We start from the raw sequence: 137,176 nt of genomic DNA on the forward strand, positions 1-137,176 counted from the left end.
ACTACTAATACAACTAATAAAACTATAGCTACAACTACTAATAAAATGAATAAAACTACTGCTACAACTACTAATACAACTAATAAAACTACAGCTACAACTACTAATACAATGAATAAAACTACTGCTACAACTACTAATACAACCAATTAAACTACTGCCACAACTAGCACAACCAATTAAACTACTGCTACAACTACTAATACAACGAATAAAGCTACTAATACAACTAAGAAAACTACTGCTACAACTACTAATACAATGAATAAAACTACTAATACAACTAAGAAAACTACAGCTACAACTACTAATACAACTAAGAAAACTACTGCTACAACTACTAATACAACTAATAAAACTACTGCTACAACTACTAATACAACTAATAAAACTACTGCTACAACTACTAATACAACTAATAAAACTACTGCTACAACTACAACTAATAAAACTACTGCTACAACTACTAATACAATGAATAAAACTACTGCTACAACTACTAATACAATGAATAAAACTACTGCTACAACTACTAATACAATGAATAAAACTACTGCTACAACTACTAATACAATGAATAAAACTACTGCTACAACTACTAATACAATGAATAAAACTACTGCTACAACTACTAATACAATGAATAAAACTACTGCTACAACTACTAATACAATGAATAAAACTACTGCTACAACTACTAATACAATGAATAAAACTACTGCTACAACTACTAATACAACTAATAAAACTACAGCTACAACTACTAATACAACTAATAAAACTACAGCTACAACTACTAATACAACTAATAAAACTACTGCTGCAACTACTAATACAATGAATAAAGCTACTAATACAACTAAGAAAACTACTGCTACAACTACTAATACAACTAATAAAACTACAGCTACAACTACTAATACAACTAATAAAACTACAGCTACAACTACTAATACAATGAATAAAACTACTGCTCTAACTACTAATACAACTAATAAAACTAATGCTACAACTACTAATACAACTAATAAAACTACTGCTACAACTACTAATACAACTAATAAAACTAATGCTCCAACTACTAAAACAACTAATACAACCAATAAAACTACTGCTCTAACTACTAATACAACTAATAAAACTAATGCTACAACTACTAATACAACTAATAAAACTACTGCTACAACTACTAATACAACTAATAAAACTAATGCTCCAACTACTAAAACAACTAATACAACCAATAAAACTACTGCTCTAACTACTAATACAACTAATAAAACTAATGCTACAACTACTAATACAACTAATAAAACTACTGCTACAACTACTAATACAACTAATACAACCAATAAAACTACTGCTCTAACTACTAATACAACTAATAAAACTAATGCTACAACTACTAATACAACTAATAAAACTACTGCTACAACTACTAAAACAACTAATACAACCAATAAAACTACTGCTCTAACTACTAATACAACTAATAAAACTAATGCTACAACTACTAATACAACTAATAAAACTAATGCTACAACTACTAATACAACGAATAAAACTACTGCTACAACTACTAATACAACGAATAAAACTACTAATACAACTAATAAAACTACTGCTACAACTACTAATACAACTAATAAAACTACTGCTATAACTACTAATACAACTAATAAAACTACAGCTACAACTACTAATAAAATGAATAAAACTACTAATACAACTACTGCTACAACTACTAATACAACCAATTAAACTACTGCTACAACTACTAATACAATGAATAAAACTACTGCTACAACTACTAATACAACCAATTAAACTACTGCCACAACTAGCACAACCAATTAAACTACTGCTACAACTAACACAACCAATACAACTACTGCTCTAACTACTAATACAACTAAGAAAACTACTGCTACAACTACTAATACAACTAATAAAACTACAGCTACAACTACTAATACAACTAATAAAACTACTGCTACAACTACTAATACAATGAATAAAACTACTGCTACAACTACTAATACAATGAATAAAACTACTGCTACAACTACTAATACAACTAATAAAACTACAGCTACAACTACTAATACAACTAATAAAACTACAGCTACAACTACTAATACAACTAATAAAACTACTGCTACAACTACTAATACAATGAATAAAGCTACTAATACAACTAAGAAAACTACTGCTACAACTACTAATACAACTAATAAAACTACAGCTACTACTACTAATACAACTAATAAAACTACAGCTACAACTACTAATACAATGAATAAAACTACTGCTCTAACTACTAATACAACTAATAAAACTAATGCTACAACTACTAATACAACTAATACAACTAATGCTACAACTACTAATACAACTAATAAAACTAATGCTCCAACTACTAAAACAACTAATACAACCAATAAAACTACTGCTCTAACTACTAATACAACTAATAAAACTAATGCTACAACTACTAATACAACTAATAAAACTACTGCTACAACTACTAATACAACTAATAAAACTAATGCTCCAACTACTAAAACAACTAATACAACCAATAAAACTACTGCTCTAACTACTAATACAACTAATAAAACTAATGCTACAACTACTAATACAACTAATAAAACTACTGCTACAACTACTAATACAACTAATACAACCAATAAAACTACTGCTCTAACTACTAATACAACTAATAAAACTAATGCTACAACTACTAATACAACTAATAAAACTACTGCTACAACTACTAAAACAACTAATACAACCAATAAAACTACTGCTCTAACTACTAATACAACTAATAAAACTAATGCTACAACTACTAATACAACTAATAAAACTAATGCTACAACTACTAATACAACGAATAAAACTACTGCTACAACTACTAATACAACGAATAAAACTACTAATACAACTAATAAAACTACTGCTACAACTACTAATACAACTAATAAAACTACTGCTATAACTACTAATACAACTAATAAAACTACAGCTACAACTACTAATAAAATGAATAAAACTACTAATTCAACTAATAAAATTACTGCTATAACTACTAATACAACTAATAAAACTAATGCTACAACTACTAATACAACTAATACAACTACTGCTACAACTACTAATACAACCAATTAAACTACTGCTACAACTACTAATACAATGAATAAAACTACTGCTACAACTACTAATACAACCAATTAAACTACTGCCACAACTAGCACAACCAATTAAACTACTGCTACAACTAACACAACCAATACAACTACTGCTCTAACTACTAATACAACTAAGAAAACTACTGCTACAACTACTAATACAACTAATAAAACTACTGCTACAACTACTAATACAACTAATAAAACTACTGCTACAACTACTAATACAATGAATAAAACTACTGCTACAACTACTAATACAACTAATAAAACTACAGCTACAACTACTAATACAACTAATAAAACTACAGCTACAACTACTAATACAACTAATAAAACTACTGCTACAACTACTAATACAACGAATAAAGCTACTAATACAACTAAGAAAATTACTGCTACAACTACTAATACAACTAATAAAACTACAGCTACAACTACTAATACAACTAATAAAACTACAGCTACAACTACTAATACAATGAATAAAACTACTGCTACAACTACTAATACAACTAATAAAACTACAGCTACAACTACTAATACAATGAATAAAACTACTGCTACAACTACTAATACAACCAATTAAACTACTGCCACAACTAGCACAACCAATTAAACTACTGCTACAACTACTAATACAACGAATAAAGCTACTAATACAACTAAGAAAACTACTGCTACAACTACTAATACAATGAATAAAACTACTAATACAACTAAGAAAACTACAGCTACAACTACTAATACAACTAAGAAAACTACTGCTACAACTACTAATACAACTAATAAAACTACTGCTACAACTACTAATACAACTAATAAAACTACTGCTACAACTACTAATACAACTAATAAAACTACTGCTACAACTACAACTAATAAAACTACTGCTACAACTACTAATACAATGAATAAAACTACTGCTACAACTACTAATACAATGAATAAAAGTACTGCTACAACTAGCACAACCAATTAAACTACTGCTACAACTACTAATACAACGAATAAAGCTACTAATACAACTAAGAAAACTACTGCTACAACTACTAATACAATGAATAAAACTACTAATACAACTAAGAAAACTACAGCTACAACTACTAATACAACTAAGAAACCTACTGCTACAACTACTAATACAACTAATACAACTACTGCTACAACTACTAATACAACCAATTAAACTACTGCTACAACTACTAATACAATGAATAAAACTACTGCTACAACTACTAATACAACCAATTAAACTACTGCCACAACTAGCACAACCAATTAAACTACTGCTACAACTAACACAACCAATACAACTACTGCTCTAACTACTAATACAACTAAGAAAACTACTGCTACAACTACTAATACAACTAATAAAACTACTGCTACAACTACTAATACAACTAATAAAACTACTGCTACAACTACTAATACAATGAATAAAACTACTGCTACAACTACTAATACAACTAATAAAACTACAGCTACAACTACTAATACAACTAATAAAACTACAGCTACAACTACTAATACAACTAATAAAACTACTGCTACAACTACTAATACAACGAATAAAGCTACTAATACAACTAAGAAAACTACTGCTACAACTACTAATACAACTAATAAAACTACAGCTACAACTACTAATACAACTAATAAAACTACAGCTACAACTACTAATACAATGAATAAAACTACTGCTACAACTACTAATACAACTAATAAAACTACAGCTACAACTACAAATACAATGAATAAAACTACTGCTACAACTACTAATACAACCAATTAAACTACTGCCACAACTAGCACAACCAATTAAACTACTGCTACAACTACTAATACAACGAATAAAGCTACTAATACAACTAAGAAAACTACTGCTACAACTACTAATACAATGAATAAAACTACTAATACAACTAAGAAAACTACAGCTACAACTACTAATACAACTAAGAAAACTACTGCTACAACTACTAATACAACTAATAAAACTACTGCTACAACTACTAATACAACTAAGAAAACTACTGCTACAACTACTAATACAACTAATAAAACTACTGCTACAACTACTAATACAATGAATAAAACTACTGCTACAACTACTAATACAATGAATAAAACTACTGCTACAACTACTAATACAATGAATAAAACTACTGCTACAACTACTAATACAATGAATAAAACTACTGCTACAACTACTAATACAATGAATAAAACTACTGCTACAACTACTAATACAATGAATAAAACTACTGCTACAACTACTAATACAATGAATAAAACTACTGCTACAACTACTAATACAATGAATAAAACTACTGCTACAACTACTAATACAATGAATAAAACTACTGCTACAACTACTAATACAACCAATTAAACTACTGCCACAACTAGCACAATCAATTAAACTACTACTACAACTAACACAACCAATAAAACTACTGCTACAACTACTAATACAACCATGGATTAGGATTAGCCCATTGTTTTCAGTTTTCACCTAAAATGACACATGTGTATGTGCAAAGTTTTAGACTGATCCAATGAACCATTGCATCCATGTTCAAAATGTTGTATCAAGACTGCCCAAATGTGCCTAATTTGTTTATGAATAACTTTTCATGTTCAAAATTGTGTACTCTCCTCAAACAATAGCATGGTATTATTTCACTGTAATAGCTACTATAAATTGGACAGTGCAGTTAGATTAAGAATAATTTAAGCTTTCTGCCAATATCAGATATGTCTATGTCCTGGGAAATTTTCTTGTTACTTATAACCTCGTGCTAAACGCATTAGCCTACGCTAGCTCAACCGTCCCGTGGAAGGGACACCGATCCCGAAGAGTAACGTATACAGGGAAATATAACAAACATACTGTTGACAAGTAGGTGGGGAATGGAATGTGCTGCCTTGTGTGGTAGGTTTTGTGGGTTTTGATACTCTTATGTAGGTGTCATAGCCAGACATAAAACAACACAATATATGTCACAACAGGTTGAAATGTATGTCTCATGACAGCAGTGGTGTGAAGTACTTAAGTAAAAATACTCTTTTTTTTGTATCTGTACTTTATATTACTATTTTTATTTTTGACAACTTTTACTTTTACTTCACTACATTCCTAAAGACAATAATGTACTTTAATCCATACATTTCCCCTGACACCTAAAAGTACTTCTTACATTTTGAATGCTTATCAGGACAGGAAAATGGTCCAATTCACGCACTTATCAAGAGAACATCCCTGGTCATCCCTACTACCCGATCTGGCGGATTCACTAAACACAAACGGTTTGTAAATGATGTCTGAGTGTTGAAGCAGGCCCCTTGCTATCCGTAAACTTAATATAAGGAATTCAAAATGATTAATACTTTGACATTTTATCAATTACATTTACTTTTGATACTTAAGTATATTTAAAACCAAATACTTTTAGACTTTTACTCAAAGTAGTATTTTACTGGGTGACCCTCACTTTTACTTGAGTATCTTTCTATTAAGGTATCTTTACTTTCACTCAAGTATGACAAATGGGTACTTATTCCACCACTGCATGACAGTGTTATGACCATATTATGACCGGTTATGACAAGTTACGTCAGCTGTTATGGCATATTATGACATGGTTATGACCTTGTAATAACGTGTTATGTAGCTGGGTGTCAAGTAAGGTGTTACCAATATGTCTGCGAGTGCACTTTCCCATAACAAGCTTGTGCTATCCCTCCGCTGATACTATTCATCTGAAGATGTCTACAGTTGTACTGAGAGAAAAACATCTTCCTCTCTTTCCACACTCTCTTTCCTCCATCCTCCTTTTACTGACAAGACTTAGCTGGTTGGCATGACATTGCATAACAGTTGTTATATCACCCCTAGGTGTCAAGTACAATATTGCCGATATATTCAAGTGCATATCCATAGCACGGGTCAATTCAAGGTTTGCAGCATTTGAAATAGTCATTGTGTGGTCCTTTCAACATTAATACCATTGCCTGGTTGACCCAGTCTTTGAGGATTTGAAATCACAAGACCAAAAAACGCCGCCCAGACACTCCAGAGACTTAACCTGGGTCCCCTGACAACTCCTGACACTTCAAAGTTAACTTTTTCCCAAAACGGTGCCTCAACTATTAGAGAGAGAAAGGGGGAGGGGGATAAAACAGTCAAATTGTCTGCTTGGAACAATGGTCTGTGGAGAATGGGAGAGGGAGACTGAATGGGCTACAGTGCCTTGCGAAAGTATTCGGCCCCCTTGAACTTTGCGACCTTTTGCCACATTTCAGGCTTCAAACATAAAGATATAAAACTGTATTTTTTTGTGAAGAATCAACAACAAGTGGGACACAATCATGAAGTGGAACGACATTTATTGGATATTTCAAACTTTCTTAGCAAATCAAAAACTGAAAAATTGGGCGTGCAAAATTATTCAGCCCCTTTACTTTCAGTGCAGCAAACTCTCTCCAAAAGTTCAGTGAGGATCTCTGAATGATCCAATGTTAACCTAAATGACTAATGATGATAAATACAATCCACCTGTGTGTAATCAAGTCTCCGTATAAATGCACCTGCACTGTGATAGTCTCAGAGGTCCGTTAAAAGCGCAGAGAGCATCATGAAGAACAAGGAACACACCAGGCAGGTCCGAGATACTGTTGTGAAGAAGTTTAAAGCCGGATTTGGATACAAAAAGATTTCCCAATCTTTAAACATCCCAAGGAACACTGTGCAAGCGATAATATTGAAATGGAAGGAGTATCAGACCACTGCAAATCTACCAAGACCTGGCCGTCCCTCTAAACTTTCAGCTCATACAAGGAGAAGACTGATCAGAGATGCAGCCAAGAGGCCCATGATCACTCTGGATGAACTGCAGAGATCTACAGCTGAGGTGGGAGACTCTGTCCATAGGACAACAATCAGTCGTATATTGCACAAATCTGGCCTTTATGGAAGAGTGGCAAGAAGAAAGCCATTTCTTAAAGATATCCATAAAAAGTGTTGTTTAAAGTTTGCCACAAGCCACCTGGGAGACACACCAAACATGTGGAAGAAGGTGCTCTGGTCAGATGAAACCAACATTTAACTTTTTGGCAACAATGCAAAATGTTATGTTTGGCGTAAAAGCAACACAGCTCATCACCCTGAACACACCACTGTGTCCCCACTGTCAAACATGGTGGTGGCAGCATCATGGTTTGGGCCTGCTTTTCTTCAGCAGGGACAGGAAGATGGATGGAGCCAAATACAGGACCATTCTGGAAGAAAACCTGATGGAGTCTGCAAAAGACCTGAGACTGGGATGGAGATTTGTCTTCCAACAAGACAATGATCCAAAACATAAAGCAACATCTACAATGGAATGGTTCAAAAATAAACACATCCAGGTGTTAGAATGGCCAAGTCAAAGTCCAGACCTGAATCCAATCGAGAATCTGTGGAAAGAACTGAAAACTGCTGTTCACAAATGCTCTCCATCCAACCTCACTGAGCTCGAGCTGTTTTGCAAGGAGGAATGGGAAAAAATGTCAGTCTCTCGATGTGCAAAACTGATAGAGACATACCCCAAGCGACTTACAGCTGTAATCGCAGCAAAAGGTGGCGCTACAAAGTATTAACTTAAGGGGGCTGAATAATTTTGCACGCCCAATTTTTCAGTTTTTGATTTGTTAAAAAAGTTTGAAATATCCAATAAATGTCGTTCCACTTCATGATTGTGTCCCACTTGTTGTTGATTCTTCACAAAAAAATACAGTTTTATATCTTTATGTTTGAAGCCTGAAATGTGGCAAAAGGTCGCAAAGTTCAAGGGGGCCGAATACTTTCGCAAGGCACTGTATTTATATGACACTGAAAAGAACACAAAAAGAACCCTGGTCTAACAGTTCATATCGCTACGCAAATGGCTTTTTCATGAGGCCTAATAGGAAATGATATATTATTATGTCTTGCCGCTTGACACACTGATTATAAAATGATTCAAAACAAAGACCGCGGGAGGAGAAAAAAATGTAACATGAACCGATGGGGGAACACTGATTTATTTTGAAAATAATTTCATTTTTTTATTCATTGCTCTCCCAAGAAGCAATACACACCTCGTTAAACAGAAATGGGGGGGGGGGGGGGGGGGGGGCTGTCATTGTTTTTCTATTATTTTTACTCATCTCAGCAACCGAATCCTTTCGGTAACCTCTAAAATTTCATTCTCTCTTACTATCGCCTCCCGGTCTTCATACCGAGACTATCAAGCTTAATGGTATTCAGAGAAGCCCCTCTTCCGCCTTCCCTCGCCTTCATTCCCAAGCATTGTGCGGTCTCAGACAAATGAGTAGCAATCACAACAGGATCAAATTTAATCCGGAGAAAAATCGACTTATTGGTAAATGCATGGCTAAATTAGTCCCTTGTCATTACTTACCAAGGCCTATACTCTCCCTACTCAATCCCACTTCCCTCATTTCCTCTAATGCTGCAACTCTGTTTGCTGTTTTGGGGATGTACGGCAGGCTGTACAATACACCACCTCAAAAGGTAGGATCCAGTAGATAATTCGTCCATCTTTACGGCTCAGATGAGTCACATTTGTCTTCTGCTTTTTTATTTTCTCATCAGCTATTAGTTTGGCAACATTTTCATATTTCAATTCATCACATTTAAAATGATCCTTTTAATGTCGCTTGTTGTGTTAGGATTTCACAACAGATTCTGCATTTAACCCAACTTCTCTGAATCAGAGAGGTGCGGGGGACTGCCATAGTCAACATCCTCGGCGCCCGGGGAACAGTGGGTTAACTGCTTTGCTCAGGGGCAGAACAACAGATTTTTACCTTGTCAGCTCAGAGATTTGATCCAGCAACCTTTCGGTTACTGGCCCAACTGTCACAACTTCCTCCGAAAGTTGGCTCCCCTGCATGTTCGGGCGGTGCTCGGCGGTCGTCGTCACCGTCCTACTAGCCGCCACCGATCCCTTTTTCGTTTGTCTGTTTGTTTTGTCTTATTAGTTTCACCGGTGTTTCTGTTGTTTGGTTTAATTAGCTTCCCTATATTTAGTAGGTAGACCCGCCCTTGTTTTGTGCGGGATTATCTTTATGTTACTGTGTATTTTCGGTAGTGGTGGATTATCTTTATGTTACGTCTGTGTATTTTAGGTAGTGGTGGATTATCTTTATGTTACATCTGTGCATTGTAGGTAGTGGTGGATTATCTTTATGTTAGGTCTGTGTATTTTAGGTAGTGGTGGATTTTATTTTCTTTAACTTGGCACCCAGTGGTTTTTGGGTTGTCTCGTTGTGTGTCTCGCGCGCTGTATTTGTTGGGCTTATTATTTTGTTGTGCCTGAGTAAAGCACTTAACCTCAGTGGAACTCTCTCTGCGTCTGATTCCTGCACCCACCTAGTCCCGCGTGACACCAACTCTCTAACCACTAGTTGTTAGTGTGAAGGTGTGTGGTAGTGTGATTGTGTGTGGTAGAGTGAAGGTGTGTGGTAGTGTGAAGGTGTGTGGTAGTGTGATTGTGTGTGGTAGTGTGATTGTGTGTAGTAGAGGGAAGGTGTGTGGTAGTGTGAAGGTGTGTGGTAGTGTGATTGTGTGTGGTAGTGTGATTGTGTGTGGTAGTGTGATTGTGTGTAGTAGAGGGAAGGTGTTTGGTAGTGTGAAGGTGTGTGGTAGTGTGATTGTGTGGTAGATTGAAGGTGTGGTGTAGGCCCCAAGTTCCCGTAGTTCCCGTAGTTCCCATAGTTCCCGTAGTCAAACTGCAACTGTAATTCTCAGAAGGCGGGTTTCTCATGAGAAGTATCTCGCCAAAGAAGCGTTCAATAGCCAAGGTCGGACAAAAGCCTGTCACATTCGTCAGCCAGATGGCGGAGCTCTTATGAATTCCTCTAAAATAGATTAACGCTGGCGTGTTGGGGAGGTGAAAGGTCCACAGGGTGAACAAACAAGGAGTTTAACTCCCTTTGACTGGGGTCAGACTTACAGAATGAGGCTAGGGCCGGGGGGGGGGGGGGGGGATTCAGACCCACATTTTTCTGAGACGGAGGACAAAAAGGTCAGGAGTATTAGCAGAACACACCCTGATACCCCTGCAATCTCACCTCGAGTCCTGTGGGGGGAGGCTGCGCCCCGAACCCCCAAAACACTGCCTATAGGCTTTTGTTCCCCCTGCAACAAGGGAGGAAAAAGGCAGCGTCAAAGAGCTACTAAAAGGAGAAATCTTTAATCACCATCTTGAAAGGGACTATTGAGTGAGGCTGTGTATCCCCTCTCCTCTGAACTGTCCGTCAGCCTTACCATGGAATGTGGGGGAGCCGCTGAGGGGTGACAGGCGGGACTGTTAAGATGGGGAGGGGGGTTGGAGTGGAGGAATGGGAGGCTTGAAGGTTGGGTACTGGGCTGGGGAGGGGGTATGGATAGAGGCAAAGGAGTAGGTTTTGGGGGTGTTTGTGTGTGTGTGTGGATGTGGATGTGCGTATCTATATGTGTGTGTGTTTGAGGGGAGGGGTGGATTATGCAAAAAAAATAGTCAAAAAATGCCTCAAGTGGAACGCTCTGTGCTTGACTACCATGTGAGACCAAGCTGGCATGCCGGCGCTTTTCCCACAATCCCTCTTTGTTCGCTGGCGTGTCACCGGGCCCGGCGTGGGGAGAGCGGGAGAGAGAGGGAGAGAGGCAAGCCACTGATCACTGTGAGGAGGAAAGGGGGGATGATAGATGGAAGTGAATATGGACCCTTCTCCTCCATCCAACAAGGCTCTCCAATCGCTCCATCTCATTTACATGGGATTGAATTCAAGGCCAGATGCATCACTTCTTCATTTTATTATCCACCCTGTCTTTCTTGTTTCTTTGATTCTTATTATTGTCATGGTGGAAGTCTTTGATCTAGTTGGCCTTGGCTGTGATGAACTTCCTCTTCTCTAAAGACCAGTGCCCTCCCACTGGAGACACACCTTTAGAATCAACATTGTTTCCACGTCATTTCAACGAAATGTGGAATAGACATCTGTGCCCAGTGACCTGCCTCCTCAGGCCTTCTACAGTCCTCTTCTCTAAAGACCAGTGCCCTCCCACTGGAGACACACCTTTAGAAACAACATTGTTACCACATCATTTCAACTAAATGTGGAATAGACGTTGAATTGACATCTGTGCCCAGTAACCTGCCTCCTCAGGTCTTCTACAGTCCTCTTCTCTAAAGACCAGTGACCTGCCTCCTCAGGTCTTCTACAGTCCTCTTCTCTAAAGACCAGTGAACTGCCTCCTCAGGTCTTCTACAGTCCTCTTCTCTAAAGACCAGTGACCTGCCTCCTCAGGTCTTCTACAGTCCTCTTCTCTAAAGACTAGTGACCTGCCTCCTCAGGTCTTCTACAGTCCTCTTCTCTAAAGACCAGTGAACTGCCTCCTCAGGTCTTCTACAGTCCTCTTCTCTAAAGACCAGTGACCTGCCTCCTCAGGCCTTCTACAGTCCTCTTCTCTAAAGACCAGTGACCTGCCTCCTCAGGTCTTCTACAGTCCTCTTCTCTAAAGACCAGTGAACTGCCTCCTCAGGTATTCTACAGTCCTCTTCTCTAAAGACCAGTGAACTGCCTCCTCAGGTCTTCTACAGTCCTCTTCTCTAAAGACCAGTGAACTGCCTCCTCAGGTTTTCTACAGTCCTCTTCTCTAAAGACCAGTGAACTGCCTCCTCAGGTCTTCTACAGTCCTCTTCTCTAAAGACCAGTGACCTGCCTCCTCAGGTCTTCTACAGTACTCTTCTCTAAAGACCAGTGAACTGCCTCCTCAGGTTTTCTACAGTCGTCTTCTTTAAAGACCAGTGAACTGCCTCCTCAGGTCTTCTACAGTCATCTTCTCTAAAGACCAGTGACCTGCCTCCTCAGGTCTTCTACAGTCCTCTTCTCTAAAGACCAGTGAACTGCCTCCTCAGGTCTTCTACAGTCCTCTTCTCTAAAGACCAGTGACCTGCCTCCTCAGGCCTTCTACAGTCCTCTTCTCTAAAGACCAGTGACCTGCCTCCTCAGGTCTTCTACAGTCCTCTTCTCTAAAGACCAGTGAACTGCCTCCTCAGGTCTTCTACAGTCCTCTTCTCTAAAGACCAGTGACCTGCCTCCTCAGGCCTTCTACAGTCCTCTTCTCTAAAGACCAGTGACCTGCCTCCTCAGGTCTTCTACAGTCCTCTTCTCTAAAGACCAGTGAACTGCCTCCTCAGGTCTTCTACAGTCCTCTTCTCTAAAGACCAGTGAACTGCCTCCTCAGGTCTTCTACAGTCCTCTTCTCTAAAGACCAGTGAACTGCCTCCTCAGGTTTTCTACAGTCCTCTTCTCTAAAGACCAGTGAACTGCCTCCTCAGGTCTTCTACAGTCCTCTTCTCTAAAGACCAGTGACCTGCCTCCTCAGGTCTTCTACAGTACTCTTCTCTAAAGACCAGTGAACTGCCTCCTCAGGTTTTCTACAGTCGTCTTCTTTAAAGACCAGTGAACTGCCTCCTCAGGTCTTCTACAGTCATCTTCTCTAAAGACCAGTGACCTGCCTCCTCAGGTCTTCTATAGTCCTCTTCTCTAAAGACCAGTGAACTGCCTCCTCAGGTCTTCTACAGTCCTCTTCTCTAAAGACCAGTGAACTGCCTCCTCAGGTCTTCTACAGTCCTCTTCTCTAAAGACCAGTGACCTGCCTCCTCAGGTCTTCTACAGTCCTCTTCTCTAAAGACCAGTGAACTGCCTCCTCAGGTCTTCTACAGTCCTCTTCTCTAAAGACCAGTGACCTGCCTCCTCAGGCCTTCTACAGTCCTCTTCTCTAAAGACCAGTGACCTGCCTCCTCAGGTCTTCTACAGTCCTCTTCTCTAAAGACCAGTGAACTGCCTCCTCAGGTCTTCTACAGTCCTCTTCTCTAAAGACCAGTGACCTGCCTCCTCAGGTCTTCTACAGTACTCTTCTCTAAAGACCAGTGAACTGCCTCCTCAGGTCTTCTACAGTCCTCTTCTCTAAAGACCAGTGAACTGCCTCCTCAGGTCTTCTACAGTCCTCTTCTCTAAAGACCAGTGAACTGCCTCCTCAGGTCTTCTACAGTCCTCTTCTCTAAAGACCAGTGAACTGCCTCCTCAGGCCTTCTACAGTCCTCTTCTATAAAGACCAGTGAACTGCCTCCTCAGAGTGTCACTCGTTTAGAGGAGAGGGCATTGGGATTTCAGTGTAGAGACTGATTGCCGAATCTGAACTTGATATACACACGCGCAACCTTACCTTTCCATTATCATCCATATATAATTTGTTTCTTGATGATCAGCTTCCCAGACCTTGATTAAGTCTACTCTTGATCTAAAAAGCATGTTGAATAGAGAACCTTCATTGAAAGTGGTTTTAAGAACACAAATAGTCTTAAACTAGCTCCACCAAAGCCGGCCTGGGAGTTCATGTCGGAGAAAATAAACCTAATGGTGACAAAGGGTTAGCAATTAGCCAAAATGTGTTGAGTGGTCCAACTTTTACCAGGCCACAGTCAGTGATGAATAGCACCAAAAGCCTACAAGGACACAGCTGGTTTTAGCATGTTCCCCCAATCTGCTCCATTCACTCTTACAACAGGCCAGGGAGATTAGAGAAGGAGCATGGAGTGGATTCTGTTTGCACAGTATTTACCCAACACTGCTTCTTTTCATTTCAGAGGAGCAAAGCCACTTGAAGGGATAAAGAGACCGAGAAACATGGATAAATAGACATATGACCAGGGAGCTGACAGACAAATGTGTTCTTATGGTCTTTCGGGGTTATTGCCTTCTCTGTTTACAAACGCTTGACTGCTCTCCACACAGAATCCTATGATGGACTACTGAAACGTTTCCCTTCATCGTCATCGTTTAGGAGAGGACAATCAAAACATCTCCTAGCCGAAAGTGGGGAGAAAGTGACATGTGCAAATAAAGGTAGACATGCAGGTTCCATGGATAGCCAAAGTACAACTATTACTTCATACCTCAAACAATGTTCTAGTCATTTCCAGCCTAGTTGCTTTTCCAATTTCTTAAGGGATCTGAATGACTGCACCAATGCAGGTTTGTCCAGTAGTATAAAGAGTCTAAAAGGACACTAAACCAGAGGTTAAAAAGCCAAACCAATCACTAACTTCTATGAAAATAAAGAACCATTTGACTGTGTTCAACTCCATGGTGACATCCATATACTTAAAGGTGAGCAGGACCTTTACCATTGAATACATACAGTATGTGGTTCAATGTTGTGGGATTGGATCGGTGTGGTAAGGAATACAATTACATTTCATTAGGGTTGATTTCCTTATGCTCACACCAAGAAGCAAATATAGCCTACTGCACGAGGTACGTTATGAGGAGAGCACTGTGCAGAGAAATTAGGCTCCTGAAATGTACTGTAGGCTATACCAGATTATTTATACGTACACTAGATATAGGGGGCGGTGTTTCGAAGTCACCATGCCTCCATCTTGGCACTCCTCCACCATTATAAAAAATATTTTGGAAGCTTTAGAAATGCATTTATTAACGTCTAAATTTGGTTTTGCCACGTTTATTATATTACAGACACCTTAATGCATACTTTGAATGATATTATGTGAGCTAAACATTCAAATAAATCATAAAATAAATATATACAAAAAATGTTGAAAGTTCTAATGTTACTGTCCCTGTGACCGGGAGTCCCATAAGGTGGTGCACAATTGGCCCAGCGTCGTGAGGGTTTGGCTTGGGGGGCTTTACTTGGCTCTAGCGACTCCTTGTGGTAGCCTGGGCACCTGCAGGCTTCTGGGTTAAGCGGGCTGGTGTTAAGAAGCAGCTATGAAATTGGATCGCAACTGAGTTGAAAAAGGGGATAAAAAATACACACAAAAATATGTATACAGTACCAGTCAAAAGTTTGGGCACACCTACTCAAGGTTTTTCTTTATCCTCTATGGGATCGGTGTCCCTATACCGGGACGGTTGAGCTAACGTGCAATAATGTGATTAGCATGGCATTGTAAGTAACAACAAACTTTCCAGGACATAGACATGTCTTATACGGGCGGAAAGCTTAAATTATTGTTAATCTAACTGCACTGTCCAATTTACAGTAGCTATTACAGTGAAAAAAATACCATGCTATTGTTTGAGGAGAGTGCACAACAACAACAAAAAGGTAAATAATGTTCTTACATTCAGTAATCTTGCTCTGATTTGCCATCCTGAGGGTCCCTGAGATAAATTGTAGCGTAGTTTTGTTTGATAAAATCTATTTCTATATTCAAATGTAGGAACTGGGTTCTACAGTTTGAACCCCTGCTGTCTCTGGCTCCACACCCACCCCGCCATCTAGATGTGTGAAGGTTAGTGTCTTTTCTGTAGGGATGCTAATCATCCATCATGTATGACCTTCTTGGGAGTGTGTAAACTTCCAAAAATGACAAAAGTAATAAAAAATGTATGTTTTTATGTACTTGCACATTTTTATGTACTTGAAAATGTATCAATTGAAAAAATTGGCACATTTGGGCAGGCTTCATTCAAAATGTTGTGCAGTATTGTCATGCTTGATATGAATCCATGCTGTATCACATCCGACCATGATTGGGAGTCCCATAGGGCGGCGCACATTTGGCCTGCGTGGTCCGGGTTTGGCCGGGGTAGGCCGTCATTGTAAATAAGTTGTTCATAAATGACTTAGTTAAATAAAAGTGAAATAAAAACATATTTTTTAAATAATTCACTGGGTCAGTCTGAAACTTTGTGTACACACGGCTGCCATCTGGTGGCCAAAATCTAAATTACACCTAAACTCCTGTAATTTTTATTGCATTTCAAAGACGGTGGAACAACAACAAAAAAATAGAATATATATATTGTGGTAAACCGTGGGTGTTGGGTTGAGCGTACAGAGACAGGGAGGCTTTAGTCCACAAAACAACTTTACTAAGACGGAAAATAAATATATTAAAAAAATCACTTTGGTTTTGCTCGGTCTTTCTTTGCTCTCTTAACTGGTGTCCGTCTCTCCCTCTTCTCCCTCGCGGTGTGCCATCGTGCTCCTTTTATTTAGCCTCCACGGCTGATTGGCACTTTCCTCTAATTACCTCCACTGATATTTAGATTTTGGCCACTAAATGGCATCAGTGTATGTGCATAGTTTTAGACTGATCCAATTAACCATTGCATTTCTGTTCAAAATGTTCTATCAAGACTGCCCAAATGTGCCTAATTTGTTTATTAATAACTTTTCATGTTCGAAATTGTGCACTCTACTCAAACAATGGCATGGCATTCTTTCACTGTAATAGCTCATGTAAATTGGACAGTTCAGTTAAATTAACAATCATTTAAGCTTTCTGCCAATATCAGATATGTCTATGTCCTGGGAAATGTTCTTGTTACTTACAACCTCATGCTAATCGCATTAGCCTACGTTAGCTCAACCGTCCCGTGGAAGGGGGCAGAAGTTAATACTTTCACGTGAACTGTTTCTGTCCCTCTCGTTGCGTTGTGTCCATTCCTCTCTCATGTGGTTTGTGTATACCTAACCTAACATAGCATGCATAAAAGTGATTTCACATGGACAAACAGTGCGCGTTGTAGCGGATCACTTCTGTCAAGTCGGTGACCTTTCAAAGTGTGTTGCATTATGGGGATAAAAATTGTCAGGCTTGCGCCTACATGTCGACTGCATGAACTTAACAAAAACCATGTGATCATTGTTCATAAAGTCAGTCAACTCCAAGTTTCACCAAAGACGTGACTAAAACAGGAACAAACTGCCACAATTCATGTATACAGTAGATATGTACAAATAATGTGATATGAGGCTTTCTCTATCACCAATTGGTTGTACAATGTAAGCCACATTTTCAGTTTGTGAGTGTGTGATGTGGGTTGGAGACGTTTTTATTTCGACATTATAAATAACTTTTATAAACAATGGCAACACTGCCATGTTACCCTGAGCCTTGCTGTTGGAAAACATCAGAGTCCGACTTTCGAATGTTGCAGATGCACCACCCCGACTTCACTCCTCGACTCTCCTTTACAGTTGGTTGCTTTCGCCTTACCACTCAAAAGAGCCCATACTCTTTTCACTATTCAAGCCGGGAGGAACAGGCACAATGGATTATGGTCATTGTAGTTAATTACCACGCTTCTGTTCTGAACTAGGTTGAATATTTGCTTCATGAAAACTACAACTCCTTTCAGCCCAGTGTCCCGCATGCAGTGCCTTCAGAAAATATTAGTACCCCTTGACTAATTCCACATCTTGTTGTGTTGTACCCTGAATTCAAAATGGATTGACTTGATTTTATTATCTCACCCATCTACTCACAATACCCCATTATGTGTGTCTTTTAAATTTTTGCAAATTTATTGAAAACGAAATGCAGAAATATCTAATTTACATAAGTATTCACACCCCTGAGTCAATACTTTGTAGAAGCACCTTTGGCGGGGATTACAGCTTTGAGTTGTCTTGGGTATGTCTGTATCAGCTTTGTACATCTGGATTTGGGGATTTTCTTCCATTCTAGATGGGTAGAGGCAGTGATCGGCAATCTTCAATTCTTTCCACATGATTCAAGTCTGGGCTTTGGCTGGACCACTCTAGGACTTTTACATTCTTGTTCTGAAGCCCTTCCAGTGCTGCTTTGGCTGTATGTGTAACTGGTGTGAAATGGCTAGTGGTCCGCGCTAGTAGCATTTCAAATGGTGACATCACTTGGGCTGAGTCCTTGAAGTAGTTGTTTCCGTTGCTCTGCAAGGGCTGTGGCTTTTGTGGAGCCTGTTCTGCCATCGCTGGGATTGTCTGTGTCTGAGTCCAACCACACTGACTTCAGCAGCGGCTTCGTTGTCGTGTTCGGCTCGTCTCTCTGGATCTGGTGGAGCACTGCCTGCTGTGGGAGGTCTGGACCTATCGGTCTGGACCTATCGGTCTGGACCTATCGCCAGGAGCAGTGGATGAACGCTATACTGCTTCTTGTGGACCTGTGAAAGGATCAATTCATTGTGTGAGGGGTAGGAATGGGTGGATTTCTCCATTTCTCGATTCCCTGCCCATTGTATTGGGCAGTTCAATGGTGATAAATGTCTCAGTCCCTGGAGTAAAAACGTTGTGCTACCCAGGAGCACGAGTACAGGACATCAATAAGCTGCTTCCAAACATTTTAAACCAGCATCAGGAAATAGAGTTCATCATAGTTCATGTGGCATTCAATGGCATTATGAAGAGTAGCTCAGCACAGCTGGATTTTAAAGAACTGATTGGGTCTCTGCTTGACACCAACAAATACCCCATAATATCTGGGCCTCTACCTTCCCTAAATTGTGGCATTGAACATTTCAGCAGACTTTCAGCCCTCCATAACTGGCTACGAGACTATCGCGGTGTCACAATGTTCGTGATAATGATGGTCGGACCAAGGCGCAACGTACTTCGAGTTCCACATATTTTAATGAAAGTGAAACTTAAGCTAATACAAAACAAAATAAAGAATAAACGAACCGTGATGACAATGCAGTGCGAACAGGCAACTAAACATAAACAATATCCCATAAGCCACAGGTGGAAAAAATGCAACTTAAGTATGATCCCCAATTAGAGACAACGATTACCAGCTGCCTCTAATTGGGAATCATACACAAACACCAACATAGAAAAATAAACCTAGAACCCCACATAGAAATAATAAACTAGACTAAACACCCCTAGTCATGCCCTGACCTACTCTACCATAGAAAATAAAGGCTTTCTATGGTCAGGACTTGACACGGGGCTCTGTGGGTGTAACATTTATTGATACTTTTGACACTTTCTGGAAACAAAGCTAGTTTTATAAGGAGGATGGGATCCACCCAATCATTTGAGTTCATGGATCCTTTCACAGCATTATAAGGCTGCGTTGAGACAATTGTTGCAACCCCTATTACCAGTCTGTTCAACCTCTCTTTCGTACCGTCCGAGATCCCTAAAGATTGGAAAGCTAGCGCGGTCATCCCCCTCTTCAAAGGGCGTGACACTCTAGACCCAAACTGTTATAGACCTATATCCATCCTGCCCTGCCTTTCTAAAGTCTTCAAAAGCCGAATTAATAAACAGATTACTGACCATTTCAAATCCCACCGTACCTTCTCCGCTGTGCAATCCGGTTTCCGAGCTGGTCACGGGTGTACCTCAGCCAAGCTCAAGGTACTAAACGATATCATAACCGCCATCGAGAAAAGACAGTTGTCATGACTGTCCTGATTAGGTCAGGTTACAGGAGACTACAACCCTACAGCTTATCTCTCAACCCCAACAGAGGAGGAGAGATCTAGGGGTCTGAAGATGTGGGGGTTTTATGACCCCTCACGCCCGTGGTAAATCTCAGGCCACAGACAATAACGCAGCGGACATAAATACCACTAGTAACTTTTCCTATTCATGAAAATTGCAAATGAAATGAAATAAATATATTCAAACACAAGCTTAGTCTTTTGTTAACAACACTGTCATCTCAGATTTTCAAAATATATGTTACAGCCAACGCTAGACAAGCATTTGTGTAAGTTTATCATGGCATAATGCTATGCTAACTCTGCTGGCAGCAGGCAACATTTTCACAAAAATAAGAAAAGCAACCAAATTAAATCATTTACCTTTGAAGAACTTCGGATGCTTTCACTCAGGAGACTCCCAGTTAGATAGCAAATTTTCCTTTTTTCCAAAAATATTATTTTTGTAGGCGAAATAGCTCCCGTTTGTTCATCATGCTTGGCTGAGAAATCGACCGGAAAATGCTACCATTACAACGACAAACTTTTTTCAAAATTAACTCCATAATATTGACAGAAACACGGCAAACATTGTTTAGGATCCATCCTCAAGATGTTTTTAACATATATATTCGATAATATATCCGTCGAGGCAATTGGTTTCTCTTAAGAAGCGATTGGAAAAATGGCTACCTCAGTATTTTACGCAAGATTTTCTGCGGGAGACACCATGTGACCACTTGCTAAATATGCTCCCTTACGGCTATTCTTCAATGGAAATGCGTAAAAAGACGTCACAATGCTGTAGACGCCTTGGGGAATACGTGGAAAACGTAAGCTCATTCGTAGCTCATTCACAGCCATATAAGGAGTCATTGGCATGAGGCGGTTTCAAAAAATGCGGCACTCTGGTTGGATTTTTATCTGGGTTTCGCCTGTAACATCAGTTCTGTGGCACTCACAGACAATATCTTTGCAGTTTTGGAAACGTCAGAGTGTCGTCTTTCCAAAGCTGTCAATTATATGCATAGTCGAGCATCTTTTCGTGACAAAATATCTTGTTTAAAACGGGAACGTTTTTCATCCCAAAATTTAAATAGCGCCCCCTAAATCCAAGAGGTTAACTTGGTACGCCCAGAGAATTGCCCTAAAGGCGGTTACGCCCACTTCTGACCCGAGGGTATAAAACCTGTGAGTGAAGAATTTACAGATAAGACTAAGTGACCCAAGCTGCAGCCGAGGTCTAAAAAGTCAACGAACCCAAAACGCAACACAAGTTTGAAGACAAAGAAATATTTTTCTACCCAAGCTACGGATGAGTAGCTGTGTCTAAGCGGGTGAATTCAAGTCGCACCACCTAGCCTCCACTCCCCATCGATCGTGGTATCTACATTGTTTCATTCCTACGCTGTGAGCTCGGAGCTACAGAGCTGTCTGTCCTCAGAAGAGCCCTTCCAGAGCAAGGGCAAGGGAACAGACTCCTAAGCCAAAAGAACACTGACATCGTGAGGACGACCAGAGAGTGGCGCCGGAGAAGTGCGTCATTGAGCAGCCTGAACGGTCCACGCGGAGAATCCACGAAGACCTTCCCCACATAATTACATCATTATATTCTGACCCATAAGAGCAGCAGTTAGTTTGGGGCAAGGCTAGGGTTGGAATAAGCATAGCTGATAAATTCACCCAAATGTATATTTCTCTCTTGTACTTTCACTTTTTCTCTCTCTTTTAAATCCCCATTTTGGGTAACACGCACCATAGTGTGTTGGCCAGTTATACTACGTTCTAATCAATAGCCTAGACTGTGTTTTTGTGTATGTGAATCTTTTATCATCATTTTAGCTTTCTAGTAAATAAATACTCAACTAAGGTTGATGTGGTACGAACTCATTGGTGAGACCCGGGTCCGTGCAGAATCCCGGATTATGCGACGTTTAGAACGAGACTGTAGAGGTATCTGATTAATTAGCGGCTGTTGTAAAATCAATATTCTGGTATTCTTTGACTTAATTTGGGAAATAGAAACTCAATAAAACAAATTTTCCCATGGTGCCCCAGGTTAATGAGTTAATAATTGCTTGATTCAGTTAATCACGCAATTAGAAACCTTTAATCACTCGATGAGCAACAGTCGGCACATTAAATAATACAAAGTCACGACACAGTACTGTGCAGCCGTCTTCATCGACCTGGCCAAGGCTTTCGACTCTGTCAATCACCGTATTCTTATCGGCAGACTCAATAGCCTTGGTTTCTCAAATGACTGCCTTGCCTGGTTCACCAACTACTTCTCAGCCAGAGTTCAGTGTGTCAAATCAGAGGGCCTGTTGTCCGGACCTCTGGCAGTCTCTATGGGGGTTCCACAGGGTTCAATTCTCGGGCCGACTCTTTTCTCTGTATACATCAATGATGTCGCTATTGCTGCGGTTGATTCCCTGATCCACCTCTACGCAGACGACACCATTCTGTATACATCTGGCCCTTCTTTGGACACTGTGTTAACTAACCTCCAGACGAGCTTCTGTGGCCTCCAACTGCTCTTGAACGCTAGTAAAAGCAAATGCATGCCCGCACCCGCCCGCCCGACTAGCATCACAACTCTGGACGGTTCTGACTTAGAATATGTGGACAACCTCAAATACCTAGGTGTCTGGTTAGACTGTAAACTCTCCTCCCAGACTCATATTAGACATCTCCAATCCAAAATTAAATCTAGAGTCGGCTTCCTATTTCGCAACAAAGCCTCCTTCAATCACGCCGCCAAACAAAAACTGACTGACCGATCCTCAACTTCGGCGATGCCATTTACAAAATAGCTTCCAACACTACTCAGCAAACTGGATGCAGTCTATCACGGTGCCATCCATTTTGTCAACAAAGCCCCTTATACCATCCACCACTGTGACCTGTATGCTCTAGTCAGCTGGCCCTCGCTACATATTCGTCGCCAGACCCACTGGCTCCAGGTCATCCATAAGTCTATGCTAGGTAAAGCTTTGCCTTATCTCAGCTCACTGGTCATGATAACAACACCCATCCGTAGCACGCGCTCCAGCAGGTATATCTCACTGGTCCTCCCCAAAGCCAACACCTCCTTTGGCCACCTTTCCTTCCAGTTCTCTGCTGCCAATGACTGGAACGAAATGCAAAAATCGCTGAAGCTGGAGACTTATATTTCCCTCACTAACTTTAAACATCAGCTATCTGAGCAGCTAACCGATCGCTGCAGCTGTACATAGCCCATCTGTAAATAGCACACCCAATCTACCTACCTCATCCCCAAATCGTTTTCACTTACTTTTCTGCTCTTTTGCACACCAGTATTTCTACTTGCACATAATCATCTGCTCATCTATCACACCAGTGTTAATTTGCTAAACTGTAATTACTTTGCTACTATGGCCTATTTATTGCCTTACCTCCTCATGCCATTTGCACACACTGTATATAGACTTTCTTTTTTTGTATTGTGTTATTGACTGTACGCTTGTTTGTTCCATGTGTAACTCTGTGTTTTTGTTTGTGTCGCACCGCTTTGCTTTATCTTGGCCAGGTCGCAATTGTAAATGAGAACTTGTTCTCAACTAGCTTACCTGGTTAAATAAAGGTTAAATATGTATTTGTGACCCATGCCCAGCTCAGTTAATCTCTACCATTGTGTAGCTGAGTTGTCATAACGCTTCAGCAAATGTACATTATTCCAGGGGCCTTGGTAGACACAATGTAAGTAACCTAATTTATATCCCTCTAACTGCTCTGAATGCCTCTGCTGATCCCACAGCTATTATAGTATGCAGTAATCATGTGACTAAGAACCAGAGTTATACTGTTAGCACTGAGGCGGTGTGCCCTAGTAGGAAGTCCACTGTGTGCAGCTCACCCTGCATGAACATAAATAGCATGAGTATGTCTACTTCTGCTTAGCTTCCCAGTAAAGCAATGAAAACAATAAAGCGTCCCCGAAAAGTGATAAAAATAGCCCACTTTAACATATATAGCCTTAGAAACATGGTTCATGAAGTCAATAACTTGCTTGTAACAGATGTCATTCATATTCTGACCATCTCTGAAACTCTCTTAGATAATACCTTAGATGATACAGTGGGGGCAATACATGGTAGAAAATACAGAAATACCAATGGGGGAGTGTTGCGGTCTATATTAAGAACCACATTCCTGTAAAGCTTAGAAGGGAGCTCATGTTAAATACTGTTGAAGTAACATGACTACAGGTTTATCTGCCTCACCTAAAGCCCATTCTGGTGGGAAACTGCTATAGACCACCAAGTGTTAACAGTCTGTATCTGGATAATATGTGTGAATTGCTTGATAATGTATGTGATAAACAGGTATATTTTCTGGGTGATTTAAATATTTATTGTCATTCATCAAGCTGCCCACTCAAGAAAAAGCTTCAAACTGTAACCAGTGGCTGCAACCTGGTTCAGGTTATCAGTCGACCTACCAGGGTCATTCAAATCAAACCAAATCAAATGTTATTGGTCACATACACATCCTTTAGTAGATGTTAATGCAAGTGTAGCGAAATGCTTGTGCTTCTAGTCCCGACAGTGCAGTAATATCTAAGAAGTTATCTAACAATTCCCCAACAACGACCTAATACACACAAATCTAAAGGGATGGAATTAAAATATGTACAGTCGTGGCCAAAAGTTTTGAGAATGACACAAATATTAATTTCACAAAGTCTGCTGCCTCAGTTTGTGTGATGGCAATTTGCATATACTCCAGAATGTTATGAAGAGTGATCAGATGAAGTCCCTCTTTGCCATGCAAATGAACTGAATCCCCCAAAAACCTTTCCACTGCATTTCAGCCCTGCCACAAAAGGACCAGCTGACATCATGTCAGTGATTCTCTCGTTAACACAGGTGTGAGTGTTGACGAGGACAAGGCTGGAGATCACTCTGTCATGCTGATTAAGATCAAATAACAGACTGGAGGCTTCAAAAGGAAGGTGGTGCTTGGAATCATTGTTCTTCCTCTGTCAACCATGGGTGCCTGCAAGGAAACACGTGCCATCATCATTGCTTTGCACCAAAAGGGCTTCACAGACAAGGATATTGCTGCCAGTAAGACTGCACCTAAATCATCCATTCATCAAGAACTTCAAGGAGAGTGGTTCAATTGTTGTGAAGAAGGCTTCAGGGTGCCCAAGAAAGTCCAGCAAGCTCCAGGACCATCTCCTAAAGTTGATTCAGCTGTGGGATCGGGGCACCACCAGTACAGAGCTTGCTCAGGAATGGCAGCAGGCAGGTCTGAGTGCATCTGCACGCACAGTGAGGCGAAGACTTTTGGAGGATGGCCTGGTGTCAAGAAGGGCAGAAAAGAAGCCACTTCTCTCCAGGAAAAACATCAGGGACAGACTGATATTCTGCAAAAGGGACAGGGATTGAACTAATGAGGACTGGGGTAAATTAATTTTCTCTGATGAATCCTCTTTCTGATTGTTTGGGGCATCCGGAAAAAAGCTTGTCCGGAGAAGACAAGGTGAGCGCTACCATCAGTCCTGTGTCATGCCAACAGTAAAGCATCCTGAGACCATTCATGTGTGGGGTTGCTTCTCAGCCAAGGGAGTGGGCTCACTCAAATTTGCCTAAGAACACAGCCATGAATAAAGAATGGTACCAACACATCCTCCGAGAGCAACTTCTCCCAACAAATCCAGGAACAGTTTGGTGACGAACAATACCTTTTCCAGCATGATGGAGCACCTTGCCATAAGGCAAAAGTGATAACGAAGTGGCTCGGGGAACAAAACATTGATATTTTGGGTCCATGGCCAGGAAACTCCCCAGACCTTAATCCCATTGAGAACTTGTGGTCAATCCTCAAGAGGTGGGTGGACAAACAAAAACCCACAAATTCTGACAAACTCCAAGCATTGATTATGCAAGAATGGGCTGCCATCAGTTAGGATGTGGCCCAGAAGTTAATTGACAGCATGCCAGGGCGGATTGCAGAGGTCTTGAAAAAGAAGGGTCAACACTGCAAATATTGACTCTTTGCATCAACTTCATGTAATTGTCAATAAAAGCCTTTGACACTTGAGAAATGCTTGTAATTATACTTCAATATTCCATAGTAACATCTGACAAAAAATATCTAAAGACACTGAAGCAGCAAACTTTGTGGAAATCAATATTTGTGTCATTCTCAAAACTTTTGGCCACGACTGTACATATAAATATATGGATGAGTGATGGACGAGAGGCATAAGCAAGGTGTAATAGATGGTATAAGATACTGTCTAGACCCCTTACTTTTAAAAATCTTTACTAACGACATGCCAACTGACTTTGAGTAAAGTCAGTGTGTCTATGCATGCAGATTACTCTACACGTCAGTTACTCCAGTGACTGAAATGACTGCAACACTTAACAGAGAGCTGGAGTTAGTTTCAGAATGGCTGTCAAGAAATAAGTTAGTCCTAAATATATAAAAAATTAAAGCATTGCATTTGGGACAAATCATTCACTAAACCCTAAAGCTCAACTAAATATTGTAATGAATAATGTGGAAATTGAACAAGTTGAGGTGACTAAACTGCTTGGAGTAACCATGGATTGTAAACTGTCATGGTCAAAACATATTGATACAACAGTAGCTAGGATGGGGAGAAGTAATAAATCGCTGCTCTGCCTTCTTAACAGCACTATCAACAATGCAGGCCCTACAGGCCTTAGTTTTGTCACACCTGGACTACTGTTCAGTCGTCTGGTCAGGTGCCACAAAGAGGGACTTTTGAGAGAGGGAAAATTGATATTGGCTCAGAAGAGGGTAATACGGCTGGCCCGTGGATGTACACAGAGAGCTAACATTAATAACATGCATGTCAATATCTCCTGTCTCAAAGTGGAGGAGAGATTGACTTCATCACTACTTGCATTTGCGAGAGGTATTGACATGTTGAATGCATCGAGCAGGACATGCCACCAGAGGTTTCTTCACAGTCCCCAAGTCCAGAACATACTATGGGAGGCGCACAGTACTACATAGAGCCACGACTTTGTACTCCCCCATTCTCATCGACGGTGCTGTAGTGGTGAAGGTTGAGAGCTTCAATTTCCTTGGTGTCCACATCACCAACAAACTATTATGGTCGAATCACACCAAGACAGTCGTGAAGAGGGCCCGACAATGCCTATTCCCCCTCAGGAGACTGAAAAGATTTGGAATGGGTCCTCAGATCCTCAAAAAGATCTACAGCTGCACCATCGAGAGCATCCTGACTGGTTGCATCACCGCCTGATATGACAACTGCTCAGCCTATGACCGCAAGGCACGACAGAGGGTAGTGCGTACGACCCAGTACATCACTGGGACCAAGCTTCCTGTCATCGAGGACCTCTATACCAGGCGATGTCCGAAGGCCCAAAAAATTGTCAAAGACTCTAGCCACCCTAGTCATAGACTGTTCTCTCTGCTACCGCACTGAAAGCGGTATCGGAGCGCCAAGTCTAGAACCAAAAGGCTTCTAAACAGCTTCTACCCCCAAGCCATAAGAATCCTGAACAGCAAATCAAATGGCTACCCGGACTATTTGTATTGTCCTAACCTGTTGATGGAATTTATAGCTTTAAAGGAATGATTAGAATACTCCACTCAGAAACCATATAATTGTAGAAATTGACTAGAATCATAAAGTTATAATTAATGATGTGTGTAGTTTTCGTCAGTCAAACAATATGTCTATTATAGTGTCTTGAGCACAGACTGTCTGAGCAATATTCGGTGCCGACCTGACTAGAGATTTGGGAGAGAACGGGACGTCTCAAGGACAAGGTCTCCCTAATCTCTGTCGGCTGGGTAGTGAGACAGTATGTGTGTTATATACCTTCTGTTTCGTGTGGAAGTATGTGTGTGAGTATGTTTGTGTGAATGTGTGTGCGTATGTTAGTGTGAATGTGTGTGAGTATGTTAGTGTGAATGTGTGTGTGTGTGTGAGAAGCCAGTATAAAATGAATTGTTTTGTACAACAGAGCAGCACGCTCTCGTAAATAAATTTTCTGACTATCGTAGCTGGGCCTCCGTCTGATTCATTTCAACCAGTTTCTTGCAAATTCTGGGTTTCAAGCTGAGTAATTAATTCAATTGGGATTATGAACATTGAGAACATAATTCTCGTGACACAACAACACCCCCCATTTTTACCTCGACTAACCAGTGCCCCTACACATGGACTCTGTACCGGTACCCCCTACATATAGACTCACTACTGTTATTTTATTGTAGCTTCTTATATATAAACTCAGCAAAAAAAGAAACATCCCTTTTTCAGGACCCTGTCTTTCAAAGATAATTAGTAAAAATCAAAATAACTTCACAGATCTTTATTGTAAAGGGTTTAATTAAACACTTTCCATTGCTTGTTCAATGAACCATAAACAATTAATGAACATGCACCTGTGGAACGGTCGTTAAAACACTAACAGCTTACAGACGGTAGGCAATTAAGGTCACAGTTATGAACACTAAAAACACTAAAGAGGCCTTTATACTGACTCTGAAAAACACCAAAAGAAAGATGCCCAGGGTCCCTGCTCATCTGCGTAAACGTGCCTTAGGAATCTTTAAGGAGGCATGAGGACTGCAGATGTGGCCAGGGCAATAAATTGCGTTGTCCGCACTGTGAGATGCCTAAGACAGCGCTACAGGGAGACAGAACGGACAGCTGATCGTCCTCTCAGTGGCACACCATGTGTAACAACACCTGCACAGGATCGGTACATCCGAACATCACTCCTGCGGGACAGGTACAGGATGGCAACAACAACTGCCCGAGTTACACCAGGAACGCACAATCCCTCCATCAGTGCTCAGACTGTCCGCAATAGGGTGAGAGAGGCTGGACTGAGGGCTTGTAGACCTGCTGTAAGGGAGGTTCTCACCAGACGTCACCGGCAACAACGTCGCCTATGGGCAAAAACCCACCGTCGTTGGACCAGACAGGACTGGCAAAAAGTGCTCTTCTCTGACGAGTCGTGGTTTTGTCTCACCAGGGGTGATGGTCGGATTCGCATTTGCGTTTATCATCGAAGGAATGAGCGTTACACCGAGGCCAGTACTCTGGAGCGGGATCGATTTGGAGGTGGATGGCTTGTCATGGTCTTGGGTGGTGTGTCACAGCATCATCGGACTAAGCCTGTTGTCATTGCAGGCAATCTCAACGCTGTGTGTTACAGGGAAGACATCCTCCTCCCTCATGTGGTACCCTTCCTGCAGACTCATCCTGACATGACCCTCCAACATGACAATGCCACCAGCAATACTGCTCGTCCTGTGCGTGATTTCCTGCAAGACAGGAATGTCAATGTTCTGCCATGACCAGCGAAGAGCCCGGATCTCAATTCCATTGAGCACGTCTGGGACCTGTTGGATTGGAGGGTGAGGGTGAGGGCTAGGGTCTTTCCCCCCAGAAATGTCCGGGAACTTGCAGGTGCCTTGGTGGAAGAGTGGGGTGACATCTCACAGCAAGAACTGGCAAAACTGGTGCAGTCCATGAGGAGCAGATGCACTGCAGTACTTAATGCAGCTGGTGGCCACATCAGAAACTGACTGTTACTTTTGATTTTGAACCCTCCCTTTGTTCAGGCTCACATTATTCAATTTCTGTTAGTCACATGTCTGTGGAACTTGTTCAGTTTATGTCTCAGTTGTTGAATCTTGTAATGTTCATACAAATATTTACACGTTAAGTTTGCTGAAAATAAACGCAGTTGACAGTGAGGGGACATTTCTGTTTTTAATGAGTTTATATATACACTACCGTTCAAAAGTTTGGGGTCACTTAGAAATGTCCTCGTTTTTTAAATAATATTTTTTTTGTACATTAAAATAACATCAAATTGATCAGAAATACAGTGTAGACATTGTTAATGTTGTAAATGACTATTTGTAGCTGAAAACGGCTGATTTTTTTATGTAATATCTACATGGGTGTACAGAGGCCCATTATCAGCAACCATCACTCCTGTGTTCCAATGACACATTGTGTTAGCTATTCCAAGTTTATCATTTTAAAAGGCTAACTTGATCATCATTAGAAACCCTTTTGCAATTATGTTAGCACAGCTGAAAACTGTTGTTCTGATTAAAGATGCAATAAAACTGGGCTTCTATATACTAGTTTAGTATCTGCTGCTGCTGGTGAGTCTCTGATCCACCTCTATGCAGACGACACCATTCTGTATACTTCTGGCCCTTCTTTGGATACTGTGTTAACAACCCTCCAGGCAAGCTTCAATGCCATACAACTCTCCTTCCGTTGCCTCCAATTACTCTTAAATACAAGTAAAACTAAATGCATGCTCTTCAACCGATCGCTACCTGCACCTACCCGCCTGTCCAACATCACTACTCTGGACGGCTCCGACTTAGAATATGTGGACAACTATAAATACTTAGGTGTCTGGTTAGACTGTAAACTCTCCTTCCAGACCCATATCAAACATCTCCAATCCAAAGTTAAATCTAGAATTGGCTTCCTATTTCGCAACAAAGCATCCTTCACTCATGCTGCCAAACATACCCTTGTAAAACTGACCATCCTACCAATCCTCGACTTTGGCGATGTCATTTCCAAAATACCCTACTCAACAAATTGGATGCAGTCTATCACAGTGCAATCCGTTTTGTCACCAAAGCCCCATATACTACCCACCATTGCGACCTGTACGCTCTCGTTGGCTGGCCCTCGCTTCATACTCGTCGCCAAACCCACTGGCTCCATGTCATCTACAAGACCCTGCTAGGTAAAGTCCCCCCTTAACTCAGCTCGCTGGTCACCATAGCATCTCCCACCTGTAGCACACGCTCCAGCAGGTATATCTCTCTAGTCACCCCCAAAACCAATTCTTTCTTTGGCCGCCTCTCCTTCCAGTTCTCTGCTGCCAATGACTGGAACGAACTACAAAAATCTCTGAAACTGGAAACACTTATCTCCCTCACTAGCTTTAAGCACCAACTATCAGAGCAGCTCACAGATTACTGCACCTGTACATAGCCCACCTATAATTTAGCCCAAACAACTACCTCTTTCCCTACTGTATTTTATTTATTTATTTATTTTGCTCCTTTGCACCCCATTATTTTTATTTCTACTTTGCACATTCTCCCATTGCAAATCTACCATTCCAGTGTTTTACTTGCTATATTGTATCTACTTTGCCACCATGGCCTTTTTTTGCCTTTACCTCCCTTATCTCACCTCATTTGCTCACATCGTATATAGACTTGTTTATACTGTATTATTGACTGTATGTTTGTTTTACTCCATGTGTAACTCTGTGTCGTTGTATCTGTCGAACTGCTTTGCTTTATCTTGGCCAGGTCGCAATTGTAAATGAGAACTTGTTCTCAACTAGCCTACCTGGTTAAATAAAGGTGAAATAAAAAAATAAATAAAAAATCTGGAGCATCAGTAATTGTGGGTTTGATTACAGGCTTGAGCCTGTAAAAAAAAAAACTTATGAAACTTGTCAGTCTATTCTTGTTCTGAGAAATGAAGGCTCTTCCATGCGAAAAACTGCCAAGAAACTGAAGATCTCATACAATGCTGTGTACTACTCCCTTCAAAGAGCAGCGCTAACTGGCTCTGACCAGAAGAGAAAGAGGAGTGAGAGGCAGAGTTGCAAAGAAAAAGGCATATCTCAGACTGGCCAATAAAAAGAAAACATTAACATGGGCAAAAGAACACAGACACTGGACAGAGGAACTCAGCCTAAAAGGCCAGCATCCCGGAGTCGCCTCTTCACTGTTGACGTTGAGACTGGTGTTTTGCGGGTACAATTTAATGAAGCTGCCAGTTGAGGACATGTGAGGTGTCTGTTTCTCAAACTAGATACTCTAATGTTGTCCTCTTTGCTCAGTTGTGAACCCGGGGCCTCCCACTCCTCTTTCTATTCTGGTTAGAGCCAGTTTGTGAAGTTCTGTGAAGGGAGTAGTACACAGCGTTGTATGAGATCTTCAGTTTCTTGCCAAGGATGCATCTGAGCTCAATTTGGAGTATCGTAGCATCTGTCTGAATTTTTTTATAAAAAAGGTATTTCTGATTTTTTTCATAGATTTTCTAAAATAAAAATAAAACTGTTTTCGCTTTGTCATTATGGGGTATCGTGTGTAGATTGCTGAGAAAAAAAAAATATATATATATAAGGCTGTAACATAACAAAATGTGGAAAAAGTCAAGGGGTCTGAATACTTTCCGAAGGCACTGTATTTGGTAGTAGAGTAGTGGCCCGAGGGCACACATTTAATGTCTTGTGAAAGCTGTTGTGAATGTATTGTAATGTTTTAAAAAATGTATAACTGCCTTATTTTTGCTGTATTTTCCTTGGCATCAGCTAATGGGGATTATGGGGCTCCATAATAAATACAAATACAATTCTGATAGTGGTAGTGATAGTGGTAGTGATAGTGGTAGTGGTAGATGCCTAGTGTCCCTTATGGGTTCAGATCAGGTGCTTACAAAGTATACACAATAGACATACATCATTTACACACACACACACACACACACACACACACACACACACACACACACGCACGCACACACACACACACACACACACACACACACACACACACACACACACAAAGTCAGCTCAGACAGATCAGGCTGAGAGGCCCAGCTCATGAGCTCCGTCAGCATTAGCTGGGCGGAAAATGAATGTGTTTATGCAACAAATGTTGGTGCATTGATCATATCGAACCGAATCACATAGCATCGATTCGTTCTCTAATCAAACTGAATCATTTCAAACTAAAACGTATTGTTCCTGTATCATATCGGAGCCCGTGTATGTATCGAATCATCTTGAAATGTAAAGATGCACATCCATATTAATATGTCATTTTGTTCCTTGAATCATTTCATTGAAATACTGTAAAATTCCATTAATTCCTATGGAGGACGTCTCCTTCTGGGGAGTACCAATATGGCCGACTGGAGACTTTAAATGATCTCATTGACCAATACATAGCATCAATAATCCTGGGATTATATACATCATTGGCTATACCTTTTGACATTTAACCTCTGTGGGATTGCTTCTATCACTCAATCCCACAGACAGGAAATGTCCCTTAAGCGCAAACTCCCCAAATACCATCAACAGAAAAATTAACATAACCAATCATCATTACCCCCTTTTGTGAGGGAGAGAGAGAGAGAGCGTGTGTGTGTGTGTGTGTGTGTGTGTGTGTGTGTGTGTGTGTGTGTGTGTGTGTGTGTGTGTGTGTGTGTGTGTGTGTGTGTGTGTGTGTAAGTGAAGTTTGCTCAGGATCCCCCCCTCTCCCCTCCTGCCACTCAACTCTTCACAAGATCTATTCAGTGCAGGTCTTCTTTGTTCGGGAGACTTCCTTTGAGGCCCCCGAAATCTTCTCCTCTCCATTCTTTGTGTCGGGGATGAAAAGGGCGCCGTTTATTATGTCTCCCAGTGGCGCTCCAGCAGCCTGGAGCAGCCCATCCACTCAAGCATTGAGCAAGGTCAGTAGCGAGTGTCTCCTCTGACTTGAAAAAGTGGAGGGAGGAAAGGGGAGAGAGAAAGGGAGAGAGAGAGAGTATGCAGGAGACAGCAGAGGGAGGTGGGGGGTAGAGAGAAAGAAGGAGAAATAGAGGGTCCAGGAGACAGCAGAGGGCGGTGGGGGGTAGAGAGAAAGAAGGAGAAATAGAGGGTCCAGGTGACAGCAGAGGGAGGTGGGGGGAGAGAGAGAAAGAGAAAGAAGGAGAGAGGGAGGTATCAACAGAAAGTAAAGGAAGAGGAAAGAGAGAGCTTGAGTTGTGCCTTGGCCTCTCTCACTCCTGAGGGGGCTTTCCCTGTGGCTGGGTTTGACCTCTGAGTGAGGGGAGAAAGACCACCTCTGTCGAGGGAATATCATCTCACGTCTAGTCCCATCAGAAACAGGTCCAGCTGGTAGAGCTAGGCCTTGGGCCACACAGTAGGAGTCACACAAGATACTGGGGGCTACACTGCTTGTGAAATTCTTGTGAGCTCACAGAAGTTTTTTCTATCGTTTCCATAGCAAGACAGAAGATCACACTAAAGTTCAATAGGGGCAATATTGTATAGATTAATACAGCTAGACTTGATCCCCAAACATACCACAGATACAGTAAGCTTCTGGGTTCAGTTAGTTTACTCAGAAGAGGTAGGCCCCATCCACAACTATGTAAGAAGGTTTTTTAGACTTCCTTTCACAGCAACTGCAGTATAATTCAAATAGAAATGGTATACTAGAATCATGGGAAGAAGAAGAGATATTCAGATAAATGCTTTGGTTTTTTTCAGGATGTCACCAATCACTTTAGAAAAAAGTATTATTTCTTAAGCTTGGTAATATCGTGCCCCTCTTCAGCCGAAAACAGGACAATCGATAAGAGTGTAGTGTAGTCTCTCTCTCCCTCCCCTCCCGGAGGACCTGAGCCCTAGGACCATGTCTCAGGACTACCTGGCCTGATGACTCTTGGCTGTCCCTAGTCCACCTGATCATGCTGCTGCTTCAGTTTCAACTGTTCTGCCCGCAGCTAGGGAACACTGTCCTGTTCAACGGACGTGATACCTTGTCCCGAACCTGCTGTTTTCGAATCTCTCTCTACCACACCTGCTGTCTCAACCTCTGAATGCTTGGCTATGAATTGCCAACTGACATTTACTTCCGAGGTACTGACCTGTTGCAATCTCTACAACCACTGTGATTATTATTTGACCCTGCTGGTGATCTATGAACGTTTGAACCTCTTAAAGAACAATCTGGCCTTAATGGCCACGTACTCTTAGAATCTCCACCCGGCACATCCAGAGCCTGGTTCCTCTCTAGGTTTCTTCCTAGGTTTCTGCCTTTCTAGGGAGTTTTTCCAAGCCACCATGCTTCTACATCTGCATTGCTTGCTGTTTGGGGTTTTAGGCTGCGTTTCTGTATAGCACTTTGTGACATTGGCTGATGTATAAAGGGGTTTATAAATACATTTGATGGATTGATTGACTGTAGGACATTGTATAAGACACAGCATAATCTGATAAGAACAGGTATGAGGAGTGTTCCCTCCTAGCCAGTGTGGTACAGCCAAAAGACTGAGGGACTGAAGAAGTGTACGTGGCCTTACAGAAGTAACCCAGACAACACAGTAGGGATTCAAAAGCAAGGTGTATTGTGGCCTCCCCGTGTCTTACAGGCTTACAGTTGCTTTAAATTATTTCTGCTGTGTTGGAAATGGCATGTGAAAAGCAAGCAGAAAGCTGACACTCTTTGAAGACTCAGAAAGAAGACGGAGAAGAAATAAGAATGATAAACATCACACGGTTTCTCGCCTTCATTTAAATGCAGAGGATCCATCCCAGGCCACACGGTCCTACTGAGCAGGATTTGGAATAAATTCATTTCTCTCTTTGCTCTTCTTTCTTCCCTTCCTCTCTCTTTTAAATTTCAGATTTCTATGCTTCAGTCATTGGATTTCTTGGAGACGATTTCTCGAATCTCCAGCTGTGCCACTCAATGGCATTCGTTCCCCTTGTTGGCTCGCTTCTCCACATTTTTTGGAGTGCTGCAAATTGCCGTTGACACGAGTCAACCGGAATTACCTAATGCAAATCCTCTTCTGGGCTGGGCCCGGCTCTCGGATGTTTGCATCGAGCAAGGATGTCACAGTGGAGTTTAACAGAGGTAATTGGAAAAGCATATGCAGCCCAGGCCAGAATGGCACACACCGGCATGTGCACCTGCAATGCTAGATGCCTCTCCAACACCAACTAATACAGGCATATACAAGGCAGTCAGCAATAAGAATGCACTACGAATTTACAAGAAAGAGAGAGTGAGATGAACTATTTGTGACTACAGGGTATATTACAGGGTATATTACAGGGTATATTGTTACAAGCATATTTCCCTCACATGTTCCCTTCCCTACTTCCTTCTTGTACTTACCATACCTGGCCTGTGCAAAACAGCATTATACACTGAGTCTACAAAACATTAGGAACAACTGCTCTTTCCATGACATAGACTGACCAGGTGAATCCAACCCCATTCGATGCATTGAAAGGATGTGGGTGGGGCAATGTGTTCATAAGGGTGCAAATGAAAAACATTCACAAAAGCTCTGACGAAGGTCTTGAGGCCCATGCATAAAACTTAATAAAGAGCAGTGATACTAGCAAGAGCAGTGATACTAGCAAGAGCAGTGATACTAGCAAGAGCAGTGATACTAGCAAGAGCAGTGATACTAGCAAGAGCAGTGATACTATCTAGAGCAGTGATACTAGCAAGAGCAGTGATACTAGCAAGAGCAGTGATACTAGCAAGAGCAGTGATACTAGCAAGAGCAGTGATACTAGCAAGAGCAGTGATACTAGCAAGAGCAGTGATACTAGCAAGAGCAGTGATACTAGCAAGAGCAGTGATACTAGCAAGAGCAGTGATACTAGCAAGAGCAGTGATACTAGCAAGAGCAGTGATACTAGCAAGAGCAGTGATACTAGCAAGAGCAGTGTGCAGGTTTCTTATTTTTTCTCTTCGGTGAATCCAGGTGAAAGCTATTTTAAGCCTTGAGACAATCGAGACATGGCTTGTGTATGTGTGCCAGGACAGGGAAGAGCTTTGACTGGGCTGAGCATTAACTGCCTTCCCGAAGGAGAGGGTCAAGAGAAAAGTCTTCAGGTGGTGCACCTATGTCCAAACAGTAAACATTTAAAATATATGTTTTATATATACAGTGCATTCGGAAAGTATTCGGACTCCTTGACTTTGTCCACATTTTGTTACGTTACAGCCTTATTCCAGAGTGGATTTAATTATTTTTTTCCCCCTCATCAATCTACACACAATACCCCATAATGACAAAGCAAAAACAGGTTTTTATACATTTTTGCAAATGTATAAAAGAATATCACATTTATATAAGTATTCAGACCCTTTACTCAGTACTTTGTTGAAGCACCTTGGCAGCGATTATGGCCATGAGTCTTGGGTATGACGCTTCAAGCTTGGCACACCTGTATTTGGGGAGTTTCTCTCATTCTTCTCTGCAGATCCTCTCAAGCTTTATCAGGTTGGATGGGGAGCATCACTGCACAGCTATTTTCAGGTCTCCCAGTCCGGGCTCTGGCTGGGCCACTCAAGGACATTCAGAAACTTGTCCCGAAGCCACTCCTGTGTTTTCTTGGCTGTGTGCTTAAGGTCGTTTTCCTGTTGGAAGGTGAACCTTCGCCCCAGTCTGAGGTCTTGAGCGCTGTGGAGTAGGTTTTCATCAAGGATCTCTCTGAACTTCGCTCCAATCATCTTTCCCTCGATCCTGACTAGTTTCCCAGACTCTGCCACTGAAAAACATCCCCACAGCATGATGCTGCCACCACCATGCTTCAGCGTAGGGATGGTGCCAGGTTTCCTCCATACGTGATGCTTGGCATTGAGGCCAAATAGTTTTATTTTCATCAGACCAGAGAAACTTGTTTCTCATGGTCTGAGAGTCCTTTAGGTGCCTTTTGACAAACTGGAAGCGGGCTGTCATGTGACTTTTACTGAGGAGTTGCTTCTGTGTGGCCTATCTACCATAAAGGCCTGATTGGTAGAGTGCTGCAGATATGGTTGTCCTTCGGAATGTTATCCCATCTCTACAGAGGAACTCTGTTAGGGTGACCATCGGGTTCATGGTCACCTCCCTGACCAAGGCCCTTCTCCCCCAATTGCTCAGTTTGGTCGGGGGGCCAGCTCTAGAATGTCTTGGTGGTTCCAAACTTCTTCCATTTAAAAATGATGGAGGCCATTGTGTTCTTGGGGACCTTCAATGCTGGACAATTTTTTTTGGACCCTTCCCCAGATACAGTACCTTGCGAAAGTATTCGGCCCCCTTGAACTTTGCGACCTTTTGCCACATTTCAGGCTTCAAACATAAAGATATAAAACTGTATTTTTTTGTGAAGAATCAACAACAAGTGGGACACAATCATGAAGTGGAACGACATTTATTGGATATTTCAAACTTTTTTAACAAATCAAAAACTGAAAAATTGGGCGTGCAAAATTATTCAGCCCCTTTACTTTCAGTGCAGCAAACTCTCTCCAGAAGTTCAGTGAGGATCTCTGAATGATCCAATGTTGACCTAAATGACTAATGATGATAAATACAATCCACCTGTGTGTGTATCAAATCAAATCAAATCAAATGTATTTATATAGCCCTTCGTACATCAGCTGATATCTCAAAGTGCTGTACAGAAACCCAGCCTAAAACCCCAAACAGCAAGCAATGCAGGTGTAGAAGCACGGTGGCTAGGGAAAACTCCCTAGAAAGGCCAAAACCTAGGAAGAAACCTAGAGAGGAACCAGGCTATGTGGGGTGGCCAGTCCTCTTCTGGCTTCTGGCTGTATAAATGCACCTGCACTGTGATAGTCTCAGAGGTCCGTTAAAAGCGCAGAGAGCATCATGAAGAACAAGGAACACACCAGGCAGGTCTGAGATACTGTTGTGAAGAAGTGTAAAGCCAGATTTGGATACAAAAAGATTTCCCAAGCTTTAAACATCCCAAGGAGCACTGTGCAAGCGATAATATTGAAATGGAAGGAGTATCAGACCACTGCAAATCTACCAAGACCTGGCCGTCCCTCTAAACTTTCAGCTCATACAAGGAGAAGACTGATCAGAGATGCAGCCAAGAGGCCCATGATCACTCTGGATGAACTGCAGAGATCTACAGCTGAGGTGGGAGACTCTGTCCATAGGACAACAATCAGTCGTATATTGCACAAATCTGGCCTTTATGGAAGAGTGGCAAGAAGAAAGCCATTTCTTAAAGATATCCATAAAAAGTGTCGTTTAAAGTTTGCCACAAGCCACCTGGGGGAGACACCAAACATGTGGAAGAAGGTGCTCTGGTCAAACGTTATGTTTGGCGTAAAAGCAACACAGCTGAACACACCATCCCCACTGTCAAACATGGTGGTGGCAGCATCATGGTTTGGGCCTGCTTTTCTTCAGCAGGGACAGGGAAGATGGTTAAAATTGATGGGAAGATGGATGGAGCCATCTTGTCCTGTTGAAAAACAAATGCTAGTCCCACTAAGCACAAACCAGATGGGATGGCATATCGCTGCAGAATGCTGTGGTAGCCATGCTGGTTAAGTGTGCCTTGATTTATAAATAAATCACTTAAAGTGTCATCAGCAAAGCACCCCCACACCTCCTCCTCCATGCTTCACGGTGGGAACCACACATACGGAGATCATCTGTTCACCTACTCTGTGTCTCACAAAGACTGGGTAGTTGGAACCAAAAATCTCACATTTGGACTCATCAGACCAAAGGACAGATTTTCACTGGTTTAATGTCCATTGCTTGTGTTTCTTGGCCGAAGCAAGTCTCTTCTTATTATTGGTGTCCTTTAGTAGTGGTTTCTTTGCAGCAATTCGATCATGAAGCCCTGATTCACACAGTCTCCTCAGAATAGTTGATGCTGTTGTGTCTGTTACTTGAACTCTGTGAAGCATTTATTTGGGCTGCAATTTCTGAGGATAGTAACTCTAATGAACTCATCATCTGCAGCAGAGGTGACTCTGGGTCTTCCGTTCCTGTGGCGGTCCTCATGAGAGACAGGTAACTCTGGGTCTTCCTTTCCTGTGGCGGTCCTCATGAGAGACAGTTTCATCATAACGCTTGATGGTTTTTGCGACTGCACTTGAAGAAACTTTCAGAGTTCTTGAAATTTTCCAGATTGACTGACCTTCATGTCTTAAAGTAATGATGGACTGTTGTTTCTCTTTGCTTATTTAAGCTGTTCTTGCCATAATATGGACTTGGTCTTCTACCAAATAGGCTATCTTCTGTATACCAACCCAACCTTCTCACAACACAACTGATTGGCTAAAACACATTAAGAAGGATAGCAATTCCACAAATTAACTTTTTTCAAGGCACACCTGTTAATTCAAATCCAATTTTATTGGTCTTATAGACATGGTTAGCAGATGTTATTGCGAATGTAGTGAAATGCTTGTGTTATTTCATAGTTTTGATGTTTATACACTATTATTCTACACTGGAATGAGTAGGTGTGTCCACATTTTTGACTGGTACTGTATATATATATATATATATATATATATATATATATACATACATACATACATACATACATACATACATACATACATATAGTTGGAGTTGGAAGTTTACATACACTTAGGTTGGAGTCATTAAAACTCATTTTTCAACCACTCCACAAATTTCTTGTTAACAAACTATAGTTTTGGCAAGTCGGATAGGACATCTACTTTGTGCATGGCACAAGTAATTTTTCCAACAATTGTTTACAGACAGATTATTTAACTTATAATTCACTGTATCACAATTCCAGTGGGTCAAAAGTTTACATACACTAAGTTGACTGTGCCTTTAAACAGCTTGGAAAATTCCAGAAAAGGTCATGGCTTTGCACGCTTCTGATAGGCTAATTGACATAATTTGTGTCAACTGGAGGTGTACCTGTGGATGTATTTCAAGACCTACCTTCAAACTCTGTGCCTCTTTGCTTGACATCATGGGAAAAAAATTGTAGACCTCCACAAGTTTGGTTCATCTTTGGGAGCAATTTCTAAATACCTGAAGGTACCACATTCAACTGTACAAACAATATTACGCATTTATAAACACCATGGGACCACGCAGCTGTCATACCGCTCAGGAAGGAGACGCGTTCTGTCTCCTATAGAAGAACATACTTTGGTGCGAAAAGTGCAAATCAATCCCAGAACAACAACAAAGGCCCTTGTGAAGATGCTGGAGGAAACAGGTACAAAAGTATCTATATCCACAGTAAAACGAGTCCCATTTCGACATAACCTGAAAGGCCACTCAGCAAGGAAGAAGCCACAGCTCCAAAAACGCCAACAAAAAAAAGCCAGACTACGGTTTGCAACTGCACATGGGGTCAAAGAGTGAACTTTTTTGAGAAATGTCCTCTGGTCTGATGAAACAAAAAAAGAACTGTTTGACCATAATGACCATAATTATATTTGGAGGAAAAAGGGGGAGGCTTGCAAGCCAAAGAACAGTGTTGTGGGGGTGCTGTTGTGGGGTGCTTTGCTGCAGGAGGGACTGGTGCACTTCACAAAATAGATGGCATCCTGAGGCAGGAACATTATGTGGATATATATCGAAGCAACAACTCAAGACATGAGTCAGGAAGTTAAGGCTTGGTCGCAAATGGGTCTTCCAAATGGACCATGACCCCAAGGATACTTCCAAAGTTGTGTCAAAATGGCTTAAGGACAACAAAGTCAAGGTATTGGAGTGGCCATTACAAAGCTCTGACCTCAATCCCATAGAACATTTGTTGGCAGAACTGAAAAAGCGTGTGCGGGCAAGGAGGCCTACAAACCTGACTCAGTTACACCAGCTCTGTCAGGAGGAATGGGCCAAAATTCACCTAACTTATTGTGCGAAGCTTGTGGAAGGCTACCTGAAACATTTGACCCAAGTTAAACAATTTAAAGGCAATGCTACCAAATACTAATTGAGTGTATGTAAACTTCGGACCCACTGGGAATGTGATGAAAGAAATAAAAGCTGAAATAATTAATGTATATATCTATATAGCATTTTCGGGATGTGAAAACGTTCAGAGTAAACTTAAACGACTAAAACCAGATATAACATATGTAGAAAAATATAATGAACTAATAATATATGTTTAAAATAAGATCATCTTTGAGAACTAACAATCACCAAAAGAAAAGATAGACAGTCTGGAAGAACCTAAAATTCCATAAATTTGTATTTTTGTCATGGCATGGGTCCCACATTGATTTTGTTATAATGTTTGAGTCACTCATAAGCCACGGCAAAATGTGTAGAATTGCAGGAAATAAACTTTACAACATTTTTCACTGCAGCCAACCTGAGGGCCCCTGTTCGGTCAGCAACCGCATCATCAGCAGCCACCATAAGTCCCCTTTTGAGCCAGAAAAAACCCTGCCCGCCTAAAATATTTCTGTCTTACTAGCTAGGTTTCCATCCAATGTGGTTACAAACCACGTTTCCATCCACAGTTTTTATGCATATAAAGTCATACTGTATGATTGTATCGAAACAGGAAGTTAGGTTAATTTGTTAGTTAGACATGGTGGGATCTTTTTGTGTTGGTAAAATTAATAATGAGAGAAATGGAAGTGTAAACTCCTCTATGTGCAAATATTGATATAATAACCATCATATTGAAGTAAACTTGGAATCACGTGATGATATGGAGTGTGGTCCTCTCCCACACTACTCAGGAAACCATGTGGTTCATCAGGCTACAAATGGATTAAATGATGAGGGTCTTATTCTCTAGTGAGCGCAAGTGCCAAAACCAGCGTAGGCACATTTACTATTTAACACAACAGTTTTTGTAACAAAACAGTCGGTAGAGTTGAAACTGCGATGGAAACACATTGAACTTCAGATTTTTATTCGGTCCACTTACAGGAAACAATATATTGTGTGCACTGTCATCATGCACTGATTTTTATCCACGTCCATTTGGTGGAACCACACCACAGGTGGGAAAATTTGTATATTTTCTTTCCCTTGAAAATCTGTCACCAATTGAATGGAAACCTAGCTAGTTTATCTTATTACATCCCTGTATAAACAGCCAACTGATGCTTTGGATAGTCAGAAGATAATGCACTGATCAGTAGGATGAACAGCTATAATGATGATGAGTCAGAAAGAACCGGGGGGGGGGAATATACCCCATTGGAGAACATATGACACACACACTCAAATGTGGTAACATTCTTATATTCTAGCCCTCTGTCTCTGGGCAGAGTTTGGATATTAATAGTGGAACAAGTGGAGTTAGGTTGCCATCTGGTGGCAATTCTTTGTTATGTCCATACTGTAAACTTTTCAAATCAAATCGGCAACATATGAAGAGAATTTGGGTCCATTCCATTTGAATTATTGTTAAGTGAATGGCTAGGTCAAATTTAAATTGCACCCAATAAAACTCCTGAATTGCTGAAGTTGCAATAGGCCCTGTTCTGTATCCAGTTTTTCATAATCCCACTGATTTAGAACCTTCACAATGACCAGCAAAACAAGTCAGTTTTGGTCAAAGTTTCACTGTTTTTATTTTCATTGTTATTTGAAAAGAGCAAACAGGAACAGCCTAAGTGTCAGAACAATCTAACGAGGCTACCCACCACCAACCAGAGGGCCTCGGCCCTGCTGCATCCACACAGCACTCACTACTAGTCTTCAACAGGGAACACAAGACTTAATACACACAGACTTTGAACTCATTCCCAACACGACTGTAACTTCTGTATCACACAGGCCAAAGTATTGACAAAGGAATGATATTGCCGATCACAATGTCCATACAGTTGACAGAGAGAGGATGGCGAGAAAAAACCCATGAAAACAAGTCAAAACTGCATTGGTAACAAATTAGATATTCAAACTGAGAAGGTCATTGTTATATTTGTTAGATCCAGTCAGAGAATTGAAGTTTCAATGAGGCCTTAATCATGTGACTAACATCGCTAGCATTAAATACAAGATTAGCACAGACTGAATGGAATGCAGACAGAAAAACACCTTGAGACGAAACAAATCGTATTACACCAGCAAACGATGTGATCTGGCATCCCAACAGCTGCTGTTCCCAGCTCAGGTGCAGCATTTACATTCTTACAAAATATGACTGTTTCTAGTACAGACATACTGTTTCTCCCCCACATCCACCCCCAAATTATTCCCCAATGGTTTCTCCCATTTCTGTCCTGTATCATCAGAAACCCTCCCTGGTAGTCAGTTCCAACTGTGTGCTCCCAGTCCCCCTACTCATTCTCTATAGAGGTCTGATGGCTGGAGAATAGTCTACATTGGCTGGGTGAGTGAGTGAGTTGCATACTCTGCCAAACAGACACTCATGGCACTTGATGCCAGATTCTGGACCCTATTCAAACAAGCAACAGTAACTGGGTTTTGTGGCATATGTTTTTGAGATAAGACTACACATTTGGATCCATGTACTTGACATAACAGTACAAATCAAAAAGGAGATGCTATATTAATTCAGAAATGCCATTTTCTGTCATGGGGGAAAATATAGTTTTACACTTATCCCAGAAACACAATCACAAGTTTCGCTTCTTGAATAGCATCCAAAATGACTTATACATTAGGGAGGGTATCAGGGTGATCAGCCAGATTAATGGGCCTGCTACTTTAGCCAGAGCAAAATGGCAGAGATATTGACATTGTTTAAAGGGTACAATCAATTTTTCCAATATGTGTAATCACAAGAGAGACACCTAGGAGTATTCTCAGCAGGATAGCTGCCCTTTTGAGAGAACTCTCTCTTCTGATTATCGGGAAAGTAACCTCACATTCTACTATCAATACAGTTACCTCCTGTAAAGAAAGGTACAATTAACCAAGATTTTACAATGTATGTCATATCGTTGGGTTTCCCCCTAGCAATTGCTATGGAAACAAGTACAGTAGTGACAGAGACTTCCAGGGATCCACTTAAAAAGTAAGTGCTTCAGCAACTTGAGTATGGTTTGGAAACGTAATACACAATAGATTCAAAAACTTATTTTGACTAACCAAGGATTGGTAAAGGATTTTTTTTTTAAAATAATGTAGTATCTTGTTTTTTTGTTCTCTGGACAAAACACAGTGTAAATGTTTCAAAAAGTGAAAATGAACTTCATAAACATAAATACAATTTAAATCAGTCAACAGCAACCATGTGTAACAAAAAGCAAAGAACCAGCTCTGAAATTAGTCATTCTTTAGAAAATCCCATCATGTTTTTTTTCTCTTTACAGTTTAACTGATATGAGTAACATCTTCTCTTACAAAGTTGCAGGTAAACATAAAGGAGGGCGTGATATTTATGATCGCCAGTGGAATTGCATATTGATTAGCCTGCATTTCCTAAATAAGGTGCTATAATTAGAGACAAATTCCATACTGTCTGAGATTGTAAAAATGTCTTAAGTCTTGCTTTCTGAAAAACTCCTTTGTGTTAATAGTATTGTGAACATATTAGGTCTGGGTCTTCCAAATAGAGCAGGTACATCCTACAGTACAACATTCTGGTGCTGGTGCATAGTTCAAATGGGGTGGGGATATTGGTAGGCTGGTTTAGTTTACAGTAGTTTGTAAACACAATCAGGCTATTAGCCACTAGCCTAACTAATGGTCCAGGTATGATTCAAGGTGGACATCAAAATATATAGGATGACATGGCAACAGTATTTTGAGACAAAGAAATAAAACCTTGGCAACACCACATTGACCGGGTTAATTGAGATATTTCATTTTGTTCATTGTTGTCTTTGTTATGCACAGTTCAAGATGGGCAGAGGGGACATAGTGGTCCACTTAACACAATACAACGCATTGTCGCTGAGCTGATTTGAAAACATTATTCTGCTCACATTCACTCAAGCAGCTTTGGCATCAGACCCAGCACAACTGGTTTGGTCTTGTAATGTTACAAATCCCATTTCTTCCTCTTCAGATAGAATCAAAGGTCGGTTTGGTCACCAAAAACACCATGTCTTCTTCATACCCAGGCAGCTATACAACATGAGTGTTCATCAGAGGATAGAGCAGTCATTTTGATAGCCAGTTTTGCTGTTTTCATGGCCAAGAGAATAAGAAAAACAATGATATGCAATAATAACCATTGAAAAATATGCTTTGGGAATGTCTCCATTCTTTCCCTAGTCCAATATGTGTTCTTTGACAAGACCCGGACTTATCTGGCAAAGATAAAACAAAGACAGACAGAGCACAAGTTAGATCAATCAAGTAATAATGACACTAACAAGGTTTGAAGGTGTAATAATTGAATCAGGGGTCATTGTCTAATAACAAACCACACATGTTGACACAATCACATGTTCAATGTGATTGGTGGACCAAGTTACATGAAAAAAGCTGTCCTTTAAAGTTTGAGGTACTGTTCTTTTATTTGAGTGATCTTTAGTCTCAGTATCAACTTGCAAAGTAAAGGACTTTGTATAGTTAGTACAGGAGTAACATTGCGTGGACTGTAGACATGGTATCTAACTCACTTTCTCAGGGACCTGGCTTCATATACAGTATCGTCCTCCTCCTCATCACTCTCCAGAGCAGCCATCTCCATGCTGTCATCATAGTTTGACAACAGGCCATATTTCTTCCGAGAGGTTGTTGTTTTCTTCAGCCTAAACATAACATAATTAAAATGTCATATACACACTGAAACAGGCATTCAAAGCTGAAATGAATTAGGCAACCATTGCTACCAACTACTAGTAGTATGTTAATATCAACTTGTTATACTCACCGCACAGCTCTCACGAGGAAATAGAGCACTCCAATTGTGGTGATTCCAATAAGGACATACAATGTTCTTTGTATCATTGAATTATCTACATTGAAAGCGTTGAAAAAGTTCCGGTGATTGTTCTTGGACGTCGTGTTGTTGGCACTCGAATTCGTGATATGTTTGGTGTTGATGGCAGTAGTAATGCCTGTTGGCGAAATCGTGGATTCCTCTGCTATGGTTGAAATAGCCCACAACGTCGGTAAAATAATCCTCATGACTCCTTGAAATGGCATTTTTGTTGTCGGTTAACACTAAAAAAATATGGAGTAACACTAGAATTAAATCGGCACGTTGTTTCAATCGAGGTAATAGCAAGTTCACTCGAGCATTTCGTTGAAAGCATACGTGGTTTTGTTTGTTTTGATAAGTACATTCATCCTCTGGGAAGTTCTTCCTGTAGTGACGCAGTTGTCCAGCAGTGTCACGGGTATTCGTGTACGTTTTAACGTTTAAATGTATACATGTCTTATTTTACTGTCAGGTGGGTCTACCTTCATTTACAATGTTTGGGGAAATGGAAAACGTAATGAAAGTAATAATACAATAGTAATTTTAACTAGAAACCTAATCAGCACAGTGTATCATGATTATCATCAGCCCAAATGCCGGCAGATGGCGATATTGAGTCGTTTAATCTGTAACGACCCAATATCGCCATCTGCCTGCATTTGGGCTAGATTATCATCTAACTAATTAATACATTGCTTAAATAGGCTCATCAGAAAAAAAACTATATAATATATAAAAAGTGTATAATTATACATCTGACCAGAGAAATCTCAAGGCCCTAGTTATAGCCACACATTTTCCTGGTCAGGCTGTCAGGAAAAAAGGGCCCCTATCTATGACATGAAACAAAACTAGCAAGCTACTTACTACACAATGCAGTTAATAAAGAAGTTGGCTCTCAGCGTTACTAGTATTTAGGATACAATACATTTACTCAGACTTTACTGAATTTGACCACCAGTGCCCCCTCAAACTTGTAATGTATGATGCCACACAAGGTACCTTCCAAAAGTAGTTAGGGACACAAATGCTCAGGCTCATAATACTCAAAGTATTGTATGCAAGTTTTACCATTTCAAATCAATACTTTTTATTTTACCTTTAACTATTAACCTTTATTTAATAGTGCTGCTCATGTCCAGTTCTTTCATAAGCATTTGGACAGATAAGCTCAAATAGGAACTATGGTCATTCGTGTGTGTTTGTAATATATTGAAAATTATGAGCATGCAGGGCTCTATTGCAAAAGAGACCTTGGTCTCAATGGGAACTCCTGTTAAAATAGATTCAAGTTAGTTAGTATTTAGCCCAGAAACCAATGGGAGCAGTCTTTATAGATCAAATGCTTTGCGGGACAAAGAAGAAACAGGTGAAGAACCTAAAGAGGAAATGACAAGTAAAAAGCAGAGAAAATATTTATTGAAGGCACAAGAACCAGGTAAGTGTGAGCTATACAGAACACTACACAATGACAAAACAATTTACATGTGTTACAAAACAAATGTAATTTGTTTTCTATGACACTTAACTGAGGCTCAAGAATGGTCCCAAGCTATAATCAAAATATTCATGTTTCATTGATATAAAACCTATATTGCTTCTGAATAGATACTTTTTATGGTACAAAAAAGAAAATCATTATACGCAGCTTTTCATCCCCCCCCCCGGCAAGCAACATCACCTTGAAGAAAATCTGCCATCTTTAGTGATCGAGGTTGTAATTATTTTAAATGCTTTGCAATTTTGCATAATTGGTAAACCCACTCTGGCTATGGCCTGGGGTATGCAAAGTACGTAAAAGGGCTTTATTGTCAACACATGCTACATATTGATATAGAAGCAAGTGTCACTTATCCTTAAGTCAGGTTGAGAAATTGTGATTCTTTTACATTGGAGTCCATGCATAGGTTAGCATGTAATAAACTGATATGGTCAAGGAACCTCAAGTGATTGAACAAAACGGCTGAGCCCTAAGACGCTGAAATTCTATTATTGCTTTTGCACCAGGTCAACATTGTGAGAAACTGAGGAGTTGATGCACAACTAAATTGTGAAAAACTAAAAGAACCACTTACTCAACATTTCCAACAGAAAATGATGCACAAGTGAAATATCTATGAATTAATACCGACCTTTCAAGTAACTGTTCATAAGTGGTCTACAACGTGTCCAATGTAGCCAGCGTATAGAGTCACTGCTGACGTATTTTGTCTGACGTGTGCAATTCCTACAAGTCTGAGGGCTTGTAAGCCAGAAACAACATACAGTGCCTTGCGAAAGTATTCGGCCCCCTTGAACTTTGCGACCTTTTGCCACATTTCAGGCTTCAAACATAAAGATATAAAACTGTATTTTTTTGTGAAGAATCAACAACAAGTGGGACACAATCATGAAGTGGAACGACATTTATTGGATATTTCTAACTTTTTTAACAAATCAAAAACTGAAAAATTGGGCGTGCAAAATTATTCAGCCCCCTTAAGTTAATACTTTGTAGCGCCACCTTTTGCTGCGATTACAGCTGTACGTCGCTTGGGGTATGTCTCTATCAGTTTTGCACATCGAGAGACTGACATTTTTTCCCATTCCTCCTTGCAAAACAGCTCGAGCTCAGTGAGGTTGGATGGAGAGCATTTGTGAACAGCAGTTTTCAGTTCTTTCCACAGATTCTCGATTGGATTCAGGTCTGGACTTTGACTTGGCCATTCTAACACCTGGATATGTTTATTTTTGAACCATTCCATTGTAGATTTTGCTTTATGTTTTGGATCATTGTCTTGTTGGAAGACAAATCTCCATCCCAGTCACAGGTCTTTTGCAGACTCCATCAGGTTTTCTTCCAGAATGGTCCTGTATTTGGCTCCATCCATCTTCCCATCAATTTTAACCATCTTCCCTGTCCCTGCTGAAGAAAAGCAGGCCCAAACCATGATGCTGCCACCACCATGTTTGACAGTGGGGTTGTGGTGTGTTCAGGGTGATGAGCTGTGTTGCTTTTACGCCAAACATAACGTTTTGCATTGTTGCCAAAAAGGTCAATTTTGGTTTCATCTGACCAGAGCACCTTCTTCCACATGTTTGGTGTCTCCCCCAGGTGGCTTGTGGCAAACTTTAAACGACACTTTTTATGGATATCTTTAAGAAATGGCTTTCTTCTTGCCACTCTTCCATAAAGGCCAGATTTGTGCAATATACGACTGATTGTTGTCCTATGGACAGAGTCTCCCACCTCAGCTGTAGATCTCTGCAGTTCATCCAGAGTGATCATGGGCCTCTTGGCTGCATCTCTGATCAGTCTTCTCCTTGTATGAGCTGAAAGTTTAGAGGGACGGCCAGGTCTTGGTAGATTTGCAGTGGTCTGATACTCCTTCCATTTCAATATTATCGCTTGCACAGTGCTCCTTGGGATGTTTAAAGCTTGGGAAATCTTTTTGTATCCAAATCCGGCTTTAAACTTCTTCACAACAGTATCTCGGACCTGCCTGGTGTGTTCCTTGTTCTTCATGATGCTCTCTGCGCTTTTAACGGACCTCTGAGACTATCACAGTGCAGGTGCATTTATACAGAGACTTGATTACACACAGGTGGATTGTATTTATCATCATTAGTCATTTAGGTCAACATTGGATCATTCAGAGATCCTCACTGAACTTCTGGAGAGAGTTTGCTGCACTGAAAGTAAAGGGGCTAAATCATTTTGCACACCCAATTTTTCAGTTTTTGATTTGTTAAAAAAGTTTGAAATATCCAATAAATGTAGTTCCACTTCATGATTGTGTCCAACTTGTTGTTGATTCTTCACAAAAAAATACAGTTTTATATCTTTCTGTTCAAAGCCTGAAATGTGGCAAAAGGTCTCAAAGTTAAAGAGGGCCGAATACTTTCGCAAGGCACTGTACATTCATTACAACTAAACAGACCAAAAAAAGGCTCCAACATTTGAAAAGCACCTGTCCAAAAATTGCTAAATGGATCTCAAATTGAGAGGCACGTTGTCCAGACGAGTCCAGTTCCTAGACTACCATGACAGAGAGGGTGCCGTATAGCCGCTTTTAGCATTGACTGAATGTAACATAAGTCCACTAACCCCTCATGAGAAGGCCTTTGTGAACACTTATGAGTGACAGACTTTAGAAAATATTCACACATTTCTTAACATGTAAAATGACCATCATTCGTTCTTAGACGCAATTGTAAATGATATGACCGTCATTCATCTTGGCATTAAACCAACTGAGAAGCTTAATTCATAGATCACAGCAGCACAGTCGCAAATAGTCTGAGTGAGACTCAAAAGAGCCTTGTAAATGTGCAACAATGTGCGGGCAGACTCCCACACTGGTAGTGAACTATGAATAAAGCTGTGAGTCTCATGTTAGCTACAATAACTTGCAAAAAAAGCCTCATTTGGTTGAGCTGAAGTGTATGACAGAAGTTGTACAAATGTACTAAATCAAACAGTCACTGCATCAGAGGGAGGCAAGCAATTAGGACAAAAATCATAAATACACTTTTATCAGGAAAGCTCAGCCAATAGACCTTTTGCAAAGGCACAGTGGTTAAGGCAACCACTGACCAAGACCTGCAACCACTGACCAATTGGCCACAATTGTTATATTGGAATAACAATTGTGGCCAATATTAGATTTGTACAAAAATGATTGCATACATTTCAGAAAATTCTAAAAACAACCTACATCTAGAGATACATTAAACAAGACTAGGAATATGAATCACATAACCCATTGTACCGGCGTGTGGGTGTGTATGTATATATAGCATTGTGGATTGAATCTTGCAACTAGTTCTCAACTTTTAAAACGAGTCAAAAAAATTATAAAAAAAAGACACCTTCATGATATATGGGGGGGGGGGGGGAGAAATGGACAACCTTGTAATACATTTCATACAAAATGGTAAACCCATAAATCAGCTGTAAACCTGGTCTTTGCAAACAAAGGGTTTGAGAGGGGAAGATGGCCAAAACAATTATCTTGTAAAATGCCCAAAATATACATTTGAAGGACGCAAGACTTCTTTAGTAAGGCACAGAAAACATCAGAAGGCAAAGACAACATGAGGCATCACAGAAGTACCTCAGTGCCTAGTGGTTCTGGACCCCAAAGGCAAATGGAACTTTCCAGTAGGCTGAAGTTTAGGCTAGGCGAGTGTCTTTAGTCAGACTCAGAAAGGCAAGTGTAAACTACTTGTGTGTGCAGAGAGACAGAGCAAGGAATTCATTCACCTCAAAAAGGCAAGATAATAGAAAACTAAGAATGTAAAACCCAAGTAAAACCAGGTGTTAAATTACTTTTTCCATAGGTCAATGTACATAGCTTTGCGTATATAAATATCATATACTAGGAATGATGTAAATTAATTCTGTGGTTGAGGCTACTATGAAGAGCCGAGTCACCACAACTCACTACGGCCCGTTAAGCAGTAGCGTTTTGGGCTGCCCCCTCAGATTGTGGATTTGGAGAAGGACACCCTCAGGTGGTGGTTCTCGCCCAGGTCGTGATTGTGGAACTTGATGAGGGACTCGATGGCCTCCTCCACTGAGTCCATCTGGACCAAAGCCATCTTGCGGTCTTTCCTAAAAAAACAATGCACCAAAACGTTTCACATACGGTCCGATATGCAGACATTCCTTAAAACATCATCCATACAACCAGATAGAAAATAGACGGGGTTTTTTAGAAATGGGGAAAAGATAACTTACTGGAAGAACTTGAAGGCCTTGACCATTGCACCAGAGCTCGCAAACAGCATCTTAAGGTCATCCTCAACCACAGAGGGACTAAAAAGAAAGACACAATTGTAAAACTTGACAAGACTTTAGCAGTAGTTCACAAAGACATCCTGTAGCTATTGGCTGAGTTTTTCCTGTACCATGAAAGTGGTACCTGAGGACTAGCAGCTATCGAAAGAGTCAGTGGGCTCATTGCAGCAGAAACGCCTCCAGTCTACTTACGGGATGTTTGAGAGGTGCAGGGTGGCTGAGGGAGGGAATATGTTTGAGTAGTTCTTGGAGCCGGGCTTCTTGAAGCGGTGCAGAGGGGAGTTGCTGTAGTCCTTTGTCAGGCCCTGGTCCTCGTGGCCCTCACGGGGCAGCTGAACGTTGGTGTGTTTGGACAGGGTGACTCGCAGCGCTGTCCCGTGTAGCCTCTGGCCATTCAGGTGGCTCATTGCTGTTGGAAGCAGAGGTTAAGCACTGAGTCTTCTAATCCAAGATGTACATCGCTCCCTACATATGGTTTTGTTTAGCACTACTTTTCCTGGATTTTTCCTTTCCAATAAAGTTTAGCTGGGCCTTACCTAGCTGCGCCTGAGTCCCATCAGACATCTGGATCAGAGCATTCTCCTTCTTGTTGAACAGGATCTTCACTCTCATTACATCACCATATACACCTTCACATAAATTTAGGATGGGGAGAGAACAACAACTGTTTGAAACCATGTCTTTGAGCACCTTTAAGATTTTTACACCTATTTGGGCCACATTGGGAAGCTTGTGTATATGAATAACTTCAGTTCACAATCAAGATGCTCCTCCATTTAGTCAAATGAGAAGGGGGTGAAATGCATTCTAGCAAGAGAGACTGAAGCCACTGATCATTAAAATGTTGCATCATGGCCACTATTGTGAATTACTCAGAGGTACAGTTTGTGTGACTTCACTACACCATAAATGTTAATAAAGAGTAGACTACCGTGTGGACATCGGTTTAAATAAACTCAAGGCAGTGGAACTGTGAAACGTAGCTACACTTGGATGGAAAAGGGGAAAATGAGGGTTTTATGTAGTTTATCAAGGAGGAAATGACGTGTGTCTACCAAGTGACCCCTCCCTGTTGAATTGGTAAATAACATTGAAGACTGAAGACCATTAATGGTTTAAAAAAAACTCAAACTAAAAAAAACAGGGACTGAGTCAGAAATAAGGATCCTAAACAATGCAAAAAAATTGGCCATATGTACTCTGACCATTAACCAAAAGCAATTGATACAGCGTTCGTAAAAAGGGCATGCAAAATGAAAAAAATCCAGCATGCAAATTTACCATGAAAGCTATGACTGAACAGACAAATTATAAAATCTCATGTAAGTTACAGCATCTCACTGAATTTCCCACAAGATATTCTTATCAATTCAAATGCACAACCTGCAGTCTTGTAATTTCGACTATGCTTAAGAGAATAGTAAACTCTGATAAAAACAATTATTCATAAGTTCTCAGGTCATGAAATTGGTCAATAGTATTAAAGAGACTAGTCAGCAATATCTATATAGCGTGGGACCTAAAAATGCGGCCTTGAGAGATCGGCACAACATTTGCATTGCTTTTAAGGTCCACATATATTCTTTACCAATTTGGCTGAAGTTGACGACCAGACTCAAACCATATCAACTATAGACATTTCAGATAAGGAAACATTTTTGACCAATCTATTCCTTTAAAACATTTGCTATGCCTGTGGACACAAACATTGAAAATGCTGCAACTTTCCACCAAGTTTCTCAAATCAACACGCAAAACGCATGAAACCAAAACATTTGAAACAAACTGGTTATGAAAAATAGAACTGAACAAACAAGTAGTAATAACTTTTTAAAAAAGGTGCCAATGACAACATACCGAAAAGAATAAAGAGGCTTTGGGGCGTAACTCTCTTTATAAGACAGCAGAGGAAGGCAGCGGAGGGAGGAAGGGACAGGAAAAAGATTGGAGGCAGGAGAGTGGAGGAGGTTCAACATATCATCCACAGCGGAGGCAGTTCCACGGGGTTGGATCATGAGGAGGGTTAATAAATTGGACAGGAGAGAGGAAGGGGAGGGGAGGGGGGGGTATGTAACAACATGATATGAGCAGAGATGAGTGGATATGTTTATATATGGTGTGTTGAAGATGTGGTGTAATGGTTCAGAGAAAGAAAGTGGATACATGGGGCGTGCAGTCAGTTTGGCAAAAAAAAAAGGTTATATATATTTTTTAAAGAGGGTGAGATAGGGGGAATGGGGACAGAGAGAAACAAGAAAGAGGTAAAAAAAAACAAAACAAGGTCAGTATACAAAGAAATATGAAGTGTTCCATCCAGCATAGAATGTGCTTTAAAAAGGGTTTAAATTATATAAAGATCACCGAACCTACAATGAAACTAGGAAGAATGATACACAAGTGGCTGAGACAATATTTATTCTATAATTCTGTCTGAGTTTAAGTGTACCATTGGCATTAACATAAATAGATACACTCTTTAAATGAATGACTGTAGAAATATAGGTTGGGCTTAAGCTGAAGGCCATGCAAACAATAAAAGCAATGTTGGCTCTAAATTGGATGAAAAATGGCTCTACATGTATGTGATAGGTTACGGGAATGATTTCTCAAAGAACAATTTAAAGTGTATCATGTTTAGTAGATGACATTATGTTGAGAAATTGAACGTTAATAGAAATTCCACACAGTTTATGTACAGTATGTAGGTCCTACTGCCTGCTTTAATGAAAACGTGCCAATATTTAGAATTATAATAATGATAGAATGAGTCAACATAAATGTATCTTCTGCCTGTGAAACAGCAGTAACGGGATAGTACAACACAGGAGTGAGAGGGAAAAAAACTAGGGACGAAGAAACCAACAGCTCTGCTACACTGGACTTGTATACAATGCCTTCTTGAAGGAGTTGACAGAGGAAAAGGGGGGTGCTATATTAGGGTTGGACGACTTCAACCTTTGTCCTTTCGTGACTAGGTGCCCATAAAACCTTGTGAAATACATTAGCCACCCCCAATTTGTTTCTTTTTTTTTATAAATACATTTAAACTAAGCTAAAATGACAATTGGGCAAAAGCGCAAAATCGAATGCAACTGGACGAATCATGACAAAAAGCCTGGAAGCGCAGGTAATGGTAAAAATGTTCTAATGTTCCTTTCTGGTGGAAGAGCAAAATATGACAAGTTAGTGTCTTATCATAGAGAGTTAGGTTATAGGCTAGATAGAAACAGTCTACCGTTTAAACAATTGCTTTATTTGCCTCACGAAACAATAGATAAGTTGTTTGTTCTCTCTCATAAAGCTGTCATTGAGAATAGCCTATGCCTATAGACTTTAATTCTTGTTCATTTGTGAAAGTCACATCAACTCGGGACGACACCTTTGTAGGCTACTATACATGTATTTGGGTAATAAGCTAGACAAGGTAGTTGAGAAGTGTCCGTTATTTAAAAAAATAAATAGGTTTAGGCAATAGCCTAAATGCCCAGGCATCCGACAGAGAAACATTTTTGCACTGCTTTCGTGAATTAAGCTAAACCATTGTCTGTCACATCACGAGGTCGTCACTATCTATCATGGCTGTCAGAAGAGGCTATCGTAATATCGCCACAGCTCTATGCTGCTGTATATCACCTAGGCATGACTTCATGCATGTGTGTGTGTGAGAGAGAAGGGGGGCAGAATTCTAAACATTTTCAATAGACATGGTACATTAACATAAATGTTTGAACACCGAGTGCCAGCATATAATACACAGCCATCAATGTACTTGGCATGTTTCATGTGGGCCCACTGAAGCAGCTCTCTCCACATACTGGCTGCAGTCCAATTCTCTACCCTTTTCCCCAAAGTGTGCACTCATTCACTTCCTCTCATGGATTTAAAAGTAAGTACCTGGCGGGACGAAATATGGTGTTGAGTAACCCAGACTTATGACAATCAACTTCCTTTAAAAACACATGACGGAAGAGAGAGCAAGTGCACACTTGGGGAAACAGGGTAGGAAATAGGAAGGAAAACCACATCTACAGAGAAGCTCACAGCTGGAGACCCCGTTGACCTGGGCCACCAGGGTGCGAGAGTGAGGCAAGGCAGGACTAACCTCTGGGTTGAGGTTACTGAGCAGCAGAACACAGTTGCCACCGGTGAGTTGGTGGAAGCCCATTCTGCCTGCAGCCACTGCAGCCCCAGGCATGGTCAGATGGGCCAGGCCTCCAGGAACCCCCTGCATCGTCAGGCCTGTGGAGGGAAGCAAATGAAGCAAGATAACAATTCAGTGAACAAGCTTCGAAATGGGTTGACAGATAAACGGCTGGACAGGAAGCTGCACAATTGACACTAATCTGCTCATAGGTAAAGGTCTGCAAAAGTATCAAAGTAGTCAGTGTAGCCACTCAATGGTAGTAGATGAGGACAGTTTCCCCCTTTAAATGTAAAGTTCTAGTGAACAAGTCTTATGTACAATCCAATGTTGGTCAGGAGCAAGCCGAGCGTCAGAGGAGGAGCCAACTAACCTGCAGCTTGCTGAATGGTGAAGGCTGGGGGGAAGGCGTGAGCTCCCGCATATGGGTTGGCCGAGATAATCCCAGGAGGACCTTGAGAAAAACACGTGGATACAGAGGAGTGTTAATCGATTGCTTGAATTGATCAATTTATTGTAAATTATACAAACATAAATGTTCAAATTATTGTACAGGGGAAAAAGTACAGGGGTCAGCCATATACAATATATACACACACACAAAAAAGAATGTTGGCACCCCTTCAAATGAGTAGATTTGGCTATTTCAGCCACACCCATTGCTGACGGGTGTATAAATTGAGCACACAGCCATGCAATCTCCATAGACAAATATTGCCAGTAAAATGTCCTTACTGGAGAGCTCAGTGACTTTCAACGTAGCACTGTCATAAGATGCCACCTTTCCAAAAAGTCAGTTAGGCAAATTTCTGCCATGCTAGAGCTGCTCCGGTCAACTGTAGGTGCCGTTCTTATGAAGTGGAATCGTCTAGGAGCAACAAAGGCACAGCCGCGAAGTGATCGGCCACACAAATTCACAGAATGGGAACACAGTGCTGAAGCGCGTAAAAATGATCTGTCCTCAAAACTCGAGTTCCAAACTTCCTCTGGTAGCAAAGTCAGCACAATAACTGCTCGCCAGGAGCTTCATGAAATGGGTTTCCATGGTTGAGCAGCCGCACACAAGCCTAAAATCAACATGCGCAATGCCAAGCGTCAGCTGGAGTGGTGTAAAGCTCTCTGCCATTGGACTCTTGCGCAGTGGAAATGTATTCTCTGGAGTGATGAATCACACTTCACCGTCTGGCAGTCCAACGGACTAATTTGGGTTTGGCGGATGCCAGGAGAACGCTACCTGCCCCAATGCATAGTGCCTACTGTAAACTTCGGTGGAGGAGGAATAATGGTCTGGGGTTGTTTTTCATGGTTTGAGCTTGGCCCCTTAGTTCCAGTGAAGGGAAATCTTAACGCTACAGCATACAATGACCTTCAAGAGGATTCTGTGTTCCAACTTTGTGGCAACAGTTTGGGGAAGGCCCTTTCCTGTTTCAGCATGACAACACCCCTGTACACAAAGCGAGGTCCATACTGAAATGGTTTGTCGAGATAAGTGTGGAAGAACTGGCCTGCACAAAGCACACAACACCAGTACCCGACCTCACTAATGCTTGTGGCTGAATGGAAGCAAGTCCCCGCAGTAATGTTCCAACATCTAGTGGAAAGCCTTCCCAAAAGAGTGGAGGCTGTTATAGCAGCAATGTTCCAACATCTAGTGGAAAGCCTTCCCAAAAGAGTGGAGGCTGTTATAGCAGTAAAGGGGGGACCAACTCCATATTAATGCCCATGATTTTGGAAGGCGATGCTCAAGGAGGTGGTGCCAACATACTTTTGGTCATGTAGTGTAGCTCCCTACCTGTTCAGTTGTGTCTAAATGAAAAGCGAGAAAGGACGGAGGTATTTTAAACATATTTACCATAGTACTCACCGAAGGCTGCAGCCATAGCCTGGTGGTCGATTGAGGGATGGCTGTCCCCCGTGGGCAGGTCGGGACGCGTGTAGTCCCGGCTCTTGTCATTGTTGTACTTCACATTCAGGCTGGTCAGCTTGGAGAAGTTGATGCGGAGGGTGCAGCAGGCGTTGTAGATGTTCTGCCCATCTAAAGACTTCAACACAGGGCAACAGTTTCAACATTAAACTATCTATAAAAGTGTCCAAATAGCCAGGATTTGCTCATTCGTCTTTCAGAGTATTCCCCCTCCCATTTTCAAAATGTTAACACATTCAAGTCAGGATCTAAGAATACAATGAAGTGCTGTGTATTATTGTGACAGGTAGAGGGTGCTACTCACAAGTTTTGTGTGCTGAGCAGTCAGGCTGTCAGAGTACTGCAGCAGGGCCTGGAACTGGTTGTTTTTGGTGAAAGTGATGATCTTCAGCACCGCTCCGAACTTGGAGAAGATCTGCGAGCGACGACAGCATGGTCAGGGGGAATACAAACATAGACCTAAACATTCATACATGTAATGAGTGTGTTACCTGATGCAGCACGTCCAGGGTGACGGGGTAGAAGAGGTTCTCCACTATGACACGCAGGACGGGGCTGGCCCCGCTCATGCCGGCCGAGGCATCCACCCCTGCCATGGGCACGCCCCCCGTCTGCACTACGTTCACCGCCTGCAGTGCCGCCTGGGCTCTCTGTGGGGAGGGGAAGAGAGGGTGGTGGTTCAGTGGAAGAGAAAAGCTCAGGTAGAAATGTAACGAGTAGAGCTGATGTGACTCCCAGACTAGAGGTCGACCAACTTAGATTGTTCAACGGCGATACCAATTATTGGAGGACCAAAGAAAGCCAACAGATTTTTTTTTAAATTAATTTTTTACAATATTTTTATTACATACGCAGATTTGTATATATTTTGTAATAATGACAATTACAACAATACTTGAATAAACACTATATTTTAAAATAAATATGATACATAAATAAAATCTATTTAGTCTCAAATAATGAAACATGCTCAATTTGCAAAAACACATACCTTGACTATTGGATGTTTGAATGGGCACTTTGAATTGCCAGCCTAATCTTGTTAGTTGAAGTCATAGACAGTGCTTTGATACAAGCATTGCTAAGAGCTGCTGGCTAACGCAGTAAAGTTTGAATGAATGCTTACGAGCCTGCTGCCGCCTACCACCGCTCAGACTGCTCTATCAAATCATAGAAAAACGAGCCTTTAGTCATTAATATTGTCAAATCTGGAAACTATCATTTCGAAAACTAAATGTTTATTCTTTCAGTGAAATACGGAACCGTTCCGTATTTTATCAAAAGGGTGACATCCATAAGTCTAAATATTGCTGTTACATTGCACAACATTCAATGTTATGTCATAATTATGTCAAATTCTGGCAAGTTAGGGCCGCTTGGCTTGTTGCGAACTAACTGTTGCACATACCCTGACTGCGTACAATGAACGCAATTAAAGTGAGACAAATTACCTAGTTAATATTGCCTGCTAACATGAATGTATTTTAACTAAATATGCAGGTTTAAAAAAAACTTCTGTGTATTGATTTTAAGAAAGGCATTGATGGTTAGGTACATTCCTGCAGCGATTCTGCTTTTTTCGCAAATGCTCTTTTGTCATCCGTTTGGCAAAGTAGGCTGTGATTCGATGATCAATGCGTTGCCTGTTAATTTATCATATGCAATGCAGGACAAGCTAGTTAACGTCAAACATGTGTAGCTAACTAGTGATTGTGTTAAGATCATTTTTTTATAAGATAAGTTTAATGCTAGCTAGCAACTTACCGTGGCTCCTTGCTGCACTCGCATAACGTAACAGGTGGTCAGCCTGCCACGCAGTCTCCTCATGGAGTGCAATGTAATTGCAAAAACGCTGATTACCGATTGCTCTGAAAACTTGAAATCGGCCCTAATTAAAATCGGCCATGCCTTAGGTCGACCTCTACCGCAGACAGTCTGTGTTCTACACAAAACATTTAAATAAGTTAAGATCTTTAAGTTTCACCTCACTGAATAAACTCAGGTTAGCAATATAGCCCAAGTCCCTAGTTGCTTGACATTCACAAATGAAATAGCCGTATGTGTGTGTGTGTGTGGGGGGGGGGGGGGGGGGGGGGGGGGTGACATGTTTGTATACACATCAGTGGAAACTCTGGGGCCTATTTGTGAGTGTAATACACCTGGTGGGAAGAAAAACACCCCATGGAGAGAAACTTCATGTCAGCAAAACAAACATCTTGGAATGTTCATGTGCACCGCAGCAGTGTTTATGTTCACTGTATGGGTCAATGAGCAGATAAGACTAAGAGCGGAGTCATTTGAGCGGGGAGCAGGGAGAGCACAGCTGTGGCTTCCATTGGTCGCCATTGGCATGCAGTCTCCCAGGGGAGTGCCTCATTTGGAGGGCACATAGTACACACTACACACTCAACCACAAGATATGCAGGGAAAGGTAAACAAGCCTTTAAGCTTGTGAAACACACTGCAAAAGAAGGTAGAAGTTGAACAAATTAGCAGTCGAATGCCGACAGCTCCCTTTTCGCTAACATGGAAAATCTTAATTCTGATTGGCTGTTGTCAGCTACGATGCTGACAAGTAGACAGGTGGTTTGCTTGTGCAGCCACACAAGCCCTGGCAAGAACACAGTTCCCAATGAGTCATTCTGACCCTGAAAAACAGGAAACAGAGGGGCGAGCTAGAGCCCATAGCTTCCATGGCCGGTTCAAAATCTCTCTTAAGAGGAAACACACTTCATGTTGGCTCTAAGCCTCAAAGTCTTTGCTCAGCGCTTCCTACAAACAAAACAAAAAACAATCTGAATGAAGAGCCCTTGAGTCAAGTCCATATGTAGGCCTACAACTTCTCTTATGGCCTTCCAAAAGAGTACACCTGAGCAGATAAAGGGTTGTGAACAGTTGAGAAGGATGCACACTACATGAACGTGACTCACCACTTGGTTGGGGGAGTTGTCAGTCTTGAGCTCCTGGTGGTTGGAGTACTGCAGGAAGATGGGATGGTTGCGGATGACGGGCGTCACAGAGGCATAATAGCTGACCATGGCCTGGGCCGCGTCCTCCGTGTTCATCTCTACGAAGGCCTGGGCACACAGGAGAAAGCAAAAAGAATAACATCTGTGAACAGCACTACATCTTCCTTTCTGGATAACACTTGGCGGCTGCTACTACCACCACCACCACCATTAGCTAGAGCTAATGAGCCAGTGGTTCTCAAACCTCTTCTCGGGGACCCCCCAGACATCTCACAATTTTGCTGTAGCCCCTGGGCTTTAAATCAGGTCTATTAGTTCTGGAATAGAAATGCATGCAAGAACACTTACCTGGTTTTTCCCTTTGAGCATGAGCAGGTTGGTGACTTTACCAAAGGACAGGCCCAGGGAGATGACCTCAGCCTCGTTGATGTCGTCGGGGAGCTTGCGCATGTGGATTACACGCGACGGGATGCCCGGGCTCCTTATGTCACCTTTGAACTTCTTGCTGTCATTGCCATTGGCTGTGGAAAAAATGCAGAGCACAGTTTGGATGTACATCCTTTTGGAGAAATAGATGTGTTGGAAGAGGTGATGCTCAACTTTAAAAAGTTTGTTAATTTCTTTGATATTAAAACAACAAAAAAATAGCGTTTTCAAAACTAACCTGCTGCGCAGGTCATTATATTGGGTCCGTTTGAGGCGCAGGAGAAAAGCTCGTCTGATCCTCTCTGCAAAGGGGAAAGGACATGTTGAGACCAATGCAGAATCTCCCCCCCGCCATGAACTGATAAAGGGAAAAGGGAGAAATAACTTCCCATGTATATTGGCAACACAAAAGAAACGTAACAATAGCCACTAAGTAAACCATCCACGTTGACCTTGCAAAAACAATGGGGAAACAGATATTGACAATGGCACGGGTTGTCCCAGTCACAGGTCGTCACCATCACAGCCTAAACTAACAGATATGATCCTTCAACAGCCTTGCCTTCAAACAGGAGACCCATTGAGTCAAACACGGGCCAGCTGGCATCGCCTTGTGACAATGGGAACAGGAAAACAGGAAAGGGTCAGCTTCTTAGCTAACAGGAAAGGTTCTAGGACCACCCCTGAGCTACAAGTAGATGACCAAATGGTGAGGCCAACGTACCAACGTCATTCGCAGACAAAAGCAGAGATGAATGTGCATAGATGGGACCATATGCAGACTGACGGGGATCCAATGACAGGACTAGTAACCTCATTAGGTCCTCTATGGTCACACCCTGTCCCACTCAACTCCTACCCCCACTGCCTATGCATTGTATGTGCATGCACGCAACTATGGGTGTTGGGGGTCACAGTACTGGCATAGGTTTTAGTGAGAGAACCAGAGAGGGAAGGAGAAAAACAACTCAATTTCTGGGTCGCCAAACTGCAAGAATGAGGGCGGGGGAGGGAACAGAAACCAGAGTCACTGGCCTGGCGGTACATCACCCCCGTAGTCTAGCCAACCCCGGGTGGTTACTAGTGGGGGTTGGAGACGGCTCAGATGGTGACCCGTTCACGCTTTCCTCATAGTGTGGGCCAAGCCCCCCAAAACTCATTAGCTACAAGCTCCATTCACCAATCTGGCCATAATACCACCATGGCCACCTAATCAGCCCCAGCTTCCAATTGGCTGATTCACCCCCCTCCCTCCTCTAACTATTCGCCAGGTCATTGCTGTAAATGAAAATGTGTTCAGTCAACTTATCTGGTAAAATAAAAATAAATAACCATCCGTTAGCTTTAAACAATCTTAAATGTTATTTTCTTGGTATCTTACCAAAGGGGCACAGTCCAAATATTGTCTTTAATCTATAAACCCATATTAATAAAGAAAAGAGTCAACCAAGCTCAATTCTGATTTAAAACATACATACAGTTGAAGTCGGAAGTTTACATATGCCTCAGAATAATAGTAGAGAGAATGATTCATTTCAGCTTTTATTTCATTCATCACATTCCCAGTGTGTCAGAAGTTACACTCAATTAGTATTTGCTAGCATTGCCTTCAAATTGTTTAACTTGGGTAAAACGTTTGGGTAGCCTTCCACAAGCTTCCCACAATAAGTTGGGTGAATTTTGGCCCATTCCTCCTGACAGAGCTGGTGTAACTGAGTCAGGTTTGTAGGCCTCCTTGCTCACACAGGCTTTTTCAGTTCTGCCCACAAATGTTCTATGGGATTGAGGTCAGAGCTTTGTGATGGCCACTCCAATATCTTGACTTTGTTGTCCTTAATCCACAACTTTGGAAGTATGCTTGGGGTCATAGTCCATTTGGAAGACCCATTTGCGACCAAGCTTTAAATTCCTGACATGTTGCTTCAATATATCCACAATTTTCCTGCCTCATAATTCCATCTATTTTGTGAAGTGCACCAGTCCCTCTTGCAGCAAAGCACCACTACAACATGATGCTGCCAGGGCCTTTGCTGTTGTTCTGGGATTGATTTGCACTTTCACACCAAAGTACGGTCATCTCTAGGAAACAGAACACGTCTCCTTCCTGAGCGGTATGACGGCTGCGTGGTCTCATGGTGTTTATACTTGCGTACTATTGTTTGAACAGATGAACGTGGTACCTTCAGGCATTTGGAAATTGCTCCCAAGAATGAACCAGACTTGGAGGTCTACAATTTTTTTTCTGGGGTCTTGGCTGATTTATTTTGATTTTCCATTGATATCAAGCAAAGACGCACTGAGTTTGAAGGTAGGCCTTGAAATACATCCACAGCTACACCTCCAATTGACTCAAATCTTGTCAATTAGCCTAATCGAAGCTTCTAAAGCCATAACATAATTTTCTGGAAACTTCCAAGCTGTTTAAAGAATCTGTCTGTAAACAATTGTTGGAAAAATGCACAAAGTAGATGTCCTAAGCCACTTGCCAAAACTATAGTTTGTTAACAAGACATTTGTGGAGTGGTTGAAAAACGAGTTAATGACTCCAACCTAAGTATGTAAACTTCTGACTTCAACTGTTCAAGATCCTATAAAAATGGGAGGTAGAGTGAAGTATGCTTTACAACATGTGTAAGAGGCTGCACACCAGCTGTCCTCTATAGAACATCAACAAAAAGGGGAAACTGAAAAGGCTAGCGACCGTCCGCTAGCCAGCTCTTTTCAAGTGATCACCGGAGTACACAAATAAACAGACTTCCGCAGGGCTGAGACGCCAACAGAATGCCCTCTCCTCTCCCCCACCAGCCACTCCAAATTCCACTAGGTTGGGACTCAATGAAAACCATACGTGAGGGGCAGGGGGGCTAGTGTGGGTAAAGGTCTTTAAAAAGAGGCTTAGTAGCTAAATGCATGTTCCTGGTGCTGTTATGACACTTTAAATAGGATATTGCAGGGCTGGCAGGCAAAGTCAGAGAGCGGGCTTTGTCTGCCACTAATATCCCTCTCACGCACAGACCAAAATCCCACTAATTTACCATGCCCGTTTTTTTTTATACCAGCTTATTGTATATCTGAAAGGGGTAGGGGGTTAAAAAAATACATGTCTAATTGAAATCCACCTAAAGACCTAGTCATGAATCCTGCATACAGGAAAATACAGGTATCAGGTCTGTGTGAATGGTTCTCTGCTTTTTTGCAGGTAAATTAATTTACACTTCCATTTTTAAACACCTCCCAAATTTGAAACGCAAACAGACCATGGTTTTAACACCATCACCCACCCCTCCAAATTGTCCAGTTACCCACTGATATGTATAAAGGGGTGGAGATATATACACACATGCAAGAAAGAGGTAAATAAAAGGCTATTTGAAAGGGGGGGGGGGTCATATACACATCTTTTTTCAATGGGTTATATACCACATCTTCAGTCTGAAATGGGTATAACATTCTCACCAATGGCCTTTACACTGGTGAGAAAAACGGTTACTGCAATCAATTGGCCAGACTGTCTCCTAGCCACTTTTTGATTAGACTAAAACGTATGTATTGGGCTGTGAAGTGTTAAGCCCGTTAAATATTATGTTCTATCAAATAAAACTACACGATCAGAACAGGCACCTTTGCCAGAAAACTCAGTTAAGCAGCAATGTTTCAAAATGCTGTGCTGAGGCAATAGGTTTACAAATGTTAATGAAGTGACTTGTGTTATAGAGAAGTTTGAGGGAGCCATCTTATCGAAGGCATAAATTAAATAGATTAGAAAAGGTGAGACAAAAAAAAAAAAACATACTTTGAGAGTTAACAGGCGAGCAGGAGACAATTACACCTCAAGAATGGGGCCGTTACCGGGGCAGCCTTGAATGTCACTCTGTCATCATAGGAACCCTAGCCTGTGGCACCAGGTGAGGTGAACTGCTAGGCCAAACCAAACTCCTGACTTTTGGCCTGAACACAGAAAAGGCTGATTCTCCTCGGACCAACAGCTAGGTGTACGTTTCTCCCAGCAATTACCAAGCTGCACACAATATTTGCGAAACCAGTTATGACGCCTCTAAAGAAAAGTTAATTAAGAACAGCAACTCAATGCTTTGCCTCTTGGAGCCACTAGGTCTGGGCTGCCGTGAGTTTAAATCTAGCTCATTACGTATATCAAATGTTATTGGTCACATACACATGGTTAGCAATGTTATTGCGAAAGTAGCGAAATGCTTGTGCTTCCATTTCTGACAGTGCAGTAATATCTAACAATTCCACAACAAATACCTAACACAAATATATGTAAAGGAATGGAATAAGAATATAAATATATGGATGAGCAATGACAGAGCGGCATAGGCTACGATGCAATAGATGTCATATGTATATACTGTATTCTATGAGTAATGCTAGATATGTAAACATTATTAAAATGGCATCATTAAAGTGACAAGTGCTCCATTTACTCAAGTGGCCAATGATTTCAAGTCTGTATGTAGGCAGCAGCCTCGGTGTTAGTGATGGATATTTAATAGTCTGATGGCCTTGAGATAGAAGCTGTTTTTCAATCTCTTGGTCCCAACTTTGATGCACCTGTACTGACCTCGCCTGCTAGATGGTAGCGGGGTGAACAGGCAGTGGCTCAGGTGGTTGTTTTCCTTGATAATATTTGGCCTTCCTGTGACATCGGGTGCTGTAGGTGTCCTGGAGGGCAGGTAGATTGCACAACTCTCTGGAGAGGCCTGCGGTTGTGGGCGGTGCAATTTTGCCGCCTTCACCACATGGTCTGTGTGGGTGGACCATTTCAGTTTGTCCATGATATGTACACTGAGGAACTTAACTTTCCACTTTCTCCACTGCTGTCCCATCGATGTGGACAGGGGGGTGCTTCTTCTGCAGTTTCCCCGAAGTCCACGATCATCTCCTTTGTTTTGTTGACATTGAATGAGAGATTATTTTCCTGACACAACACTCAGTGGCCCTCACCTCCTCCCTGTAGGCTGTCTCGTCATTGTTGGTGATCAAGCCTACTACTATTGTGTCGTCTGCAAACTTAATGATTGAGTTGAAGGCGTGCATGGCCACACAGTCATGGGTGAACAGGGAGTACAGGAGGGGGCTGAGAACACACCCTTGTGGGGCCCCACAGCAAAGTGGAGATGTTGTTTCCTACCTTCACCACCTGTGGGCGGCCCACCGGGAAGTCCAGCACCCAATGACCCAGGGCATCGAGCTTAATGATGCGCTTGGAGGGTACTATGGTGTTGAATGCTGAGCTACAGTCAATGAACAGCATTCTCACATAGGTATTCCTCTTGTCCAGATGGGACAGGACAGTGTGACGGCGATTGCATCATCTGTGGACCGATTGGGGCGGTAAGAAAATTGAAGTGGGTCTAGAGTGACAGGTAGGGTGATTTGATCCTTGACTAGTCTCTCAAAGCACTTCATGATGACAGACATGAGTGCTACGGGGCAATAGTCATTTAGTTCAGTTACCTTAGCTTTCTTGGGAACAGGAACAATGGTGGCCATCTTGAAGCATGTGGAGACTGTAGACTGGGATAGGGAGAGACTGAATGTGTCCGTAAACACACCAGCCAGCTGGTCTGCACATGCTCTGAGGACGTGACTAGGGATGTGCTGGCTACCTAACAACATTTGCTAATGGCGACTGCAATGATCAAAAACAGGTTCTTTACCATATTTTTCCTAATTAGCTTGCGTTGGGAAACAGAGGCCAAAGGAACAACATGCATGTAGAAAATGGGTTAGGGAAACATATTTGCATGTGCTGAATAGGTTCCATTCATCCCCATGCCCCCACCCTCTCCCATCCTTGAGGAATGCAATAGAGAACATCAACACAGCCAAGGTAAATAGCATTTTTTTTAATTACCCACTCCCCACACCAATTTGATTAAAAAAGTAAGCGAACAATATGCAACGTTATAGGATTGTAGTTAGCCGATGGAAAAGCCCCAAAGGGCATTTGACGAGTAAAACAGTAGATAACACCTCCATAGTGGCATTTCAAGAACATGATGTAAAAGGGTTACAATTTTCTCCAGGATAACCACCGTTAACCACAACTGATCCAGTGAATAAACCAACTAAATACTGCACTTGCCTTCTTACAATATTACTAACTAAGCCTAACAGTAAAGGAACACCATTTGGTACCCATCTAAATGAGTTCCATCCAAGACCCTCCAGGCCTTTTTGATACAGTCAACAGGCCATTCTTTGAGGCCGGCAGTTTGTAATGACACACCTCGGGGGAGAACAGGAAACAAGAGGCAATTAGACAACGGAAAAAACACCCATATTCCAGTAAACTGCTCTCTTTTCCTGTGAAAATAAACCACTCCATATTACCACCTTAAGGTTCCCGCTGGCTTGTGCGTAACAAAATAGCCTTGTCATATACATGTGGTACCTGTAAGAATCTGTCTTTGTGCTAAGGGTCCCCGTGGCTAGGAACATACCACAGAATATTATCTATCTAAAAGAGCAGCGAGGAATGTGGTTGCTGTGGGGCGGCGTTTGAAGGGTAGACTGGAAGACAGAAGTAGCAGTGTTGTAGAACACAGACGACTAACACGCCGAGCTAGGAACACTTAGCGTTTGATCGCTATCCCAAACCCACATATCCTGGAGGAGACACTCAACATCAGGGAGACGAGGTAGCACTTACCACTGCGTGTCTGCACTCGTTCAAACTTCCACCATCTAGAAACATCTGCTTTTGCTCAAGCTAGCTAGCCCCGGCCCACAGACTGCAGGGCTCCAACAGGGGATATTGTGTGTGTTTAAAGTTGTTATTTTCCTGGGAAGGGTCTCAAGGGAGGGATGAGACCATCATACGAGTGGTACAGAATTAGAGGGGCTAAAAGTGAGTGGGACATGTACTGACGTAATCAGTGATGAGACAGAAGTCCCTAAAGAGAGAAGAGGGCTTGGAGGAGCCAGAGAGCTGGAAGACGAACATACCACAGAGAGTATTCCAGCCACAATGCCAAAGACAACCAATAATTAGACCCTACCGTTTCCACAGCAACAGCAATGTTCTCACCACACCGGATGCAAACAGTTTAAGAGATTTAAACTTGGCAACTGGTTACCAGTGACTGGGCATTGTGTGCTTTACTTACTTGACGTGTAGCGAAATGTAACAAAACAAGCAACATTAATTGTATCTACTACTAGTTTGTGAATGCCTCCTTTAGTTTCACAGCACTGTTTAAATAGCCAACTACCATACAAACAAAGGAACCTGTAAGGGAACTTGAAACCACAACCTTTGCAACAGAATATTCCCATTGCCAGATCCAAACTGGTTGTAGGCTTGCCTTCTTATGCTAGCTTCTTTGAATACTTTCATTTCTGATGCAGCAACACTGGGCATGGCTGTGTGACCCCAATGATCCAGATGACAGGACTAAATGTAGCCTTAGAAACAACTTGGCTACAATTTGAAAATCCTGCACAGCACACTGCTACATCTATAAATCATCCTAATCTGAAGACCTAGTCAAACACCTTGTTGAATAGAGCTGGGAATTGCCAGGGACGTCACGATACGGTATTATCACGAAACGTAGGCGCCAATTCGATATGTATTGGGATTCGATACTGCTAGTTTTATTGTGATGAGGTTCTAAACATATTGCTCTCTATAAGTCTGCTGTAGAGAGACAAGAGAGCACGAGAAAATGAGTTGATTAGTCAGAAATAAATGCTGAAAAGTAGATCCATAGCACAGTATCTTGGACGATATAACTATCGATTTTTCGCCACACCACTAATGTCGAAGAGGAAAAAGGAGAAAAGAGGTGCCTACCTTTGTACCAACTGTAATATCATGGACACTGCTGTGAAGAAAAGAGAAGACAGGAATGTTAGAAGCAGTATAGATGAAAAATTGAAACTCCAAAAATCTAGGGTTAAGGAACTAAGAGGTTCACCATTGTGTAGTAAAGATTCAAGAATCCACAAAATGGTAGAGAAAAAGCAACAGCTAGCCAACTAGATTAGTTTATCAGTTGCAGAAAAGTTGGAAAAGCCAGTCAGTCAACATTTGCACAATGAGGCTGCTCAATATGTTTTATTGTCCCAGGTTCTAACCTTAAACAGGCGCTATACAGGCTGCCTAGCCAACAATACATATTGTTCTGTTAAATAAGAGCTGGATGTCACGTCTGATAGAAAAAGCTGAGTTCAGACCAAACACTTTCTTACTCACAGGCAAAAATCACCTACACTCAGCACTTTGGCCTGTACTGAAGTCAATGACTAGTCAAAAAGGGACTAGTTTTTTATACTACAGTAATGCTTAAATTCACAAAAAGTTACATGAGCTGATGAAGATTATCGCATAAAACAAAAATGTATAATTTTTTTTAATCCTGTGTGTTTACCACACACACACACACACCTTATTTTTATTGTTTATCCAAAAACAGCATAAGATTTTTCCATAGGCTTTCCCTGTTATAGGAAACCTATATAAATTTGATGAATTTTGCTTAACAAGTCACATAATAAGTTGCATGGAGTCAATTTGTGCAATAGAAGTGTTTAACATGATTTTTAAATGAATACTCATCTCTCTCTTTAAATGAATACCTCACCCCACCCATTAAATTATCTGTAAAGCCCCTCAGTCGAGCAGTCAATTTCCAAACACAGATTCAACCACACAGTTATTAATTACACTTTGGATGGTATCAATACACCCTGTCACTACAAAGTTACCGGCGTCCTTCCCAACTCAGTTGCCGGAGAGGAAGGAAACCACTCAGGGATTTCACAGGAGGAGAATGGTGACTTCAAAACAGTTACTGAGTTTAATAGCTGTGATAGAAAACTGGAGGACGGATCAACAATGTTGTAGTTACTCCACAATACTAACCTAACTGACAGAGTGAAAAGAAGGAAGCCTATTCAGAATAGAACTATTCCAAAACATGCATCCTGTTTGCAATAAGGCACTAAAGTAAAACTGCAAAAAAATGTGGCAAAACAATTGACTTTTTGTCCTGAAAGTGTTACGTTTGGAGCAAATCCAATACGACACATTACTGCGTACCACTCTCTATATTTTCAAGCATAGTGGTGGCTACATCATGTTATGGGTAAGCTTGTAATCGTTAAGGACTGAGGAGTTTTTCCAGGATAAAATGTAACTGAATGGAGCTAAGCACAGCCAAAATCCTAGAGGAAAACCTGCTTCAGTCTGCTTTCCACCAGGCACTGAGTTGAATGCACCTTTCAGCAGGACAATAACCAATCACACAATATGACAAATCTATACTTGTAAATTAGATTTCTGAATTTCATTTTCAATCAATTTGAAGACATTTCTAAAAACATGTTGTTTTCACTTTGTCATTATGGGGTATTGTGTGTAAACGGGTGAGAAAAAAAATATATTTAATCCACTTTGAACTCAGGCTGTAACAACAAGATGTGGAATAAGTCAAGGGGTATGAATACTTAGTGACTTCACAATCTAAAAAAAAATGATACGGTTTCTAAATAAGCTTTGTTGTACAATTAAAAAGGTCAAATGCACTGCATTTCAAATAGTCAGGAATAATCTAATGAATGCAGGGCTTGTGAAATTATACCTAACTTATAAACCTTCCACAACCATAAGACCCACTAATAATGTAAGTATTTTATCAAAATCGTTTAACCTGCTTTTTTTTACAATAATCACTGGTCTGGCTTTCAGGTAAAGTTGAAGTCGGAAGTTTACATACACTTAGGTTGCAGTCATTAAAACAAATTTTTCAAACACTCCACAAATGTCTTGTTAACAAACTATACGTTTTGGAAAGTTGCTTGGAACATCTACTTTGTGCATGACAAAATTCATTTTCCCAACAATCGTTTACAGACAGATTATTTCACTGAATCACAATTCCAGTTGGTCAGAAGTTCACATACACTAAGTTGACTGTGCCTTTAAACAGCTTGGAAAATTCCAGAAAATTATGTCAATTAGCCTATCAGAAGCTTCTAAAGCCATGACATCATTTGAGTCAATTGGAGATGTATTTCAAGGCCTACCTTCAAACTCAGTGCGTCTTTGCTTGGCATCATGGGCAAATCCAAAGAAATCAGCTAAGACCTCAGAAAAAAATTGTAGACCTCCACAAGTCTGGTTCATCCTTGGGAGTAATTTCTAAACGCCTGAAGGTACCACATTCATCTGTATAAACAATAGTACGCAAGTATAAACACCATGGGACCACGTAGCCGTCATACCGCTCAGGAAGGAGACGCGTTCTGTTTCCTAGAGATGACCGTACTTGTGCGAGAAGTGCAAATCAATCCCAGAACAACAGCAAAGGCCCTTGTGAAGATGCTGGAGAAATCAGGTACGAAAGTATCTATAGCCACAGTAAAACGAGTCCTATATCGACATAACCTGAAAGGCCGCTCAGCAGGGAAGATGCCACTGCTCCAAAACCGCCAAAAAAAGCCAGACTACGGTTTGCAACTGCAGATGGGGACAAAGATCATACTTTTTGGAGAAATGTCCTCTGGTCTGATGAAACAAATAGAACTGTTGGGCTATAATGACCATCGTTATGTTTGGAGGAAAACGGGGGAGGCTTGCAAGCCAAAGAACACCATCCCAACCATGAAGCACGGGGGTGGCAGCATCATGTTGTGGGGGTGCTTTGCTGCAGGAGGGACTGGTGCACTTCACAAAAAAGATGGCATCATGAGGTAGGAAAATTATGTGGATATATTGAAGCAACATCTCAAGACATCAGTCTGGAAGTTAAAGCTTGGTCGCAAATGGGTCTTCCAAGTGGACTATGACCCCAAGCATACTTCCAAAGTTGTGGCAAAATGGCTTAAGGACAACAAAGTCAAGGTATTGGAGTGGCCATCACAAAGCCCTGACCTCAATCCCATAGAACATTTGCGGGCAGAACTGAAAAAGCGTATGAAGCATACGCAAGGAGGCCTACAAACACGACTCAGTTACACCAGCTTTGTCAGGAGGAATGGGCCAAAATTCTCCCAACTTATTGTGGGAAGCTTGTGGAAGGCTACCCGAAACATTTGACCCAAGTTTAACAATTTAAAAGGCAATGCTACCAAATAGTAACCGAGTGCATGTAAACTTCGGACCCACTGGGAATGTGATAAGAAATAAAATCTGAAAAATCATTCTCTACTATTATTGACATTGCACATTCTTAAAATAAAGTGGTGATCCTAACTGACCTAAGACATGGAATCTTTACAAGGATACAAATGTCAGGAATTGTGAAAAACTGAGTTTAAATGTATTTGGCTAAAGTGTATGTAAACTTCCGTCTATGAAAATTCCTTTTTAGTATTTTATGTGTTTTTTTTTTTTTACCAGAACCATACATAATGCACATTCACTAATAATGACTAACTTCTTGTAGCAGGCATTCTAGAAAAATTTTTAACAGGTCTCAAACGCTCAAGCACAAGCACACATGCTAGTGAGTAGCCAGCTAATCTTTATATTTCAAGTTTAGCCAATTTGGATCCACTTGCTAACTAACAAGACAGAACAGTTGAATTGTTTGGAACAGCATGCTAGCCTGTCCACTTTGTTCTGATATAATTGTGCTTCATGCTTATTGCACATTTACAAAACCGACTAGACAGCTAGTATAACAGTCTTCGGCTAAAATGGTGCTAGCAGTATGTGAAAAACCAAGTAGCGTCTGCGCTGTGTGCAATTTGAGGAGTTGAGACATAAAAAGGGTATTGTTAGGAAGGTTGATGTCTCCTCTAGTACAGTGAATTGTCTCAATGTGTTTCGTTGTCCATATGACTGATTCTGTTGGACCAAACTCAAACACTAATAGCGAGTTGAAACCGCTTGTCATAGAGGAAGTGATCTCGCATCTGTGTTGTTGTGAGAGCATGGGGAAGGGATTGGTGTGTGTAAACAAAGAGGAACAGGCGAAGCGAAAGGCAAAGCAAACTGTGCGTTTCTATGAGTTTATTTGGACCCATGCTTGTCACCTGCCTTCCCGCCTTTGGGACAATGACTTCCATTGTTAGGGCAGACATGAGCATCTCATCACTGTATTCAGATCTCTGGTGTAAAATGGGTAGGTGCACACAGCACAGAAGGAGACGAGACCAAGTGGACATAAAACACTGATGAAAACTTGACTCTTGCAATACAAGCCCTACTTGGGAGATCGTCAAATGGTTCCCCACTTCCAACTGTATTCACATGTTTAATGTACATAATATGTACAAGAAAGCATGTTAAAAAAAAATGTAAATGAAGCATGTAAAAAATGAATATAGACCTATCATTCTATGAAAATAAAAAAATGTTTATTGATACACTACTGCTTAGAACTATTTAAGATGTGCCAAATAAATTGGCTCCAGCTCAGGGCTCCAGCTATGCACTTGGTTTGCCAACTTGTTAGCTAAGTGGCTAGCATGCAAGAGCAAGTTTCTTGGTTACAGCAGAGACAATACCCTCCTTGACCAAAATCCATGTTGCCCAAATTTGTTTAATACGTACATTTTATATTATCGTTTTTTCAGTTCGTAAAGAAATATTGCCCCTTGTCACCACTGCTGGTAATACCATACACACCAATATGGTACAGGGACAGTATGAAACAATCTGGATACCACCCAACCCTAGTCTATTTAAACGCATTCCCTTGATAACCCTCATGTTAAAGGCAAATAGAGAAAACAGTGCAAACATTCCCTTTCCCACAGCTCTGCCCGTGAAATATTAGTCGTATTTGGGGCCTTGGCCCCGCCGACACTCAGTTGAAGATTAACCTCTCATGAGCTACAAGCAGGAAACACAGCCCAAGAGCTCCCTCCCATCTCCAACCCTTCCTAAATCAACATTTGACAGATTAGCCACTTGTGATCACTAAAATAATTTTACCACTGGCTGAAAACAGCATTGACAAGGCACTGTTATTTAGGACAATTGTGTGCCAAATATGTCCCTCAAACTCCCCAGACCCAAATATTTGCAGCCATGAAAAATAAGTTGAGGTTTCGATGCCCACAGGCAACTTTTGCACAAAAATAAATACTTAGCACTTTACACATGTTGAAACCTATTGGAAAACAAAACTATTTTCCATTTCAAAATGATATGCTTTCAGAGTAGGCTTGACACTAAGTAGACTAATAAAGGATAAACTGACGGGAAGGGGGAGGATGAGCGAGACAATGCAACAGCTCAAATTACAGGTCAAATCACTCACACCAAGTCATTGCATGCGGAGAAACCGGCTCAACACTCAACACTCAACAATGAGCATCTCACAATGCTACAAGAATGAGATGTAAAAATGTATTCCAACATACGCACAAAAAACCTAAAGGTTTATTATCAGATATTCACAACGAATTAACTGGTACCGTACATTTATAAAATATACTTAAATAATGACTTACTCTAGTTCAGTGACGTAAGTGGATCCCATGGGATACAAATCAGTCTCTGGACGGCTGGAAGGAAGAAATGTGGCGTTAATATCAAGCCTGGTAGCTAGCTAAGTCACATTATCTTGTCTTTTCACTTGACCTAAACTTCAAGTTGCTGCAAATCTAGCATAACGATGTGTCTAGCAATATTAATAAAAAATGTAATGTTCAAGTTTAGAATATTGTTCATCTCTGCAGTAGAAACGGACCTTCAGAACAACAAGATGCATAGCCACGTTGTTGCCAAGACTTTTAACTAAAGCTAGCAAATATATAGTTAAATTGTCAGTCATTTAACAGTCTGCTGTGCTCGCTAGACAATAAGGTAGGTTATGGAGAACGTTCTAGCTAGTTAAGTAACATCGCACTGCCACAGGTGGTTTCAAAATGTTCAGTGCAGTAGCTACAACATGCGCAAAAGGCAACACACATGAGCAAAACTACAGTGCTCAGTCCACGCAATATGCACCAGTTGCTTGAATGTCTTGCTTTTATAAGATAACGGTACAGAACAATTGAATTCAGACAAAAAGTAAAATGTTAATTTAAAAAATAAACACCCACATAGACTGCTGGTGCTAACTAAAACACCAAAGCAACGATCTAACATTAGTGGGTCTAGAACGGGTACACAGAAAGCAGTTTTACCATGTTTCCATCGCAACGGAAATATAACACCGCTCATTTTCGTTACAGGATATAGCAATTTACAAATAATTACTTAGTTAAATACGTGCATATTCGTTTGTAGCTCTTTTCTCATGAACATAACTTCTACCTTGAACTTACCCGTCCATTGCACAACACAAAACTAGATAGTTACACAGTTTGATTAGACCATCAAGTCTGTTTTGCTTGACCGACTTTTCTTATACCCTTACAAAATGGCGGAGAACAGAGAAACGAAACGTGATTAGCCCAGCTAGCTAGTAAATTTGTGGGCGTTTGAGACGAGAAGTGGGCGCTGCGCTGATAGGATAAGACGAGAGTTGCCAGAGAGGGGCGGTCTCAAACTAAGTTTAAGTTTGATTGTAAATGGTCAGTTACAAATCCATTCTGCATGATGATGAAATTAGTTTATGCATTTTCATAAATTTTATGCAGAATTTATTTGTGATGCAACTGCGTATATGTTTTCAGAGACCGTTCTGCAAGGTACCCTGGACGACTGTAAGGGAAATGGACAATCAAGTATTCTTCATATGCCTAAAGAAAAAAAATAAAGGACAATGATGCTATCAATTATGTCCATGTCAGTAAATTTTTTGGCAATCTATCCAAATTACTTGGCATGCTATGATTTCCAAAAAAACGAATATCCTACAGCTGGGCCTATAGGCACAAAGTCGTTCTTGTTTCGTAAGATGTAGGCCTAAATCTGTGAGCATGTCCTTGGCAAATGTATGAGATACTGGGAAGACAAAAACAGTCGGGAATTGATTGTTTAACACCTTCACCTCTCTTTGCCGATGTCAGTGCATAGGCTACCCTCTGTGCAGACGCAGCTGCCTGATCGGACATTTATCTAGGCGGATTGGATTTCAACCTTGTTTGGCATCAAAGGCTATGGGACTCTTTGATGTGGTAAAACCTCTGTAGTGGACAGGGAGACGAGCCCCCATACCACCTGGACCTAAGATGCCTCACTGCAATGGCAACATCCTATACAAAAAAAAATCAAAATTCCTCTACCCTTCATTTAAAATGTAACAATTAAACAATAAGACAACATAAGGAGAGATGGGTTGAATGCAATTTATGTAAAATGGCATAACTAGGCTACACTGACAACGACAACTGTGCAGATGAAAGATAATAATCTATTAAAATACAATGTACGTGTTTTTATTAACATGTACAGAAGATTTGCATCATGTCAACATATACTGAACAAAAATATAGACGCATCATGGAACAATTTCAAAGATCATGTAGAAATCTGTCAATTGAAATAAATACATTTGGCCATAGTCTATGGATTTCACATGACTGGGAATACAGATATACATCTGTTGGTCACAGATACCTTTTAAAAAAAAGTGGGGTCATGGGTCAGAAAACCAATCATGCGGCATGACACATCCTTCACATAGAGTTGACCAGTGGAATGTTGTCCCATTCCTCTTCAATGGCTGTGTGAAGTTTCTGGATATCGGCAGGAACTGGAACATGCTGTCGTATACGTTGATCCATAGCATCCCAAACATGCACAATGTGTGACATGTCTGGTGAGTATGCAAGCCCTAGAAAAACTGGGACATTTTCAGTTTCCAGGAATTGTGCACAGAGCCTCGCAACATGGGGCCGTGCATTATCATGCTGAAACATGAGGGGATGGTGGCGGATGAATGGCACGACAATGGGCCTCAGGATCTCGTCATGGTATCTCTGTGCATTCAAATTGCCATCGATAAAATGCCAATTGTGTTCCTTATCAAGGTTATGCCTGCCCATACCATAATCCCCCCGCCACCACGGGGCTCTCGGTTCACAATATTGACATCCCGCGGTTGTGAAGCCGGTTGGATAAATTCTCAAAAACGACATTGGAGGCAGCTTGTGGTAGAGAAACAAACATTAAATTGTCTGGCAACAACTCAAATCAATCTTTATTTGTCACATGCGCCAAATACAAGAAGTGTAGGTAGAACTTACAGTGAAATGCTTACTTACAAGCCCTTAACCAACACTGCAGTTTAAGAAGAGTTAAGAAAATATTTACCAAATAAACTAAAGTAAAAAATAACTAAAAGTAACACAATAAAATACAGTAAATAACAATAACAGCTCTGGTGGACGTTCCTGCGATCAGCATTCCAATTGCACGCTCCCTCAAAACTTGATACATCTGTGGCATTGTGTTGCGTGACAAAACTGCACATTTTACTGTGGCCTTTTATTGTCCCCAGCACAAGGTGCACCTGTGTAATGATCCTGCTGTTTAATCAGCTTCTTGACATGCCACACCTGTCAGGTGAATGGATTATCTTGGCAAAAGATACATGCTCACTAACAGGGATGTAAAAAAATTAGTGCACAACATTTGAAAGAAATAAGCTTTTTGTGTGTATGGAACATTTCTGGCATTGTTTATTTCAGCTCATGAAACATGGGATCAAAACTTTACATGTTGCGTTTCTATTTTTGTTCAGAGTACATACTGTACATACACTGAATAAATACTGGAAGGAATTAAACTTAATGTGAATGGGTTTAATTGCAGTGGAAGCTCCTCGACTCACCTGCCAACAGTATCTCACAAGCATCTCTATATATCAGGTAACACACCATAAATAATTACCTCACATGCTCCCTTTCAGAAAATTACCTTTCTGTTTGGGTGCAGGTGATACACCTGCCCATTGATGAATAATTGATGTGTCCACCATAGACCAGACCAGACTGAAGCCCATTGTTTCTCTAGGCTCATAGCCTACACCATTCATCATCACACAGCCAAAATACATTGAGCTACAGTACAGGTCTGTCTAGGGCTGCATGTTCTGAAAGGGAATATGTGAACAATTCTATTCTGATAGTTCCAAAGATGTACCCCTACCTAACAGTGTGAAATAAATACATGAGTAATAATGCAAGACATATTAATATAAAGTTGCTTCTTATTTATACAAATCCAAACATATGGTTCAGCTATCAGAGCCATAGATATACCTCAGGGATTCTTGAAAGACTGGACAATCAGAACTTTTTTTTCACAAATATTTTTCTTAATATTAACAACATTTAAAATAGCCTATATATTTTGATATTAGTATCAGCTATCCCACCATGTAAAGAAACAACCTGTTTTATTAAATGCAACTAACTGGATGTGCTAACTCTGTCAGACGCCATCAGACGTATTTCATACTTCCCGAGTGGAAAACTCGGGATCATCTTTCTACGAGTTAGCAAATTGGAAATGTCCAAGTTTCCTACTTCCAACTAGCACGGCAATAGAGCCGACATGGAAATTAATAATATTGAAAGTATTTTGAAAACTTCTCAAACAAATCTTTCCCTTCATAAAATTCCGCTAAATGTATACAGAACAAAAATATAAACGCAACATGTAAAGTGTTGGTTCCATATTTCATGAGCTGAAATAAACGATTCCAGACATTTTCCATATACACAAAAAGCTTATTTCTCAAAAATGTTGTGCACAAATTTGTTTACATCCCTGTTAGTCAACGCTTTTCCTTTGCCAAGATAATCCACCTGATTAACTGTGGCATATCAAGAAGCTGATTAAACAGCATGATCATTACACAGGTGTAACTTGTGCTGGGGACAATAAAAGGCCACTCTAAAATGTGCAGCTTTGTTACACAACACAATGCCACAGATGTCTCAAGTTGAGGGAGCGTGCAATTGGCATGCTGACTGAAGGAATATCCACTAGAGCTGTGTGCAGATCATTTAATGTTAATTTCTCTACCATAAGCACATTGTTTTAGAGAATTTGGCAGTACGTCCAACCGGCCTCACAACCGCAGACAACGTGTAACCATGCCAGCCCAGGACCTCCGCATCCGGCTTAGTCACCTGCGGGATCGCCTGACACCAGCCACCCGGACAGCTGATGAGACTGAGGAGTATTTCTGTCTGTAATAAAGCCCTTTCGTGGGGAAAAAAATAATTCCAATTGGCTGGGCCTGGCTCCCCAGTGGCTGTGCCCATTGTGCACCACCCTATGGGACTCGCAATCACAGCCAGTTGTGATACAGCCCGGGATCGAACCAGGGTCTGTCGTGACACCTCTAGCACTGAGATGCAGTGCCTTAGACTGTTGCAACACGCGGGAGCCTACACTCCATCCAAATCATGGCCAATAATCCATTCAAATTTTTAGGACAATCCTAATAGTGTGCTGGTTATTATCGGCAGTGTCACACACGATTATGTTGGTCAAGTGCGTTCGATTGACTTGGAAACGGGTTCGCCGTTTCCAGTTTCATGTGCTGCCGTGTGCTGTTATATCTGCGCTTGAGCGCCACCGTGTGGTTAACTGACGTAGGGTTTCCACCACTTCCAAATTTGTCAGACGAAGCCCCGCGCCATTCATTCTCAAAAGGGGCACGCGGAGCAATACGCAGGTGATTGTGAGGTTGAAAAATCTCTGCTCTACTTTATGCAAATATCACGCGGCCACTGCTTCCGTTAACCAATCAGGTGAGGAGCAGATGTTTGCTTGAAAATATTCCGTTCATGAAACATAGTTCTACCTGTGATTAGTTCCGGGCAAGCACAACAACAAAAAAATCGAGGAAAGCCAGTCATCGATGTGGCTTTGTAAAAATACAGAGACACAATCATACAGTCAATGGCATGGAGGAAGATTGCAGAGATTGTTGGTGTTGATGGTGGGTGAAGAGAGATTATACGTTTGCTTGTGCTGCTAACTAGCTAGGAACATAAATCAACCTAAACCTAAAAACTGACCAAAGCCACAATTTGTGAATGTGTTGACGAAATTAAAATTGTGAAATTTGCACACCAAAGGTTAGGAATCACCAGTAACACGCAATACCATTGTAAATGGTACACTAAGCATGCATTTACCCTGTAGTATGCTACCAATTGGATTATGGTATTTTAACATTGTGATTCTCAGTTTATGGCGCTTTCATTTTACCTGTGTCACGAGATTGACGATTATAGCTCACTTTCTGTAAAATACATAGGCCTACTTGTAAAACATAAACATTGTTGTGCAAATCTATCTTCACCCACCATCAACATGTCTGCAATCCTCCTCCATGCCACTGAACTTCTGATTTTGTCTCTGTATTCTAAAAGTTTTCTCAGCAAATAAACGAGGCAGAATTACAACTCTCCATGCCCCATTATTTTCCTTTTAGACATTTTTAATTAGCCTACAAATTGTCAGTGACATATTTTAATGTACAGTAATGTATATAGAATGCAATTTAATGTCAGAAAAATGATGTACAAAATCTGGTTTATGGTTAGCCTCATATACAGTATCTACAGGTATCATTTTAAATTGAGAACATATAGCTAGCTCAACAATGTGCAAATGATGTGTGAGTTTAGCTATTCTCTGTTTCAGATGTACAATGACAATGGACACATGGATTGTATATGCCCATTAGGCTAGTAATGTCATCATACTCTAGGCCTGTCTGCATTGGTGATGCATTCCATTATGATAAGCTGCTAAATGGGTTCACCGCAGCTGATATCTTGAGACCGAGTGAATCAAATAAAACAGATTGGAAAGCTCACAACTGGACAAAAAGGTAATGTTCCTTTAAGAAAGCAACACAGGAAACACAGACAAATTAGAGACAGATCCCCTTCATACATTTTTATTGCAGAATTGTGATGTGTGATTAATGAACATTGACACTAGTTCATCTTGAATAATGTTTTTACATGAACAATTAAAAAAAGTTTAAACACTTCAATTAATCAACATTGAATGAATCAACATATCATTTCAAAATGTACAAATGATCTAACTTGTTTGTAAATGTTAGACATCTTAGTATGTAGGCTATTGTTACTAAAGCAGAATTTTGGACAAAAAAGATCATACCAAAGGTATGCTCCACTCCCTGATCTAAAGGGTGAGCAGACTTCTATTCCAGCCCAGCAATAATACACGTTATTATCAACTCATTAGGTTTGATACATTGAATTCTCCCAGCATACCTCCGGGAGAAGGATTGGCCTGTTACAGTTGTAATAAGTTTGTAGCCTACATTGTGTGTGACTTTTAACTGTATTTTAACCAGCAGTCTCTTGGGACATTCACTGGGACCTCTTCATCTGCAGACAGGCTTTCGCAGCTCTCCATGTCTCAGGAAAGACAACATCACAAAGCAACAGGTTTAATTTTATTTCAATTACACAGCCCTGATTATTATCTGCCCGTCTTCATAGTTCTCATCTCTAAGGACTAGAACTGGATACTCTTTTCATGATGTCATCCCACAACCCGCCCTATTTAACTATGACAGCTGGAGCAGAAAATTATTTCACCCTCTTCCATTGCTGATATCTACAAATGTATTTAGAGCCTGAGTTAATTTAAAATTATAAATATGCCTAAATCAAGATACCATGTTAATATGAAGAAAGCTAACTGATGATATTTCACATAGCCAAGTATGTAAAGTTGGCTAGCTAGCTATTTAGCTAGCAGCTCACTAGCCTGCACACTAATTAGCCTACATAGCTAGCTGGCTAATAATACATCGTTTAACATTTTCGAAAATGTACCGACTTACTTACTTGAATAGGTTCATGCCCACGCCAACGAAGCTGCCAATCTTTTGTAGCGAAGCGTTGTCGAGCGGAGCCACCTCTTCTGGTTGAGACGTTTCACACGCTTTGAAAACATGCCATACTTTTCGCGGTGAATTTGAACGTTCTAAAATTCCAATGACATTCAAAATACTGTTGTCACAACATTAGATAATTGCTTGTTGATGTTTCAAAGCAAATGCACAAACTTAGTGTCGCAGAGCATATAAAAAATAGGTAATAAGATATTTGACAATAATCGACGTTATTGATTTTGCACTCTACAGCAAAGGCATAGGAGCAATGGAAGAGGTAAGGAGTTTTGCTTTACACTGATTTTGTTTTGCAAATAGGATACATTTATTTTCTAATATCTACACTAAGCTGTCCTCGGATGAGTAGTTTATAACATACATTGTGTCTGTGTTTTCAGATTTGATAGCCTCATTTTAGTAGGCTAAAATGTATATCCCCCCCCCCCCTAATAAACAATACTTCCTGGGAGGATTATTTAGTGTAACATTTGAGGTGTAGGTACTCCGCTCTGATGAGCTCCTGCCCAAGTCAAGCACTGGTTAATGCAAATAGTTGATTTAACTGTCACTGGTTGCCAGACACTCAAAGCTTACATTTTTATTTTTTGTTACTTTGAAAGCCCACCTGCCATGTCCAAGCAGGTGTTATGCTGGAGGATCTTAGGAAATTAGTCACTTGGGCTCACTCTCATGGCTCCCACTGTCCCCACAAGCTTTGGCACAAGGGAAAACTTAACCCAGGGGTTGGGCATCAGTGCAAAGTTAATTGGAGATGTGAGGTTGGACATGCCTTCGACTGGGCCTTGACACTTGCCACAGAGGTGAAAGTTGAGGAGGAAAAGACAGAGGAGGAGGTGGATGTAGGTCATAGGAGCAAGAGGAGGAGAATACAATGCCTGTCCTCGGAAGAGGAAGGGGAGATGGTATATACCCCATTCATTGGGAATATTACTGATGAAAATGGGGTTGAATCTGATATGAGCCTCTGTAGCCTTGTGACCCATGTGTCAAGAGAGGGAGGAGATGCCCCAGTGAGAATGCTGGAAGAGGCCTTGACTTTAAAGTCCAAGCAGCAGAGAACTGTGAAACAACCATTCTTTCCTAGGATGATTGTTAAGGAGCAACCCAAAGGAAATATCAACATGGAAGTTAGGTTGGAGCTAGAGCAAAATAACAATGAGACAAACCAAGAGGGAAGGGGCATTGAGAAGAGGACAGTTCTAAAGGAGGAAAGCCCAGGCCCAAATGAAAACCTCATTACAGCTCTTGACATCACCCCTCTCCAAAGCTGCCTTTCAGACATTGAGCGGGCCCCAGAAGATGAGGTGTGGGCGACTCCTAAGGGTGGACAGTGTTCCCTCTCCCCTCCTAAACCTAAGCCCCTATTCCAGGGCCAGGGTGAAACCCACAGGCAGGGCTCCTGTTGTGCTGCCGTCTTCCCACCTACACCTGAGAGATCAGGTGCGGCCTCAGGGCACTGTCCCCCTAATAAAGGCAAGGTGAAGGCAGCACCCAAGAAACCAGCAGAGAAAAGTGAGTACATCTGCTGCGGTAATGATTATTATTGGACAGATTTACTAATAGCACCTGCTTTGTACAGAGGTTATGGTAAATATATTTTCATGTGAGTAGGACTTTACATTACAGCACAGAATATAGTGGTTATAACACCAAATCAAATTTTATGTCACATGTGCCGAATACAACAGGTGTAGGTAGACCTAACAGTGAAATTCTTACTTACAAGCACTTGACCAACAATGCTTTAATCCAGTCCTCAAGGGCCTGATTGGTGTCACACTTTTTCTCCATCCCTAGCAAACACAGCTGATTAATCAAAGTGCATTCTAAACTGAAGATCATGATTAGGGGATTAGTGGATTCAGGTGTGTTAGCTGTTGCAAAACTGTAACACCAATCAGGCCCTCCAGGACTGGAATTGCCCACCCCTGGTTTAAGAAGTTAATAAAAAAGTGTTAAGTGAAAAACATGAGTAAAAACATTGAAGAAAAAAAGTAACAAATATCAGTAGCAGTAAAATAACAAGCGAGGCTATATACAAGGGGCATCGGTACAGAGTCAATGGGCGGGGGCACCAGTCAGTTGAGGTAATATGTACGTGACTATGCATAGATTATAAACAGAGAGGAGCAGCAGTGTAAAAGAGGGGTCTGGGTAGCCCTTTGATTAGCTGTTCAGGAGTCTTATGGCTTGGGGGGGGTAGAAGCTGTTATGAAACCTTTTGGACCTCGACTTGGCGCTCCAGTACCGCTTGCCGTGTGGTAGCAGAGAGAACAGTCTATGACTAGGGTGGCTGGAGTCTTTGACAATTTTTAGGGACTTCCTCTGACACCGCCTAGCATAGAGGTCCAGGGATGGGAGGAAGCTTGGCCCCAGTGATGTACTGGGCCGTACGCACTACCCTCTGTAGCACCTTACGGTCAGATGCAGAGCAGTTGCCATACCAGGCAGTGATGCAACCAATACTCTCGATGGTGCAGCTGTAGAACCTTTTGAGGATCTGAGGACCCATGCCAAATCTTTTCAGTCTCCTGAGGAGGAATAGGTTTTGTCCTGCCCTCTTCATGACTGTCTTAGTGTGTTTGGGCCATTGTAGATTGTTGGTGATGTGTTCACCAAAGAACTTGAAGCTCTCGACCTGCTCCACTACAGCCCCGTCAATGAGAATGGGGGCATGCTCGGTCCTCCTTTTCCTGTAGTCCACAACCATCTCCTTTGTTTTGATCACGTTGAGGGAGAGGTTGTTGTCCTGGCACCACACAGCCAGGTCTCTGACCTCCTCCCTATAGGCTGTCTCATTGTTTTTTTTAAATATTTTTTTTGAATTTTACCCCCCTTTTCTCCCCAATTTCGTGGTATCCAACTGTTGTAGTAGCTACTATCTTGTCTCATTGCTACAACTCCCGTACGGGCTCGGGAGAGACGAAGGCTGAATGTCATGCGTCCTCCGATATACAACCCAACCAGCCGTACTGCTTCTTAACACAGCGCGCAGCCAACCTGGAAGCCAGCAGCACCGATGTGACGGAGGCTACACCGTGCACCTGGCCACCTTGGCTAGCGCGCACTGCGCCCGGCCCGCCACAGGAGTCGCTGGTGCGCGATGAGACAAGGAGATCCCTACCGACCAATCCCTCCCTAACCCGGACGACGCTAGGCCAATTGTTCGTCGCCCCACGGACCTCCCGGTTGCGGCCGGTTACGACAGAGCCTGGGCGCGAACCCAGGGACTCTGATGGCACAGCTGGCGCTGCAGTACAGCGCCCTCAACCACTGCACCACCCGGGAGGCCCTGGCTGTCTCATTGTTGTCGGTGATCAGGCCTACCACCATTGTGTAATCGGCAAACTTGATGGTGGTGTTGGATACGTACCTGGCCATGCAGTCATGAGTGAACAGGGAGTACAGGAGGGGACTGAGCATGCACCCCAGAGGGGCCCCCATGTTGAGGATCAGCGTGGCGGATGTTGTTCCCTACCCTTACCACCTGGGGGCAGCCCGTCACGAAGTACAGGATCCAGTTGCAAAGGAAGGTGTTTAGTCCCAGGGTCCTTAGCTTAGTGATGAGCTTTGAGGGCAATATGGTGTTGAATGCTGAGCTGTAGTCAGTGAATAGCATTCTCACATAGGTGTTCCTTTTGTCTAGGTGGGAAAGGGCCGTGTTGAGTGCAAGAGAGATTGCTTCATCTGTGGATATGTTGGGGCAGTATGCAAATTGGAGTTGGTCTAGGGTTTCTGGGATAATGGTGTTGATGTGAGCCATGACCAGCTTTTCAAAGCATTTCATGGCTACAGACGTGAGTGCTACGGGTCGGTTGTCATTTAGGCAGGTTACCTTAGTGTTCTTGGGCACAGGGACTATGGTGGTCTGCTTGAAACATGTTGGTATTATAGACTCAGACAGGGACAAGTTGAAAATGTCAGTGAAGATACTTGCCTGTTGGTCAGCACATGCTCGGAGTACACGTCCTGGTAATCTGTCTAGCCATGCGGCCTTGTGAATATTGACCTGTTTAAATGTCTTACTCACATCGGCTACGGAGAGCGTGATCACACAGTCGTCCGGAACAACTGGTGCTCTCTTGCATGTTTCAGTGTTATTTGCCTCGAAGCGAGCATAGAAGTAATTTAGCTCGTCTGGTAGGTTCGTGTCACTGGGCAGCTCATGGCTGTACTTCCCTTTGTAGTCTGTAATAGTTTGCAAGCCCTGCCACATCCGACGAGTGTTGGAGCCGGTGTAGTAAGATTTAATCTTAGTCCTGTATTGACGCTTTGCCTGCTTGATGGTTTGTCAGAGCATAGCAGGATTTCTTATAGGCTTCCGGGTTAGAGTCCCACTCCTTGAAAGCGGCAGTTCTACTCTTTAGCTCAGTGAGGATGTTGCCTGTAATCCATGGCTTCTGGTTGGGGTATGTACCCACAGTCACTATGGGGATGACGTCATCGATGCGCTTATTGATGAAGCCAGTGACTGATGTGTGCTTCTCAATGCCATCGGAAAAATCCCAGAACATATTCCAGTCTTTGCTAGCAAAACAGTCCTGTAGCTTAGCATCTGTTTCATCTGACCACTTTCTTATTGACAGAGTCATTGATGCATCCTGCTTTAGTTTTTGCTTGTAAGCAGGAATCGGGAGGATAGAATTATGGTCAGATTTGCCAAATGGAGGGCGAGGGAGAGCTTTGTACGCATCTGTGTGTGGAGTAAAAGGTTGTCTAGATGTTTTTTTTCCCCCTCTGGTTGCACATTTAAAATGCTGATATAAATCAGGTTAAACAGATTTAGGTTTCCCTGCATTAAAGTCCCCGGCCACTAGGAGCACCGCCTCTGGATGAGCGTTTTCCTGTTTGCTTATGGCCGTATACAGTGCGGTCTTAGTGCCAGCATTGGTCCGCGGTAGTACAATTGAAGTTGGAAGTTTACATACACCTTAGCCAAATACATTTAAACTCAGTTTTTCACAATTCCTGATATTTAATCAGAGTAAAAATTCCTTGTCTTAGGTCAGTTAGGATCACCACTTTGTTTTAAGAATGTGAAATGTCAGAATAATAGAAGAGTGATTTATTTTAGCTTTTATTTCTTTCATCACATTCCCAGTGGGTCAGAAGTTTACATACACTCAATTAATATTTGGTAGCATTGCCTTTAAATTGTTTATCTTGGGTCAAACGTTTCGGGTAGCTTCCCACAATAAGTTGGGTGCATTTTGGCCCATTTCTCCTGACAGAGCTGGTGTAACTGAGTCAGGTTTGTAGGCCTCCTTGCTCGCACATACTTTTTCAGTTCTGCCCACACATTTTCTATAGAATTGAGGCCAGGGCTGTGTGTCCTTAAGCCATTTTGCCACAACTTTGGAAGTATGCTAGAGGCCATTGTCCATTTGGAAGACCCATTTGCGACCAAGCTTTAGTTTCCTGACTGATGTCTTGAGATGTTGCTTTAATATAGCCACGTAATTTTCCTGCCTCGTGATGCCATCTATTTTCTGAAGTGCACCAGGCCCTCCTGCAGCAAAGCACCCCCACAACATGATGCTGCCACCCCCGTGCTTTACGGTTGGGATGGTGTTGTTCGGCTCCCCCCTTTTCCTCCCAACATAATGATGGTAATTATGGCCAAACAGTTCTATTTTTGTTTCATCAGACCAGAGGACATTTCCCCAAAAAGTATGATCTTTGTCCCCATATGCAGTTAAAAACCTTAGTCTGGGGCGGCAGAATAGCCTAGTGTTGGACTAGTAAACGGAAGGTTGCAAGTTCAAACCCCCGAGCTGACAAGGTACAAATCTGTCATTCTGCCCCTGAACAGGCAGTTAACCCACTGTTCCTAGGTCGTCATTGAAAATAAGAATTTGTTCTTAACTGACTTGCCTAGTTAAATAATAATAAAGTCTGGATTTTTTATGGTGGTTTTGGAGCAGTGGCTTCTTCCTTGCTGAGCAGCCTTTCAGGCTATGTCAATATTGGACTCGTTTTTACTGTGGATATAGATACTTTTGTACCTGTTTCCTCCAGCATCTTCACAAGGTCCTTTTCTGTTGTTCTGGGATTGATTTGCATAGAACGTGTCTCCTTCCTTAGCGGTATGATGGCTGCGTGGTCCCATAGTGTTTATACTTGCATACTATTGTTTGTACAGATGAACGTAGTACCTTCAGGCATTTGTAAATTGCTCCCAAGGATGAACCAGACTTGTGGAGGGCAAAAAAAAAAATTATGAGGTCTTGGCTGATTTCCTTTGATTTTCCCATGATGTCAAGCAAAGAGACACTGATTTTGAAGGTAGGCCTTGAAATACATCCACAGGTACACCTCCAATTGGCTCAAATTATGTCAATTAGCCTGTCAGAAGCTTCTAAAGCCATGACATAATTTTATGGAATGTTCCAAGCTGTTTTAAGGCACAGTCAACTTAGTGTATGCAAACGTCTGACCCACTGAAATTGTGATACAGTGAAATAATCTGTCTGTAAACAATTGTTGGAAAAAGTACTTGTCATGCACAAAGTAGATGTCCTAACCGACTTGCCAAAACTATAGTTTGTTAACAAGAACGAGTTTTAATGACACCAACCTAAGTGCATGTAAACTTCCGACTTCAACTGTATATAGACAGCAATGAAAAATAAACTCTCTTGGTAAAAAGTGTGGTCTACAGCTTATCATGAGATACTCTACCTCAGGTGAGTAAAACCTAGAGAGTTCCTTAGATTTCGTTCACCAGTTGTTAACAAATATGCATAGGCCGCCGCCTCGTCTTACCAATAGGCCGCTGTTCTATGCTGCCGAAAAAGCTTAAAACCCACCAGCTGTATGTTGTCATCATTCAGCCACGACTCGGTGAAACATAAGATATTATATTTTTTGATGTTCCGTTGGTAGTATATACGTGCTCGTAGTTTGTCTATTTGATTGTAAGTTGGCTAATAGGACCGATGGTAAAGGTAGATTGCCCTCCGTATTCTTAAAAGGCACCCGGACTGTCGTCCATGATACCTCCGTCTTTTCCTCCTGCAGGGATGGACAGAGATGAGGGCCTTGTCGGGTGTCTGGAGTAAATCCTTCCCGTCTGACTCGTTGAAGAAGAATTCCTCCAGTACGGGGGGAGTAATCGCTGCCCTGATATCAAGAAGCTCTTTTCGGTCATAAGACACAGTGGCAGAAACATTATGTACAAAATAAGTTAGAAATAATGCAAAAAAAAACATGCACAATTGGTTGCGGATCGTAAAACGGCGGCCATATCCTTCGGCGCCATTATCGATGGTAATAGTATGATTGTTTACATTGTAGTTACTCACATTTAAATTACTGTAATGTTTATTCAATGTAAATGTTGTCTGGGGCAAGGTTAATAGTGTGACTGTTATTTTTCTATCTTCCAGGAGGGCCAAAGAGAGCAGAGGCCAGCCTGGGCAATCTCATGACCTTTGTCATGTGGCTAAACTCTCAAAACCATTCGGGGGCCCGCTGTCCAGGCAGCCTGCCTATCGCCGAGCTGGACAGGTTATTGGTCGCCTTCTTCCAGTATGTGTGGGAGGAGTCCCGCCTGCAGGCCCTGAGCAGCAGCACTCTTACGACATACGCTCGTATGCTGGACCGTGATCTGCAGAACCAGGGCTGCAGCTTCAGTATCCGGAAGTCAGCCGAGTTCACAAACACCATTAGGGAACTGGATAGCTGCTGCCAGCACTTGAAACAGAGAGAGTGGGACAGAGATATCCTGGTGATCCAGAGCTTGAGGAGAGAAGAGGAGGCTGCACTGAGGCAGGCAGGGGTCCTGTCTAGGGCCACACCGGATGGGCTGCTCAACCTGGTCCTGCTCAACAACCTCAAGGCCTTTGGGAAGTTCCACCTCCAGGGAGTCTGGCCCGGGCGAGTCTCCGACTTCCACACGGCCACGGAGACCCACCCAGGGACGGGCGACAGGGAAAAACTGGAATACCTGGAGTGGAACAATACTAATTTCCCAGAACAGAGCCCTGTACGGATGCACGGCCTGGCCGACGACCCAGAACGCTGCCCCCTGTGGGACTACAAGCTCTATGTATCCAAGCGTGTTGGAAGCCACCTGATCGCCTCTGATGCAATGTACTGTTGCCCACTGAGCCAGTATAGGCCCTGGGATAATTACTGGTTCAGCCGCCATGCCATGCCCAAACCTCGCCTGGAAAAGATGATTAAGTCTCTGAGCCACCATATACTCTCCGTTCGTAATGGGAGGGCAGCAGCCGCATATTAGTCAGCAGGGACTAATAGAAGAACATTGATTGTATTTTAAATGTATACTGTATGTGCATACATACATTCAAAGTGTGATATCCTAGCATGACGTGTGTTTAATTATACCATTGAATGTTGTATGCTATGTTATGGTTGAAATACTCATAAATGGTATTACAAAAAAAATCTTATATTCATGACAATGATTCCTCATATTTCTAAGTTACACCAGTCTCCAGCCACTCTCATAACTGAATGAAGGTTATTTGCATTAACTCGTGTCATAAATACTGTTCTCCTAAATTACATACTGTAGCCTGCATGAGAGAGTTACAGAAATGAGGAGCGAGAGAGGACCTCAATCACAGAATTCAATAGAACACAACTCTATGCTTACAATCACAACTCTTACTTGTCCCAAAGATCGGCCACGCAATGCTACACTACTACCAGCTAGTGCTTTTTATTAGGCTAGATTGCAGTAGACTTTAGTCTTGACTCTTTAGTGCTGAACATACACATGAAATGAAACTGATTTATTATTTATTGAATGACTTTCAGGACAGGAGCATACACAATCTAGTACGATACCACAACCTTCTACAACATTGTAAAATGCTTTAAGAATGGCAATTTGAAAATGTTGTGAAAAACATTGTGAACTGTAATTCAAACGTTGGACAAGGGAAACCTTTTTATCCTAAATCAAAACGTTGATTGCATACTAGTTGGGTCAACGAGAGAGAGAAACAGGATATGGAAAGGAATAACATTACTATTTGACTTAAAAAAATGTAACCTTTATTTAACTATGCAAGACGGTTAAGAACAAATTCTTATTTACAATGATGGCCTACACTGGCCAAATCCGGACCACGCTGGGCCAATTGTGCACCGCCCTATGGGACTCCCAATCAATCGAATCCCCGAGCTGACAAGGCAGTTAACCAGCGTTCTTAGGCCGTCATACAAAAATGGATGTAGCAACTACAGATTGCCCCCTGCCTATCAAAAGTGTGCGAGTTTGCGCATGTGTCCATTAGGCCTATGGATAACATTTATTTTTTATCAGCATGAATTAGATTGAGCAATAAAAGCCCCACTTTTATTCCATAGGCTGGGATCCGCACTATGGCTGTCCACTGGTTTAAAAAACAATGATTGATAGGTAGCTTAAACTTATTGAATTCAACCATTATTGCGTTGGAATACACATTTACATTTGTGAACAACCATCCACAACGACTACAATCTGTAAGGCGCAAATAGCGGTAAGGAGGACAGCAGTGCTGTAGTCTACAGCGATACGGATATCACTTATTGATATCTACATAGCACATTGATGTGAATCAAACCGCTGCTCTCTAAGCAATAGTGTGATTCACATCAATGTGCTATGTAGATATCAATAATAAGTGACCTCCAAGCATTTATTCAAGTTGGATAATCTTTGGATGCAGACAGCAGTCAAACCATTGGAAGACATAACTTGTACTGTACCTACAAAAGCCTATTCCTGCTCTTTTCCCCTGATCCATCAAATACATTTGGTGTATTTATGGTTAGACTCGCTCACGTTGAACAAATTTAAACTTGCTGATTTGAATGTCATTGAGGAAACAGAGCACTGTCAAATATTTTTTTCATAAACATCCTTTCTAGAATTTAAAAGTAATCTAGTTTTTCAAAAGTATCTGTAATCTGATTACAATATTTTTGCTGGTAAAGTAGCCGGATTACAGTTACAGGTTTTTTGTAATCCCTTACATTTAACGTGTTACATGTAATCCGTTACTTCCCAACTCTGCTGATAAAGTACTTAGGATGGAAACGAGACTTTCAGACAAAGACATGTTCAACATCGTTATTGAATACTTGGAACGTCACAAGGACTGTGTTGTCTACTTTGCTAAGTGGTGGGACGAGATGCTTTCATTTGAGGATCAAGTGTTTCTGGCGTTTATGAAGTTGCGTCACAGCTACACCAACTTGCACCTGGCTCAACTATTCCGTTGTGGTGCAAGCACTGTCAGCAATGTTACCATCACTTTCATTCACGTGATCCACAAGCTCTTTTACATTAGCATCACAAAGACTGTTCCAAGTCGAGAGAAACACCAAACGTGCTTGCCTGCGTCTTTTCAGGGGTCCAGCAGAAACTGCAGGATGGTCATTGACTATACGGACAGAAGTTAATACTCCCAGTCCGATGGATCTGAAGCAAACCTGATTCTCACCCAATATGTTATTGTCTTCTCACTATTCAAACCACCCAATCGAATAAACAGCTTATGAGGCTCTTAGCCTATAGATCACATATTCGTGTCATGACAAAACTCAACATATATTTTGGAATTTCTGTGCATCCTTGACAATCGCTAATCAAAATCCAAAACCAGCAAATTTTTTCACAAAAGTTGTCTGAGAGGGACCAAGTGTGAAAATCTTAGACACACCAGGAAGAGGAGCGTGGTATGCGGTTCGACTTGAAACAAGGAAGCGTAGTAGAATCCATCAGTGGCAATTTTAGCATGTAAATCTTGGTGGCGCAAACAAATAAAAAAAATTGTTGGGATGCATGTCAGCAAAGCCACTACACAACACGACACATTAATTGCACTATAACGGTGACAAACGGTGCCCACAAACTTTTAGGGCCTACATAAAGATGTCCCAACAGCAGTCCCAACAGCGTACCACTGCTACACCTGGCATTCAAAAAAACATCGCTGATATGGCTGACTTGCTTAACAAATGTGGTTTCTACTGACAATTGAGATGTACAAACTATGGCATATGGGGACGACAAGCGGATAAGAGGCCATCCGTAATTTCGACTAAACATTAATGAGTGAGCTACAGTAGGATGGACGTAGTCAATATAACTATTTGTTCAGCACTTGAAATGTACAGTGACAGAATTCAGAACATGGGCTGTTCTTTCAGTGTTCTCCCTGTATACCAAGTCAGAACCGCAGGATAAATAAAGGGGGCTTATAAGCAGACAATGAAAACTCTTACAATATTCAATGATTACATTACTCTAAAACAGGTTGTAGGCTACATGTGCACCACCAAGTCAACAGTAGGTGAAATTAAGGAAAAATAGACCAAATTATTAGGGTGAGGAAAATGGGCTACAAACAGACATTCATTTAGTATTACTTTCTTAGCTACAGTATACATATCTTCCTGGCATATTTCATAATTTATGCAGCAGCATACAATACATTTTTTATTTTGATTTGAAGTGATTAGTGACAGTTTAAATACTCTGATCCTTGGTGACTCCAATGACTCCAATCACTAACGGCCCTCCTCTGCCTGCAGGAGGAGGAGCCGTGACAACTCCTAATAATACCAATGATGGAATGTCTCAGTATGATGATAATTAGAGTTGTGGTATTTGTTATACTTCAGTGGAATGCCAAAAGCCTTATTGCTAACTGTCAGGAGTTTAAGAAATGTGAAATAGATTTAGAGATCAAACCTGATGTGATATGTGTTCAAGAAACATGGCTTAGACTACATCTTGATTTTATTATTCCTTGTTATTGTTCAATCAGATCTGATAGATCAATTGGACTGGGTGGTGGTTGTGCTACATTCATAAGAGAAGGTCTTGTATATCGTAATATAACTGTCCTATCTGAATATGAATGGGTGATGGTGGGAATCTACAGTGCCGGTAGTAATATTAAGTTACACAATCTTTACAACCCTTGTCGTCAACTATCTGTAGCGATGTTTGATGAAATACCAGGGGAATTGTGCTCTATAAAGATATGGTGCAGTGACTTTAATACACACATGGGGAAGCACACATAAAGATGCTAATGGTACTACTGTGGAAGATGTGATGGAAACGAGCATTAGTATGTTTTAACAATGTATGTGGTCCAACAGTTAATGTTGTTACAGGGGTTACATCCTGCCTGGACCTCACACTGGCTTCTAACTATATTGTATCTATGTGTGAATGGAATGTAAAGAATGATTCTACTGTTGGAAGTGGTCATTTCCTGATTTGGTATACCATGATCTTTGATGTTACTATTCTAGATAGGGCACCATTCAGAAGAGAGGGCTTTCATATTGCAGACTGGGAAAAGTTTGGTGATCATTGCTTAAAGTTTGTTCGACAGTTGTCTTTAGAGAGGCTGGTTGATGTATGTGCTGCCTCTGATTTTGAGTGCTGCAAATGTATATGTACCAGTGAGTGAAGTGGGTGAGAAAAGGAAGATGGTTCCTTGGTGGACTGAATAGTACACTGTGGCTATTCAAGAAAGAAATAGGGCTTACAGAGTGCTGCGTAGGAATATGACTCCTGAGAATATAGTTGATTTCCAAAGAAATGTACTAAAGCTCTTTGGAAACCTTGGAAATTAACTAGATTCTCAGGAGTTATATTCCTACGCCCGTAGGAGCTTTCTCCATCCAATTAATCTATCAGCCTGTGTTGCTTTCCTCCATAATTCACTGTGCTGGAAATAGGGCTGTGGTGGTCATGACATTTTGACAGCTGGTGTTTGTCAAGCAAACAACTGTCGGTCTCACAGTAATTGACCGTTACTTAACATAAACACGTTTAGCATCTCCTGGCTTCCACACATAGCCTACAAGCCACTGATGCAGACCTTTGGAACATCTACATTCTAATAAATCCATTTAATATAGCCTACACCTTCACAATAAATCCATTATTTATTTTAGACGGGTCTAAAGAAGCAAGATTTGAAGAAAATGTAGTGTATTTCAGAAGAACAGAATAGAATACTCTGAGTTGTCCTTATGTGAGGTCCTTATGTGGCTATGCCAAATGGCTGTGGGCTACACTAGTTCATTTAGCGGACAAGATTTTATAGTATGAAGAATACAATTGAACAAAGCTGAATAAAATCGAAAGGATATTTTCTCCAAACGATTTGAGGGAGTGTGCACATGAGGCTATTCTGTGTTGAGCGGTTAACAAAGAAATAGTTACTCCTATATGATTCATTTAGAGTTATTAATGTAACTTTAGTTGTTCTACAAATGTCGAGCTATATGTTTTGATGTTTAATACATTGTAAGGCTGCATGATGCAACTAATGATGATTTGGAAAAAGTCGCACGAACGGCATGACCTCTTCTTTGTTTTTTGTGCAGGCTGTAAACACTTCATCAGTCTTTCATTCACAATCTGACAACACTTAATAATGCCTCAAATTTCACGCCGGCATCCCCTTTGTGTGGTCGTAATGCACCCTAAAAATCTTTGCAATGTGCTTAATATTAGGAGAGTTGAGAAATATATATATATATATATATATATATAGTAGGCCTAGCCTATAGAAAGCTGATGGGATCCTCCTCTTTTTAATAGAGGCCATCACTCTGTTTTCTTGCACAATTGCATAGCCTATAGAAATGTTGCCAACATGAGCTCATGGGCTCTCATGAACTGTTTGATTAGATTTTGGATTAGATTTTCATTGATGTCAGAGTGATTAGAGAGACAATAGAGTTCTGAGTACCAGGCAGTTAGCAAGTTTGGTAGGCTACTAATGGCCATCAGCAGCATCAGAGCTTGGAGAAGCCTAATTACCGTGACTAAGCGGTCAAGTGGAATTTGACTGCCTTCATGACTTGTGACCGTATTACCGCCACACTGGCGGTAATACGGTCACCTCAAAATCCCTACAAATGGTCATTAAGAGAAATGCATGGAGACAATTCTGCTCTACAATAGGCAGGGGTACTGAGCTGTGGGGTGCATGGTCTATGCTGAAGAAGATGACTAGAAGAAGCAAGTCCACTCAAATTCCAGTTTTGGTTGTGTGTTAAAAAAATGTCCGTAACTGATATAGAAAAAGCTGACTTGTTGGCAAAGACATTTGCTAGGGTACATAGTGGGGTTATTTTGGATGAAGTATGTAAGCAATGCAGGTGTGAGATTTTAAATGCTCATGTTAATGTGTATAAGAAAAAGGAACACTTGACTTCTTTGGATGCTGTTTTTACCATACATGAGATGCATTCAGCCTTAATTGGCTGTGGATATACAGCCCCATCAATTGTGCTATGTAATGTTTAAGCATCTACCTCATGCATGTTCTCCTGGGATTATTTAATAAGATTTGGAGTGAGATGGTTATACCTTCTGGTTGGAAATGTGCAGTAATATTACCTTTTGTAAAGCCTGGTAAGGACCCTTTGTGTGCTGATAGTTACAGACCAATAGAACTGACCTCTAACTTGTGTATACTGATGGAAAAGATGATAGACAATAGATCATATTTTGTCATATGTCATATTTTCTGGAACATAGAGGTTTATTTTTTATTTATTTAAGTAGGCAAGTCAGTTAAGAACAAATTCTTATTTACAATGACAGCCTAGTAATGGCTACTGTCTTTGACATTGAAAAGGCCTATGACACTATGGGGAGAGAAGGCCTACTGATTAAGATGGAAAGACTTGGTATTGGTGGGAGATTATATAACTGGGTTTTGTCCTCCTTATTTATTTGCTCTTTTCGAGATAAAATAGGATCCATTTTATCTGATGCCTATGGAGTTGACAATCCTGGTGAGATGCCTTTGGATATACAGCGTAAAGAAAATGGTAGGTTGAAAGGCTGTGAGGTTGAGCATCCCACTGCTACCATACAGCGGCGCACAATTGGTCCAGCGCCGTCCAGGTTAGGGGAGGGTTTGGCCGGGGTAGGCTGTCATTGTAAAATAAGAATTTGTCCTTAACTGACTTACCTAGTTAAATAAAGGTTAAATAACAAATAAATACTGTTCTAGATGACTGTTGGGAATATACTAGTAGACAAGGCAGTGGTTTTGGTTGGACAGTTGGAAAGCTTGCTGATGAAAGTGGTTTGAGGGAGTTGGAGGTTGGCCAGTCTGTGGTCATAGGGTATGTTCCTCCATGGCTACTCCCAGATCTCATTGTTGATCTATCCTGGGTAGAGGAAAGGAAAGAATGGTCAGTAGTCAGTGATATAGAAAAACTGGTTGATGCTTTTTTACCGCTTTTCACAGATGGATCTAAGCCCAGATAGTGGGCACACAGCAGCAGGCGTTTTAAGTTCCCAAATTTGATGTGCGCATATGTAGAAGACTAATAGATGAACTGTCAGTATACTCAGTTGAACTGTTGCCGACAATAGTTGCTCTCCAGTGGGGGCTATCGCGTTTCAGGTAAGACCAAAATGCAGACTTTGTTGAAGTAACAATGTGTATTACAGCAACAGGGGCAAGCAAATGACAGGTCAAGGCAGGCAGGGGTCGATAATCCAGAGTAGTGGGGCAAAGGTCCAGGACGGCAGGCAGGCTCAGGTCAGGCAGAGGTCGGTAATCCAGAGTAGAGACTAAGGTACAGGATGGTAGGCAGGCTCAGGCAAAGTGGTCAGGCAGGCGGGCTCAGAGTCAGGACAGGCAAGGGGGGAAAAAAAGAGAGAGACTGGGGGAAAGCAGGAGCTGAGAAAACCGCTGGTTAACTTGTCAAACAAGATGAACTGGCAACAGAGAACACAGGTATAAGTACCCAGGGGATAATGGGGAAGATGGGCGACACCTAGAGGGGGGTGGAGATGAACACAAGGACAGGTGAAACAGATCAGGGTGTGACAGGTGGAGGACGTACAACCTGTTAGAATTATAGTATGCTCAGATTCTCTGTCTGTATTGAGTAGTTTGTCATCTGGTAAATCTAATAAGAGTGACCTACTATTGGAGGTATTAATGTTATTATGGAGAATTGAGTGAGATTCTGCTGGGTCGCAGCACATTCGGGTGTAGAAGGGAATGAAATTGTAGACTTTAGGCTCCTTAGCTGCAGCAAGATATTATTTATATTAATTAATTTACACTCCAGCACAGTAGCTGGCGGAATGCACCTTTAATGTTGGTTTGCGGACCGCCATTACATCATAGAAGAAGAAGACACACCCACAACTTCAACTTCCTTTTCGAAACCCCAACCGACACCCACCCAGTTTACCTACAGTCAGAACAATATCTCAATCTTCTGAAACCAAATGGCTGGTAAGTACTGTATAAATGTGCCTTATAAAGATACGTTTTGCTGAACGTTTTTGATATGAGAGAATGTCTTAACTTTGAGGACAGAATTTCAATTTCACTTTCATTTCTACCAGTCAAGAGTAATCACTAGCCAAAAACTCAACTCCACAACCTATGATGGAGTTGCGCAACGACAAACTGCACCTCCGACTACATCGACTCGCTGTCAGTCAATAGTAAATTGTCATTATTTAATGCCTACTGAAAAATACTAAAGGCTGATCAGGGAGGACCATGTAGAACTGGTACTAGTAGAGAGCTATAGGTGCCAGTGGATACGGTACAGCTGCCACAGGTCTGTCCGGCAAGAACACGTCAGATGTCTTCAGATCAGGTTTATTACAGATAAGGGTTCACCACACTCCTTGTATTGGCAGGAATGCAATTCATATCTTGATGGAATTGAAGCAACAGACTGAAACTTGTATCTTCTTATTTTCATTGTGCTCTTCTGTCTGGATAGTCAATCAATTGAATGATGTCCGGGAGCAGTTTGTCAGCCTGGTGACAGAGGCTAATATCAAGGCTCTACTAGACAGACTTCAGCATCCACATGAAGGCAGAAGATTTATCAACAAGTTGGAGGCAGAAGAGGTGATACAAAAAAACCCTGAGAGGGCCGACAAGGCACGTTCTCTTATTGATATGGTGATTAGTAAAGGTGATGCTGCTTGCAAGATGATGTTAACCACATGGCATAATCTAGACCCCTCCAGCCAGATATTGAACACACCGGCACATGTCCTCACAAGCCAAAGGGCACAAGGTCAGTACTACTTACCCATTTCACTTCTCCCAGACCAGCTCAATTTCAAATAGAATAGCCCTGTTTACATTGATATAGCACTGTTTATACAAAAAATGTGATAAAAAAACATGATCTACTTTATCAAACACTGTATAATGCTCAGTAAATTCTGTTGGTATATCATAATATTTACAAAATGCACAATAATTTGCTATTTTGTTCGGGGTGCAACTTTGTTTTTAGAAGTGGGGGGGACATACCTTTTGTGTGTGTGTGTGTGTGTGTGTGTGTGTGTGTGTTTTTACCCCCGTCGTTGGAGAAGCCCTCCAAACAGCCTACCCGACCGCTCAGAGGCATCCGCATGGTCCTGAAGCACACCGCTGCCTCGCTTTGTATCACATTCCAATGATAAAACTGGGGGGGACAAAAATGCAATTTCAGAATGTGTGTGTGTGTGTGTTTAATGCCAAGATCTTATTAATTGCACACAACAAATGTGATCGTACTACAGACAATGATGTTCTATGTTCAACAAACAAAGTAAACGGAACAGGATGTTGCAGTGAAATGGTTGCAGGCACCATTATTACATTAGTATTTTCTCTTTGATATTTCCATCAAAAGGATCCTCCTCAAGGATGCCTCCATGTCAAGGTTCTCCTCCAGCATCGTCTCGTGTCATGGGTGCTGAAAGAATGGCAAATGAAATAAAAACTACACTACAGTAAGTGGGTGCCATTTGTAATTCTAAGATTTTACATGGAGAATTGTCAAATTACGCTTTCCACTGTTCATAACCAAACACATTTATAATGTGATCTCATTACTTATGTTGTGATGTAACTGTTTCACCTGTTATGCCTCCAGCTATGCCTATTCACCAAGCCCACCCAAACCTGAAGAGGAAGGCTGAAAGCATTGGAATTGGGACTGTTGGAAGCACTGTAAATAACGCCAAGAGGCCCAAAATTGAGGACCACCTTGAGAAAAACATGAAGACCGCACCCAAGGCACCTGTACCCAAGAAGCCTGCTGCAGCTAAGGAGCCTAAAGTCAAGAATCCTACTGCAGCTAAGGAGCCTAAAGTCAAGAAGCCTGCTGCAGCTAAGGAGCCTAAAGTCAAGAATCCTACTGCAGCTAAGGAGCCTAAAGTCAAGAATCCTACTGCAGCTAAGGAGCCTAAAGTCAAGAATCCTACTGCAGCTAAGGAGCCTAAAGTCAAGAAGCCTGCTGCAGCTAAGGAGCCTAAAGTCAAGAATCCTACTGCAGCTAAGGAGCCTAAAGTCAAGAATCCTACTGCAGCTAAGGAGCCTAAAGTCAAGAAGCCTACTGCAGCTAAGGAGCCTAAAGTCAAGAAGCCTGCTGCAGCTAAGGAGCCTAAAGTCAAGAAGCCTGCTGCAGCTAAGGAGCCTAAAGTCAAGAAGCCTGCTGCAGCTAAGGAGCCTAAAGTCAAGAAGCCTGCTGCAGCTAAGGAGCCTAAAGTCAAGAAGCCTGCTGCAGCTAAGGAGCCTAAAGTCAAGAAGCCTGCTGCAGCTAAGGAGCCTAAAGTCAAGAAGCCTGCTGCAAAAAAAATAGTTAAATAAAGATTTAAAACATAAGAGCACCAGGTGCATATGCCTAAAATTCTTCTTATGAGATGTGAAGTTTTAGGCATATTGCCTTTAAAACATTCAAAGCACGAGCTCCGTGTCTCCGTGCTCTGTGTCACGTTCACTCTCCATGTTTGTTTGTGTTGCAAATTTCCCGTGTGGAAGAACGCAAAGCGTCGTCCAATTGACAAAAAATATTGCCGTAAATAGTGTGATTTGCGACACAATTAAATAAATGATAGAGCATAATATGAAACGATAGACGTTTTTCTATCGTCAGACGATATATATATCGTCATATCGCCCAGCCCTATTATCGATCATAGTCTGCCGCTGGAAAAACATGTCTTATGGCTTCACACCCCTTTCTATAATGTGAATAAAGAGTTACTTGTCTAACAGAACACAGAGGGTGTTCTTTAATGGAAGCCTCTCAAATATAATCCAGTTAGAATCAGGAATTCCCCAGGGTAGCTGTTTAGGCCCCTTACTTTTATCAATGTTTACTAATGACATGCCACTGACTTTGAGTAAAGCCAGAGTGTCTATGTATGCGGATGACTCAACACTATACATGTCAGCTACAGCGACTGAAATGACTCCACACAACAAAGAGCTGCAGTTAGTTTCAGAGTGGGTGGCAAGGAATAAGTTAGCCCTAAATATTTCTAAAACTAAAAGCATTGTATGTGGAACAAAAACACTCACTAAATCAACTAAATCTTGTAATAAATGTGGAAATTGAACAAATTGAGAAGACTAAACTGCTTGGAGTAACCCTAGATTGTAAATTGTCATGGTCAAAACATATTGATGCAGTAGTGGGTAAGATGGGGAGAAGTCTATAATAAAGTGACGCTGTCTTAACACTATCAACAAGGCAGGTCCTACAGGCCCTAGTTTTGTCGTACCTTGACTACTGTTCAGTCGTGTGGTCAGGTGCCACATAAAAGGACTTAGGAAAATTGCAATTGGCTCAGAACAGGGCAGCACCGCTGGCCCTTGGATGCATACAGAGAGCTAATATTAGTAATATGCATGTAAATCTCTCCTGACTGAAAGTGGAAGAGAGATTAACTTCATCACTGCTTTTATTTATTTATGAGAGGTATGAGACATGTTGAATGCACCGAGCTGTTTTTCTAAACTACTGGCACACAGCTCGGACACCCATGCATACCCCACAAGACGTCTCTTCACAGTCCCCAAGTCCAGAACAGACTATGTGTAACGCTCAATGAGTGAATGGGTGTGGAGTCAGGCGCAGAGAGCAAAGGATGCTGGAAAAAACACGCTTTAATGTCCCCCCAAAAAAAATCACAGGAACAAAATAGTATACCCAACACAGGTATAACTACAAAACAAAATAGTACCCTATCGTGAAATACAAGGACAGCGAGAAACCCAACAAAACACTAACCACTCTAACACATACAGATGAACAAGCCCGCACAAACAGAAGCGGGCTAAACAAACTTAAATAACCCCACCCTAACAACCAAACAAGGAACAGGTGAAACCAATTAGACAAAACCAAACGAACACAGAACAAAGGATCGGTGGCAGCTAGTAGACCGGCGACGACGACCGCCACCCGAACAAGAAGGGGAGCCACCTTCGGTAATATTCGTGACACTATGGGAGGCACACAGTACTACCTAGAGCCATGACTACATGGAACTCTATTCCACATCAAGTAACTGATGTAAGCAGTAGAATCAGATTTTAAAAAAACAGATAAAAAAAAACACCTTATGGAACTGCCGGGACTGTGAAGCATCACAAACATTGGCACAGACACACACACACACACACACACACACACACACACACACACATAATAACATACGCACTATACATACACATGGATTTAGTACTGTAGATATGTGGTAGTGGTGGAGTAGGGGCCTGAGGACACACAGGGTGTTGTGAAATCTGTTAATATATTGTATGTTTTTAAAATTGTATAAACTGCCTTAATTTTACTGGACCCCAGGAAGAGTAGCTGCTGCTAATGGGGATCCATAATAAAGACAAATACAAATAGAGCCCCACAGTGGTCACCATTCATTTTAGAACCACTTCAAACAATGTCTGTGTTTCATGTAGGCTTTCCCTAGCGGGCAAGATTACTTTATTAAATATATTCAGCTCTATTTACTCTCAGATTCTAAAATGCTAATTAGCATCAAAGTAGACATCATGCAAGACTACAAATCCCTGCAGACTCCTGCATGTTATCTCTAACTGACACGTTTGCTGTTAGCTAGCTAACCACTAGCTACCTTGATCCAAAACGAAAGATATATTGAACATTTTACAAATAATGTTTCATATTTGATTTAACTAATATTTGTTGGCTTCTTTATGCATTTGGTCTTGTGTCTTGTTCAGAATACTATCCTAGTATCAGTCAGATCTTTACAATGTGCCATGAATAGTATGATAGATAGATAGTTTTCTGCAAAGATGCTAGCTATCTACCTACCTTGATGATATTATTATTTATTTATTTTATTTAACTAGGCAAGTCAGTTAAGAACAAATTCTTATTTACAATTGACGGCCTACCCCGGCCAAACCCTAACCCGGACTGCGCTGGGCAAATTGTGGGGGGCCCGAGTGGAACATATCCTTATTTTACGAGATCTTCTTCTCTTTCAACCGGTGGAGGTCTATATTTAATCTCTTATAATGTCTGCCAACTATATGAACAAAGTGAAATCTATTTCAATTAACGGTGTCAGAATGCACTGCTGTATTAAAGCAATTCAGAACTAACTTTTTGACATATTAACTCATTGCAGAATGTAGGCTATCTATAAACATGAGTAAGCATATTTACAAGAATGCACCTAGTCATCCACCAATCACGCCAATCACCTGAACTCCAACAATTACATTGTTTTAAAGAATTTAAATAATAAGCAATGCATACATATGCCTTTCATACATAAACATCTGACTTGAAGTAAATATTAAATTATTTCTTAATAAATGCCACAAACCTGGAACATCAAAGAGCACCATATGAACTATTATTACTATCAGAGAACGCAATGTGGGTTTTCTAATGATCAATTAGCCTTTTAAAAGGATAAACTTGGATTAGCTAACACAACGTGCCATTGGAACACAGGAGTGATGGTTGCTGATAATGTGCCTCTGTACACCTATGTAGATATTCCATTAAAAAATCAGCCGTTTCCAGCTACAAATAGTCATTTACAACATTAACAATGTCTACACTGTATTTCTGATCTATATGATGTTATTATTTTTTTTTAAGTGACCCTAAACTTTTGAATGGTAGTGTATGTTGTGGGTCACTCTTAGTTTTCCTTATCTCCACTGGAATGCCCATGTTGATCCTCTTGGTTCTCTTGATCCATCCATCTGTCTTCTTTGTTAGTCAGGCCTGACCCCTTCATCTCGTAGTTTCTTTCTGTAATCTAATTTATTATGACTGAAGATGCAGAATTTTCTGCCAGGCACCTTCTAATAGGGTATAACAGACTCGTTAGAACTTTTACCACACGCCCTATAGATGGACTACATGCCCTCTATCAAATCAAAACTGGAATTTTTCCTCAAAACAAAGGTAAAAAAGTATGCTAGTCATTTATAGATAAATTCATACCTAGTTTGATGTTTCTGTGACAAACGGTGAACTGGTTATTTATGTATACTGCTTTCAATGGCATTTTATGGATTGTATGTATTTCTATCAAGTCAAATGGAATTTCTACTCAAAACAAAGGCTGTTAAAGTATGCTAGACATTTATATAATAAATCATATCTTGTTTGATGATTCTGTGACAAACGGTGAATGAGTTATTGATGTTTACATTTTCAAATGGCTTTTGGCGAATGTCTGTTGAATGTCCGAATGTGTGAATATAAAACCAACTTAACCTCGGTATTTTGCAGACCCTTTAGTGGAGTTGATAAAATGAGCTTGAAGGGCAACCATCAAACCCAATCAACTGCAACAAAACACTTTGCCGCCTTTGGGGAGGGGGCGGAGTTTAGTGTGTTGAGAAGCTGTGACGTCGGCTGTCCGCGCATGCTAGTAACAGCACCAGTGTTTGCTTTTGTTGGACGAAGAGAAAAATTGCTGGCTAGCCAGGATACCGTTAATTTGTTTTGATTTTTTTCCTAGGTCCCTTTTTGGCCTATTATTAATCACAGGAGTATCAATAAAGCAGGTACGTTTCCCCAATGTGTTTAGTGTTCAATCTTTCCATTCGTTCGCAGATTAACGTTAGTTAGATAGTAACGTTGGCTAGCTATGTGCCATGCGGTCCAGAAAGCCGGCCTAGTAGTAGTAACGTTAACCAACTAGCGAACGCTACTACCAAAGACTGTTTAGAATATCTGTGCTACAAAATACCAAATTATTTGTGGTATAACTTGACCAATTCAAGACGTTATTCTACTAGAAAATGTTAGCTAGCTAACTGCGTAAGTATGTAACGTAATGTTATTACCAAAGATAGCTTCGTAGCTCACGTTAGCTTGCTAGCCATTTGGCTAGCGAGTTCATTTAGTCCTTGCGTTGTCCAAAGTTGTCACGCCCACGCTGCTAGTGCTTGCTAGCTAGTAAGCTAACATTAGCTTGTAATAGCCAGCTAGATAGTTAACGACGTTACTATATTGCTGCACTTAGCTACCTAACATTACCGTTAGTTGATTAGCTACAATAGTTCATATTGTTTTGGTCCTCCTTGCAATTTGATCATTTTATCGAGCTAACTCGTTAACCCAGGGGAGGGGGGCAGTTTGAGTATCATCAAGCCAGGAGGGCAGAAGACCCGTCCTTGACCGAACACATTCCAAATGAATGACACTGGTTCAATAAATTCCGTTAAACCTAGTCATCAAGCCCTTTGCGTGGTGTTCAGTAGGACACAACAAAGGAAACCAAATCAATGACATGCCCCCCCCCTCCCATATTTTCAGAATCTACATCTGTGAAGCATCAACATGGCAGTCAGAAGGGGACACATCAGATACCTCAAAGTGAGTCGCTCTATTAACTGTTTTGAAGTTATTTCGTAGTTGGCTATATATTGTGCTGTTGCACAGATGGTTTGTATTATTGTGAAATGGACATGAAAGAACTGGAGGGGGGGGTCTTTTAAATTGTGTCAAGTGCTCTGTTGTCTGCAGCAGAGGATTGTGAATTACCCAGTGTTTACTCTTGCAGGTGTGTGAGGTACAGAGTTGTCAGGGTGACAATAGGGAATCACAACAGCATGTCAGTAAGGGTTCGATTAACATGAAGGTAAATCCACAGATTAACTTTGGCTTTATTTTGAGAAGCATTCTGTTTTGTTTCTGTTCTTTTGGGACATGGGCAGCATTCTCTAAGAACAGAACCAGTTAACTGTCATCTTTCATAAAGTTCTAGATGTCTTAATAACGGCTTACTTACACCCATTCTCCTGAAATTATAGCAAGACGCTTATGATAACGGTTACGACGAACACATGGAAGATGAGCCCAAAGATGCCAAAACCAACCTTATTGTCAATTACCTGCCCCAGAACATGAGTCAGGACGAGTTGCGGAGTCTCTTCAGCAGCATCGGCGAGGTGGAGTCTGCCAAACTCATCCGCGATAAAGTGGCAGGTAATCCCTATCACAAAAACCAGAGTGAGTCCAACCCCTTTTCTTTTGACCTCGGTTCACTTACTTTGAGGAGAAATAATGCCCTGGTATTCTCATTGTTTGTCTGCACATGTGCTCTTTTGTTTTCCACTACAGAAGTCTGTGACATCAAATATTTTTCTTTGACTTCACCAAGATTTTCTGTCTGGATTACTAATCTGTAAAATCAATGCGGTATTTGCTGGTTACCGCAATTGTCTTTTACTTTGTATATAACTCCTGTGTACCCCCTCAATCTTATGAAAATGTATTTAGATGCTAAGACTATTTTTGTGTGTTGCAGACTCGCTGATTAGTGTTGGGATCAGCGATTGACTTTTTTTCTTTGGGATGTTGTTCAACTCCTGTTTTTCTGTGCTATACATCTTGTTGAATCTGTTCTTTAAACTTTACTTTAGTGTCTCTTTTTTTAAATGGTGGTCGTTGGGAATTCTATTCATGGTCTTTGCAGATGTTTTCTTATTTCATTGGGTGTTATGGCTGCTCCGTGTTATTAGATCTGGTGATTACAACATATCTTAAAATGCATTTCTTTTGTGGACCCTATATTATGGAATTTTATGTCGTTTTCTCTTGTCTTTTTAGTTTCACATTTTTTATATTTATTGGAAACAGAATTGTTTTCCTTCAATTTAGTGTTATTTTTGTTTGATAGAATGCCAACGTTTTAATATCATTGTTATTTTAAGAAGAAAGATATTTTCATTTAGACTTTTCAATGTGGATCAGCTTTTCTTTTTTTTCTTGAGCCATATTTAGCAGAAAATGTTTTCTTTTGCAAATGTTTTTGCCAAAATGCATGCCGTGTACCGATATCTCCCGTGGAAGACTGGTATCCAATCTGTAGAAATGGACAAACTTTTGTTATTTTATTTTGTTGTTTTTCCTTTTTTTTCTCTAGGCCACAGTTTAGGGTACGGATTTGTTAACTATGTTAACGCTAGTGATGCAGAAAGGGCTATCAATACCCTCAATGGGCTGAGACTACAGTCTAAAACTATCAAGGTAACGTGCAATAAGGTGTTTTTGTTTTCTTGTTTCAACTGATGTGATATGTTCCTCAAGTAGTCCCTGGGCAGTTGAGGGCGAGCCCTCCTGCAAAGTGTCTATTTGCAAAAGGATATGAAGGTATTTGGGTAACATGTTTACTTAATCATGTAATTAACCTTTTTGTTCTATAATTTATCATTTTTGGCGATTTTGATTTAAGCAATTTGCGTGTGCGGTTAACCTGACATGGTTTTATTTTCGGCACATATTTATACTGAAGCCTATATTCATCTTGTTCAGACTACGTTTGTTTTTTTATTTAACACTACTGGTTATTGCTTGAGTGTGACGTTGTGCCGAATCAAAGCCCTGCATAATTTCGCAATTACATCTATTTGCCTTTTATAGCTTTTTAACTTTTTAAAACAGACCTTTTACTTAATATTAGGGTTTTCTTTTATTACTTAAATAGCGGCTCAGCAATGTGACTGAATTACCAGAATAGGAATGTTTTTTGTACTTTTATTTTGCTTGAAAATTTCAATGCGAGATATTTGGGCATTTTGAATCTGATTTTATTTTTCAAATGTGTGTAATATTGTCAAATTGATTCCAAAGTTGTTGTTTTTTTTAAATTGTTTTTCCTTTAAATTGCACTCAATGGAAACTGACCTGCCGTCTCCTCATCAGGTGTCCTTTGCCAGGCCGAGCTCTGACGGTATTAAGGATGCCAATCTTTACATTAGTGGGCTGCCCAAGACCATGACACAGAAAGACGTGGAGGATATGTTCACACGCTATGGCCGCATCATCAACTCGCGTGTATTGGTCGATCAGGCCTCTGGTAAGTAGGCAGGCACAGCCTGAATGAGAAATATTTGTGTATAATCAGTTAAATGAGCACCAAGGATACCACTCGCCTAGACTTTACCCCTCTACAAATTCTAACTATTTGCGTGTACATTTTCAACAGACTTCAAATCAGTGTCTAATAGCATCTTCAGCCTATTCCATTAATGACTTCTCAATTTCATCCCCTTGCTTCTCAGGCCTGTCCAGGGGTGTGGCCTTTATCCGCTTTGACAAACGGGCCGAGGCGGAGGACGCCATCAAAGACCTGAACGGGCAGAAACCCCCTGGTGCCTCAGAGCCCATCACAGTGAAATTTGCTGCCAGCCCCAACCAGGCCAAGAACTCTCAGCTCATCAACCAGCTCTACCACAACCAGGGCCGGCGCTTTGGAGGTCCAGTACACCACCAGGCCCAGAGATTCAGGTATGGTTGACTGCTCTACACACACAATCCATGTCAGTGACCGGTAGTGCTGAGCACTTCCAACTTTTTATTTTCTTCTTTTGGTTATTTAACTGACTGACGTTAGTTCAATTACTTGAAATGTATGTGTTGTTTGTGAGCCCAACTCTGTTTCTCTAAAGAAATCAGTAACTGTTGGACACTGGGCTGACGGGAGTTTTAGTTTTCATTGAGCAAGTATTCAACCTAGTTCAGTGCAGAAATGTGGTAATTAACTAGATTGACCATAATCCATTGCACCTGTTTTTTTGGCACCGCCTGCTACATTAGATGCACACGGACCGCATAGACTGCGATAGAAAGGAATGTACACAACGACGAGAGGGACAGTTCGTGAAATTAAGCCTTGCCATCTTTGACAAATTAGTCAACTTATTTTGTCAGATAGCTCTGCGGCTAGCCTAACTAAATGGGCTGTATGGGGAGCACAGAGAATGTTTGGCTGATACTGCGTGAGCTGAGATGGTGACTTTAAGGAAAGATCAATAATAGTAATCAAATGAAAACTAAGTGATGTACACAACTGAAATATTGCGTCTTTTTCCCGGCGTAATTTCCTTTTCTATTGAAGTCTGGGCTACCCAATGTAGACCTGACAGACAATGGAATATTTTCAATGTTTTGGTAATTCAATGTTCACTATTTGGGGAATTTCCATTAAAAAGCTGACGTTTTGATTTTATAGTTCAATTAACGTTTCCAAAAATGTTAAATCAAACCAACCTAGAAAAGCACTAATCCCTCTGCACTAGTGCCCTGTTGTTAAACAAGGGTATTTTGTGATCCTGGGGAGTCAAGACTAGAATCCCAAAGACCCCTGAATTATTAGTTATTTTTATAGTCTCTTTTAGTACTTTGGTCAGATATTTCCTTGGACAACAGGCCTGCAACTTATGTTTTTAGGTTATTTTAAACGGGCATCTATGGAGTTGCATTTGAAGAACCCTCATTCTGTGCCACTGGCAGGTTCTCTCCAATGAGTGTGGACCACATGAGCGGCATGTCTACGGTTAGCGCTCAGGGGAACTCCACGGCTGGCTGGTGTATCTTCATCTACAACCTGGGCCAGGACGCTGACGAGGGCATCCTGTGGCAGATGTTCGGGCCGTTTGGAGCCGTCACCAACGTCAAGGTCATCCGAGACTTCAACACCAACAAGTGCAAAGGCTTCGGCTTCGTCACCATGACCAACTATGAGGAGGCCGCCATGGCCATCGCCAGCCTCAACGGTTACCGCATTGGAGACAAGGTCCTGCAGGTTTCCTTCAAAACCAGCAAGGGGGGTCACAAGTAAACTGGAAAGGGTGAAGGGGTGCTTGTTTTCCATTCTTACTGGGGGGGTTAAACAATTTATTGGGAAGGCTACACATTTGTTCTTGGAAGGAGATAATCTATCTCCTTGGTTCTTGTAATTTAATTTCTATACTGTCGCTTAGATCTTTATCTTAGCCAGTAGAAAAGTAGACTTCTTGCTGTGACAAAAAATAACCTGTTCCATAGTTTGTTTGTTTTTTGCTGGGGGGGGGGGGGGGTGTTCAGTAGTGTACAGGAAGTTTGTTGACCAATTCTTGAATGTTTTAATGATCTGTGGGTTATGTTGGTTTACTTCAAGTGTGCCACATACATGGTTGAGGGTGACAATGCAAATTCCTGCCATGTTTAATGCTCTGCTTAATACATGCTTGCCATTTCTCTTTTTTTTAATGGTCATTTTATCATGATCAGGGCGTAAAGCTAGGCCTTGATTCCCAATAGACCCTCCAGTCTTTCTACACTCCTGTTCTAAGAAACAATGTAATTTTGAACATGCACAAGTCCTGTTCTAAATCTACACAGACTATTAGATAAAGCATGCCCTTTTAGATGTGGAAGTGTTCATGTGCTGGCAATGCATTTGATTACAAAAAAATATTGCTGTGTAATTGGGGATCTAAGGGGAAAAAGGACTGATACATGTGTTTTCCCCATTCCTCTATTTATACATGCCCTCAGACATTAAACCATAACATCTGAATTGTGATACAAACTAAAGGGAAGATTTAAATGATTCAGTTGGTCGGAAGATAATATTCTGTGAGCTGTAATTTTGATAAAGTTATTCAAGCTTTAACCAGTTGTATGCTTTTCTGTTTTCAAGTGATCTTTTCTTTTTTTGAAACTGCCTTTCAACGGCAACTTGTTTTCCATGATTGTTTGATTTACTTTTGCCATTAAACTGTATTTGGTGGAAGTTTTGGTTTGTTCCAGTTTTTTAATAAAAGTTTAACTTGGCTTTTAGTTTGGTTCATTGCATTTGGAAGTTGCCGTTTCATAAACATGACTAAATACCATTCCAACTTGGTCTCTGTATGTCTCCATAATTAGCCTAATTTGTTTTTTTATGCGTGATTTGAATTTGAAATTCCTGCCTGGGCATGTCCTGCATAGTTAAATTTAACCAAAGCAAGTTACTGGAGGTTTATGTATGGGGTTACTTGCATACCATTGTTCTCATGAGGGCACACGGGGTACTGGAAAGTGGGGCTCACAGTTTAGAGGGATGTGCCCTCTGTCCTACAATTATTTATTTTTTTGTCTCACCTCGCCTGCCCAAGCTTTGCAGACCCATGCGTGGCCAGTGGGTTTGACAGGTGTGACACACTTCTTGAAAGAGCCGAGGTGTCGTGCACTGTCCCAATGAGCAAAACCGATTTTCTGACAACTGGAATGGCAGGTATATGTTTATGTGACCACTATTCTTGGACACTAAACACGTCAGTGACCATTGTTCACTTGATGTTGATACATAGTAGGGTACTTGCTACTTTCTATTTAGTATGGTATACCTGAAGAGCTCAACATACAAGATTAGTTCACACAGTGTTTGGCCACACGGGGGTGTAATAATAGATTAATGGTAACAAGGTGTGTGCAGGTCATACAGCCTAAAACCCAAGATGGTCAAGTTGTGGAAAAATCTGATTAGGCAATCCTCTTCCAAGGGCTCACACGCAAATGTATTAAAACATTGACAATTCATCTTTTTTGTTATTCTACTGAGCAATCAAGCTAAATTGGCAGCATAGTGCCGCTGCCAAATCACTGTCTACATTAAAAGTTCAAATGCATATTTTCCTAACGTCAAAAGTTTATTTTCCACATCTCAACATGTTTGCGAACTGTAATAAACGACCTGTTGTGTATAAATGCTTGCGTGGGATTGTTAAATCCCTGATTATAATGCAATCTGTTTTTTAAATTGGGGCATAAAAATGGATTCCAGGAGATTTTCTTGTTAATTTGACCCAAATAGCATCTGGGAGTTTCAAATTCCATTTACAGCTTTTTTTTATCTACAGTAAGGCTTGTCTGTGATTATAGCAGGGTATGCCTATTATTATGCCTACTAGGTCAAGGTTTCCCAAACTCAGTCCTGGGGTCTGTTTATTTTTTTGCCCTAGCACTGCACAGCTGATTCAAATAACCAACTCAACAAGCTTGTATTATTTGAATAAGCTGTGTTGTGCTAGGGTAAACACCAAAACGTACACCCCGGGGGGGGGGGGGGGGGGGGGGGTGGTGACAGGACGACTTGTACTAGGTCACAATGGTTTAGCCTGCCAGGTAAACAAATGGCTTGCCTATTCTAACATTCCGGTGTTTGTTGTTGGTGTTACAGAGGGTTTGAATTGGGTGCTGCTGTTGAATTCCACCCTTTCGGAACACATGGCTTGAGAATCATTATGTAAATGCAATTATGTGCTGAACTCCTTCCCTTTCTTGCCAGTGTGACCTAATTTAGCCACCAGCAGTGTTTGATTAGGACTGACATATGTTGCGGTACTCATTTTGGGTGCTGGTATTGTTTATATTGGTGCAGGAGCACCACAATACTTTTGAGCTAATTATTCTATAAGAAGAACAGGAGCTGAAGCAGTTGGTGATTATTATTATTATTATTATTTTTACTGTTACCTGCTTTTCTCCCCAATTTCATGATGTGCAATTGGTAGTTACAGTCTTGTCCCATCGCTGCAACTAGAGCCATGTGTTCTACGAAACACGACCCTGCCAAGCCGCACGGTTTCTTGACACTGCTTGCTTAACCCGGAAGCCAGCCGTACCAATGTGTCGGAGGAAACACCATCCAGCTGGGGACTGAAGTCAGCTTGCAGGCGCTTGGCCCGCCACAAGTTGTCACTAGAGCGCGATGGGACAAACCCTCCTCTGACCCGGACAACACTGGGCCAATTGTGCGCCGCCTCATGGGTCTCCCAGTCACGGGCGGTTGTGACACAGCCTGGGATTGAACCCTGGTCTTTAGTGACGCCTCAAGCACTGCGATGCAGTAGAATATTTTAAGTGCCGGTACTCAGCTCCGGTGTGCTCCTGCCCAAGTCAAGCACTGCTCACCAGGCAGTGGCATGCGCCTCTACTCAGGACCAGACCAGGATTTGGTCCGATTACACTGATCAACTTTCCATAAAAGTCTATTTTAAAATATTTCTATGTGCAAAAAACAGGATTTGATAAGATTTGATTTGATTTTGCTCTAGTTCAGTTGAGATGTCCACTAGATGGCGATATGTATAATGTTTTGGTCTTTTGCTTCTCTTTTGCAGGTTTTATTTAGTCTGTGTACCATATATGGCCATGCAGTCTCCTAGTTTTGTCCTCTGACTCACTGGATAGTAAGCTGAGCTCTCTCAAGGTGGAAAGTTGGTTTCATTCAGAGGACCTTCTTTACACTTAAACCAGGTCTATTAGTCCCACCCCTCACTTCCTGCTCTCTACCACCTTCAACAAAGCCTACAGGCCGACACAGGGACAGACACAGGGACAGACACAGACACAGGGACATCTAGCAGTAGGTTCTTACTCTTTGTAAGCAAGCCGACCAAATGGACACATGCATTTGGTTGTCAAAAGTTAAAGAGCATTTTGTCCATTCGCCCTTTATTCAAATACTGTACACATTTGAGGAATTTTAGGCCCACAATTAAATCTGAAATCACTTGTCATATTTCTGTCATACTCAATCTCTCATGATATTTTACACATGAAGTGGATCTGTTGTTATGCCTGTCTGTTCTCCAAACTGCCACTTTCTCCACAGTGAAGCATGGTGCTCCGTTTATTTTTTATTTTTTTAAGACATCAGTGGTTCACAATGATCCTATTTCCTTTTTATGCAACTATTTTGTGGTATTGTTGTTGTTTTAAAGGAGCTTTACTGTCCATAGAGAACCGTTTGTCATTTCTTTATGTGGTGGGACTGGAGATGTGTACAGAGCCTTGTCTCTCTCTAAGGGGCTAGTAAGTACTAATATACCGCTGAGAGTTGTTAGCCTCAGTCCTTAGAAGATGCAGCAATGAGCTCATGTGTTTCCTAAACAAACAAACACGGCTAAATGGGGTCAGTGTACTGCGTTCAGGACACACATCCTCTTTATTGGTTTAGTGGTGTAAGTGGGCGGAGGTGTGGGGTTTTCCTGCAGTGTTTACATGCTGAATGATGCTTAGCATCATATTGTTTCTCCCAAAAGTCAATGGGGTTAGCAGGAAATCCAATGCTACTTAACCTCTGGGTACTATGGTTGTATTACAGTTGCATAATGGTTTAATATGTCAGACCCCAGTAATGTTGGGTTTAGGGTTGCATAAGGTGTTGCTATGATGGTATTCTAGACATCACACAGGTTTTGTGCTTGGATTACCATAACTGTGTTGGTGCTGTCATTGAGTTCACGTAGACTGTAAGTCTCCTTCTGCAGAATCATTAAATTATGTTATGTTAGCATCTCGCCGCCCCACTCCCCTTCCTTTTTTAGAATTATAGACGTAGCAGGCCATGACCTACAGGCTTTCGTCATCCCTCGTTATGTGTGGATGGTTGGGGGTGGGTGAATGAGAGGAGAGAGGGATGAAAAGAGAGGGGAGGCATCCGTAAATGAGTGTTCTCTATCTTTCCCTCCTGTTCTAGGAGTATGATTCATCAACGCCTACTCTGTCTCTCTATTTCTCTATCTATCTCTCTGTGTGTTTCTGTCTCAGGGAAGTGATGTCGGCTCCTCTCCTTTGCTGTTCTATAAATACCTAGCAGCCCACACTGGATCTGGTGCGGGGGATGCAGCCGTCCACTCCACTGTTACCTTGTGTATGTGTGTGTTATCAGGGATATTATAGCATGGAGACATTCACCGACACAGAGTCTAGCCCGTGTGTTTACATCTACAGTTGCTTGAGGCAAGGAGGATGTTGGGTGTTTTTGTGTGTGTGTGTGTCCGTGTGTGTCCGTGTGTGTGTGTGTCCCAGGCGTTGAACTCTGACGCCTCTGGCTCCCAATCGCACCGCCCTCAGGAGAGTGTGTCTATGTGGGGGAGGGGTGTGTGTGTCTGACTGTGGGCTCTGTGGGGAGATGGATATGGTAGGAGTGTATTTTGACAGGCGTGGAGTTAGTTAACCTTCTGGGGGATGTGCCATCCTCTGTGTGCCACACTGTGACAGACACGCAGAGATGGGAGATGTTGCCATGCTCACACACACATACAAATGTACGCACACACACACACTGCAAATGCTCTGAAACACACACACACACAGAATCACAGAAAAACATGTACACATTGAAACATGCACGCTACTAACTCACTGACAGAGTCATGCATATCTGACACATCCCTCCCAAACACACACACACACACACACACATTCACAGTTGATGTGTAATGACTAGCTGTGTTGTGTTTTGTACCTGGCAGTCAGACATGCTAATGAGAGCTGTGTCACAGATCATTCCCTCCATTAGTATGTAGAGGAACAGCTGTGCGGGGCAATATTCACTCACACACCCACACACTTTTCCACGTGTAGACACATTGCGTGACTTCATGTTTGTTCATTTCAAACCTACAGCACTTACTAGGTCATTTGGGGCTTTTAAAGGCATTAGCCAAGTGATTTTGTGTCGATCCTTTTAGCCTAATATTCATTAAAGATGAAAACGTGTTAAGGAATGATTCTATCAACAGAAAGGCTAATATTAGCTGTCATGGAAATGCATGGGCTCAGTTTTAAGGGCTCCCGAGTGGCGCAGCGGTCTAAGGCACTGCATCTCAGTCTTAGAGGTGTCACTACAGACCCTGGTTTGATTCCAGGCTGTATCACAACCGTCCGTGATTGGGAGTCCCATAGGGTTGTGCACAAATGGCCCAGCGTCGTCCAGGTTAAGGGTTTGGCCGGGGTAGGCTGTCATTGTAAATAAGAATTTGTTCCTAACTGACTTCCCTAGTTAAATAAAGGTTAAATGCATTTTTTTTTAAATGGTTCGTGTGTGTGTGTACATGTGTGAGTGGGCTTAAGGTGTCAGCATGCTTCAGTTCAGCTGGCGGCTAATCAAACTCGGTTAGTTGAACCGAACGAGTGTGCTCACATACTCCCTTAAAAGACCTTTGCTTGAAAAAGGCGGCAATAGTACTGTTTGTCTATTTTGAGATGCCGTAGCCAGTATACATTATACAAATTATACTTTTAATAATTTAAAAGTCACAAAATGTCGTTATGATATATTCACAAACACTTCTGAACTGTTTCGGCTGGGAAGCATTGAGCTAAAGGCTAGAGCTGCCGCTTTCAGGAAGAGGGACACTAATCCTGACGTTTATAAGAAATCCCGCTATGCCCTCAGACGAACCATCAAACAAGCAAAGCGTCAATACAGGATTAAGATTGAATCCTACTATACCGGCTCGGATGCCCGTGACACTGTTGACACTGTTGGTTAAGGGCTTGTAAGTAAGCATTTCACGGTAAGGTGTATTCGGCGCATGTGACAAATGAAGTTTGATTTGATTTGAAGCATGCAGACGCCTTTATGAGCCGTGCTTAACATTCCCTACTAATGTGGCTGCATTTTAACAATAGAGACTGCCTGCTGGCAGGAGGTTGGCCCGTATTCCTTGGGGGGCTGGTTTGTGTGCGTGTGTTGTTTTTGCATGTGTGTGTGTGTGTAACAGAGAGGGGGTGTAGCAGAGAGGGTGTGTGTGTGAGACAGAGAGGGGGGTGTGTAACAGAGGTGTGTATGTGTAATAGAGAGGGGTGTGTGGGGGTTGGGGTCCATTCGAGGTCTTGAAAGGACAAGGGGGGAGTAGGGACCATACATTTGGGGAGGTGATGTGTGTGTGCGTATTTGTGTGTGTTTACTGTAGGAGGGGCTAGCAGTATGTGTGTGCATGTGTGTCTTTGAACAAATATGTTGTGTATCTGTGTTCTTGTGTGTGTGTGTATATGTCTGTGCTCTTGCATGTGTGTCAGTCACACATAAGAAAAGCGCTGGAGACTTCAGTGGGTTGTGGGGTTGCCAAAGCTATTCCCTAAGGAATTTGTTGATTTCACCCATCCTCCACTCCTCCTCCCAACTCGACCACTCCACCCTGACCCCCACCAGCATTTTTCCCTCCACTCTGAACCCATCAGAGTTCCCCTCAACCCCAACCCCCACCAGAGCTACCCGCCACCCCGACCATCAACCCCCACAAGAGTTCCATTCCACCCCGAACCGAGCCCAACCAGAGTTCCCCTCCACCCAACCAACCCTCACCAGAGTTCACCTCCACCCCAACCCCCACCAGAGTTCACCTCCACCCCAACCCCCACCAGAGTCCCCCACAACCAGAGTTCATCTCCACCCCAACCCCCACCATAGTTCACCTCCACCCCAACCCCCACCAGAGTTCACCCCCACCCCAACCCCCACCACCAGAGTTCACCTCCAACCCAACCCCTACCAGATTTCACCTCCACCTCAACCCCCACCAGAGCTCTTTAAGACAAGATTCCCTTGACAAAGAGTGCTAGTCCACAATCATTTATATAATTCAATTCAAGGGGCTTTATTGGCCTGTGCAACATATGTTTACATTGCCAAAACAAGTGAAATGGATAAACAAAAGTGAAATAAACAATAAAAAGTTAACAGTAAATATTACACTCACACAAGTTCCAAAATAATACAAACATTTCAAATGTCATATTAGGTCTATATTCAGTGTTGTAACGATGTGCAAATAGTTAAAGTAAAAAAAGGTAAAATAAATAAACATAAATATGGGTTGTATTTACAATGGTGTTTGTTCTTCACCGGTTGCCCTTTTCTTTTGACAACCAGTCACAAATCTTGCTGCTGGGATGGGACAATGTGGTATTTCACCCAATAGATACAGTGGCTTATGAAAGTATTCACCCCCCTTGGAATTTTTCCTATTTTGTTGCCTTACAACCTGGAATTCAAATGTATTTTAGGGGGGTGGTGTATCATTTGATTTACACAACATGAATACCACTTTGAAGATACAAAATATTTTTTTATTGTGAAACAAACAGGAAATAAGACAAAAAAACTGAAAACTTGAGCGTGCATAACTGTTCACCCCCCAAAGTCAATACTTTGTATAGACACCTTTTGCAACTACAGCTGCAAGTCTCTTGGGGTATGTCTCTATAAGCTTGGCACATCTAGCCACTGGGACTTTTGCCCATTCTTCAAGGCAAAACTGCAACAGTTCCTTCAAGTTGGATGGATTCTGCTGGTGTACAGCAATCTTTAAGTCATACCACAGATTCTCAATTGGATTGAGGTCTGGGCTTTGACTAGGCCATTCCAAGACATGTAAATGTTTCCCCTTAAACCACTTGAGTGTTGCTTTAGCAGTATGCTTAGGGTCATTGTCCTACTGGAAGGTGAACCTCCGTCCCAGTCTCAAATCCCTGGAAGACTGAAACAGGTTTCCTTCAAGAATTTCCCTGTATTTAGCTCCATCCATTATTCCTTCAATTTGGACCAGTTTCCCAGTCCCTGCCGATGAAAAACATCCCCACAGCATAATGCTGCCACCACCATGCTTCACTGTGGGGTTGGTGTTCTTGGGGTGATGAGAGGTGTGGGGTTTGCGCCAGACATAGCTTTTTCCTGGATGACCAAAAAGCTCAATTTTAGTCTCATCTGACAAGTGTACCTTCTTCCATATGTTTGGGGAGTCTCCCACATGCCTTTTGGCGAACACCAAACGTGTTTGCTTATTTTTTCTTTAAATAATGTAATTTTTCTGGCCACTCTTATGTAAAGCCCAGCTCTGTGGCGTGTATGGCTTAAAGTGGTCCTATGGACAGATACTCCAATCTCCGCTGTGGCGCTTTGCAGCTCCTTCAGGGTTATCTTTGGTCTCTTTGTTGCCTCTCTGATTAATACCCTCCCTTGCCTGGTCCGTGAGTTTTGGTGGGCGGCCCTCTTTTGGCAGGTTTGTTGTGGTGCCATATTCTTTCCCATTTTTAGATAATGGATTTAATGGTGGTCCGTGGGATGTTCAAAGTTGTGATATTTGATATGTTTTTATAACCCAACCCTGATCTGTACTTCTCCTTCTTTGTCCCTGACCTGTTTGGAGAGCTCCTTGGTCTTGATGGTGCCGCTTGCTTGGTGGTGCCCCTTGCTTAGTGGTGTTGCAGACTCTGGGGCCTTTCAGAACAGAAGTCAGTTGAAATCGGAAGTTTACATACACTTTAGCCAAATACATTTAAACTCAGTTTTTCATAATTCCTGATATTTAATCCCAGTAAAAAATCCCTGTTTTAGGTCAGTTAGGATCACCACTTTATTTTAAGAATCTGAAATGTCAGAATAATAGTAGAGAGAATTATTTATTTGAGCTTTTATTTCTTTCATCACATTCCCAGTGGGTCAGAAGTGTACATACACTCAATTAGTATTTGGTAGCATTGCCTTTAAATTGTTTAACTTGGGTCAAACATTTAGGGTAGCCTTCCACAAGCTGTGAATATTGGCCCATTCCTCCTGACAGAGCTGGTGTAACTGAGTCAGGTTTGTAGGCCTCCTTGCTCACACACGCTTTTTCAGTTCTGCCCACAAATGTTCTATGGGATTGAGGTCAGGGCTTTGTGATGGCCACTCCAATACCTTGACTTTCTTGTCCTTAAGCCATTTTCCACCACTTTGGAAGTATGCATGGGGTCGTTGTCCATTTGGAAGACCCATTTGCGACCAAGCTTTAACTTCCTGACTGATTTCTTGAGATGTTGCTTCAATATATCCACATAATTTCCCTGCCTCATGATGCCATCTATTTTGTGAAGTGCACCAGTCCCTCCTGCAGCAAAGCACCCCCACAACATGATGCAGCCACCCCCGTGCTTCACGGTTGGGATTGTGTTCTTCGACTTGCAAGCCTCCCACCTTTTCCTCCAAACATAATGATGGTCATTATAGCCCAACAGTTCTATTTTTGTTTCATCAGACCAGAGGACATTTCTCCAAAAAGTATGATCTTTGTCCCCATCTGCAGTTGCAAACCGTAGTCTGGCTTTTTCATGGCGGTTTTGGAGCAGTGGCTTCTTCCTTTCAGGTTATGTCGATATAGGACTCATTTTACTGTGGATATAGATACTTTTGTACCTGTTTCCTCCAGCATCTTCACAAGGGCCTTTGCTGTTGTTCTGGGATTGATTTGCACTTTTCGCACCAAAGTACGTTCATCGCTAGGAGACAGAACGCATCTCCTTCCTGAGCGGTATGACGTCTGCGTGGTCCAATGGTGTTTATACTTGCGTACTATTGTTTGGACAGATGAACGTTATACCTTCAGGCATTTGGAAATTGCTCCCAAGGATGAACCAGACTTGTGGAGGTCTACAATTATTTTCTGAGGTCTTGGCTGATTTATTTAGATTTTCCAATGATGTCAAGCAAAGAGGCACTGAGTTTGAAGGTAGGCCTTGTAATACATCCACAGCTACACCTCCAATTGACTCAAATTATGTCAATTAGCCTATCAGAAGCTTCTAAAGCCATAACATCATATTCTGGAATTTTCTAAGCTGTTTAAAGGCACAGTAAACTTAGTGTATGTAAACTTTTGATCCACTGGAATTGTGATACAGTGAATTATAAGTGAAATAATCTGTCTGTAAACAATTGTTGGAAAAATTACTTGTGTCGTGCACAAAGTAGATGTCCTAACCGACTTGCTAAAAATATAGTTCCGACTTCAACTGTGTACTGAGATCATGTGACAGATCATGTGACACTTACATTGCACACAGGTGGACTTTATTTAACTAATTATGTGACTTCTGAAGGTAATTGTTTGCACCAGATCGTATTTAGCGGCTTCATAGCAAAGGAAAAACACCAAAGAGGATGAATACTTTTGCAAGGCACTGTATTAGAATTTATCAAAATTTGATTTGTTTTATAATTCGTTGTGGGTGTGTGTAATCTGAGGGAAACACGTGTCTCTACATTTGGCAGGAGGTTAGGAACTGCAGCTCAGTTTCCACCTAATTTTGTGGGCAATGTGCACATAGCCTGTCTTCTCTTGTGAGCCAGGTCTGCCTATGGCGACATTTCTCAATCGTAAGGCTATGCTCACAGTCTGTACATAGTCAAAGCTTTCCTTAATTTTGGGTCAGTCACAGTGGTCAGGTATTCTGCCATTGTGTACTCTGTGTTTTGGGACAAATATCATTATAGTTTGCTCAGTTTTTTTGTTAATTACTTGACCTATTGTAAATCATTATCTTTTTGTTTTCATGATTTAGTTGGGTCTAATTGTGTTGCGTATATCTGTCTGCTTACGATTCACCTGAGCAGTGGCTTTGTGGTTTTATGGTGATGAGCAGTGGTGTAAAGTGCTTAAGAAAAAATACTTTAAAGTACTACTTAAATAGTTTTTTTTTTGGTATCTGTACTTGACTTTACTATTTAGATTTTTGACACCTTTTACTTCACTACATTGCTAAAGAAAATAATGTACTTTTTACTCCTTACATTTTCCCTGACACCCAAAAGTACTAGTTACATTTTGAATGCTTAGCAGGACAGGACAATTGTCTAATTCACTCACTTATCAAGATAACTTTCCTGGTCATCCCTACTGCCTCTGATCTGGCAGACTCACTAAACACACATGCTTAGTTCATCAATTATGTCGGCGTGTTGTTGTGTGACCCTGGCTATCCGTAAATTTAAAAAACAAGAAAATTGTTCTGTCTGGTTTGCTTAATATAAGGAATTTGAAATTATTTATACTTTTACTTTTGAAATGTAAGTATATTTTAGCGATTCCATTTTATATTTGATACTTAAGTACATTTAAAACCAAATACTTTTAGACTTTTACTCAAGTAGTGCTGGGTGATTTTCAATTTTACTTGTGTCATTTTCTTTTCAGGTATCTTTACTTTTACTCAAGTATGACAATGGGGTCATTTTCCACCTCTGGTGATGAGTAAATGTAATTGTCTAGTAGTTTGTTGTTTAAAGGGACATTTGCAGGAGATTTGTAAGGAGTAGAATGCGTGTGAATTGTGGAGGTTGTTTACAAGCGTTTCTCTTTACAATAGACACAGAAAACCCCTTTCACAATCGCAAAATACATGTTGAAAAACCGAACAGTGAATAAGCATTGAGCTTGTTTACCAGTAGTAGTTTCTCTGGCCTTGTGTTTGAAAGTTGTGTATTGGTTATCTGTCCTGGGGGAAACCAGTTCCTTTTACTACTTAAAGTTGACACATCATTCCCCTGTGTACCTCTGAGCGCTGCTGACAACATTGAGGTAATTAGGATGATAATACAGTCTGAAGAACACACAAAGACACTGATGGATACAGTGTTTAGGACATGGGTGATGACACTTCACCCATACTCACAGACATGTTAATAGGCACAATCCCCCACTACCATCACACACACACACACACACACACACCATTTGTTTGCAGTGACCCCTGTGTGGCTATCTACCCCTCCCCCTAGACCCATGTGGTGCCCCCCCTTCCCCCTGTGTTTGTCACCTTTGGCCCATTCCAGACCGTACCAAATGGCTCGTTAGAGACAGGGCCAGCAGCTCTGGTGTCAGAGCTTCAAAAGACCCATCTGTATGACATCACCTCTTCACTGACCATCACTTTCTAGGAACATTCTCTTGAATGCGTAGAGCAATTGACTATGTAGAATTCTAATATTACTCTTTTACGCATGATTCAATAACAACACACAGTACTTCAACTGTTTAAGAAATGTACTACTCAAAACAAAATCGTTAACAAACGAGTCATGTGTTGTACCAAAACAATGCTCCACCACTGTGTTTAAAGTCAACCGCCCACATATTAAACACAGTCCTGTGGTGTGAGATACAGAGAGGAAAGGAGAGATGGGTGTGGTGGTGGTGACATGGCCACTGGAATAGCGAGTTCTGCCAAAACAAACTCACAAGAGAAAGCATCCTGTAGATGACACAGGAGATATCTGGATCTGCAACCGGGTGGGGACACGTTTATTCTAGCTCAACCGGTCTTTCTTTGTCACCTCCTCCTGAGTCATGTCACCTTAGTTTTTGTGTGACATGACAGTTAGTCAATTATTGTTCATTATGCCTCATACCAGCCCAGCCAGCTAAGCCTGTTTGATACCAATGTTTTGACCAAAACACACACACACACACACACACACACACACACACACACACACACACACACACGTCAATGGATGTTGTCAACATTCTATTTTTTATTTAACCTTTATTTAACTAGGCAAGTCAGTTAAGAACACATTCTTACTTCCAATGATGGCCTACCAGAAGGCTAAAGGCATCCTGTGGGGATGGGGGCTGGGATTAAAAATGAAAATATATAAATATAGGACAAAACACACATCACGACAGGAGAGACAAACACAACACTACATAAAGAGAGACCTAAGACAACAACATAGCAAGGCAGTAACACATGGCAACTCAGCATGGTAGCAACACAAGATGACAACAACATGGTAGCAACACAACATGGTAGCAGCCCAACACGGTACAAACATTCTGGCATTTCCTTGTTTAATGACTCTGTAACAAGTTTTGTGCCTTCAGCTAAGTGATAACCATCGCCACCTTTGGTATTGTTCAACAAAATGCACTTTAAAAATCCAGCCCTGATGACTGCTTAAAGAATGATGTCATACCTATGATAACAATATGGTTTCATTGACTAAGTTAATTGTAGCATGAAACATCAGAGTTGTGGGTTAGTTTCCCACATGGGCCACTTACACAACACTGACAAAATGATGGGGACTGTAGTTCACTTCTGAAAAAACAATCCTTAATATTACATCTCCAGGTCATGTGTTATGAATGGTTTTGCCATGGCAGAGATTATATCATTCTTACGAGTGTTATGACAACATTTTTACAGGATACTAGAAATAACCTTTCGGCGGAATTCCAGCCCACTGATTGGCTATACACCATCCACAGCAGGAAGTGAGCCTATGCAGCTGCGATGCTCTGGTGGCCAAATACAGTTGCATTAGAATCGCCTGCTAATGCTGCAACTGTCTCCCTGACTTCGCCATATTGTGTCAAAAGCTTCCTCGCTGTGTTTATCATAACAGCAATGCTGACATGGGGTCAGAGCCAGCGCTGCATGTGCAGTTCTCTCCATTTGTTCTTTCAATGGACCAGACAGGAGTGTCTGTTTATATTAGGGATCAATGTACAGTACATACATGGAAGTAAATACTATTACTACCACTGTCTTTAGATTGGTTTAGATGGTTCACTTGGATTGGTTGGAGCAAGGTGCTGGTTGAAGTTAACAACCCATAACGTTACAAGTTCAATTTCTATATGAGCCAGTGCATTAGATACATATTTAAAGATAAGCTAATAGCTATTTTGGATAGAAGCATCTGCTACCCAACCATTGTTGTTGTGCTGTGGTCAGATCCGTATTGTGTCAGCGCTGGTATTTTAGCTGTTACATAACCGAGCAGCCCAAGCCAGCTCAGAAACATCCACCCACAAGGGATTAAAAGCGCTTTATAAATAGCATTTCTCCATTACTGCCATTACCAACTTAACAACCCACATCTACAAGAGTAACAGTCAGTGAGGAGTCTTATAACATTATCTCTCTCTCTATTGCTCTCTTTGCTCTCTCTTTCTACTCTCTCTCTTTCTCTCTCTCTATTGCTCTCTCTTTCTCTCTCTCTCTATGATCTCCCCCCTTGTTGTCCCCATTATATCATTTCAACATTTGCCAATATAGGACAGCGTGTCCTAGCTGTTCATGTCTGACCTACAGCTGAGTGAGGGGAACATAGAGAGAGGCCTGCAAGGGAGAAGGGGGCTGATGTGTCGTGGATGATGAATGAGGAGCAGTGTCCTCAGGAAACAGGGGATTACACACACCTCACACACACACCTCACACCTCACACACACACACCTCACACCTCACACACACACCTCACACACACACACACACACACACGTGCACACACACGTGCACACACACACCAGGCGGTCACAGCATGGGAATGGGAGAAAATATTTGCCTCTCTTTGCACCTCTCATAACAGTTACAAATATTAAACCTACTGTATAACACACTGATTGGATGCTCTAACATTGAAGAGATGCTTGACTAATGCACCTGCCAAGGATTGTTGGTTAAGCCAACGTGTGGTGTACCTTGTATCGTGCGGTGTACTGTATATTAAATCCCAGTGGTCTGTGTGAGCTAAAACCTGTTTTTAACTCTGGGTAAAACCCAAGTCTTCAAGTGTCAGACGAGGTTGCACGTCTCAAGAGCATAGTTTGACAAACCACCTCATCTAGCCAAAGCCTCCATTTTACTACACTACCAGTCAAAAGTTTTGAATACCTACTCATTCAGTTGCTTTATTTGTACTATTTTCGACATTGTAGAATAATAGTGACGGCATCAAAACTATGAAATAACACATATGGAATCATGTACTAACCAAAAAAGTGTTAAACAAAACAAAATATATTTTATATTTGATATTCTTCAAATAGCCACCCTTTGCCTTGATGACAGCTTTGCACACGCTTGGCATTCTCTCAACCAGCTTCATGAGGTAGTCACTTGGAATGCATTTCAATTAACAGGTGTGCCATCGTAAAAGTTAATTTGTGGAATTTCTTTCCTTCTTAATGCGCCAATCAGTTGTGTTGTGGGGGGGGGGTCAAATCAAATTGTATTTGTCACATACATATGGTTAATGCGAGTCTAGCGAAATGCTTGTGCTTCTAGTTCCGACAATGCCGTAACATCCAACGAGTAATCTAACCTAAAAATTTCACAACAACTGGGATAAGGATTGATTGAATATGTCCGTAAACACACCAGACAGCTGGTCTGTGCATGATCTGAGGACGCGGCTGGGGATGTCATCTGGGCCTGCATCCTTGCGAGGGTTGACACGCTTAAATGTTTTGCTCACGTTGGCTGTAGTGAAGGAGAGCCCGCAGGTTTTGGTAGCGGGCCGTGTCAGTGGCTCTGTATTGTCCTCAAAGCGAGCAAAGAAGTTGTTTAGTATGTCTGGGAGCAAGACATCCTGGTCCGCGACAGGGGCTGGTTTTCCTTTTATAGTCCTTGATTGACTGGAGACCCTGCCACATACATCTCGTGTCTGAGCCGTTGAATTGCGACTCTACTTCGTCTCTATACTCACGCTTAGCTTGTTTGATTGCCTTGCGGAGGGAATAGCTACACTGTTTGTATTAGGTCATGTTTCCGGTCACCTTGCCCTGATTAAAAGCAGTGGTTCGCGCTTTCAGTTTTGCGCGAATTCTGCCATCAATCCACGGTTTCTGGTTTGGAAATGTTTTAATAGACGCTGTGGGTACGACATCGCCGATGCACTTGCTAATAAACACACTCACCGAATCAGCGTATTCATCAATGTTGTTGTTCGTCGCAATTTGGAACATATCCCAGTCCACGTGATCGAAGCAATCTTGAAGCGTGGAATAGTCGGACCAGCGTTGAACACACCTGAGCGCGGGAGCTCCCTGTTTTAGTTTCTGTCTATAGGCTGGAAGCATCAAAATGGAGTTGTGGTCAGCTTTTCCGAAAGGAGGGCGGGGGAGGGCCTTATATGCGTCGCGGAAGTTAGAATAACAATGATCTAGGGTTTTGCCAACCCTGGTTGCGCAATTGATATGCGAATATAATTTAGGGAGCCTTGTTTTCAGATTAGCCTTGTTAAAATTCCCCCGCCTTTCTTCTTACCAGAAAGATGCTGGTTTCTGTTGGCGCAATGCGTAAAGAAACTAGCTGGCTGTACCGACTCCGATAGCGTGTCTCGAGTGAGCCAGGTTTCCGTGAAACAAAGAACTTTACAGTCTCTGATGTCTCTCTGGAAGGCAACCATTGCACGGATTTTGACTACCTTGTTGTCAAGAGACTGGACATTGGCGAGTAGTATGCTCGGGAGCGGTGCGCGATGTGCCCGTCTACGGAGCCTGACCAGAAGACCGCTCTGTCTGACCCTTCTACGGCATCGTTGTTTTGGGTCGCCGGCTGGGATCCGATCTATTGTCCTGGGTGGTGGGAAAAACAGAGGATCCGCTTCGGGAAAGTCGTATTCCTGGTCGTAACATTGGTGAGTTGACGTTGCTCTTATATCCAATAGTTTCTATGTAATAAAACCTAAGATTACCTGGTGTAACAATGTGAGAAATAACACATAAAAAAACAAAATACTGCATAGTTTCCTAGGAATGCGAAGTGAAGCGGCCATCTCTGTCGGCGCCGGAAGTGGTATACAGAAGATAGCCCTATTTGGTAAAAGACCAAGTCCATATTAAGGCAAGGATAGCTCAAATAAGCAAAGAGAAACGACAGTCCATCATTATTTTAAGACGTGAAGTTCTGTCAATACGGAAACTTTCAAGAACTTTGAACGTTTCTTCAAGTGCAGTCGCAAAAACCATCAACCACTATGATGAAACTGGCTCTCATGTGGACCGTCACAGGAATGGAAGACCCAGAATTACCTCTACTGCAGAGGATAAGTTCTTTAGGGTTACCAGCCTCAGAAATTGCAGCCCAAATAAATAAAGTAACAGACACATCTCAACATCAACTGTTCAGAGGAGACTGTGAATCAGGCCTTCATGGTTGAATTGCTGCAAAGAAACCACTACTAAAGGACAGCAATAAGAAGAAGAGACTTGCTTGAGCCTAGAAACAAAGGATTAAATAGCTTTTCCCCCTCATCAATCTACACACAATACCTCATAATGACAAAGCAAAAACAGTATATATCTTTTTGTGCAAACTTCTCAAAAATAAAAAAATGAAATATCTCATTTTCAGACCCTTTACTCAGTACTTTGTTGAAGCACCTTTGGCAGCATTGAGTATTTTTGAGTATGACGCTACAACCTTGACACACCTGTATTTGGGGAGTTTCTTCCATCCTTCTCTGCAGATCTTTTCAGGCTCTGTCAGGTTGGATGGAGAGCGTCGCTGCACAACTATTTTCAGGTCTCTCCAGAGATGATCGTTTGGGTTCGAGTCCAGGCTCTGGCTGGGCCACTCAAGGACATTCAGAGACTTGTCCCAAAGCCACTCCTGTTGGAAGGTGAACCTTCGCCCCAGTCTGAGGTCTTGAGTGGTCTGGAGCAGGTTTTCATCAAGGATCTCTCTGTACTTTGCTCCGTTCATCTTTCCCTCGATCCTGACTAGTCTCCCAGTCCCTGCCCCTAAAAAACCTTCCCACAGCATGATCCTGCAACCACCATGCTTCACTGTAAGGATGCTGCCAGTTTTCCTCCAGAAGTGACACATCATTCAGGCTAAAGAGTTCAGTCTTGGTTTCATCAAAATCTTGTTTCTCATGGTCTGAGAGTCCTTTAGGTGCAAACTCCAAGCTACCATCCTCAGTAACTTTCCATCTAAGTTGTCAATGCCAGAAGATTTGTCATTATTGATTGATATCAATAATCGATTTACATATGAAGTGGTTAAAACAGTATGTAAACATGATTAAATTGACCAGTGTTCCATTATTAAAGCAGCCTCTAAAGGCAGTGGTCACCAACCGGTCGATCTCCAAGCCATTCCTAGTCGATCACCAAACATTTCTGTAAAAAAAAACAATGACGAAGCCTTGTGTTCCTATTTTTTTTAGATTTGTTTTGTGCTGTTGACGGTAGGTGCACTTGATTCAGCGGCCCTAGCGGTGTTGACGGTAGGTCCACTTGATTCAACGGCCCTAGCGCTGTTGACGGTAGGTCCACTTGATTCAGCGGCCCTAGCACTGTTGACGGTAGGTGCACTTGATTCAGTGGCCCTAGCGCTGTTGACGGTAGGTGCACTTGGTTCAGCGGCCCTAGCGCTGTTGACGGTAGGTGCACTTGATTCAGCGGCCCTAGCACTGTTGACGTTAGGTGCACTTGATTCAGCGGCCCTAGCGCTGTTGACGGTAGGTGCACTTGGTTCAGCGGCCCTAGCGCTGTTGACGGTAGGTGCACTTGGTTCAGCGGCCCTAGCGCTGTTGACGGTAGGTGCACTTGGTTCAGCGGCCCTAGCGCTGTTGACGGTAGGTGCACTTGGTTCAGCGGCCCTAGCACTGTTGACGGTAGGTGCACTTGATTCAGCGGCCTTAGCGCTGTTGACGGTAGGTGCACTTGATTCAGCGGCCCTAGCGCTGTTGACGTTAGGTGCACTTGATTCAGCAGCTCTAGTGCTGGAAGGTTCTTTTACAGAAATGTTTGGTGATCGGGATCGACTGGTTGGTGACCACTGCCTTATATGAACTGCAACTCAGTAAAATCTTTGAAATTGTTATGTTTATATTTTTGTTCAGTATGTTAATGAACTGAGACTACCTCTACACACACACACACACACACACACACACACAATAAACTACCTCTACACGTGCGCACACACACACACACATCAAAATAACACAGATAAACACTCTTCCACAATTCTCCAGAGAATTGTTTGTCTCTCACTTGCTGATGCTTACACAAACACGTGTGTGCACAAAAACACAGACTGATTGAGCAGGACAAATTCAAGATGACATCCACACCCAAGGAGGAGTGGCCATGCATGTACACTGCTGGAGGTGCTATAGTCACACACATATACGCACACACATACTGTACACAAACACAAAGCCATCAAAACAACATAGATAAACACTCCTCCAGCACGTTCACGTCTGCATTCACTCACGCATGCTCAGACCCACTGGCACGATGCATAAACAACACAATACACACATACATCCAGGCGAGACTCATCTGTTGATGTCAAATCAAGCCACGGCCCACCCCCCTTCCCCTCATCCCATCCCCTTTCCCTCTGTCTGCCCAGATTCACTGAAGTCATGCTGAGATGACATCTGTCACCCTACACACACAAACACACACACACACCACCCCCTTTGTTCTCCCTCATGCTAAGATCCACCTCTTATTGTTCATTGAGAATATCCTCTTCTCACAATATATACCATTTGCTCTGGTCTTCCTATCTATCTATCCAGAATGTCATCTATTACAGTATACAGTGTTCATTTTTTCACAGCTCATATTTAATGACTGGTGTCAAAAAAACGAATCATTTATTCACGTGGACACATTTTTAATGTTATGTATTAAACCAATATAGGTTCTAGTGTACAGTGCCTAGTGAACGTCTACACTTCCTTTGCAGTCTTCACGTTTGGATGCCTTAACATTTTATCTAAAAATGTATTAATTAGAATTTGTATTTCTTGCGAGGTAGGCAACCTACTCCACATTTCCAAAATGAAAGAAAGTTTATAGAACATTTGCCAAATGAGTACTACATTTTTAAAAATGAACATGTATTGATTTGAGTATGTCTTCACACCCCAGAGTCAATACTTGGTGGAAGCACCTTTGGAAGCCATTACAGCTCGAAACATTTCTATCAAATTTCTATCAACTTTGCACAACTCTTGTCTTTGATTTTCAAGCACATTTAAGTCAGGACTGACACTGGACCTTTCAGGAGCAATCAACACCTACTTTTTACCTGGGATTTGCTCCTTTCATATTTATTTTGATCCTAACAAACTCCCCAGTCCCTGTCGTGACTAGTGTATTTTCAAGTATTGGTGGCAGCATCATGTTATGGGTATTTTATTTATTTATTTATCCATTATTTTACCAGGTAAGTTGACTGAGAACACGTTCTCATTTGCAGCAACGGCCTGGGGAGTAGTTACAGGGGATGAATGAGCCAATTGTAAACTGGGGATTATTAGGGGACCGTGATGGTTTGAGGGCCAGATTGGGAATTTAGCCAGGACACCGGGGTTAACACCCCTACTCTTACGATAAGTGCCATGGGATCTTTAATGACCCCAGAGAGTCAGGACACCCATTTAACGTCCCCCTACACAGGGCAGTGTCCCCAATCACTGCCCTGGGGCATTGGGATATTTTTTTAAACCAGAGGAAAGAGTGCTTCCGACTGGCCCTCCAACACCACTTCCAGTAGCATCTGGTCTCCCATCCAGGAACTGACCAGGACCAACCCTGCTTAGCTTCAGAAGCAAGCCAGCAGTGGAATGCAGGGTGGTATGCTGCTTGTCTTGGCAGGGGAGTTTGTTAGGATCAAAATAAATAGGAAAGGAGCAAAGCCCATTTATAAAGTAGGATGAAAACATGCCTCAGTCTTCTGAAAACCTTGGGATAGAGTTATATTTTTCAGAGGGACAATTACAAAATGTTTAATACCAAAGGAACCCCAGAATTGCTTTCCAAGAGGTGTTGAGTATTCCTGAGTGGTCCAGCCTCAGTCCTGACTTAAATGTGCTTTAAAATCTGATACAAGGTTAGAATATTGCAGTCCATAATTGACTCCCAACCAAATGTACTGAGCTTGAGCAATTTTTACAAAAACTATTGATTGATGTTGGCCTAAGAGTTAGTAGAATATATCCTAAATGATTCACAGCTGTAATGGCTGCCAACGTTGCTTCCACCCTGCATTAACTCTGGGCTGTGAAGGCAAGCAGTCAACACATCTCCTTTTTATTTATTTGGAAAATGTTCTATAATTTTCTTTCACTTTGAAAACTGGAGTAGGTTGTGTTGATCGTTAGGACAAATATAAAATGTATTCCCTTTAGAGATACATTTTTAAGGCAGCAAAAATGTGAAGACTGTGCAAGGGGTGTGTAGACTTTCACTAGTGATTCTATATCATGGTAATAATGCTAGTGTAGCACAACAGTACACTCTCCTCCTTCGCCATGAACCCACAAAACCTAAGCATTTGTAGCTAGGAAGTGAGGTCTCAGGAAAGCAATGTCACTGTGTGATGCTATACTAGGTCGTAGCTTGGTATTGGTGGGGTAGCTCAGAGTGTCTGTGATGTTATACTCGTTATGACTAGCTACCATCAGACCACAACACTAGTCCACTGGGTCATGGAATCAAATTAGTCAGTTGATTGATCTGTTCTGGATCAGTCAGAGAGTTGCATCTCTGATATAAAGCCTTCCTATCTGGGCTCACTTAGTGGTCTGTCTGAGATCCTGTCACGATGAACAGCTTTCTGATTTAGCTCCTGCATGGATTTCTCCTCCTTCCTTGTCCCGACCCCATCCCTCTCTCTCTTCCTTTCTATCTGTCTGTCCCACTCTCTCCCTTTACTCAGTACTTTGTTAAAGCACCTTTGGCAGTGATTACAGCCTTGAGTCTTCTTGGGTATGATGCAACAAGCACACGTGTATTTGGGGAATATCTCCCATTCGCCTCTGAGAGAGACAGGTGGAGAGAGAGATGGGTAGAGAGAGAGACAGGTAGAGAGAGTGACGGGTAGAGAGAGAGACAGGTAGAGAGCCTCTCAAGCTCAAATCAAATTAAATTGTATTTTATTTTTATTTTTTATTATTTAACCTTTATTTAACCAGGTAGGCTAGTTGAGAACAAGTTCTCATTTACAACTGCGACCTGGCCAAGATAAAGCAAAGCAGTTCGACACATATAACAACACAGAGTTACACATGGAATAAACAAACATACAGTCAATAATACAGTATTGGTCACATACACATGGTTATCAGATTGTAGAGAGTGTAGAGAAATGCTTGTGCTTCTAGCTCTGACAGTGCAGCAATATCTAACATGTGATCTAACAAGTCCATATATAGAGAGAGAGAGACAGGTAGAGAGAGAGACGGGTAGAGAGAGAGACAGGTAGAGAGAAAGAGAGAGACAGGTAGAGAGAGAGACGGGTAGAGAGAAAGAGAGAGACAGGTAGAGAGAAAGAGAGAGACAGGTAGAGAGAAAGAGAGAGACAGGTAGAGAGAAAGAGAGAGACAGGTAGAGAGAAAGAGAGAGAGAGACAGGTAGAGAGATAGATAGAGACAGGTAAAGAGAGAGAGAGAGACAGGTAGAGAGAAAGAGAGACAGGTAAAGAGAGAGAGAAAGAGAGAGACAGGTAGAGAGAACGAGAGAGACAGGTAGAGAGAAAGAGAGAGACAGGTAGAGAGAAAGAGAGAGACAGGTAGAGAGAAAGAGAGAGACAGGTAAAGAGAGAGAGACAGGTAAAGAGAGAGAAAGAGAGAGACAGGTAGAGAAAGAGAGAGACAGGTAGAGAAAGAGAGAGACAGGTAGAGAAAGAGAGAGACAGGTAGAGAGAAAGAGAGAGACAGGTAAAGAGAAAGAGGGAGACAGGTAGAGAGAAAGAGGGAGACAGGTAAAGAGATATAGAGAGATAGGTAAAGAGAAGAGAGAGACAGGTAGAGAGAAATAGAGAGATAGAGAGAGACAGGTAGAGAGAAATACACACAAATACACACAAGTACCTAATACACACAAATCTAAGTAAAGGAATGGAATAAGAATATATACATACAAATATATGGATGAGCAATGACAGAACGCCATAGGCAAGCTGCAATAGATGGTATAGAATACATTGTTTACTGTACATATGACAGGAGTAATGCAAGATATGTAAACATTATTAAAGTGACATTATTAAAGTCCCTAGTGATCCATGTATTAAAGTGGCCAATGATTTCAAGTCTGTATTTAGGCAGCAGCCTCTCTGTGTTAGTGATGGCTGTTTAACAGTCTGATGGCCTTGAGATAGAAGCTGTTTTTCAATCTCTCGGTCCCAGCTTTCATGCACCTGTACTGACCTCGCCTTCTGGATGGTAGCAGGGTGAACAGGCAGAGGCTCATGTGGTTGTTGTCCTTGATGATCTTTTTGGCCTTCCTGTGACATCGGGTGCTGTAGGTGTCCTGGAGGGCAGGTGGTTTGCCCCCGGTGATGCATTGTGCAGACCGTACCATCCTCTGGAGAGCCTTGCGGTTGTGGGCGGTGCAGTTGCCGTACTGCCAAAATATTACTTATCGCTTATATAAAAGTTCAGTTGCAAAGATATCCAAAACCGTATCGCAAGTTTGGTGGTTTTGCGTTTCAGAGCATCAGGACTAAACAAGAGCATCGGAATTGTAGTTCACATGGTACAGCCCGACAGGATGCTCTCAATTGTGCATCTGTGAAAGTTTGTGAGGGTTTTAGGGGGGGCTGTTGCGCCTTCTTCATCACACTGGTGGACCTGTGCTGGTGGACCATTTCAGTTTGTCCGTGATGTGTAAGCTCTGTCGGGTTGGATGGGGAGCGATGCTGCACAGCTATTTTCAGGTCTCTCCAGAGATGTTCAATCGGGTTCAAGTCCGGACTCTGGCTGGGCCACTCAATGACATTCAGAGACTTGTCCCGAAGCCACTCCTGCGTTATCTTGGCTGTGTGCTTAGGGTCATTGTCCTGTTGGAAGGTGAACCTTCGCCCCAGTCTGAGGTCCTGAGTGCTCTGTAGCAGGTTTTCATCAAGGATCTCGCTTTACTCCGTTCAACTTTCCTTCAATCCTGACTCGTCTCCCACTCCCTGCCGCTGAAAAACATCCCCACAGCATGATGCTGCCACCAACATGCTTCACCGTAGGGATGGTGCCAGGTTTCCTCCAGGTGTGACACTTGGCATTCAGACCAGAGAATCTTGTTTCTCATGGTCTGAGAGTCCTTTAGGTGCCTTTTGGTATACTCCAAGCGGACTGTCATGTGCCTTTCACTGAGGAATGTTTTCCGTCTGGCCACTCTACCATAAAGGCCTGATTCGTAGAGTGCTGCAGAGATGGTTGTCCTTCTGGAAGGTTCTCCCATCTCCACACCAACGGGTTCTTGGTCACCTCCCTGACCAAGGCCCTTCTCCCCCAATTGCTCAGTTTGGCTGGGCGGCCAGCTCTAGGAAGAGTCTTGGTGGTTCCAAATAAGAATGATGGAGGCCACTGTGTTCTTGGATACCTTCAATGATGCAGAATTGTTTTGGTACCTTTCCCCAGATCTGTGCCTCGACACAATCCTGTCTCGGAGCTCTATGGACAATTCCTTCGACATCATGACTTGGTTTTTGCTCTGACATGCACTGTCAACTGTGGGACCTTATATAGACAGGTGTGCCTTTCCAAATCATGTCCAATCAATTGAATGACAGTGGATATCTGGATGATCAATGGAAACAGGATGCACCTGAGTTTAATTTCAATTCTCATAGCAAAGTTTCGGAATACTTATGTAAATAAGGTATTTCAGTTTTTTATTTATAATACATTTGCAAATATTTCTAAAAAACTATTTTCACTTTGTCATTATGGGGTATTGTGTACAGATTAATAAGGGATAACATTGGTTTAATCAATTTTAGAATAAGGCTGTAATATAACAAAATGTGGAGAAGGGGAAGGGGTCTGAATACTTTCCGAATGCACTGTATATGGTACATACACACCCCGCCAATCCTTAGGAGGTCGCTGGGGCAGGTTGTGTGTGTGTGTGTTTGTGTGTGTGTGTGTGTGTGGCAGGCAGGCAGGCAGGCTTTTTCACGTGAGTCTAGGACAGTACATTGATCCGGGGGCCCTGCCAAGCTCTGTGGGAAACAGAACAAGATCTATGAGCTAAGCACTTAGACACAAGTGGTTCAAAAACACACACAGATATACACACACACAAACAAGTACAGTACAGTGACTTCAGAAAGTATTCACACCACCTGACTTTTTCCACATTTTGTGGTGTTACAAAGTGGGATTACATTGATTTAATTGTCATTTTTTGTCAACGATCTACACAAAATACTCTGTAATGTCAAAGTGAATGACAAAAATGTTTTAAAAAATGTAATTCATGGAAAATGAAACACTATATGTATTACAAAATATTTTGATTAGAAACGTATTCATGTGTATTGGCAGCGATTACAGCTGTGAGTCTATCTGGGCACGTCTGTAAGAGCTGTGAAAACCTGGATTGTACAATATTTGCACATTATTATTTTTTAAATTATTCAAGCTTTGTCAAGTTGGTTGTTGATCACTGCTAGACAGCCATTTTCAAGACTTCCCATACATTGTCAAGCCGATTTAAGTCAAAACTGTAACTAGGTCACTCAGGAACATTCAACACCATCTTGGTAAGTAACTTCAGTGTATAATTGTTCTTGTGTTTTAGGTTATTTTCCTGCTGAAAGGTGGATTTGTCTCCCAGTGTCTGTTGGAAAGCAGACTGTGTTTAGCTCTATACATTTTATTTTAAAACTACCTAGTCCTTTCTGATGACAAGCATACCCAAAATCAGTGATATTTTGTGTTGGATTTGCCCCAAACATAATGATTTGTATTCAGGAAAAATAGTTGTAAAAAATTGCCACGTTTTTGAGTATTACTTTAGCGAGTTATTGCAAACAGGATGCACGTTTTGGAATATTTTTATTTTCCGTACAATCTTCCTTCTTTTCA

The 137,176-nt window shown here is 41.6% G+C and overlaps 5 protein-coding genes across 19 annotated transcripts; 3 read left to right on the forward strand and 2 right to left on the reverse strand.

The window, feature by feature from the left end:
* Window positions 1-46,555: 46,555 nt before the first annotated feature.
* Window positions 46,556-47,329, reverse strand: LOC110487385 (membrane protein FAM174). Its single transcript, XM_021559344.3, has 2 exons — window positions 46,814-47,329; window positions 46,556-46,691 (listed from the first exon to the last, which is right to left on the reverse strand). Exons 1-2 carry the CDS (start codon window positions 47,086-47,088, stop codon window positions 46,556-46,558), a joined length of 411 nt encoding a protein of 136 aa, XP_021415019.2. The 5' UTR covers window positions 47,089-47,329.
* A 932-nt stretch (window positions 47,330-48,261) lies between these two features.
* Window positions 48,262-76,517, reverse strand: LOC110487509 (polypyrimidine tract-binding protein 1). Of its 13 annotated transcripts, none has more exons than XM_036948109.2 (16): window positions 76,360-76,517; window positions 75,541-75,594; window positions 69,929-69,959; window positions 62,345-62,408; window positions 62,029-62,201; window positions 61,642-61,788; window positions 59,203-59,361; window positions 59,016-59,126; window positions 58,652-58,829; window positions 57,161-57,241; window positions 56,749-56,885; window positions 54,504-54,537; window positions 53,183-53,275; window positions 52,839-53,055; window positions 52,587-52,664; window positions 48,262-52,460 (listed from the first exon to the last, which is right to left on the reverse strand). In XM_036948109.2, exons 1-16 carry the CDS (start codon window positions 76,365-76,367, stop codon window positions 52,328-52,330), a joined length of 1,698 nt encoding a protein of 565 aa, XP_036804004.1. In that variant the 5' UTR covers window positions 76,368-76,517; the 3' UTR covers window positions 48,262-52,327. The 13 variants fall into 13 exon arrangements, 9 of the variants coding, with proteins under 9 accessions (XP_036804004.1, XP_021415136.2, XP_090042916.1 ...); XM_021559461.3 differs by having other exon boundaries at window positions 58,640-58,829; XM_090186790.1 differs by having other exon boundaries at window positions 69,929-69,956; window positions 76,360-76,509.
* Window positions 76,518-83,490: 6,973 nt separating this feature from the next.
* LOC110487584 (uncharacterized) lies at window positions 83,491-91,230 on the forward strand. 2 transcript variants are annotated; one of them, XM_036948336.2, is made up of 2 exons: window positions 83,491-84,413; window positions 90,290-91,230. In XM_036948336.2, the coding sequence occupies exons 1-2, from the start codon at window positions 83,528-83,530 to the stop codon at window positions 91,144-91,146; spliced, it is 1,743 nt and encodes a 580-aa protein (XP_036804231.2). In that variant the 5' UTR covers window positions 83,491-83,527; the 3' UTR covers window positions 91,147-91,230. The 2 variants fall into 2 exon arrangements, with proteins under 2 accessions (XP_036804231.2, XP_090043302.1); XM_090187176.1 differs by lacking the exon at window positions 83,491-84,413 and adding an exon at window positions 88,054-90,170.
* A 14,348-nt stretch (window positions 91,231-105,578) lies between these two features.
* On the forward strand, window positions 105,579-111,788 carry LOC149985417 (ELAV-like protein 1). 2 transcript variants are annotated; one of them, XM_090187238.1, is made up of 7 exons: window positions 105,579-105,748; window positions 106,503-106,562; window positions 106,750-106,827; window positions 107,000-107,174; window positions 108,894-109,047; window positions 109,253-109,478; window positions 110,484-111,788. In XM_090187238.1, the coding sequence occupies exons 5-7, from the start codon at window positions 108,966-108,968 to the stop codon at window positions 110,809-110,811; spliced, it is 636 nt and encodes a 211-aa protein (XP_090043364.1). In that variant the 5' UTR covers window positions 105,579-105,748; window positions 106,503-106,562; window positions 106,750-106,827; window positions 107,000-107,174; window positions 108,894-108,965; the 3' UTR covers window positions 110,812-111,788. The 2 variants fall into 2 exon arrangements, with proteins under 2 accessions (XP_090043364.1, XP_090043432.1); XM_090187306.1 differs by having other exon boundaries at window positions 105,612-105,748; window positions 107,000-107,198.
* elav1 (ELAV-like protein 1) lies at window positions 105,624-107,741 on the forward strand. The gene is given in 5 exon segments (NM_001160664.2): window positions 105,624-105,748; window positions 106,503-106,562; window positions 106,750-106,827; window positions 107,000-107,198; window positions 107,310-107,741. Coding segments are annotated over 4 exon segments (381 nt in total). The 5' UTR covers window positions 105,624-105,748; window positions 106,503-106,526; the 3' UTR covers window positions 107,378-107,741.
* Window positions 111,789-137,176: the final 25,388 nt, after the last annotated feature.

Source organism: Oncorhynchus mykiss, chromosome 1 (genome assembly GCF_057628025.1).
Source record: "Oncorhynchus mykiss isolate SJ-2025 chromosome 1, ASM5762802v1, whole genome shotgun sequence".
Taxonomy (NCBI): domain Eukaryota; kingdom Metazoa; phylum Chordata; class Actinopteri; order Salmoniformes; family Salmonidae; genus Oncorhynchus; species Oncorhynchus mykiss.

Excerpts from the sequence above, each read along its gene's own strand:
- LOC110487385 (XM_021559344.3), bottom strand. The coding sequence starts at position 47,088 with ATGCCATTTCAAGGAGTCATGAGGATTATTTTACCGACGTTGTGGGCT. Across the intron at positions 46,692-46,813 it reads TTCCTCGTGAGAGCTGTGCG|GCTGAAGAAAACAACAACCT; the intron begins GTGAGTATAACA and ends TGTTATGTTTAG.
- LOC110487509 (XM_021559461.3), bottom strand. Across the intron at positions 62,409-69,928 it reads ATATTACAGTTGGTACAAAG|AGAGGATCAGACGAGCTTTT; the intron begins GTAGGCACCTCT and ends TCCCCTTTGCAG. Across the intron at positions 53,276-54,503 it reads AAGCCTCTTTATTCTTTTCG|GTGTATATGGTGATGTAATG; the intron begins GTATGTTGTCAT and ends ATTTATGTGAAG.
- LOC110487584 (XM_036948336.2), top strand. The coding sequence starts at position 83,528 with ATGCTGGAGGATCTTAGGAAATTAGTCACTTGGGCTCACTCTCATGGC. Across the intron at positions 84,414-90,289 it reads CAAGAAACCAGCAGAGAAAA|GAGGGCCAAAGAGAGCAGAG; the intron begins GTGAGTACATCT and ends TCTATCTTCCAG.
- LOC149985417 (XM_090187238.1), top strand. The coding sequence starts at position 108,966 with ATGACACAGAAAGACGTGGAGGATATGTTCACACGCTATGGCCGCATC. Across the intron at positions 109,048-109,252 it reads ATTGGTCGATCAGGCCTCTG|GCCTGTCCAGGGGTGTGGCC; the intron begins GTAAGTAGGCAG and ends CTTGCTTCTCAG. Across the intron at positions 109,479-110,483 it reads CACCAGGCCCAGAGATTCAG|GTTCTCTCCAATGAGTGTGG; the intron begins GTATGGTTGACT and ends TGCCACTGGCAG.